This window comes from Lycium barbarum, chromosome 2 (assembly GCF_019175385.1).
Source record: "Lycium barbarum isolate Lr01 chromosome 2, ASM1917538v2, whole genome shotgun sequence".
Lineage (NCBI taxonomy): Eukaryota > Viridiplantae > Streptophyta > Magnoliopsida > Solanales > Solanaceae > Lycium > Lycium barbarum.
The window spans coordinates 10418628-10562806 of record NC_083338.1 but is presented as its reverse complement, the minus strand read 5'-3'; the positions used below and the strand labels follow the sequence as shown (position 1 = coordinate 10562806).

General features: G+C 33.9%; 6 protein-coding genes and 1 pseudogene across 11 annotated transcripts in view; 3 read left to right on the top strand and 4 right to left on the bottom strand.

Moving 5' to 3' along the window:
* Positions 1 to 1670: 1670 nt before the first annotated feature.
* On the bottom strand, positions 1671 to 6026 carry LOC132629314 (ureide permease 1-like; annotated as a pseudogene).
* Positions 6027 to 8153: 2127 nt separating this feature from the next.
* LOC132628337 (F-box/FBD/LRR-repeat protein At1g13570-like) lies at positions 8154 to 10467 on the bottom strand. Its single transcript, XM_060344123.1, has 7 exons — positions 10383 to 10467; positions 9900 to 9955; positions 9471 to 9561; positions 9174 to 9315; positions 8775 to 9129; positions 8523 to 8678; positions 8154 to 8432 (listed from the first exon to the last, which is right to left on the bottom strand). Exons 1-7 carry the CDS (start codon positions 10465 to 10467, stop codon positions 8154 to 8156), a joined length of 1164 nt encoding a protein of 387 aa, XP_060200106.1.
* A 31243-nt stretch (positions 10468 to 41710) lies between these two features.
* LOC132626142 (uncharacterized) lies at positions 41711 to 46210 on the top strand. 2 transcript variants are annotated; one of them, XM_060340900.1, is made up of 6 exons: positions 41711 to 42255; positions 43564 to 43673; positions 43784 to 43824; positions 44241 to 44309; positions 44492 to 44591; positions 45759 to 46210. In XM_060340900.1, the coding sequence occupies exons 1-6, from the start codon at positions 42053 to 42055 to the stop codon at positions 45899 to 45901; spliced, it is 666 nt and encodes a 221-aa protein (XP_060196883.1). In that variant the 5' UTR covers positions 41711 to 42052; the 3' UTR covers positions 45902 to 46210. The 2 variants fall into 2 exon arrangements, with proteins under 2 accessions (XP_060196883.1, XP_060196882.1); XM_060340899.1 differs by having other exon boundaries at positions 43564 to 43691.
* Positions 46211 to 46639: 429 nt separating this feature from the next.
* Positions 46640 to 47688, top strand: LOC132626143 (uncharacterized). The gene is made up of 2 exons (XM_060340901.1): positions 46640 to 47010; positions 47196 to 47688. The coding sequence occupies exons 1-2, from the start codon at positions 46827 to 46829 to the stop codon at positions 47501 to 47503; spliced, it is 492 nt and encodes a 163-aa protein (XP_060196884.1). The 5' UTR covers positions 46640 to 46826; the 3' UTR covers positions 47504 to 47688.
* Positions 47689 to 79481: 31793 nt separating this feature from the next.
* Positions 79482 to 80409, top strand: LOC132626141 (uncharacterized). The gene is made up of 2 exons (XM_060340898.1): positions 79482 to 79735; positions 79921 to 80409. Exons 1-2 carry the CDS (start codon positions 79552 to 79554, stop codon positions 80223 to 80225), a joined length of 489 nt encoding a protein of 162 aa, XP_060196881.1. The 5' UTR covers positions 79482 to 79551; the 3' UTR covers positions 80226 to 80409.
* A 37007-nt stretch (positions 80410 to 117416) lies between these two features.
* On the bottom strand, positions 117417 to 124993 carry LOC132626139 (ureide permease 1-like). Of its 5 annotated transcripts, none has more exons than XM_060340896.1 (8): positions 124790 to 124993; positions 121546 to 121854; positions 120445 to 120583; positions 120164 to 120338; positions 119432 to 119475; positions 119216 to 119316; positions 118389 to 118763; positions 117417 to 117833 (listed from the first exon to the last, which is right to left on the bottom strand). In XM_060340896.1, the coding sequence occupies exons 2-8, from the start codon at positions 121780 to 121782 to the stop codon at positions 117681 to 117683; spliced, it is 1224 nt and encodes a 407-aa protein (XP_060196879.1). In that variant the 5' UTR covers positions 121783 to 121854; positions 124790 to 124993; the 3' UTR covers positions 117417 to 117680. The 5 variants fall into 5 exon arrangements, with proteins under 5 accessions (XP_060196879.1, XP_060196876.1, XP_060196878.1 ...); XM_060340893.1 differs by lacking the exon at positions 124790 to 124993 and adding an exon at positions 124028 to 124728; XM_060340895.1 differs by lacking the exon at positions 124790 to 124993 and adding an exon at positions 123592 to 124017.
* An 18191-nt stretch (positions 124994 to 143184) lies between these two features.
* Positions 143185 to 144179, bottom strand: part of LOC132626138 (PLASMODESMATA CALLOSE-BINDING PROTEIN 4-like) — a 3315-nt gene continuing 2320 nt past the window's right edge. Inside the window, exon 4 of the mRNA XM_060340892.1 lies at positions 143185 to 143732. Within this exon, the coding sequence (XP_060196875.1) occupies positions 143474 to 143732 (259 nt within the window). The 3' untranslated portion in view covers positions 143185 to 143473. The remainder of the gene's footprint in view (positions 143733 to 144179) is intronic.

Sequence of the window (144179 nt, the reverse complement as noted above, 5' to 3'; positions counted from 1 at the left end):
GAGTGGCATAAATGAGTCATTTCTGATAGTTGGATGGCATATTTGAGCCTTTTCCGTTATTAATATAAGCATCTTTACCCTTCAAAAAAAGAACTACCAAATTGACAAACCAATTCTAATTGGCCACTTCTTTTTTACTTTCCTCATTATTTAGCTTCTTTACTGAACAATATGGTCGAACCTTCAGTGAAACTGAGATATGTAGCATTAGTTGGTCTTATCCCGGGAAGAAGTTAAAACGGTTTTATAAAGCTTAGTTTCAGTATGATAAAGTAATATGAAAGAAATATAATTATCTTATGTAATTTAAATAGGAAAATGCTTTATATACGGTTAAATCTTAATAAAAACTAATTAAAAAAATGGAGCAATGAAAAAAAGAGATATTAATTCTCAAGAAGAGAAACTAAAATGTTTCTAAAGGACTTGTAACGTTACAGTTTATAAATAAAGTTTTAGATAGGAGTATATACATAAAATATAAAGAGGAAAATATTGTGACTTAAGGCCTGATCTTATGGTATGGTAATTAGCATCATTTACGAGAAAACTTCTGACCCAATATAGTTAGACCTCTTTATAACGGCATCCACATATAGCACATCTCTCTATAACAGCTAAAATTTTTTGGAACCGATTTTTTATGTTATATTTTACTCAAACAACTTTATAACAGTATGCTCTTTGTAAAATCACCCCCCATATAACATCTTTGCGCTTTTTTGTAATGTAATTATTAACCATCTGTATAGAATATATTGACCAAATATTTAATTTGATACATTAATATACTATATTTAAGACAGAATATTACATATGAATACATATGTGGAGTTTGATGCAACATTTTCCTACCATTGAAACTTTCACTTATGAAAAGATTATTACTCGTGTCATTGGAGTGGAAGAACAAGAGAATATGGATGCCGAAGACGACAATGAAAGTGCTGACGAAAAATCTCAACCTATTGTTACTTGGACTGGTTAGAAGATTCAACAGTTCAACTCTTAAATTCACTTCAAGGGAAAACAATTGTATACCTGTTTGCTGAAAGTTTAGATGCAAATATTCGTAAATTCAAGCGTTATATTCAAATTGTATTAACTTTCCTTAATATTTAGTTAGTGAAGAATCCATATCTTTGAGATTTAAAATTCAAATAATTTTTTATTTTTTTATAACATTTAAAAAATATTTTATGCATCTTATTTGCCTATAACAACCAACTATTATTTAAATGGCAAGTGTCGTTATAGGTGTATAACAACAATTCTCTATAACAACCAAAAAATTTCGGACCCAACGATGCTGTTATAGAGAGGTTTGACTGTATAAGATACATTAATCTCATTAAATTAAAATATGTAAAATTTGTTAGATAAGAAAAATATTAATGGTTAAAGAAATTAGAAATAAAGAAAAATTGATTATAGTATAATGTTAAATGCCAAATTGCTAAAATGCAAAATTTGAAACAAGGATGAAACTATAGAAAATAAAATCTATTCTAAATGAATTGTCACTTTTTTTGGTACACTTATTCTAATAAATGAAAACTTCAATATTCATTTATATATCAATTTAATTCGCTACTAAACAAACATGAATTAGCGATGAAAAGTTAAACAGTAAAAATCATCGTTAATTCTATTTACCGATGATTAGTAGCATTGTTAGCTATGAGTAATTTAGGTTGGATTAATGATAAAGTTCATAACCAAGTCTAGATTTTTTCTGTAGTGTTTGTTGACAAATGAGGTACGCACTTTGGTCATGCGCAAAGCGCGTACACTGAATCTAGTTCTGACATATAAGCAGCATTATGTTTCTTCAATTCACTATTTGCGATGCCCTGACGATGCCATAAGAATTCCAACAGCTACTACAAACATAAACAGCATGCCAACGAGGAACGTATATGTTTTTCTGGATGATCTTCAGTACTCTCCAAATAAAACTATCCCCCCAAAATGTGCTCACGAGAGGTAACGCCTGAAAATAAAACCAAATCTCAAATAACTCAGCATGCTTGAGGCCAGAGGCTGATTCAGAATTTGAAGTTTATTGGTTCTTACACAGATCTAAAGTTAATAAAACAATAGTAACTGGGTTGACAGTCAAATATTTATAAAATATTTAATAAATTTCTTATTATAATATATATATATATATATATATATATATATATATATATATATATATATATATATATATATATAGAGAGAGAGAGAGAGAGAGAGAGAGAGAGAGAGAGAGAGAGGATATGGACAGAAGCCACTATTTTCCTGTGAACCCCTAAACAGGCCTCTTTGATCTGCCCCTGCTTGCAGCTAGGTAATAAATTCACATCACAAGAACTCATGGTATTCTTCCCGAACCTCAAAAAATAGACAAGAATAACACGTAGGAGGTCTCTCGTTGCATGTCCATTCGTGCTGTAGTATCTAAGCATTCTTGTTTTCTGATATTCTTTTTCAATTTGTTTTGGGAATAGACAAGGATTCATTATAGCCAACCTGTACTGTTTCAGACATGGTTGATTACTAACCTGAACAGCATCTGCAGCTGCATATCCAGCAGCTTGACCTCCCATGAATTGGAGACCATTTCCAAAACCACACAAAAGTCCTGCCAAAAGGGCCCAGCCTCTACCGTTCCAGTCATTTAAATAAGCCTTCAGAGACGACTTGGGCGCATTTAGAACAGGGTGGTATAAGAAGATGAGGTTCAAAATCATGGCAACGACGAAGCAAGAAACTGAGAAGTAGAAGAATTAATGTTGTGTACACGCTCAAGTGCGAAACTCCATCTTTTAGAGTACGCCACTGATCATTCGTGGCAAGGTTGAATGCTGGTGAGAAGAGAGAAAAACAACTTCCAGCAAAGAATGTCAACGCCAAACCAATGAATGTGCTCTTCCTGAATATCTGCAAGCAAACACAAGAATGTGAACAAATACAAGAAAACGGGAATTATCTACGACTAAAACATTGCTAAATTGCTCGTAGCTAACGGATTTTGTCTGTTGCTAATTCCTGTTTTTTCAGTAGTTTAAACAAGGAAAGCGCTTTCCGTTAAACATCTTCCACTACATTGGATTAACAAAACGACCAAAACATCAGATCAAGGCGGAAACTTTTCTCAAATTTGAACTGGAAGTACCTAATAGGAACACTGTATCATGTGGTGAGGTGCTCAATTGGAACATGTCGCAGTTAGAGTGTCTAAATAAAATTTATTGACAAGTTTAAGAGGCTATCGATGTATTCTGCTTGGATCTAATATGGAGTCCATGAGAACTTTTTCAAGGTAGAAGTTAACATTGAAGCGACAATAATAACCGATACGAGAAGTAATTCAAGAAGAATTGCAGACCTTGATCGCTCTTCTCTTCTCGAGATCTATAAGGAAAAGCGCAGTCCCAAATTTTGCCTTTTTTGTGGAAGCAACTCCCTTTTCCGCATCATTTACACCAACTGTGGATGTTTAGCATTCCCAAAATAAGTTTTTAGGGAAAAACATATGAGGCTATGGATCTAGTAAAATGGTAAAGACATGAAACGTCAATTTTTAGACTCGAGCTTATAATACCTCTCTTTGTACATGCTTATTTGGAGTCAGTAATACTATTAGCCCTGCAAAAGGTTCAATTAAAATCAGCATCAATTTCCAGAGATTGATGGTGATATATTTGTATAGCAATGTGAAATATGTAATCATCGTCGAGTTTCTTCATATCCTGCATTCTTAGCTTCTGAATACAAGGAGAAAGTAAGTAGATATATAAACAGGAAGACAAGCACAGCTGCGGAGTCAGGATTTGAAGCTTTTCGGTTCTGGGATGTTCTAACTTTTTAAGTTACCGAGTTCTAAGTTAATAGTTTGTACATAGTAAATGGATTTTTAAGACAAATTCAGGGTTTGAAGCAAAGCTACTGGGTTCGGCTGACACTCCAGCTCCGCCTCTGGATGGGCGTAAGAGAAGTAGAACAAAGATGTTGATGAGATTGTTGGCTAATATAAATATGCAGGATTTTGATAAGTTTCAACATCTTTTTCTATTAATGTGCACAATATGGCCAATCTATATGCTGGTTAAGTCATAAACAGACACTACTCTTCTTCTAGTCATATATGCATTATCAACACTGTCATGGCATGAGCCTCAAAGGAAAAAATAACACCGTCGTCCTTCGTATGCTGTTTTTATTTTTTAATAAAAAGTATCAACCCATAAATGTCATTCCCTAATTTCAAAGACGCGAAAATGATGCCCTTGGAAGAATTAAGTATTGCGTATATCCTCATATTGATGCATACCTAATGCTATGTTTAGAGTCATTTGAATAACTATCAAGCTTTGCTTTGTTATCAGCTACATTGGATGCATGAACAGCAGAGCCTAAACAAACGGCAATCAAGAAGCATCCAACCCCAGGAAAAAGAATCTCCGCTTTGTTAATTTTGTCATCAAGGTAGTAATTCATGGTCGTTCCTGTCATAACGAAATGAAATTATGATACTACCAATTTCCTTTTCATAGAGGACATAGTCACAAGGTCGTTTCGAAAAACTTATAAACCAATGAAGTAAAAATGATACCTATAACCACAGTAATGCTTGAGGAGACAACCTCGGTAACTGATAAACCAACAAAGGCCCAAGCATATTGAGTTGTAAGGTTTCCAATGCTAAGGACCACCCCTCCAGCCATTGCAAACAAGACACTCGTCCAATTATCCTGCACCATTTGTCCACGAACGAGAACTTAGAATCCCGAAAAATGTATGGAAGTTCCAAAATGCTTGTTAATGTGCAATTTCAACTGTTTACAGCAATACATGCAATCAATATGGGATTTCCTGGAAAGTTTCTATTATAGTAGACAATTTGAACAAAAGAATATCCGGCCTAAGAGGTGATCTTGATAAAAGTAAGCATTAAAACCTTAAAAATGTAGCTATTAATGATAACTGCTAAAGTCTTGAAGTACTCTTAACAGAAAAAAAAAAAAAAAAAAAAAAAAAATTGGTTCTAGTAGCACGAAGTCTTCATTGCTTCAGTAGCAAGGATCTCTTTGGCAGCGACAATTAAACTGAAACAGATGTCAATTAAACTCCAGGTTAAGTGGGGACAAGATCACCAGAGAAACCTATGAGCAAATTAATAAACAAAATTCCACCTTAAGCTGGTAACAATAGTCAACCCGATGAAACATCACATGAATAACAAGGGACAGTGATTCTTTCCAATCTTAAATCCACCTATCAAGTAGCTTATAGATCTGCTGGCAAATTGTGGATTGAACATAATGCGATTCTGGTGAATGGATTGCAGCATCTATTTTGTACTTAATTGTATAGAAGTTATGCAACATAGGAAAGGCCTCCCTAAGTTCTAAATGCCAAAATCAGAGAGTGCTAATTTTCCAATGCAAGACTTCCAGCAAAAGGATCACATATAAAATCACGTTCGACCAAATATACTACTTAGTATTCAAACACAATCTGCTTATCAAATACTTAAAAAGGCATTTCTCAAACAATTTGGCCAAATACAAACAGCTTTTCTCCGGAAGTACTTTTCTGAAAAGCTTGGTTTGACAAAAATGCTTCTCAAAATAAGCAGTTTTAGGCAGGTTGACCAAACAGGCTATAAATACTAGTGATGATCAATTTTTTTGTTCCACTTCTCTTGTTTGTAGAAGACTCCAACCTTAGAGAGTTGGGAGAGGAAATTTGGGTTTTCCACTGAGCTTGTCCCAATTTGACCAAAGGTACAAGCAATTATGACAGCAGCCAAAAGATTAGTGAAAGTATAATCAAGGTAAGTGTGTTGTGGAAATCTCCCTCTCCTTTCAAGTAAAGTTAGTAAGGCTGGCCAAGTCCCTAAGAAGAACAAAGACAATAACATGCAAACTATAGCCCCTCCTTTGCTCTCCACCACATACATCTTCAAACCAGTACTGGATAACACCTTTCCAATTTCAGGTGAAAGTGGAATGAAATGGGGAATGCTCCAAAAATCCTGCACAGATTAAGAAGATAAGATTACAGATTCAATTTTGATCATGGGCAAACTCAATTTAGTCCTGTAAAATGCGAGATCAGCATGAAGATCAATATTTTTTAGAAGAATTAACCTAAATAGCCATCCACCCAACCGCTTAAAATAAAAGTAGTAAGTGGATAGAATATCTATATAATCCCTGTATAATATGTGTATAACCATGTATAATCAGTGTATAATTTATGTATACCGGCTTGGGAAAGTCCTGCTATTTGTGTAAAGATCCCTTTATTTTTCTTTCAGAAAGAAAGTGAACAACAATCTCACTCCTCAGAGGATGATCACCAATAAACACACACGAAACAAAGATTCATTTTCATCAACCATTTCTATGGTTCTCAAATATGGAAACTCACCATGTCAGAAGGCAAAAGGGGTATCAAGAATCAGTAGAAATGAAAGAGAAAAGAAACAAATTTCTTAGGGAAGTACGTGTTGAGAAATTTTCTTCAGCTTTCTTCCAAACACAAGGGGAAAAGCAAGCAAAAAAACAAAAAGGATAGAAATGCTAACTATTTGAGACCCAACAAAAAATAGCCAAAAAAAAAAAAAAAGACAATCTCAGAGAATGATCACCAATTAACACACACACACACACACAAAGAAAAACAAGATTCATTTTCGCCATGTCTGAAGGCAAACAGGATATCAAGAATCAGTAGCAAAAATGCAGGAAAAAGCAGCAGAATTTTTAGAGAAATATGTGTTACAGAAATTTAAACCAACTCAATACGTAAAGTGAAGAACAATTTCAGAGAATGATCACCATTAAACATACAGACAAAAAAATGATTTCATTTTTACAACCATTTATTTTGTTCTTAAACATGGACAGTACTCACCATGTCAGAAGGCAGGTATCAAGAATCAGTAGCAAAAATGGAAAAAGAAAATGAAAAAGAAAAAAAAAAGCATCAGAATTTTTGGCGAAACATGTGTTCAGACATTTGCTTCAACTTTCTTCCAAACACAAGGGAAAAGCAAAGAAAACCAAAAAAAAAAAAAAATAGAGAAGGGGAATCAACATGCGTATCAATTTTTTTCTTGAAGAATTAATCTAAATAGCAGTTCACTTAATATTTAATATACGTATCATCAGTATATAATTTATGTATATCGGCCAGGAAAAGAAAACAGTGATTCAGCATGCTATTTTTGTAAAGGTCCCTTTTTTCTTTCAGAAAGAAAATCCCAGAGCATATCACTAATGGACACACACAAACAACAAAGATTTAAGACCATGTTAAGTATCGTATTGTCGTTATTATTTGCTTACTAATAACAAATCAACTCACGTATTCTTTAAACCACTAATAAATTTAACTGTACCTTTTTAAGGGTAAACAGATAGCCTTGGGAAATTGCTTCATGCCCATGGAGCCCTGTTGGGAATCATGATTGCTGAAGCGATTGAAATTAGAAAGGCGATTGACATGCTATTAATAATGGATAGAAGAATGTGAAGATTTTGTCTGATGCTAAAAATGTTGTTGATATGATCCAGAAACGAGTGGATACTTCGCGGGAGATAGAAGTGATGTGTATAAATTAGCTACTTTTTCTGTTTCTTTGCTGAAGGAGATCTCATGGTAGATGTTTTTTCCAAGCTGGATTGTATGATGCAAATGTTACATCTGAACTGTGTAATCCGTTGATGCAGTAATACAAAGTGATTACTTTCCATGAAGAACAATATATTCTCAATTATTATGCACAAAGTGATTAGTTTCGATGAAAAAATTAGGCATCGATTGAGAACTCTGAACCTTCACATTCGTTTTTTGTACAAATTATTCAAAACTTTCGATGAGTAGATCAATAGGCAATAGCATTATCAATTGAGCTGACTTAACGAATATCTATATCACAATTTCTTAATATTTGAACATCATGAGTAAGCCGAATTTTTTATTAAAAAAAAAAGTGCACATTTTACACAATTGAATGTTAATGTACTTGGCCAAGTATCACTATTCACAAGGAGCGAGACCAGAATTTATCAATATTTGAGTAACTAAAAGCTCAAATTCCCCTACCAAAAGAATATAGGAACCATAACAACAGTGAGTGATTATAACTTCTATCATTGGAATATTACTTTGTGGTTTAACACCTGTCGAGAGATTTGCTTTAACTCCTCATAAATTTTAATCGTCTGGCTTTCACTAACTTCTTTGTCTACTTCAACTATGACCTTCTGGAGGGAGGGAGCAGACGCCAACACTAACTTTACAAACATCAATTCCGCTCTTGAACCATGGAAGTTAAATATTTCCAGAGCTCGAAGGTTATTCAGTTCATCGATCCTACTGCAACGTTTTCCTTCAAAATGATTTACATCTACTTCCCTGGAAGCTTTCAACTAAAAGTAGAATAAAGAAAAAATTAGTTAGATTCGCAACTCTATACTCAATCGAAAAATGAGTAACAGCTCATGAACTCAACAACTCACAAGAAATCTAAGTGTCATCAAATTGGGAGAACTTCTAAGAATGCATAGAAGGGAACATATGTGATCTTCATCATTAAAATCGAGATCATGAAGACCGAGAACGCGAAGATTGAGCCTCATTGACAGCCTCCCTGCTACATTAGCAGAAGCCAGAAACTAGACAGCAATAAAACCAAAAAAGAAGAACTTTAATAGTAATAAATATGTGCGGCATCATTATGAGCTATGTAAAGATACCAATTTCCATCTTACCTTGATGAAGTGTGTTTCCGAAATAAGTCTTCTAACTTCAAGCCTGCTCAAAAGTTTTATCCATTTCATCACTTCATGTTGTCTATTTTGTGAAACTTCTTCGTGTAAAAAAACTACAAAAACTTTCAGCTTACGACAGTCCATGAAAGTATCCAGTTTAATTGTGTCAACGACAGTGTGTTCAAATTTTAAGATTGAAAGTTCTGGGGCATGTATATTCAAATGATGAATACCACTACACTCTAGAAACACCAGCAACTCAAGATTTGGAAACCGGATGAAAGAAGATGCAACGTCTAATTCAAAGATGACTCGATTTAGTTGACGACTTCTGAGCCTGATGAAACCTCCAAAACTGCAAGGTGGCCTGAAAATGCAGTTTGACAGTTTCAAATATACTAGTTCCATACTGAAACAGCGGAATGCAACTTATATGGAGCATTGACATTTTCTAGATTCAAAAGGGTGAAATCCATGAGACCATTTCTTGACAAATATAGAATCCATTCATCAAAAACTGATTGCTCAGACGAATCCATTACTGGAATATCAAGGAGAAATGTCTTAATGGGTCCATCATGATGCGACACAATTTTATTAATGATATGTCTATTGAGCCTAACAAGTTTCTCTTTCTGCAAAAGTCCGTAGAAAATTTGAGCTTCGGGTTTGAAGCCCAAACATGTCTCCACTGACTAGACAAGACACTCATTCTTGCAAAATCCTCAATATCCATGTGCTCCTGAATCTGGTATATGACATTAATAGGAAGATCTTTCAGAGCTACCTGTCATTGTAATTGTCAATCCTGACAATTTGAAAAAAAAAGAAGAGAGAAAATTATAAGTGAAGGTTGCATAGAATATGCTCTACACATGCTGCACATATCCAACTTTAAGTTCTAGTAAAGAAAGTAAGATCATAGTTTAAAGGGCTTGCATAGATAAATTAGCACTAACATCCATCTTAAAAATCAGGTGGAATGGATCAATTAATGTCAAAGCAAAGCTTATCATGCAGATGTCGTTAGCTGTTAAATCAATTCCCAGTTGACCTTAGGTATGGATTCAGGAACGTTTATCAATCTACACATCAAATTCCTATAAAACTTGTTATACCAAGTACCAAGTCTGGCATGAAGAGGTTACACATCTTAAGCTTCATGGTGCTAGGATCAAAACCTGTAATATTGCAAAATCTGACTGAACATTCTCTAAACTATGGTTATTTAAACAATAAAGGGAAATATATCAAAGTATATGTTGGAATGAAAAACACCATTGATGTTGTTGTTGTTGTTAGTAACAAACAGAATAAGAAGAAGATGAAACAAGAGAAGGATAAGAAAACATTATGCCACGTGGGTTCATCACAAAACATCACACCGAATATGTCTTGATTTTCTATCAACCGTTGGATTAAATTATTGTGGGCTGTTGGATGATTTTGTGCACAGCTGGAAGATTTGTTACACTTTTCATGTGTGGTGCACATGAGAGAATATTTGAAATGATGAGGTTTTGAGTTTGTTAGGAGATGCACAATCACAATAGAACAAGTGTACAGTCTAGATTAATAGCTATTTCATTTTTCTTTTATTCTTTGTACAAATCCAATTGTATAAATACATGAACAGTGCAATGAGAAATACACAGAGAAAATTTTCCATATCAGTTTTCTTCAAATCTTTCATGGTATCAGAGCATTAGGCCTGATCCAAATCTTTTCTCTTCTTGTTCATCTGCTGCAGCTTACTCAGGGATAGAAAATGCCTGAAACTGTTGTAACTGCAGCATCCAGTGATGGAAAAACAATCACCATTGATCACACTCATCCCTATTACTTGGGATCCTCTGATTCACCCGGAATGACTCTTGTTAACACAGTGTTTGATGGAAAAGGGTATCTGGGTTGGAGGAGGTCTATCTTACTATCACTTTCAGCCAAGAAGAAGCTTGGCTTCATAAATGGAAGTTGCAAATCTCCAGATCCAACTTCAGCAGATTTTGAACAATGGAATTGCTGCAATGATATGGTGATTAGCTGGATTCTGAATGCATTATCAAAAGAAATAGTTGATAGTGTGATGTCCTCCACAACAGCTAAGGGTTTATGGGACAGCTTGGAGCAAAGGTTTGGCAAATCTAATGGAGCCAAACTTTATCACCTACAAAAAGAATTATCTGTCTTAGTACAGGGAAATAGCGACATAGCTGGATACTTCACTAAGATAAAGAGAATCTGAGATGAACTGGACTCTCTAAGTATCATTGTGTGTTGCTCATGTGTGTGCACTTGTGAAGGCAAAGAGAAACTCACAAAATCTTTGGAAGATCAGAGCTTAATTCAATTTCTGATGGGGTTAAATAATGTGTACACACAGGCAAGGGGAAACATTCTTATGATGAATCCCTTGCCTAGCATCAATGTTGCTTATTCCTTATTATTACAAGATGAGAATCAGAGAGAAGTATATGCAAATGCACAGTTCTCTGCTGATTCTGCATCTTTCATGGCAATGGGTCAAGGTAAGTTTGCAAACAATCAGTTAATGGTTGAGTTTGCAGCTTTTATGGCAGCTGGGCAAGCTAGAAATGCTCAGAAGTTCAAATTTCAGCCACAAAGAGGAAGAGATATGAATCAGAAATTTAACAATTCAGCACAAAGGTTTGTAAAACCACAACAAAAGTTCAAAGGAAAGAAGAAGTATAATCCCAATGCCACATGTACTTATTGTGGAAAGACAGGACATGTTATGGATGACTGTTACAGACTAATAGGATTTCCTCAAGATTTTGAGTTCACAAAAGGGCAAGATCAGCCTAGGGCAAATGGGATAATATCAACAGAAGGAGAGGGAGATAAGGGCATACAATATGTTGAGAGTAAAGAGACTGACATCACTCAGCAGTATACCAAAGAGGAGGTGGCAGAGATGATGCACATGTATAAACATGCAAAGCAGGCACAGAAGGGAATTAATGCAAATGCAATTGCTTGTACTGTTTTAAAATATTCAGGATCATGTTTTTGCTAGTCTAACATCAAGCACCTAGATTATAGATTCAGGTGCTTCAGAACACATGTGCTACAATCCTAATTCTTTCATGTTTCTAATCCCTCTTCCTGTACCTTTAAACATTAGTTTACCTAATTCTTTCAAGGTTAGTTTTACCCATATAGGAAGCATATCCATTCTGCCAGGTCTTGTCTTAACTAATGTCCTTTATGTCCCAGATTTTAAATATAATCTTTTGTCTGTGCATAGGTTATGTGTACAGTTCACATGTGACATCTTATTTACATCTAGTAGTTGCATATTGCAGGGCCTTTCAAAGATGAGTCCACAAGATTTTCGTGAAGTAAGAGAAGGACTTTATTTATTGGAGCCTTCTAGTCCTAAGTCTAGATGTTTATTTACTTCTGATGTTGTTTCAATTCCAAAAGGAAGCAATTCCATTCAAGAGTCTGTTTCAGTTCCTAGTTCAGTAAATGTCAACTCTATCCCTAATGTAAGACTTTGGCATGTAAAATTGGGACATCTCCCATTTTCAGCAATGAAACATTTACATTTCCTTCATTGTGTTTCAAACTCTAATTTTATATGTGATGTGTGTCCTAAAGCAAAGCAAACTAGGCTTCCTTTTCTAGTTAGTACTATCAAGTCTAAGGGAATTTTTGATCTTATTCATGTGGACACTTGGGGCCCTTATAAATCAAATACATACAATGGTCATAAATATTTCTCACTATAGTAGATGACTATAGTAGAGGAACATGGACCTTTCTTTTAACCACTAAGAGCAATGCTTTTCCAATACTTAAGAGTTTCTTTTCTATGGTTGAGAGACAGTTTAAGGTTAAAGTGAAAATGATCAGATCTGATAATGCTTCGGAGCTAGGTAAAGGAACACAAGAAGCTGACTATTTAGCATCAGAAGGTATTCTACATCAGATATCTTGTGTTGCTACCCCTTAACAAAATGGGATTGTTGAGAGGAAGCACAGACACCTCTTAGAAATTGCTAGAGGTTTAATGTTTCAGTCACATCTGTCTATTTCTTATTGGGGAGAAGCCATTTTAACTACTACACATATCATAAATAGGTTGCCATCTCGTGTTCTCCAAGGGAAAACACCATATGAGATGTTGTTTCATCATCAACCTAGTTAATTATGACCATTTAAGGAATTTTGGATGCTTATGCTATGCATCCACTTTGGCACAGGGCAGATCTAAATTTGATGCAAGCGCTAAGACATTTGTCCTTCTGGGATATCCTATACAACAAAAGGGATACAAATTGCTAGAATTGGACACAAAGAAGGTTATTATTTCAAGGGATGTGGTCTTTCATGAGGATCACTATCCCTTTGCAGAGACAGAACCTACGCATGTGCCCATGTTTCCCAATTTCACTTCATCATCAGATAATGCCTTTTCATTCCTTGATGACATACCTTCAACATCAGACATCTCACATATTCAACCTTCATCACCTAGCCATTCTCCAGATCACTCTTTTTCTCAGTCTATAAATACACCCAATCCCTTTGACACTTCTAATTCACTTCCTACCAGCACTACAAATTTTCCTTCTTCCAACACTACAAATTTTCCCATTACTCCACCACCAGATAATCCAAATCAATCTGCACCATCTAGAGTTGTTTTCATTTTGCCTACCAGATAAACAACTAGAATTTCAAACCAACCAAGCTATCTCAAGGATTATATCTGCAACAGCATTAGGTTTGCAGATTTAGAAAATGCCTGCATAGGGGAAACAGACAAACCAAGTGCTTTCTCTTTCAATGCCCTAACTACTGACAACCAACATGTTTTGCATTCTATTTCCAGTCTTAGTGAACCTAGCAGTTTTTCTCAAGCCATTCAACATCCAGGTTGGGTTACAGCTATAGAAATGGAAATTCAAGCCCTACAAGACAATCAGACTTGGGAGGTGGTGGAGTTTCCACATGGAAGGAAAGCACTTCCTTGTAAATGGGTTTACAAGGTGAAGCATCTTTCAGATGGCAGTGTTGAAAGACTTAAACCAAGGATTGTGGTAAGGGGGGATATACAAAGGGAAGGCATTGACTATGGGGAAACCTTTTCACCAGTGGTCAAAATGACCACCATTAGATGTCTACTTACAATTGCTGCAAAGAAAGGGTGGTGTGTCTCGCAACTTGATGTCAACAATGCATTTTTGCATGGTGACCTTCAAGAGGAGGTATATATGAAGTTTCCCCCAGGTCTAGAGCCTCCTAGTCCTACACATGTTTGTCTTCTAAGGAAGTACCTATATGATTTGAAACAGGCTTCCCGCCAATGGTATGCTAAATTAGCCGGTGCTCTAAGTTTCAAAGGTTATTCATCATCTTTAAATGATTACTCTTTATTTTTCAAACAATCAGGGGACCTCATTTCTATATTAGCAATGTATGTCGATGACATACTCATCACTGGGAACAATTTATCAGAGATCGAAGACATTAAGTGTTTCTCAATTCTGAGTTCAAAGTCAAGAACTTGGGCAATATTCACTACTTTCTTTGCATGGAAATTTTGCGAGAAAGACAAGGATTCATAGTAAGTCAAAGGAATTTTACCTTGGATTTATTGAAGGAGTTTGACATTTCCCATCTACCTCTGGTTACTTCGCCTTTGGATCCATATTCCAATCTTTGTGCAAATGATGGTCCTTTAATGGAAAACCCGACTCTTTACCGACATTTGTTCGGAAACCTGAACTATTTGACACACACCAGACCAAATCTCAACTTTGTTGTGCTTGCATTAAGCCAATATATGCAGAATCCTTATGTGACACACTTTTTCGCTGCTTTAAGGGTTCTGCGGTACCTCAGTGTCGATCCAGCCCAAGGAATATTATTGAATTTTGATCCATCCTTCACCTCGTTGGCATTCTGCGACGCAGATTGGGCTGCGTGTAAGGATTCTCGCTGATCTATAAGCGAATTTTTCATTACTCTCGGTGGAGCTCCGATCTCTTGGAAATCAAAGAAGCAAATTTCGATCTCCCTTTCCTCTGTTGAAGCAGAGTACAGATCCATGCGATGGGTCACTTCCGAGCTTACATGGTTGATTCATCTCCTTGAGGATCTATCTGCACCAATTTCTCTCCCTATTTCTCTGCATTCCGATAGTCAAGCGGCTATACATATAGCACGCAACCCGGTCTTCCATGAGCGCACAAAACATGTTGAATTAGATTGTCATTTTGTGCGGCAATAATTTCTAGCCGGGTTGATTACATTGTCATTTCTTCTGTCTTCTCACCAACTTGCAGCTCTATTTACGAAACCCTTATCTGGGGCTTCTCACAAAGAAATTCTCAACAAGATGGGGGTCATGACACTCCCCTCCATCTTGAGGGGGGATGTTAGAATGAAAAACACCATTGATGTTGTTGCTGTTAGTAACAAACAGAAGAAGAAGAAGAAGAAGATGAAACAAGAGAAGGATAAGAAAACATTATGCCACGTGGGTTCATCACAAAACATCACACCGAATATGTCTTGATTTTCTATCAACCGTTGGATTAAATTATTGTAGGCTGTTGGATGATTTTGTGCACAGCTGGAAGATTTGTTACACTTCTCACGTGTGGTGCACATGAGAGAATATTTGAAATGATGAGGTTTTGAATTCGTTAGGAGATGCACAATCACAATAGAACAAGTGTACAGTCTAGATTAATAGCTATTTCATTTTTCTTTTATTCTTTGTACAAATCCAATTGTATAAATACATGAACAGTGCAATGAGAAATACACAGAGAAAATTTTCCATATCAGTTTTCTTCAAATCTTTCAGTATACACAAAGATCTACATGGTTCAATCAATTAGAACTATGACAACAGGCTGAGATGAGCAAGCCACTAAATTAAGGAGAAAACGGAAGAGAGTACAAAATATGCAGAGAACACAAAATTCACAGATTCACTTTCTCTAACTTTAAAAGGCTACATTGTGGTTTCTACCGTGTGAGAAGGAAAGAATCTCAATTTATAGGAGCTTGCTTTCCTTCCTCGCAAGTAAAAGGAAATGTCAAATATGGTAGATTTATATTATCAAGAAAAAGATCTGATCAATACAAAACACATTATTGCACAACTCAAAGCTTAAGATTTCAGTAATCATCTTGAACGTGATAGAAGTTAATAGGAAAAGATGAAATGCAACACAATTGCAAAGCCTGGGACCGGATTAATTTACCTCAAAGTCTAAAATTAGTACTCATTCGATGGTAATTATGTGGAGGAATACTTCTCTCTTCCAGGAGAAGGTAAAATAAATCATGATAAATGTGTTATCCTTTAGTGAAAGGTAAAAATTCAAATAGGTAAGAAAATCAAGCCACACAATTAACACATAGTTCCAATAATTGCGACAAAAACCTTTGTGGGCTACACAAAATGGTAAGAAAAATGAGCATTCTCCAACCAAAAGGAGTTGATATGATTGAATTGATGTATTAATGACTTAGATAGCAAGAAGATAGTCCTGAAGAAAAAAGTTGATTTTTTGGAGGTACAAAAAATCCTAGGTATTTAGTAAGGGATCTAGAATAGTCTAGTGTAGGATCTTGGATAATTATTTTAAAGAAAAATCTAGATATTCTAGAGTAGTGGTAGAAGATAAAGTTTACTAGATTTTTCTTGTAGATGTATCTAGAATAATATCTAGAACCATCCCTAGACAAGTATAAATAGGAGTGACCTTGAACATTTGTAATCAAGCCAAGCCAATCCAATACAAATCCAATTCATAGCCAAAGTCTTCTTCAACCAAGTTCTCCTTTTCATAGCTTCCTCTTCTTTAGCTGAATCTTCCGATCTTAGTTAAGGATTTTAGGCTAGCAAAAGGTCTCTCTGATTTACCTTTTTCTTCTGCTATATTTATCTATATGGTATCAGAGCCATAGCCATATACGTTGGCTTCTGGATATATTTTCAAGATCGGGTTAGTGGTCGATTCAATTGTTTTTTTCTAAATGGATGTGTGTGGTCGTGCTAATGGACTGGGGATGGAATTATTGAACCAGTCCAACTACAAGGTATGGAAGACCTGTTTGGAGTCCAACCTTGTTGGCGAGGATTTGTGGGAAGTTGTCAATGGGAGTAACACAAATCCTCTTGCCGATGCACCGAAAAATAATGACGTACGTAAGAAGTGGAAACAGATTAATGCCAAGGCGGAGTTCATCCTGAAGAGGTCCATCTCTCCCAGTTTATTTGATCGTATTATAAGGTGTAAATCAGCTCATGAAATATGGAGGACCCTTGATCGTTTGTTCAACAAGAAGGATAAAGCTCAGCTACAGATTTTGGAGAACGAATTGGCCAACACCATTCGAGGTAATCTTTCTATTGCTGAGTACTTCTTGAAGATTAAAAACTTATGTTCTAAAATATCTCTATTAAATCCGGACGAGGCTATCTCTAAAGCACGAATGAGAAGAATTATAATTCGTGGTTTGAAGCCAGAATATATTCCTTTTGTTACATCAATTCAAGGATGGGCTCAACTACCATCCTTGGAGGAGTTTGAGAATTTGTTGTCATCACAGGAGCTACTAGCCAAATAGATGGCTAGTGTATGTTTTAAATAAGGGGAAGGAAATGCTCTTATAGCCGACAAGAGGAACTTCAAAGGAAAAACATTCACAGATATGCCACACTCCCGATTTCAAAGTGTTATCAGCTCGCTAGAAAAGGAGAGAGAGTCTACTAATAACTATAAGAAGACTCTCAAATGTTACATGTGTGGTAAAATAGGACACATAAAAAGATATTTCCGAACAAAAGAGAGCAACATGGCTCAAGTTGAGAAAGCTGCTAAAGAAAAAGAGGACTAGGGAAGGTGCTTCATAGCTGAGGCTCGAGTAGTAGATGCCCTAGCTTCCTTCAATTTCGAAAGAGACTAGATCATGGATTCAAGAGATAATACGGTCCATTACGTGGAGAAGAAAGGCATTAGTGTCATCAACAAAAAGCAAGCAGATTCTAAAGACGTTCAGACTAGTGATGTGGTAGCTGCTATCGAGGAAATCAACGAAACAGATCCTGAAGCTGGTAATAAAAGTCTAGACGTGAAGGATGTTGAAGTAGAACCTGAGCAGGCAGTGTTTGAAACTATATATGGCAATAGTGACCATTCCGAAGAAAGCATCGAGGGAATTGTAGTGGAAGTTGAAGTTTCTGGTCAATCATCTGTCGTATCAGAGTCAATCACTAGCTCAGATCAAATATTGGAAGCAGATGGAGAAGCTGACGGTCAAATAAATGAAGAGGTTGACCTTGAAGGCTCAATTCATATGGAGAGACAGATAATATGGTTCTCAGATGCTCTAAAGCTGCTGACAAACAGTTCATTGAGGAGCTGAAAAGGGAATCTGGTGGTGGATCCTATGGTAGTGCTGAGTCTTCGCAGGAAATTAATGGTCAGATCGTCACCGACTCAGGTGCTTCTCCAAATAACACAATTGTCAAGGAGCTAAGAGAAAGGGGAAGTCTGGAAACTCAAGAATGTGAAACTTAGCATGAAGATGATTCACGTGGTTCGCAAAGGCCAAAAAGAAATATTGTCAAGTCTAGCCGTAACAGAGATGCAAATTTTATCAAGATGTATTCATGTTTCTTTGGAGGCCCAATTATTAGAGGAAAATCATCATCATTTGAAGAAGGAAGAAGTGTCGAGAAAATATTGTTGAGATCTTCACCATGGCACACTCAAAAGCTTCGTCTGAGTTCTTCCACAACAAGTTCAGGATAGCTTCCAAAAAATTACTTTAAGGGGGAGTGAAGAAATAAAGTTGATTTTTTAGAGATACAAAAAATCCTAGGTATTTAGTAAGGGATCTAGAATAGTCTAGTGTAGGATCTTGGATAATTATTTTAAAGAAAAATCTAGATATTCTAGAGTAGTGGTAGAAGATAAAGTTTACTAGATTTTTCTTGTAGATGTATCTAGAATAATATCTAGAACCATCCCTAGACAAGTATAAATAGGGGTGACCTTGAACATTTGTAATCAAGCCAAGCCAACCCAATACAAATCCAATTCATAGCCAATTCAAGAAAGTCCTCTTCAACCAAATTCTCCTTTTCATAGCTTCCTCTTCTTTAGTTGAATCTTCTGATCTTAGTTAATGATTTTGGGCTAGCAGAAGGTCTCTCTGATTTACCTTTTCTTCTGCTATATTTCTCTACAAGTTCTTCTATCCTTATTTCTCAACTGCATATTATCTTTCATTCAGTCTTGATAAAAAGCTACTCTCTCTTTTTTTATTTTATAAACCGTACTGTTTGATTGAGAACGAAGTTTAAAAATGAAAGTTTTTGACACATAAATTTTAAGGGATATTTTTAAAACTATACAGCTTTTGAAAATATTTACATCATGTGATATGTATAACATACGAAAGTTACTCCTACAATCTTGTGGTCTTAAGGGAGAGTGTCATTAAAGCTAAAACTAGCATGCTAAAATTTAAAAAATCACATCTTCTTTTAACAGAATAAAAAGGAAAGAAAAATACAAATAAAATGGAACTAAGAGAGTAATCAAATAACTTTCTTACCCAACATGTTAGCTTTAATTATAAGAATCCACAACCCTGCTATCTATTTTTAATTTATTTAAAAAAAAAGATTAGGGAATTGAATATTTCCACACTCACGTTCTCAAACAGCTATTTTCGGACAACATTGGCAAAGTTTCAACGCGTTATGGACGAACCCGGTTGTTGTCCGCCAATTTCGGGCCAAAAATTAATGCCTTGTTATCTTCTTCTCCAAAAGGAATATAAACGGTAACATGCTCCATTTTTACTTTTCAATTTCGCATTTCTTTTTCAATTCAGCGAGTTTGAAAATAATTCTAAACGATTTTCAATTCTGAAGTTGTCCCACATCGAATTTGAACATCTAAAATCCTAGAATTGATCCTCTATAAATAGAACTCATTTCTCACTTTTCAAGACATTGGTTTTTTAACAACCAAAAAGGTTTTTACACCTCAGAATGGGGTTTTACACCTACAAAGGGCTTGAACACTCAAAAGTCGGTCAAGCTTGGAAAATTTCTCCAACGAGCTTGAGTTTTGAGGAAGTTCTTGTGTTACATCTTGGAAATTTCGAGTCGTTTGAATCATGAGTAGACTAACGCGAGCCTAAGGTGGACATGAAGTCCTTATGATATTAAGGAGAGTATTTGATAACTTTAAATTCTTACATCTCTTGCATGTGGTTAAGGCTGTTTGATTGTTGTACCATTTGGTTGAAGGAAGAAAAAGTGAAAATGGGGTTCAAGTATGAATTTAAGGATATTGTGAACTATAGGTTAACTTGAATTGTGATTCTTGGCATGCTATGAGTATAATTTTGTTGAGGAAGTATTGTATGTAAGTATATGTGGTGTTGTGTTGTAGCTATTGTCATGAATGATCATGAAAAGGAGTTTTGGGGATTGAGTGATGCTTAACTTGAATGAAGTCTCTTGATTATGGTATTGTTGATAATGTCGTTGTTGTTTGGGAGTTGTTTTAGAATTTGGTAGAAGTAGATAAAATAAGGGAAATGCTGCCCAATTTTCGCTAGCTTACGAATTATACTAGCTTGAACTTGAGAGTGTCTTTGAGACCTAACTTTGCTATGAACCCTCTTAAATGTGGATCCTTCGGGCTTCGGAGGAGAACGTTAAGTAGCTAAGAAGACATAAAGGTATGTAAGGCTAACCCTTCCTTCCAAGGAATGATCCCATTGTTGTATCCCCATATGTGAAATCTATAATGTCTGCCATGACGCCTCCATTTCTAGAAGTGTTAAAGCTCCTGAGTCTTGATACTCTCATGACATTGTTGATCCCATCCTATGATAGTTGACCCTCTAAGGAAAGATATAGTGATGATGATGTTGATAATACTTCTGTACTCCTATATATATATATATATATATATATATATATATATGGCCATTTGGTAATACTGAGCTTATGTGGCCGGGTATGATACCTATTGCGCGCACACCACTACAATAGTTGGGTACGTATAAGACTGAGTCTTGTTATGGTCGGGTATGTATAACACTGAGCCTTGTTATGGCCGGGTATGTATGACACCAAACCTACATGGTTGGGTATGGTACTACTATATGTATATGTGTATGTATGGACGATTTTCATTAGAAAAGGGTAAGTAAGTGTGATGAACGTCTCAAGAGGTATAAGTGGTTCTTCCACCCCATGTTATCCTTTATGTTTTCATATGTCATTACTTATGCCTTACATACTCAGTACATTATTCGTACTGACGTCCTTTTGTTTGTGGACGCTGCGTCATGCCCGCAAGTGGACAGGGAGACAGACTTGACTCTTAGGCTGCTTATTCAGAGACTACTTAGAGGAGCTCCATTTGATTCGGAGCTGCAGTTGTTGGTACTATTCTTTTGTGTACATATATGGGCATGGCGGGGTCCTGTTCCGTCTTTATGATGTTACATACTCTTTCTAGAGGCTTGTAGACAGTTGTGTATAGCTAGATGTCTCTTAGCCTTGTCGGCTCATATGTTTTTTTGTATATCATTTTGTTAGCTTTGTCGGCTTGTGTATATGTATATGGGCATAGTTGATGATGTTGACATAAAAGTGTCTTAGCCCAATGGAAATTGTATTATTGATACATAGGATTGCGAGTTTGCCATGTGGCTCACCTAGATATGATTGTGAAAGTATGATGAGAGGTGCCCGGTGGGTTAGCTCCGGGTGTCCGTCATGACCCTCCGGTTGGATCGTGACATCTTGCTCAAGTTAAATTTTTGGGTCTCTTCCGATTCGTCGGAATAGCTAAGTCAGGTGAAAAGTGATCGGCTCAGCTCTCTTCGCCCCCGTCGCTGCATCGGAAGAAGGTAATTTTCTTCCTCATTTTATTGTCATTCAGCCCTATTTATTTTCGAATTCCCGTGGATTAGTTCAATTTTTTAGTTGTGTTTCTGCTTTAGTATGTAATCCTCAGGCTCTTATAATTTCATTTCTTAAATCTCCATTTCTTAAATCTGTCTAGTTGTTAAGGTTTATGCGTTTGTATGCTTAGTTTATTTTCAAATTCTGTTTCGGCTTTGCGATTTTGTTTCTGTTTGTAGTTAGTTTACTTAGTAGACATTAGTTCTCTAATGGTCAGTTTGTGGATGCAATTAGCCTGCTGCTACTATTAATTTCTTATTGCTATTAATATGTTGGTTTGTTGATTAAAGCTAGTTAATTAACGGATGGAGTTGATTAAGGGTATAGGGTAAGGGAAGTGTTTACATGAACGAATAATGCTACAAGATGAACACCAGAATATTCAAACAGATCCCTATCACTAGCTTCCCTTATGTGTTTTCTTTTCAAAATAAAAGTACAAGCTCTGTTTGGTTTGAATTTTGAATGGAGGTTGAGTTCATATGAACTCCTAAAAACTGAATGGATATGGCATTGAAGCCTGAAGGTTGAAGATGTTATTTTTTTATTGTTTAAATGGATTCAGGTTTAAAATGAGTTGCTATAGTATAAACTTTCTGTAAGAATTCTAATCTGATCCAAACCTGCTAATAAGTTATTTCCATTGTATGCGAAGTTTGAGTTTTGCATCTATTTAGTCTCAACAATATCTTTGGTGCTAAGGTATCAGAAATTTTGGAACATTACTTTCCCTATGTTTAGTTGATTTTATTGAATGGTCTTAATATTTGTGATATGGATTTAGTTCGGTAGAATGATTTGAATTTGAGTTCATTAACCTCAAAAAATCAGATCATTTTCCTGCTTATAAATGATGGTTGTATAGTCCTTATTCGAGGTTCTTGGTCTTTGTTTATTAATGATGTGCTAAAGATTAGCTAAAAGAAGAAGCTTATCTTGACTTGTTGTGTCCCTTGTTGGTTGTCCTCATCCATTTAAACATATTAAAGCTGTATATTGTCCAAACCAGACTCAGATCCAAGTTGTATGGGGCAGAGTGTTGGCCAGTCAAGAACTCTCATGCTCAGAAGATGAAAGTCGCGGATGCTGCGATGGATGTGTGGGCATACTAGGAGAGATAGGATAAGAAATGAAAATATCCGGGACAAGGTGGGAATGGCCTCTGTGGAGGATAAGATGCGGGAAGCAAGATTGAGATGGTTCGGACATGTCAGAGGAGATGCACGGATGCCCCAGTACGGAGGTGTGAGAGGCTAGGTAGGGATGGTTTTAGGAGAGGTAGAGGTAGGCCTAATGTATTGGGGAGAGGTGATTAGACAGGACATGACTAAGGTCCGACTTACCGAGGACATGACCTTAGATAGGAGGATATGGAGGGCACGGATTAGGGTAAAGGGTTAGTAAGTATTTGAGTGTTGTCTTACTTATCCGTGCATACTAGTAGTCATAGTATTACTCTTGTATGTCCTTATATTTCGATAGCATTTTGCCATGTCTTTCTATTGCTTTGGATTGCTTGTTATTACTTCTAGCACTATCTGATTGTTTCTTTTACTATGTCGTCCTATTATATTTCTGCTATTTCGGCTTATTACCACTGTCTATTATTACTAATACTTTTTATATCTCGCTTTCAGCCGGGGTCTATCGGAAACAACCTCCCTGCCCGTTAAACGGTAGGGTAAGTTGTGCGTACACTCTACCCTCCCCAGACCCCACATGGTGGGATTATATTGGGTATGTTGTTGTTGTTATAGACTCAGATCCATGAGGCTGTGACTTTAAGGCTGTCTAAGTGTTGAACATAACACATTGGGTTTCTTTGAAACTAGCTACCAGGCCTATGTGATTGGTTGAGCCATGAAACTGAAATGGTGACTTTATTAGCTGGAAATCTTTTGTTCAATAGTAAGCCGGTCAACCGGTCCGGTTCCAATTTTTTTGAAACTGGAACCGGTAAAATCGGAACCGGTAAACCGGTGGAATTTTTTTTTTATTTTTTTTACATTTTAGCCGTTGCGGCTTTGGGCCCAAATTGGACCGTTGGGCAACGATCCATTTGCAAAAATGGTCGTTGCCAAACGGTCCCCAACTCTCTCCCCCCCCCCCCCCAAAACCCCCCAAACTTTTTTTTTAACACTTTAACCCATCCCCCACCCCTATATAAACCCCTCTCCATTTCCATTTTAATCCACACCAATTCACTCTTCTCTTTCTCTCAAATCTCAATCTCTCAATTATAGTTACTTTGCAACAATTAGCCACTTTAAATTTCTCTCAAATAAATATTATAAAGTCTTATTATAGTTTCAATTATTAATTTTGCAATTATAATATTGTTGGTGATTTTGCAACAATCCGAAGTAGCTTTGGTGGATTTGCAATTATAGCCGCCTTCACTTTGTTGGAAATTAGTCCGGCAATTTGGTACCTTCGTTCCAACTCTATCTTTATTTTTCGCAATTTAATTTGTTGCAATTCATTTTCTTGTGATTTATTTGAGTGTGATTTAAATTAATTCTATTTAATAATGGCGAAGAGATTTAGACGTGGTGCCGGTAGTAGTGGTATTGTTAGGCGTGGGCTTAATGAGGAAACATTTGTGGAAGAAACACCTAATTTAGGTATTGATATTGGTGGAAATAATCCACTTTTAGGTCATGAGGCAATGCAACAACATTATACCGATACTTTTAATGAAATTGATGATGATGATGATGATGATGAAACCAGTGTTTTAAAAGGCGTTTTCGGGGTGAGCCCCGGGGCGGGGCGTACCAAAAATGCCCCTGGGCGATGGGTCGGGGCGAAAGTCTCCAAAGGCGTACGCCCAGCAATTCGGGGCGTACGCCCGGGCGTTTGGGGCGAGTTTTTTTTGTTGGAGCGTGTTGGGGCGTAAGCCCAGAAAACTTCTTCAAACTAAAACGAAATTTGTTAAATAAGTCCTTAATATAATGCCCAAATTCTCAAAAGTCAACATGTAATTACTCAAATGTTTTAAAAAGGAACTGGAACATTAAATTTAAAAGTCAAGACATTTTTTAATTGCTAGAATGCCTAATATATATTCTTTTCCAATTATTTATCTTGTCTTCTACTATCTCAAAAAAGTAACGAGCAGTCACTTGTACTTGTAAGTAGCATATAATAGATTGTTCTAATTAGTTTTTTTGTGGGGGTGGAGCATATATATATATATATATATATAGTTTATTTATAGTTTTCTTCAATTTTTTACGCAATTTCACCTATTTAAAAGTATTTATTATAATTATATCATTTTATAAAATACTAAAAATTAAAATCCCATGGGGCTTACGCCCCGTGCCTCGGGGCTTACGTCTCACTGAGGCAGACGTAAAACGCCCCGCCTTACGCCCTCACCTTTTAAAACACTGGATGAAACACAAACCCCCCCCCCCCCCCCCCCCCCCCGAAAATCCCATAGGAGATACATGTCCTGTACAATCACATACACAAGACAAACCGCCTAGAACTCGTAAGTCAACCGCTAAAATTTGAAAATTTATGACTAAGGATAGGGAAAGCCAAACAGCTAAATGTACCCTATGTGGACAAATGTTTACTTTTAAGCAAGAAACTAGTAAGGATGGTGGAACGGGTACACTAAATGGTCATATGAGAAAGAAAAATATGGATGTTTGGGGAGAGCAAACGGGTTCAAATGTGGGGGGTATTCAAATGACGATAGACCCACGAACCGGTAAAATTTTAAGTATGACAAGAAAAAAGAGCGTGTAGAAATAGCTAAAATGGTAGCTTATGATTGTTTACCATTTTCCTTTCCTTCGGGTTTGGGGTTTGTTACTTACATTCAACGTTGTTATAATCCGTTATTTGAGGGTATTCCTAGAAGTACTTGTAGAGCGGATGTTATAGATTTGTATAAAAAATATAGATTTTATTTGCGCCATGTAATTAATTCTTTAAATTGTAATGTTTCTCTTACTGCTGATTTGGGTCTTAGTCTTAACAAGTTAGATTTTTTTGCTATTACATGTCATTGGGTTGATGACAACTGGGTTATGCAAAAAAGAATTATAGCTTTTTTATATGATGAAGGAAAAGGTCGTCACAATGGAAAATTTTTAGCGGATTCAATGTCTACTATTATGAGATTTTTTAACATTTATAGAAAAACACTTTGTATTGCTTTAGATAATGTTTCTAATAATACAAAGGCGATTGGTCTTTTAAAAAGAGAACTAAACCCTCCACTAAGAAATATTTTTCATGTAAGATGTAGTTGTCACATTTTAAACTTAATTGTTAAAGATGGTCTTACGCGTTTTGACGATTCTATTCAAAAAGTTAGAGATGCGGTTGCGTTTCTTTTTTGTAATGCTAATAGGGGAAGAATTAGAGATTTTAAGAATGCTTGTGTGGAAAATAACCTTAGACCTAGGAAAATTCAAGTAGAAATTGAGACTAGGTGGAACTACACTTACATTATGCTACAACAAGCATATGAGTATAGGATTCCCATACAATAAGTTCATAACAAATATAATATTAATAGTGATGATTGGTTAAATTTTACAGATTGAGAAGATGTTAAGGAATGTGTTGAACTCTTAGAAATTTTTTATAATGCAACTCTTGCTTTTTCTAGACAATTTTATCCCACGGTAACCGGAATTTTAGCCTATTTAGCAGAAATAGCTAGAGTTTTACAAGAATATAAATATAAACCCGGTTATCAAGCGGCTATTTTTGATATGACAACAAAATTTAAGAAGTATTTTTTTCCCATCCCAACTTTATTTATATTGGGTTCTCTTTTAAATCCTTGTTTAAAAGTGTCTTATACTTAAAGCATTGGTTGGTCAAATTTATACATTTTTAGAAATTGAAGAGGGAGTTCAACCATCTTTAGCTGAAGCCGAAACCGCTATTGATGATGAGTTTAGAAAAGTTTTTACTCATTATTCTAGTTTGGAAGAACATGCTACACCCGTTGCTCCACGCCCTACTACTTCTCAAAGTAGCAAAAAGGGCTTGTCGGGTTTAAAAGTTTTACATTCACATCCAACTCCTTCTTGTAATGCAAACTTTGATGAATATCACTTTTATTTGATGCAGCAAAATGTGGATATCAAGGAACTGGATGAGCTGGACGTCTTAGCATGGTGGAAGAAATACAAGGCAAGTCATCCGATACTCTCAAGAATGGCTCGAGACATCCTTACGGTTCAAGTATCAACCGTGGCTTCGAAGAGTGCATTTAGCCAGGGAAGACAACAAATTGGAGACCATAGACACTCATTATCCGGCTTTAGCTTGCAAGTACTAGTGTGCATTCGCGATTGGATTAGATCGGAGCGACGCAACCAGAACTTAGAAGCGGAGGAAGGCGAAGAGGAAGAGATTGAAGATTTGATAGCAAGTGGACTGGACCAAATGGAAGACTTTGAAGATATCTCCATGACCGAATATGATATAGGGAAAATTAACCAAATGATTGAGAATTGGTGATTTTATTATTCTATTATTTTTTTGCAACTCATGTACTATTTGCAAGTTAAAAAAAACTACAACTTGCAAATAAATGTTATCCAAAATTGAATAAAATATATGGCTCATTGAGCTTTCTTCTATTTACTTGTGTTCATATTTTTACTTATATTAAGTTAGGAATATACCTAAAATATACTAAGAATATACTTATAATATACATGATACATCTACTTAAATTAAAAACTAGAAAGTTATATACTTGAAAAATAACTAAAATATACTAAGAGTCTAAGAATATACTTATAATATATAAATACATATCTTATATATATATATATATATATATATATATATATATATATATATATATATATATATACACTTATAATATACATGATACATCTACTTAAATTAAAAACTAGAAAGTTATATACTTGAAAAATAACTAAAATATACTAAGAATATACTTATAATATATATTATACATATAACTTAAACATATATAATATGTATCTCATAATAAACTTAAACATATATATATATATATATATATATATATATATATATATATATGTTTAAGTTTATATAAGTTATATATAACTTAAACATACATATATATATATATATATATATATGTAAGTTATATAACCTAAGTATATTGATATATATAAGTATATTCTTACTATATTTTATGTATATGTAGTATAACTTAAGCATATAACTTAATATATATATATATATATATATATATATGCTGTATTGCTGACTTGCTGTTAGCCTGTTAGTCAGTAAATATATAAACTTTACTTATAAACTTATATAACATATGTAAATATACCTACAATATACTAATAAATACTATAATATACATATACTAAAAAAAAAAAAAAAAGAGGTTTTGGACATTTTGAACCGGACCGGTTCCGGTTTGGGGTTTCAAACCGGTAAACCGGAACCGGTGTCAGGTTCCGGTTTTTAGAATGGAAACCGGCCGGTTTCATAACCGATTGCCGGTCCGGTTCCGGTTCGGACCGGTTGACGGGCTTATTCAGTAGTATCAAAACTGCTTTAAGTGCCTGATCTTCGTGCCATTCATAAAATGTGTTTTAAATGAACTTTCTTGCCTAAATAAATTGAGGTTCCTTTTTCCTGGTGCCTGATATTAAGTGCTTATGTTTTCCCAATTTGTAATTTCTGAATATCTCTCAGCTGTGTTCGTTTGTTCCAAAGTCTGAAACTTGACTCTTTTATCATCTTAATCTCTTCTTAAAAATTGAACCAAGTTATGGTAATTAATAAGTAGAATATCTCATTTGGTTTATCCTGTCCCTTTGTGTTTTGGATATTCATTCTTCACCCCTCTTTCTTTGCATGAACTGGGGAGTGTCAAATCCCAAATGTCCTTGAGTTGTTTCAATGGACGAGTTGCTACCAAGTTTTGTCGAGACACCATGATGCTGCCATATTTTTGCTATGTGTTGTTGCTGTTTATTAGTTGATGTTCTACTGCACTCTTTGCAAATGGTTGGTACATTCTTTGAGGGTTGAAAGATGCAACACTTTGGAAAACTGCTTCTATGTTCTCTGTGAAGCAGAAGTTGCACTACACAGCCTTAAAGATTTCACCTTGAGTTAATGTACTCTTGAACAGTTGCATCTCCTTTTTGGAGTGATTTACTGGTTGCGTTCTGAGGGAACTAACTGATGCGTTAAGTTCTTGTTTATGAACCAACTGGCTGCTACAAACCTTGAGTAGATGTGTCAATACTTAGTTTGTTATTGCTGCATTTTTGAGGGGTGAAATGAATTGCATTTTGAAACATTTTGGGGGCAAATGCTGCTGCATTTGCTGCAGATGTGTTGCTGTAGTTTTGAGCTAATTTGCTACTGTATTTTGAGAAACAATCTGCTACTTTTTCGGCAGATTTGAGGCAAAAATTGCTGTTGTGTTTTTGGCCAGCTTGAGCCCACTATTGCTGCATTTAAAAGGGGCTCGTGGTCGTATTGATGCTTTGTTTTGGGTTGTTACTGTGTTTGGCTGCTGTACTTGTTGTGATGTTGAGCCTAATAGCTGTTGCCCTTGTCCGAGAAAAAATGAACAAACACTACACTTGACAAGGCATACAAGTGATTTCTAAGCTCATCTGCTGCTACACTTGAGTTACTGCCTTGAAAGGCTGTTGTAGTTGTTTTTGTTGTTACTTGCTGCTACAACATGCCGATGTTACATTTCTCTTAGAGACAGATGCTACATTTGAAAGAAAATAAGCTATTGCTATGTTTTGACAAGCTGCTGCTTTTCGTTTAAAAAAGGGGACAGATCGCTATACTTGTGATACTCATTGATTTGAACATAATACAACACTTGGGCCGATGAGAATTATTTTGAGGCCATACCCTTTCCGGAAAGGTTGCCCTCGGTTAAGGCATTTCAGTTAAAGACGATGATGATACTTATAATAAAATCGCAAGGTAGGAATTGACAAGCTTATGGATGTGAACTAGTATGGCTGACAAGCAAACTAGTATTCGTGATCACGAACTAGTATGGCTAACAAGCAAACTAGTATTCGCAACCGCGAATTGACTTGGTTTCTAGCCAAAATTCGGAAACATAAGTTTGAGCTCTCGTAATCAAAACTCTCAAAGTTTGATACGAGTCCGAAGAATATTATTGTTATGTTTATATAAGCCACACCATAGGGTGGCGTATCCTTTGACTAATTACTTTCTTTTCATCTTGCGAGGTATAAATAAAAGTGGGTTCATGGATAGGACAAAGATCAAGTAAAGACTTGGATACTCGAAGCTTTGGACGAGGAATTAGCAAAGAGCGGAACTGCAACTAAAAGGTCCAAGAAGGCGAGGAGATAGGATTAGCTAATCTAACCTTTCTCCACCTTCCTCTTCTCTCCCTCTCTTTATTTATCTTTTGCAATTTGTATACATTACTACTATATTTAAGTGTCAATAGGGGTTTTTTTGTAGTCCTCACATCTTCAAAACATCCTATAGGAATTTTACATGTGGGTGTTGTGAATTATCCTTGCATATTTTCATTTTTTCATTTTTGTCTCATTCATTACTAAGGCCACCTCCCATATGGGCTTTTATAATTGGTGTGTTGGGTAACTTTTTTAAAAATCTCTTCTTGGTGCTTATTAGATTATTCTTCTAATCCATTTTATATGGTGGTTTTAATTTGTATATTTAGTTTAAAATAAATAATTATTTATATAACTAAGCAAGTATTATTTAAAAAAAAAATTACCCTTATTTCCGATAAGTGAATTGTTACATAAGTAATAAATATTAAATTGATAGCATTTACTTAAAAATATTTTAGTCTAGGGATGAGTGATTTTTTAAAGGGTGTGATCAAACTAAAAACATCATATAATATGAACTAGGGAAGTACCTTGTAAATTATCTGTTCTTAAACCGGTATAATTTAGGTAACTTTGCCGCCAAATTTTCTTTTTCAACTGAAGCATTTATTAGGTCTTACTTTACATATAAACATATTTTACATAATATATTCCTCACCAACATTTCCTGTCTATTATTTTAAACTTTCAAAATTTTACTTCTTTAGTGCAATCACATATGCTTACAAATACAATAAGTAAAATTCATTGAATGGTGTTGTATAGTATTGAAGAGGAAGGTAGCATTATCAGTCAAAATTGAATTAGCTTTATGACCATGTTTGATTAACTAGGAGCTAATCCTTTTAAGCATAAATTATATATGAAGAATTAAATTAATTCTTAAGAAGTAATCCTTTTAAGCATAAAATAAATTACGTACGACCCTTTGATATTTGCTAATTTTCATACCAAACTTGCTTTCTCATAAATAATTTGATTGTTAAAAATTATCCAATTATATTGACGAAGAAACTTTAATATTATGAAAATTTATGGAGAAGATATGTTTAACCTACAATTACATTAAATTAATTATGTAGTAAATGTATGTGACACAAATTATGCTTATTTGATAAAAGTTACGCACTATTTTTATATTTTGAATTTGGGCCCGAGCTTAGCACGGGCCTACTGCAACTAGTGTATATATATACTTGTAAATGCTTGTATTATTGAAAACTCTTTGGTTAGAATGTGGTTGAAATCTTGCATAAGAAAAAATGACTCGAGTTGTTTCAAGAAGAGTTTTTGGGCCTTGACCCACATAAAGCTAACTAAACAAAGGAACTTTACTTTAAATACGAGCTTGAGGAAAGGATTTAAAGGAATATGGGTGACCTTCAATGAAAGTGAAAAAAAAGGATGAATCTCATGACTATAAGTGAAAAGGGACATTTTTATAAACATAGTATAATTTTCATGGCACATTTGCAAAGGACCTAAATGTGAACATTGCAAAACTTATAAGGATTAAATTGGACATAACATTTGAGATTGAATTAAGCTGAACTCTACTCAAGGGAAACCTTGAGTGTGTTTTTGGTCCGGAAAGTGAAATGACAATTTGAACCTCATATGCATTTTTCAAAAAGGATTTAACTTCTTCAAATAAAGGGATTTTGCCAAAAGTATTTTATGATATGCCATGACAAGTTATACAAGAAATTAAACTCTTTGAGCAAATAATTACAATAATCACACATTGAAACTCGAAGGTCAACCGTATTCTAGGGATCCTTAATCCTAGGGTGCTTAGAACCTTTCCTAGGGGATCACCAGAATCCTGACCTCGACCTATGGTTTTAAAATGATTTTCTCTTGTTTGAATAAATTCTTTTAACTTGGTTTTTCTAATTTCCCTTATAAATTAGGTGGCGACTCTAAAAATATAAAAAAATCCAATAGAGTCCACAACCTCTTAGTAGCTTTTATGCCTCGTGTAAAAGTGAACCGTAACAGTCATCTTTTAGCTCTCAAGATTTCTCTCTCAGTCACTGTAGCCCGGACAACCCCGAAGTCATTTCAATAAGTATTACTTACTTTGCTTTAATCAATTACTTTGATTATAATTGCTTGCGTATTATTCAATATTGCTTATCATACAGTGAGTTAGAATTGTTTATTTCATTATTTGGCCGACCATAACCTGCTTGTCCTTAAGCCACTAAATAAATTCAATTGTTACTATGAATTACAGGTTTAGTGGTGAACAATTTGGTATCGTCTATGGGGATAAGACAATTGTAGTGTTATTTCGACCTATTATTATCAACTCTTCTCTAACTTACTATAATTTTGCAAGAAACCGAATATCATGACTGAAGTAGAGCGAAACGTGTTGAACGTTAGCTAGGAGGGTAACATAGCGAATCCGAACAATGGTCTATTGTCTGTGAATGGGGCTGAATAACACCCGCTTTCTCTAGGGTGCCCTGACTAGACAGCATGACAAAGACCGAGACGAAGATCCTAGGCAAAACCCATGTGTACAACAAGAGTCAAAGCGAGGACCCCATAAGGATCGCTGCATCCAGTGAAGGTTGGGATCGTCATGTGTCTAATGGATGGGGATTCTAATACGATGTATTAAAGTGTTATTATAATGTTTAAATAGTATCAAGTCTTTTTATTTATTTATTTTTGGCTTTTTTTAGATTTGGGATTTGGGGTTTATTTATTTTTTTTTGGTCTGTTGGACTTGTGCAAATTTAGCAAGCTTCTCGTTCCAATAGTCACCTCTATTCCCTTGGTTTATAATCAACCTTAAAGGTCCATCATAGATCGTGTCAATTAGTAATTATAGATCATAGTTGTTTATTATAGTTATGTTTATTAATAGACCCAACACAGTTAGCTTTATTTCGATTATCAAGCCACATATTTTTTACAACGATAATAAAATAAAATATTCTTAAATTTACAACGGTAACACTACACCCTTCCCTATATAAAACCGACTCAAAATTCAAACACCTCCATTGTCTTTTTTGTTGATCAAACACCTCCATAGTCTTTTTTCTTGATCAAACTCTATCATTATCTTTTTTCTTGATCAAAACACCCAAAATGTCTAAGTTATCCGAAACATCTCAACCACACATAATTTAATCTCAGGAATCTCTTGGTTTCAGGTCCGAACTCCCGAGCCCACGTATTGCATCTCATCCGAAATGTCTCAGGAATGCCCTTATTTTGGGGTGGTCTTTAATTTTTTCCCTTCGCTAGAATCCCTTGGTTTCGAGTTCGAACCCCCGCTCAATAAAAATTTTAAAAAAAAATCGCAAGGTAGAATTTAGATTCGCAAGGCAACTTTGCCTTCAGGCAGAATTTTGCTACCTTCAGGTAGAGGTTTGCCTTCATGCATGCCAAAACTCTGCCCTAAGGTCTAACTTTTACCCGAATAGGCCTAACTTTGCTACAAAATTCTGCTTTGCGAAATTGTTTTTTTTTTAATTTATTTTTACTGAGCCGGAGTTCCCAAACCTCATGGTATTGAGCGAAATGGGCAAAAATTAAAGATTACCATTTTGAGGGGGAAAAATTAAAGACCAGTGCATTTGAAGGACACTCCGCACAAAAAATTGAATTGAGAGTTAATTGGGCTTTAATGCAATACGTGGGCTGATTATTCAAAGGGATATTTACTTTTTTTTTTGGGTAAAGTACATATATATATATATATACATATTAAGGAGAAATATTTACGAAACGTGACGATAGTTTTCTATTTACAAAACATAACATTACAAATCCTATACGAAACATACTTTAAAAAAAATTATTATTTTTTTAAAATTATTTTTTAAAATAATTTTTTTAATTTATTTATTTATTTATTAAATAAATTATTTTTTTTATTTTTTATTTTTTTTTAAAATTATTTTTCTATTTGTTTAAAAAAAATATTTTTTATTTTTTTCGCTCAAAAATTTATGTATGAAAGTTGTATGAAATGTGTATATCTCGCTCAAGGTATAAAAAGTTCGCTCAAAATTTAGTGTATGAAAACGGTATGAAAAATGTATGAAATGTGTATATCTCGTTCAAGGCTTAAAAAAGCCGCTCAAAATTGTGTGTATGAAAACGGTATGAAATTTATATCTCGTTCAAGGCTTAGAATTTCGCTCACATTTTTGTGTATAAAGTTCATGTTAGATTTCTATAAAATTAATATAACTACAACAACATTATATACAACTTTGATACATCATTCAAGACTTAAAATAATCGCTCAAATTTTTGTGTATGAAATGTGTATATCTTGCTCAAGTCTTAAAAAGTCCGCTCAAATTTTGTGTATGAAATGCGTATATCTCGATCAAGGCTTAAACATTACGCTCGAAATTTTATGTATGAGAATGGTATGAAATATATATATCTCACTCAAGACTTAGAATTTCATTCACATTTTTTGTATATAAAGTTCATATTAGGTTTCTGAAAAATTAATACAACTACAATAACATTGTAACAACTTTCATACAATATTCAAGGCTTAAAGTTTTCGCTCACAATTTTATGTATGAAAACTATATTAAAAATTCCACTCACAAATACACATTTTATACATTTTTCATACAGCTTTCATGCACAAAAATTTGAGGTAATTTTTTAAGCTTTTGACCAAAAAAAAAAAATTTTTTTTTTTTTTTAAAAAAGTTTAAAATATATATATTTTTTAAATTATTTTCTGAAAAAAAATAAAAAAACGAAAAATATATGAAAATCCGTCATGTTTCGTAAAATATTATTATGTTTTATAAATATAAAAAATTATATATATATATTTTGTAATAAAGAATGTTAAGTAGATATTCTATGTTTTTTTAAAAAAAAGAAAATTGGGGCCCGCCTGGGCATTTTATTAAGCAACAAAGCAAAAGTCCAACAATAAAGACTGAGCCCAAAACACGGCCCACCCCAAAAAAATCCTAATAAATTAGAAGCAAAAAACAGATTAGGAAAGTAAATCGTTGGAGGGCAAAAGCCCTATTTCCATTTGTTGTCCATTGAAGCTCCAAGCTTCAACTATGGCTACTCGTCCATCTTCTTCTTCGATCTGCTCTAATGATGAAACTCCGTTCTGAAGAGAAGAGTATTGATTCCTTCCGTGTATCTAATCCTTTGTTTGCTTCATTTCGCTCTGTGTAAGCTGCTTTCCCTTTACCTTTTTGCCCCATTTGTTATGTACTTGTTGTGCTTGAAGTCTCTTACTTCCTGAATCTTGCATATCTGTACATGTATGTCGTTGTTCCTGAGTTTCTGCTCCAGTTCTCTCTTCCATGATGAAGCTTTGTTGCTGCTGTTGGAGATATTTCCAAAGGTATGCAACTTCTGGTTCTTTTTGCTTCCTCTTAAATTGCATCTATTTACAAGTAGCTCTAAGGTATGGAATCTGAGATTTATCACTGTTGATAATCTTTCGTAGCTCAATGTCTAAACTCATGAATGTTTGACAATTAATAGAGCCTCTATCAAGTGCAGAATTAGCTAATGCATCCGCCATCTCATTTCCTTCTCGATAGAGATGATAGATATGTGTGTGTATGCATTGCTTGTCCGCTACTAGCTGCTTTATCCTTTGCTTACTATTTGCTTTATGAAGATTTTGTTAATCCATTTAATTAGTAGATTATGTACAAAAATGAATTAAAAAATGCAAAAAATAAGAAAAAAGAGAAATAAGAATGCTGGTTATAGAGAGGTGCAACATCACCTTATCTATGCCTAACTTTATTATATAAATAGATTTTAGATGGTTGTTCGCTGCAAATAAGTCTTAATTAGTTTTATCTTAAAGAGTTTGAACTCGATTAGAACTTTTCTATTATTAAGAATTCTTAACGTTGAAGTTTTTGGTTTTGTAGAAAGTTAAATTTGTAAATAAAATTAATGTAAAGGAATGTTGTTTTGATTGCATATCAATTTTGTCCATAAAATTTGAACGGAAAAGGGCTAAAATTACCCCTGAACTTTGAAAAATAGTTTATTCATACCCTTCGTTATATTATAGGGCCAATTATACCCTTATCATTATACTATGGGATCAATTATACCCTTATGTGTAACGTTTGCCACGTGGCATCATCCTAGCCCTTCAAAAACAATTTTCCCTCAAAAATTTTTTTACCCATTAAAATAACTCAACCCTACCCGACCCGAAATTATTTTTTCCACCCAAACTAATACAGACCAACCCATTCCCTAAAAACTATTCCCCACCCCAAAACGCACAATCTTTCTTCACACACTACAAAGATGTTTTCAAACTACATACACTGCAAAGCTTCAACTCCGGTTCTCAAGTCAATTGTCTAATTTCTCTTCTTCAAATTCCAAGTGTGACTTAAGATTTGTTTTTATTTTGTCTTTAAACATTCAATATTTACTTCTAAGGTTTGATGGTGATGAAATTTTGTGTAGTTTGCTGGTTATGGAGGGGTTGAGGAATTTAGTGTTAGCTGTGCTATTATTGTAGCAAATGAGTTCTGTAACTGGATTCAGTTGAAGTTATGTGAGGTTCTTTTAGTGGAATTTGTTGCAAGAATGAAGCTTGCTGTAATTCTCCACTTCAATATGTTGTTGCCGTGGTAATTAACTATTTTCTCTGGTTAGTTTATGTTTTTGTTGTTTGAACTGAAAGTCTGCGCCTTTCGGAAATTGTATCTATTTCTATTTCAGCTTGGTCTATCAAGAGGAATACAAGAAAGAATAATGAGTCATAATGCATGTGAATGTAATTCACAGACACAAGTGTGTTAATGGTACTCCTTCTAATAACCCCAAGGGGCTGGGAGAGAGCAAGTTAGCTTCAGATCTCTGTATGAGTTAGATGGCTCACGGGCAACACTTTTAGAGTCAGATCTCTGTAGTTTGAAAACATCTTTGCAGTGTATGAAGAGAGAGAGTGTGCGTTTGGGGGGGGGGGGGGGGGGGGGGAATAGTTTTTGGGGAATGGGTTGGTCCGTATTAGTTTGGGTGGAAAAAATAATTTCTGGTCGGGTCGGGTTGAGTTATTTTAATGGGTAAAAAATTTTTGAGGGGAATTTTTTTTTGAAGGGCTGGGATGATGCCACGTGGCAACCATTACACATAAGGGTATAATTGGCCCTATAGTATAACGAAGGGTATGAATGAATTATTTTTCAAAGTTTAGAGATAATTTTGGCCCTTTTCCGAAATTTGAATCTATTTTGTGACTACCTACTAGTATATCTGACTGATGACTCATAGACAGTAACACTAAAAAGAAAATACAACATTCTTTTAGTCCTTTCCATGACCTTTCCTTTTTAGTCCAACACTTTTTGTGAGGCTAACGTAATATATCTGATTGATGCAGCTTGTGGACCCTTTTTGACAACGTAAAAAGTCTAAAAAATCAGGCATCAAGTGAGCTGACTTAATGAACATTTATATCACAATTTCTTAATATCTGAACATCATGAGTAAATAGATTTTTTTTTTTATGAAATATGTTTGTTATTTTTGCTCCACATCTAAGACCAGCGGTCTATATTAAGTAATCAGGGGATCTCCTTGTATGACCTTACAATCCTTATATATATATTGCTAGTTTATGTTTTCTCGTAATCCAGGATAAAGGGTGTGATCGGTACGGAGGAAAATATTTTCTAGTTAATTCTTTTCATGTTCAATTGGTCAGGTTTTTTTTTTTTTTTTTTTAAAGAAAACAAGTGACTATTTTAGTGAAAGTAAAAAAACAAATTCACAAGTGAGGGCGTACGCAGGATTTTTTATAAGCGGTGTCGACATTTTAACATAGGCTTTGCATATATATACATATTTTCTATAATAGTTTCAGCGTATGTGCGTTGCACGTGTGTATCGCGTTAATTAATAAAATATATATAAAGAAGAATCAATTATTAAAAAATAGTAATTGGTGTTTGTCACACTAAGGCCAATTAACGAATTTTGTGCAAGAAGATTAAATTATGTAAAATAGAAACTGTCGTTAAAATAAATATAACATTCATTTAAATGATAGAAATAAATATTACTATATAGATGCAATATTTGGAAAAAATATTTAGATGCCTTCAAGATCTGCAAAGAACAGGCTCCTACATGACTGCAGGCCTGTCTTCGATTGATAATAGTTATTTTATGCTGACCACTATTATTTTTCTTTCAGCCATTATGAAAAAAAAAAAAAGTCGTCAATAAGATCTGGTAATCAGGGAAAGCGGTCGTAGTTGGTGAACTAATTTTACCAAACATTTTAGTTATATGTATCGTATTTTGTACCCTCGGTGAATTTTAACATGTAATTGCAGGTTGATTATACTATTTTCTCATTAATTAATAGAGTATTAATTATATTATAAGCGGCCTATTTGTTTAAATACATTTACACTGAATTAAAACTTGAAGTTTTTTAGTAATACTTGGATGGGAACATTTATTTCGTGTTTGACTAAAATAGTATACCAAAGAGAAATAATGAAGGAAGAAATCAGGAAACTCATAGGGAGGCGAGACTCTTTCTTTTTCCATCTCCAAAATTAAAGATGACTCCAACGAGAGATTGCAAACTCATACTCCCTTCGTCTCAAAATATTTATTTCATTTTTCAGTTATACATTCATTAAAAAAACATTTATAAGGGTAACATTTTAATTATTTTACCCTATTAACATGTTTCATCATGTTCTTTCTCCTCAATAAATATTTACTTCATTATGATGAAATCTCTTAAATGTAGGTATGTGAACTGACAAAATCAGCCCATTGATGCAATAAGTACAAGGGTAAAATGAAAAAACCCTATTTAATTTTATCTTGGGTAAATGAAACGTCAAATATTTTGAGACAAGTATTTATAATAAGGACGATAAATATTTTGAGACGGAGGGAGTATGAGTTACGTTTGACTAAGTGAAAAAACACGTTGTTCGATCGTCGATGGAGACAAAATTATTCTATTTATGGAAGTTCGGGCTATATATAGGAAATTGCCTAGAATCTTCTTACTGAAGTGCCGGAATTTGAGATATTGGCTTCAGTAATTAATGCCAAGAAAGGTCTGAACAACAAAAAGTCAAAGTCAAATTTAGCAAAACAAATGTGCAATGCCATGCATGCATAAGTTCATTTAGAGCCCGTTTGGATGGGCTTATGTCTATAAATTGCAAATAACTTATAAGTTAAAAAAAATAAGTTGGGGTAGTTTTAACTTTTTTTTTTTTTTGGTTTATAAGCTGATTTCAGCTTATAAGCTACTTTAGATAAACTAAGTCAAATGGGTCCAATTATTTTTTTAAGCTTATTTTAAGTACAAAATGACTTTAAGCTGGCCAGTCAAACACTCAAAAAAACTGAAAATAGCTTATAAGCAACTTATAAGTTAATCCAAACGGGCTCTTAAAGGTAAAATAAGGACAAAAACATATTATCCCCTGAACTTAAATAGAAAAGAAAAGAGAAAATGCTAGCTTTTTCACGCGTTCAAAGAAAAAACATTGGCCATAAATTAAAGTGGACGAATTACAATTTTTTTCTTTTTTTAAGATGCCTTCTCACATATTGCTCATATAAAAAGTGAGTACATCATAAATAAAAAATGGTGGGATAGACCCCATCTTTTTATTTCTGATGTACAAATTTCTAAATAAACGATAAAATTATAGCGAATCAATTGCAACATTTATTGGACGTTTGTGTTAATAAGATGTTCAAGATTAGGTCGTGATTAGGACATGTAACGCCCGAGTTTAATTCATACTTGAATTCTCTTCTATTGGACACGAGTGAGCATTTTTCATGTGTAAATTAAAGATAACTCCAACGAGAAACTGCAAACTCATACTCCCTCCGTTTTCAAAAATATTTGTCGCATTTTCGTTTACATGCTCGTTAAAAAAGCATTTATAAGGATATCATTTTGACTATTTTACCCATCATCATGTTCTTTGACCAAAGAAATATTCTACAGAAATGGGGAAAACCAACGGAAAAACTGACAAAAAAACCAACGGGAAGAACCAACAGAAAAAGACGGACAAAATTGACGTATTTCCATCGGTTATTTTAGGGCAAAATGCATGGAAGTTATAATTATCTCCGTCGGTTTTTATTTTTTAATATACAAAAATCCGTTGGTTTTTAGCGAAAAGTGCAGTTTAAGTGTATAAATTAAAACACCTAAAGTTTTTAATCGAAGAACAAAAATGGTCTAGTGGTAGAGTTGTTTAATTTCAGGGTAAATACTTGGGTTCGATTCCAAGTTGTTACATTTCATTTTTTTATTTAAAAAAAAATTGACGGAGTCCGTTGATTTTTAAAAAAATATATATTTTACATAACTGACAGAGTCCGTTGGCTTTGGAAAAGCGACGCGACCTAAACCGACGACCCACAGTCCGTCGGTTTTCCGTTGATTTTCACTGAAAACCCGAAGCAATCCGTCCGTTTTGACCGTCGATTTTCGACAATTTTTTAGTAGTGAGTATAGAAATATTAAGAGAGTCAGCTCCAACCTAGGTACCCAAAATTTGAATTTGCACACTATAATCTCAAAATATTCCAAGAGAAGAGTACTCGATTTTTTGAAGCTTCTATATCTCATGAATAGTCTCTGAATCAAAGAATATACCACAAAAAAACGAAAATTGAACAATAAAAACTAGTACTATAAATCTGGAGAAAATTTTACACTGCATAACAACTTTTGGCGAGGTAGTGTTCATCTGATGAAGATGCTCCAAATATAGAGGAACAAACTAATGTGACGTTTGAGTTAGAAAAATCGTCATTTAAATTTTCTTAAATGAAATAACATTTCTCAAAAGGAAAAAACAGCACGTTTGCAACTTCATTAGGTTATAACAATTTCATTATCGCACAAATGATCAGAATTGCTAAACTAATAGCAGTGACCTTTGGACCTTCTAAACTGAAAAAAAATAGAGATAGATAATTAAGAGAATGTAATTAAGAAATGAATTTTAGGCTTTCTAATAAATGATATAAATAGAAAAAATTAAGAAAAATGTCAAAAAAAAATTGAGAAAAAAAATGATATTCTAATTTTATAATGTACTATAGATATAGATTACAAATCTGAACTACACTAGCACCGCCATAAGAAGAAAAAGAAAAGATGGATACGCACTACTAAAAAACAGTATTTCCCGACCTCAAAAAATCGACCTTAGTTGAGGTCGGAAAATAACCGACCTCATGAGGTCGGTAAATCCGTAATATTTATTTTTTAATTTTTTTAAAAATAAACCGACCTCATGAGGTCGGTAATATTGTATCAAAATTTTAAAAACGTAATATACCGACCTCAGTAGGTCGGAAATTTATTTGATGCTAAATATAATAATTTTATTTTTAATTTAAAAGAATACCGACCTCACGAGGTCGGTTTATTAAGAATAAATTTTAAATAATTTTTAATTAACCGACTTCGTGAGGTCGGTATGCTTTTAATTAAAAATAAAATTATAAAATAATTATACATACCGACCTCGGTATAATTAGTCAAATAAATGAAAAATACAGGCCACTTCAATGTATACGTACCCTTCGTCTTTCCGCTTTCTCTCTCTTTCCTCTCACCTTTTCTCTCCCCCCAATCTCTAACCCTAATAACCCGCCCGCCGTTCTGGAATGAAAATTGGACGCATAGAGGATGTTACTCCTATTCCCACTGACAGTACTCGCAGAAAGGGTGGTAGAAGAGGAAGGAGGCTGTGAATTCTTCTCAGCAACAAACTTGCTGCCTGGCAGAATATTTTGGTTAAGGATGCAACTTTGATTTTGTTTTACATCTTAGATTTGAGCATTTTGTAGACCGAGTACAAGTTATTCTGACTTATGATCATTTGGAGCTTTTGCAACATTGTGAGATGGAAAATATTTCATGGAGTTGGATTAGTAATTTGTCTTTGCTGTTATGTTCGTCTCACCAGACGGTGACAACTCAAAAAAAAAAAAAAACCCGCCCGCCAGTCACCATTGCCGCCTTCCAGTCACCGTCGCCGCTTGCCAGTCACCGTCGCCGCCGTCTCTACCCAGTACCGCCGTTGCCGTCCACAGCCAACCATTTGAGGTATGCTTTATCTGTAATTTGATTGGATTTTCCTTTGGAAGGTTCATTATAATAATAAGTGTACTTCTATCTGTAATGAGGAAATTGAGAATTATGCAACAGTTGTTACTAGTGTTATGAGAAGCGAAGTCATTATTTGAAGGTTATGAGTTTGGGGTTTTAGCCCATTTAAGTAACTTATGGATATCTTAAGATAAATACAAAGTTGTCTGAACCGGTACCTTAAATACCAACTTATTTTGAGATTGGCTGATGGATTATGTCCTTTGATTGCTTGTTTTGGAATGGGTTGTTCTTATACTTGCATTTTTCTTGAAATATTATTCTTATGTTGAGGGCAATAATGGGAATGTTCCAATGGGGAACAGAGCTAAGGCTCAGGATGAAGAATATGTCAAGAATTAGCAGCCTTTTCAAGTCTAGTAAAAATTAGTGGTTACTTTTGGAAATTTGATTTCTTTTGCTGCTGTTTATTTGTTGAATTCATTTATTCATTTGATTTGTTGTTGTAATTTGATTGAACTTTACCCCTATTTGATTTTTATTAATGTGTTTACCCCTATTGAGAAGGGAAGATCAGTTGATGAACATTCTAATTCTAAAAACTAAAGATTATGGTAAACATCTAATCTGGTAAGAAAGTACAATGTTCTATGTCCTGCTACACTTTTCTGTCAATCGATAATATACTACTAACAAAGAAAATGAATAAGTGAAGGAACCTAAAGCGGTCTAGTGATGTTTTCAGATTTCATTCTCCAACAGAAGAAGTTCTATTGAGTTTCAGAGAACATATGGAAGTGGTGGTGTTATCAAATTTATGCTACCAAGACACAATAAGTGGTTTGTTGCACATTATATGCATAGCTTGTCCACCTTTACATGGTAGTGTAAGGCTGCGTGCACACCACCCTCCCCAGACCGCAATTGTGGGATTACATTGATTATATGTTGTTGTTGTTGTATATGCGTCATAACCACTTGCACTGCTTTTAGCGATACAGGTTGGTTGCTAAAAACAACATTAACACTAATAGAAGCATTGATTAGGTAGACACTCTTGATCCAACTTCAATGAAGCTCGAAACAACTTCATTGACGATGGAGTAATATTTCGTCCTCTCTCCCATATTTGCCAATTGATCCGCAACCATGTTAGCTTCTCTAAAGGAATGTACAAAGATAAACTTGCCTGTGGCAGTTAACTCCTTAATCTAATTAATAACATGACTTATCTGCCATGCATGATGATTTTGTCTTCTTCTTAATTGTAGTGATAATTAACAAATGAATCTGATCCCACCGTAGTGTTTACTCAGCCACAACTAATGCAGATGTGAGACTCAGCCACAGGAAATCTGATGTGACACTTGATGATGTCGCAGATTGTGAGATTCCGTGGGAGGAGATCACCTTGGGTGAGCGTATCGGACTTGGTATTGACCTGCGTTATGTATTTCCAGTAGAAGCTTCTGTGAAGTAAGTAAAATCAGTATCGTTTTACATTTTCACGATCTTCTTGTCGCAGGATCTTATGCAGAAGTCTATCGTGGAGACTGGCATGGAACTGTAAGTTTATGTATTCTCTGCTAATTAGATTTCTTCATTTCGTATTAAGTTTTGCTGTAATGATTTTTTCCATCTTTTTGCTTTTCAGAATTGAAAGCTAGAACTTCTTTTAATCTGATTATCAGATGCAAGTTATTTGTTCAATTTAGTGAGTAATGATATACGGGCATCTGAAACTTTTTAAATGTTGTTGGTGTGTGAAGCAAGTTAAAGACTGGGCATCTTTATTTTGGGTTGTTCAGTCGTCGTCCCCCCCCCCCCCCCCCCCCCCCCCCCTTTTTTTTTTTTTTGGAAATAAGTAACAGTCATTCTTCACTTGCATCAAACATAAATGGAACAATCCATTGCTCTTACAAGCCTTTGTCTTTGTCATCAACTTAAACTGATACAGATAGATGGAACCTTCTTAATTTCAGGAAGTCGCTGTGAAGAAATTCCTAGACCAAGATATAACTGGTGAATCCCTTGAAGAATATAAAAGTGAGGTATACCCTTTCTAGTTCAACGTAAGCTCTTTTCCTTGGTTTTTCAGCAAATTTTATAAATTACAATCATGGCATTAATATCACGCCTCAAATTTCTTTAGGAAGTAATGAAGAAATTTGATGTGTTATTTAGAATAAAATGAAGATTGTAATCTTACTCAAACTTAATATTTCCTTGGAAGGTTATGATCATGAAGAGAGTCCGGCATCCTAATGTAGTCCCTTCATGGGAGCTGTTACACGTCCTCCAAACCTTTCAAGTATTACCGAGTTTCTGCATAGGTACATCAAAATACTGTAATATTTAGTTTTGGGGTAGTTCTGGTCCGCCAGGAAATTTGAAGATGCCAAGTAGCTATAAACGTCTATATGCTGGAAATTTGAAAAGGTTTTACCTTGTTATCTGCGCACATGATGAACTGTTGTAAAAGTTGGACTGATGCTCTTTGATATTAGTTTTGAAGGAAGTGACTAAACATATATGGTGGAGATAGTTTTAAAATGACAATAATTTGCGTATTTCCACTATCATTCATATGTTCTTATAAACCTAGATGTATAAATATAGTTCTGTACTTTTCGTCGTTTGCTGATCTTCGCATCTCATATAGTGGTTGTAGTATTCATTAAGGTAGAAAAATTTGTTATGTTGTATTTCATCAAAAATACCATGTGTGAATTTCCTCTTCTGCTGATATTTTGAGGAAGTTAGCAGTTAGAATGGAATATGCTTGGTTGACTCTAATGCTTGGTGAATCTGTCCATTCTTTGAACACTAATTCTGCTATATTAGAATCAATCAACTCTTGGATGACTTGTACTTTTAGAAGCTATTGTAAAGAATATTATTAGAATTTCACCATTGTGTATCTTAGACTCTAATTTCGAATCTTGAAGCTTTTATACCCTATGCACTGCTGGTTTTCAACTTTCTATATGGAATGTTCTTTTTCTTCTGATAACCAAGAATTCTCCAAGGGGCCGTGGGCCTTTTAGTATAAAATGTTTGTTTTCCTATCTTCTTTTTTCCCTTTTATTATGTAGCTGGTTGTATGGCCTGAGCAACTTTGTAAAGTTGAATTAATTCTCATCTCACGTTTCTCTCAAAATATTTGAATCTGCATGTTTGCCTGTAAGTTGTGTTATTTCTTTTTGTTATTGTACTTAATGTTGTGGTCCGAAAAAGAAATTACCCTTAACAGATGACACATGAACATGGTGACTGTAACTGAAGTAGGATAGGATAAGTCTCTAGCCCTTGTGATATGTTCGATACTGCGGCTGAGAGGGCAAGGTTTGTGAACTGATTTGACACTGTGAAGCATCTTATTCTATGTTGTCTGAACCTTTTAGTAGTATTGATTTCAACCATGTTTACTAAATGTTTGATAGTTTTTTCTGTTGAATTCGAGATTTAAGTTGGTTGCTAATTTTACCTTCTAATTTCAGAATCAATATCAACTTTCAAAGGCGGATTACTTGCTTCGAGGGGGATTCCCTCGTGTCCTGATGATGCTCGTAACCCCCATACTCAATCTAGTGGTGCGAATGATGATGGGACTCACGTGTCAAACACACAAAGGAATGTTTGAATGTTAATGTTGTGTTGGATTTGTGGATTGTGTAAGTGTTTTGTGGATGTTTGCGAGGAGTGAAGTAGTCTAATGTTGTACACTAACTTAGTCTAATGTTGTAGACTAACTTAGTGTAGATCTACTAGTTTAATGTTTTGTGGATGTTTGCAAAGGTTGAAGTAGTTTAATGTTGTGTAGATGTTTGCGAATGTTGAAGTAGCTTAATGTCTCTTCGGAATGTTTGAATGACGTTTTGATTCAACTTTGAAGTAGTTTCGAATTGAATTTGACGTATTGTTGGTTGTGATATATGTGTTTGTTGAAGTAGCTTCATGTTTTATGTTTTTTAGTAGTTTGGTGAATTGTTGGCAGCTATTTGAGCTGGTTTTAGTCGAATATAAAATTGTTTTCATCTTGACAATTTGAGCTGGTTTTAGTCGAATATAAAATTGTTTTCATCTTGACAGGGGACAGCTGGAATAGCAGCTAGATCTTACCATTTTTTTCGTAGAATACCGACCTCATGAGGTCGGTTTTCTGAAAATAAATTATATTATTAATATAATTTACCGACCTAATGAGGTCGGTATTTAATTTAATTAATACCCGACTAAAAAACATCATTGACCTCATGAGGTCGGTTTTTTGCGACCTCATGAGGTCGGTAATAATTCCGACCCACTATTTTTCGACCTGATTTTGAGGTCGGTTTTGAAGTCGTTTTTTGCCCAAAACCGACCTCATGAGGTCGGAAATTGCCATTTTTTTGAGGTCGGGAAATATTGTTTTTTTAGTAGTGACGTTTGCGGAAGCTTCCAAATTGTCAGTACTCTAACCGCCTAACGCACTGTCATCGAGGAACCACAACAATACACCTTCAGGAGCCCTTGTATTCTATAAATAGCTTTTAAACTCAATTAAAATTATATCTCAACAAAAAAAGATGGCTCCTTCTTTCCTTGCTTTATTCATTTCAATATTGTTCCTTGGTGCTGTTACTTGTTATGTCCCAGAAGTAGCAAGCAGAATGCTGGTTGAAAACAGCTTCACTAGCACTATTTCATCAGCTCTAACCAGTAAAGATGGAACTCGTGATATCATCAGTGTTATTCCATCAACTCCAACCAGTAAGGGTTCAATTTTTTTAAAAAGTTGAAATTTTTTATTAGTTTTCACACAATTAACATATATACATATACTAGATTCAGCTGAACCGTTAGCAATACATGAACAAGAAAATAAATCACCCAAATGTTTTTTTTTTTTTTAAGCATGTTTGGCTTAAAAAGTTATTTTATTTTATTTTTTGCAGGGAGAAATGATGAGGGACAGGAAAGGGTAAGAAGGGAAATAGATATGAATGAACCAGCAAGGATGATAGATTGTGATGATGTTGAAGAAGAAGAAGAAGATAATCAAGTGATAATGGTTTCATCACCTAGCATCACTGTTTCAAGGAGGGGAACTCGCAATTTTATGAGTACTATTCCATCAATTCCAACCAGTACTGTTCCATCAATTCCAACCGGAATTATTCATCATGGAAGTCGGAAGATTCTTACTAACCGTCGTCTAATTGAGGCCAAAGGTAGCACGTCTCCAACTGCGCCCGGCAATTAATCTCTCTATTTTTTTATTTTTATTTTAATTACATAGTAGGTAGGGGGAAAATGAGGAAGCCGATTACAAGTTGGGACAAGGCTCCCCTCCAATGATAGATTCCTCCAGTTCCTCCATTGATATGCTGGATTTGTGACATGTGTCCTACTAAAGAATTAATGGATCAGATCTGTCTTGCTAAAGTACACTACAACACAGAGTACATATGGCTATGAAATATATTGTAGCTAAATATAAAAATTTCCGTGAACAATAAAAACAATCACATAAGATATTAGGATTAATTATTAAAAACCGCAAACTCGATACATTCTGATTTTACAGTGATAGCTTGGAGCTTGAGAAAGTATTCTCCCGTTTCAATTTATGTGACACATTTTTTTATTTAGTTAGTCTCAAAAATTTTGTTAGCTTTACAACAAAAATGTATTCAGTGTAATCCATAAAGTAAGATCTCGGGGGTGGGGCGGGGGAGGGTGGGGGTGGGGTTAAGATTTTAACTTTAAATTATCTTTTATCTTTAATGATATAGTTTATAGCCACACAAATGTTTACAGTTTATAGATCACAAATGTTAAAAATATGTATTTTTTTAAATTTTTTTTATGTCTAATCAAACGATGTCACATAAATTAGAATGGAACGAATTATAAATAGAAGGAAAAAAACCTTTTAAATTTTTAAGAGAAGGATATATATACCCCCTCTGTTTCAATTTATGTGAACCTATTTAATTTTTAATCCATGTTAAAATGAATAAACTCTTTCTTAATTTGAAAATAAATTCACTTTATAAAATGATTTACAGTTCACATAAATTAAAACGGAATGGGTAATGAACTAGAAACAGTAATGTCAGAGTGTGGGTAATTGGGGGGAAGACCGTACATGACAACTATAGTGCAGCAGCCGTCTTTGAAAATGGAAATAGTGTAGCAGCCGTCCTTATTCTGCCCTTTGGTCCCTACTTGCCAAAAATAGAGATGTCGGATCGACAAAAGAAAATATTTGGCCAGTTTATTTCTGGAGTTACTTTTTTTTCTCTTTTGTAATTTTTTCTATTTGATTTTTTATTGTATTTGTTTTATCAGTCAAATTCTTCATTTTGATTTTTATCAGTGAAGAATTTGACCAATTTCCAGAGTTAATTTAACTAAATAATTCGTTAATTATCTGATTACTAATTAGAGAATCTTTTTTTTTTTTCGTTCATTCGATTCAGATATTTCTTTGAATCTAAATAATACAACAGGATGTTGTTAGTTATTACCCTCCCTAGGACAAAAGTTGACTGGCTGCTATCAACTAAGTAGTCCATATCACATTGCATTCTCTTAGTGATAACCTTAGAGATCAATTTGTATAGCATAGTGCAGCCAAGTTTGTCCATAGAAATCCAAAAAAAAAAAAATTACTTTTTTTGAAATTTTGGAGTTGGAGTTGTGTTTGACCATAGTTTTTAAAATTATAGTTTTTGGTAAAAAAGTGAAAAAAGTGAAATTTTTTGAAAAACAATTTTTTGAAGTTTTTGATATTCCGGAATACAACTTCAAGTTGTATTCGGAATTCTTATGGCCAAACGCTGAAAAGTGAAAAAAAAATTCCGAAATAAAGTGAATAATTCTTATGGCCAAACGCCTACTAAAAATAAGCTTGACGTAGCAAGGAATTCATGAAATATAGGAGAAACACTAGAAAAACATAACGGAATACCGGATAGTGTGTAGAGTATATATCTTGGGTGGATTTTACATTTTTAATATCCATATTTGACTTTTATTTTCTAGGTAAACTTACAGAAATAACTAACTTATTATAGGTTCTTATCATTAGTAGCTATCTTTTTCAATATTACGATATGTAGCTACCATTCCATTAGTTTATGTATTTGGACGCGTGTATTTGAATGTCTTCAAATACATAACTAATCCGTAAACAATAACCAAATCTCTTAAATCTATACATTAACGGTGGTGTTTATTAATAGATAGAATAATATCTTTTTTTAATATCTTTCTCTCTTCCCTTATTTTGGTAAGGTAAATTTTGTTCCATAATTTTAGCTTCCATTTCTTTCTCCAACCATGATTTTCCTTCTCCCTTCCCTTCTTTTTGTAACTAAATTAAAAATTCAAAAACATTAATAATAGAAGGAAACACAAAAACAGAGACTACGATCATTCAACCGATAATTCGAAAAATACATGATTTATAACTTCAAAAACACTTAAAAAATAATTGTATTTAAGTTTTTATTAAAAAATTCAAATACATTCAAACATTCATAAACGAATTTAAATGATTGTGTATTTGATTCGCAGTTCATCACTATTTCAAATACACAAATACATACAAACAAAATACGTCACTCATTGATTCAACGGAAGGTCCAAAAATAGCCTTAAACTATTGAAAAAGGCTCATAAATACCCTCCTTCCATCTTTTGGTCTAAAAATACCCTTCCATCCACCTTTTAGGTCTAAATATACCCTTAAGGTTTGTTTTTGGCTCAAATATACCCTTTAAACTAACAGAATATGTTTTTTTGTTTTTTTTATCGGAAAAGGTCCAAAAATACCCTTAATCTATTGAAAAAGGCTCATAAATACCCTCCTTCCACCTTTTAGTCTAAAAAAATATGAACGAAATAAGTTTTTTTTTTTGGTTTTTTTTTGCATTTCATGAATAAAAAAACGAAATAGGAAATTATAATTTTTTTTTTTGCATTTCGTGTATTAAAAAACAAAATAGGAAATTATATTTATTTTTTTTGCATTTCGTGTATTAAAAAAAAATAGGATAAAAAAAAATTCGTTCATATAAAAGCGAAATTGGAAAATATATATATATATATATATATATATATATATTTTATTTCATTGGTATATATATTTTCCAAGTTCGTTTTTATATGAACGAAATTAATTTTTTTTATCCTATTCGTTTTTTAATACACGAAATGAAAAAAAAAAATTATAATTTCCTATTTTGTTTTTTAATACACGAAATGTAAAAAAAAAAATATAATTTCCTATTTCATTTTTTTATTCATGAAATGCAAAAAAAACCCAAAAAAAAAAAAACATATTTCGTTCATATTTTTTTAGACCAAAAGGTGGAAGGAGGGTATTTATGAGCCTTTTTCAATAGATTAAGGGTATTTTTGGACCTTTTCCGAAAAAAAAAAAAAAAAAAAACATATTATGTTAGTTTAAAGGGTATATTTGAGCCAAAAACAAACCTTAAGGGTATTTTTAGACCTAAAAGGTGGATGGAAGGGTATTTTTAGACCAAAAGATGGAAGAAGGGTATTTATGAGCCTTTTTCAATAGTTTAAGGGTATTTTTGGACCTTTTCCGTTGATTCAAATACACAAAAACATGCAAACATATGCATCACTGGTTCAAATATACAAATACATAGAAACATTCATAAACAAATTTAAATGACTATGTATTTTATTCGCAGTTGATCATTATTTCAAATACACAAATACATACAACAAAATACGTCACTGTTTCAAAAACACCAGTACATAAAACATTCATATACAAAATTGAATGTATATGTATTCGATAAACAATTAATCACTGGTTCAAATACACAAAAACATGCAAACATATGCATCACTGGTTCAAATACACAAATTACATACATATTAATTAATGAAAACAAAAATAATTAAGGGTTTAGGTTTAGTGGAAAAGAAGAAGTTAACAATGATAGCCTTTGTTGAGAAGAAGTTAGGGATTAGGATTTAGCGGAAGAAGGAAATGGAACATGGTTGAAGAAGGAAATGGAAGAGAGAAGGAGAATCATGGTTGAAGAAGGAAAGGGAAGCTAAAATTATGGAATCAATTGTAATAATAGTTAACGCCTATTATTAAGAGATTTGTTTAACCATGTATGTGTATAGTTACTGATATAGTTATGGATGGTAATTAGAAAAATAAATTAGTTACAAAATATAAATAACTAAAAGGGTAGTTATTACCAATAAATAGATCTTATAAGAAGCTACATCAAATCATTATTCCTATTTTGTTACATCAAATAATTATTCCTATTTCCTATCTACACAATTTATTTAAACATTTTGTATCACTTGAATTTTTTAAAGTCACCAATATCTCAAAAGTATAATTAATATTATTTGAAATAACTTCTTTTTTATGAAATAAAAACAATCACTTGCAGAACGTTTAACGTATACAAATGTCCTCCATTTATCAAGGTAGAGGGTTCACATCAATGTTTTGTTTTCCTCACCCAAAATGTCAACATTTGTTCACTTGGAAAAATCTCGTAATAAGGTTAGTCAAAAGTTCAACTGTTGCTTCAGTCAATTGCTCTAGCTATACAAGTTGAACTACGTAGATGTGTCGATATTTATAAGTACTAGTTTAGTGTACGTGCTTTGTCCGTGTATATCGCGTCAATCGATATAAAATGTGTAAAAGAAGAACAAATTGTTGAAAAAAAGTACTTGATGTTAAACGAAATACAATAATTTTTCTTTGATTTCTACAAAGAAAAATGAAATTCAAAACTCTTTTTGTAAATTAAATATAACAGTTGTAACTACTACAATATATTCGATTGTCTCATTTAAAATGAACTATGACAATGAAAGAACAATTCACGCTATTTATTTATCCATTCTATACAGTAAATTTTTCAACTCCGCCTGTGTGAGCTCGCTCACATTGCCGGTCCCAAGCCCGGATAAAGGAGGAGGGTTGCCGAGGGTCAATCGGAAACAGCCTTCTTACCCAGGTAGGGGTAAGGCTGCGTACATCTTACCCTCTCCAGACCCCACTATTGTGGGATTACACTGGGTAGTGACCAAGACCATACAGTAAATATTTCCTAAACTCCTATAAAGAAAATGTTTTCCTATACTTCCTATTTCCTATTCATGAAAATCAAACAAAAACAAGTAACTCAAAAGCTAGAAAGAGCTAAATGGTCTTTCACACTTGCCTCATTCCATCCTAGTAGTCACCTTCATTCTGAATAATGAATGAGAAATTTCAAATACAGTAGAATCAATAACATTTAACCAGTTTTCAAAGGACTTGTAAAATACTGCATAGTTTAAGTCAATGGCTCTGGTTTTGACAAGGTGATTATAATATACATGTTTTTCGTTAGAAAATAGAAAGACATAACTGAAGAGCATCACACGATACAAAGAAGAAAAGCTTTAAACATGCTTACCGAAAATAAACTATAAAATATGCAACAAGTATACAATCAACTATGAAATTTATTATGTAAACTACCTGTCAGTTTGAAACTTACCCGACAAGAGGTTTATGCTAATTTACACACCTAAAAACAACAAAATAGTTACCGAAAACCTAAGCAAACAACAAATAAGTAATTAAATAGTTCAAACGCTAAGCCATTAAATAATTCAAATCGAAACCCCAGTTATCATCAAAATATTACTAAATAATGATCATAAATTCTGTAAATATTTATATATATAAAAAAAAAAAACACAATCAGTACAATATAGAGAATTTCAGTTAGAAGATTAAATTGAAAACCTTGATGAGAATTGTATCTCCACGGAAAAGCTGAAGTTTCTCCATAATAGCAGAGTGTAAGACCGTTGATCGCCTCGTCTACGATGAGCCTATTCGCAACTCTCTTCCGCTTCAGAAGAGCCGCAAAAATCTTTCTTAGCATTTTTTCTGCCCAAAAAAAGTAAAAGATTGTGAATCGAATTGCAAATCGATACAAAATTCAAAGCTAAAACAGCATATGAGTAGCATAATCGAGCGGCAAATAGCTAGGCACATTTAACGTTTTTATAATGGTAAGAGGTGGTTATAAGAATTCTTATTCATGAGAGATTGTTATGGCTTTAGAACATTAGCAATTTTATAACCAAGAAATAATACTCATGAACATAGAAGGAGTTCAAGGTTTCAGCCGTTTAGGCGTATTGATGGTTAACTAATTTAATGACAAATAAAAGGACTCCTAAACCTATAAGGATTTTAAAGTACTAAATAATTTCGAATATAAAAAATTAAATATTAGGGAAATAATAATTTGAGGAAAATATTTTCCATAGCATCCTTTTGAAATATTGACATTAGAGATGCCGTGTTTACCTCAGATTCTTTTTTCCATTTTAAGTACACTTCTTACCAAAATAGGCTACATATTTTTGTTTAAATTACTGGAAAAAGTTTTAGAAAAATTCGGTCAATACATAGCTAATAGATTAGAACTTGCTTAGTATTAGAAGTCCACCCAAAAGTCATATTACGCGTAATAGTAACTGAAATAATGAGATCATAAAAAAAAATAGTAATTACATTTTCATCTAATATAAAATCATTGAAAATTTAAAATCTTAAATATTAGGCAAATGTCCTTAAATTTACTTTATAACTTTCTTTGAAGAAAAGTGTTAATTTTCCTTCACAATAAAAATAATGGTAACTAATAAAAACATTTGAAATATTTAGGGAAAGAAGCATACGAGCCTATATACCTATATTTGGACACAATTGTGTTGTTGTCCGTATGCCACAATTTTGAAAATATTAATCGATTTATTTAAAAAAAAAACTAACATAGAAGGTATTACAATTACGTTATATGACAAAGTATTATAGTTCAAATAGAAACGGAGTTATACATATACATTTGGATCGTCGTTTTAGGGGTTGTAAAGTGATCCGAAGTACGTTTGAAAACTTGTTATATTTAGATTTAAGTGCCATATTTTATAGGATTTTGATTAATCTCTTTTGTTTTACTCCCAAAGCTATGAAAGTACTTTTTTGGTTCAAGAAAGATAGAAAAGAAAAAATTACTCTGCTTTGTATTAGGTTGTTTTTTTCTTTTATGTCTTTTTTAGTTTGTTATTGTATTGTGTAATCCGCACATCATGCATGCCAATTTCAGTTTTTTTATGACACCCATGCTTGATTTGACAACACATCATGCATGCCAATTTTAATTTTTTTTATGACACATAAAGGATCGATTTGACAATACAATGCTACATTTTTTGACCGTTTTATTTGAATTTAATTCATATTGCGCAATATTTCAATGCGCAATATAACATGATTTGACAACACATCATGCATGTCAATTTCAGTTTTTTTATGACACATAAAAGACCGATTTGACAATACAATGCTGCATTTTTTGACCGTTTTATTTGAATTTAATTCATATTACGCAACATTTCAATGCACAATATAATATGATTTGACAACACATCATGCATGCTAATTTCAGTTTTTTTATGACACATAAAGGACCGATTTGACAATACAATGCATGAAATGACGAAAATAGTGACTATTGCGCAACATTTCAATGCACAATAGGGGTCAATACGAATCTATTTAAGAAGAATGTTGAACGAGGTAAAAACTCATCTATTTCATAAGTTTAAGTCTCTTAAGTCATTAAAAAAACCTCTCTTAAGTCATTCAAAAAAAAAAAAAAATCAAACTTCCTACAAAAAATGACTCAAGATATTCCACCAGTTAAGGTTTCACTACACTGGGATGGTATTATCCTTGATGACAATAGTACAGTTCGATACAGTAAAAGACCAAACGTTCATGTTAAATGTCCACTTGAAATGTCTTATGAATCACTAGTCACTTACATATATGAAAAAATGAATGTTAGTCCAGATGAGTATGGAATCTTTATAATAGGCAGATATCCACAATCAGTTTTCCACGGTATAGTGCTTTATGGTAGACATTATATCAATGATGATGATTCTTTGAAGGATTATTTGAATGCGCCAGAAGAATATAAACATTTAGTCGCCATTAATGTTCTTGAGATGTATGTTGAAAAGATACCCCGAGAGGTCCCGCAAGAACAACCCAGTCAAGTTAACACTTATAGAGATATTAGTTCTTACGGGGACATTTTGAGTGGCCAGGTGCCGCTGGAAAATCTTACCCAACAATTTAATTAAACTTGGTAAATATGCATTCTTATATTATTAGTTTGTGTAGTAGCACGTGTTTATTGTATGTATTGGTAAATAATCATTTTTAAATCTTTGTAGGGGTATAGACCTGATACGAGTAATATTGGGTAATCATCTCAATTTAGTGGAGCAGCTCATTATTATCAAAACTCTCAGTTCAGTGGAGCTGATTATTATAATAATTCTCAGTTCGGTGCAACTGATTATTATCAAAACTCAACAGTGGTACCAACTGTGGATGTTTGGCAGTCCTCTCAGTTTGGTGGAGTTGATCATTCTCCACACCATGCTCATTCTCAATATGTGTAGGTTCTTATATATATATATATATATATATATATAAGAGTGATGGCGATAAACCATCTAATAATGCAGAGGTAATCGATGAAGATAGTGAAGGGGATGAAGAAGATACGCATTTTAGTCCCCAGAACCAACTCACCACCACGTACCACCTCCGACGGCGGAAAACCCAATTCCTGACAGCCCAATGCAGTGGCATTCTGACTATATTCCATATCTTGACAGTCTACAAGGTCGTTGTCATACCCCATTTTAACCGAGTTAAAGTAGAAGTACGACATATTGGTGATTCCTATTTTTGTTTGTTTTAAGGAGTCGCCACCTAATTATTTATGGTGAATTAGGACACCTAAATTTATTAAAGTTATTTTCTAAAGTTAACTCTGTTTAAGGTCTGTGATACTTAAGATTCTAGGTAAGGGTTCAATTAGTCTAAAGGGAAGGTATTAGGCATCCTTTAAGACCCATTAACAATGGTTGACCGACCAGACTTAAAATTTAATTAGGCTAAGTGTAAATGTAATGTTAAATGTTTGAGAAAATATCTTATAAGTATTCCCAAAGTTATTTAAAGTAAAACTTGTAGAAAATAATAGTTGCATAAAGAGTTTAGTTAAAATAAACTAAAAGAAACAGGACATGTGATGTTTATATGTATTTGGGAAAAAAGTGAGTTATGCCGACTCACGAATTAAAAAGAGTTAATGTAAGATTAACATTAAATAAACTTTAAAGATTTCATAGAAAGACTATTAGTTTAATGTATATTGTGCGAAGGTTGTTTTGAACAAATATATATTTCAAGTGTTGGAAAGGACCTAAAGTGAAAGAGTGATCCGTTAATTTAGTTTGCCCTTTTATTTTCCAGAAATTTATGACGTTTTAAATTTCTAAGATAGTAAAATTGAATCTTGACTTTCAAAATATGTAGTCATGCTATTTTTAAGATCCATTCTTCTAACCAAAAAAACAAGGAAAGGAAACCTATGAATCAATTGTTAACTCTCTTTTAAATTAACTACTCGTTGCACTAAACTAACCTACTGATTCATTACATCTAAGCTAAGCAAGACAACACAAAATCAATGTTAGGCAGGCAAACAGTTATACAAAGATAGAGTAACGGAAACATATGGGTTTGGCCCATTAACTATGCTGCCCTAAATCCCGCCATTTGGGCCTCGGCCCAATAGCATTTCCTCTACTGCAGGCTGCGGATTGGAATGACTCGAGAAGAATTTCGTTGGGGCTTTTAGCCCAACACCGAATGCGGGGATGACGAATCCGAGGGACTCGTATGCGAGAGTCATGCATAAAAAAAGGAAAAGAAAAGGATTAGTATGTGATTAATAAACAAGACTAAACATGTAAAATATACACTCAAACAAATCGGCATAGCGTGTATATTCTATGTATATTTGAAGTATACCTTATGTATACGCACTCATGAGGGTATATAGAAGGTCAATATTTTAGCTACTCAAAGTAGTTAATGTAAAAAAAAAAAGGATAGTTAGCCTACAGGAGACTTGATTACACACAGAATTATTTCACCAAAATCGAATCACACGTGCCTATTAGGACTGTTGGACATCCAATTACATTTTAAAGGATATTTAGATTAATAAAGTATAAAATAACACCTAATCATCTTAACTCAAACGAATCAGATTCTAATTTTTTAAGTTAACATGATGATGCTGAGAACACACAGATTGAACTTCTAATTATAATCATAAGCTTACATCAACATTGATCCATTCTATCTTGCTCAAACTATCATATAAACTGCCCCTATTATCCTTTATCAGCGTGTCAAGTAAATGAGGAGAAAAGACAAGACATCAAAGCAGGACTTACATGAATTTAAAAGCTGAGAGATATAGTCACACAAGGTTTAATATTCAAGTCATTTTTAGCATTCTTTAACAGGGCTGGATATGATATTCGTTTTCTTTACTCTTAACAAAGCAATTTCTGTATTAAAGAATAAGAAGAAACTTTATTCATTCAGTCATGTTCAATGGAAACTAGAGATTGTGAGGCATAGGATGCTGCCCACATACATAAGATGAGAAATTTAGAAATCACAACATAGCACCAACAAATAGGGTAAAGGCTGCATTTCTGATAATGGACACAAACAATGATCTACTCACTCTTAAACTAGTCATGGGCACACAGAATAAGACTAGCAATCACTCAACTACATGATCAGTTTAATAGGCCAATATTTGAAACAACTATCATGAACAGTGAAGTAAATGTCAACTACAGAATCAAAACATATGTATGTCAAGATGGCCAGACATCCTTTCAGAACTGTTGCAGTATCTAGTCACCTTAACTCAACTTAGCTTATAATTGTAAACCACATCAGAAAATATGTGAAGGAATGTAATTCAAAATAATTCCAAACAGGCCCATCTCATGCCATTTAGGTTACTAAAAAAAAGTAGAAATTACTTGTCTGCTAGGTAGCAAAGGTCCAAACTTGTCCAAAAACATATACTAAACTACCTGGAATTAGAACAGTTCTCAATTTTGAGTTTATTTTTTTTAAAGCCTAGTTATATTTGTGAATGAGTAGCTCAAACCAGCACATACACACAGAGACCATACTATGGGGGTCACATTCTTGGCTAACTACCTTAAGGAGTAGGAGAAGGGATATTAACTAAGTCTTTGGACTAAAGATGAAGCAAGAAAAAGGGCTGAACCTCATGAGATATCCATTCTCTATCGGTATATCCATAAGAACACCCCTTTGCCTCATTTTTTAAGACAGACCAACATGCATATGAAATATCCTCTAGCTAACTAAAATAGTTTCTTGTAAAAAAAAACAACATCACAGAGAATTAACATGACAGTTTGGCAATAACACCTGGTCAAACAGAGAGAACTACATGATTTGAAATGCATTTATCTTAGTATAAAAAGTAGGTTTATCAATTCTTTAATAGAGGATGGAACAAAACTTGATCAGTATTCTTGCAAACTCAAATTGAAGCATTTTATACTAGAAGCAATCACAAAAAGGGTAGGAGCATTTTAAAGAAAACTAAAGATAAACTGAATACAGGTCCTAAGGGGTAATCATATAGTATGCATATTATGTTTAGCAAATAAGGAATCTTGAGCACTTTGCCAGCTTTAGCAGGTCATTTCTACAGGTCTATAGATACTAGGATTGTGCTCATGATGTTTTTAATCTTTCTAAAAAAGAACATAACCTATGACTCGTATTGCTGCCAACAGTCAATCACATAATGCAGAGTGGCTGAATGCACTAATCTAGTCTAAACTATATATGGGTTTAACAACAACTAATTATGTTTGAACAAACATGAGTACATACCGATCAACCACTATACCAAGCATCACCCATATTTTGACTACACGGGCATCTTAAGGACATAAACTAAACAAACAAAACGATAGTATCCAATATGGTCTAAACTAAGCTAAGACACAATGAAGGCTAAACTAATGATCTGAACAGTAAGTTAACGTTATCTTGGACTACAAATTCATTAACAGAGGATCAACTAATCTAACGGAGACAAACAAACGCTATCAGTCATATCATATAACAACTAACCTAATCAACTCTAACAAAACAGCATGTGGATCGTAACTAATCAAAACAATAATTATTATACAGTGCGTTGTTAACATAAGAAGATTAAGCCAAATAACTCCCAAGGCATTTTCAGCTAGAACAAACTACATTAACACCTAAACCATACTCAACTGAGAGCAGACAGAGCTAAGCTGCCATACATTTAAAGTAAAATTCAGAACTAATCATGTGTTGCACCTAACCATCTTATACTACCTGGATCCATATGAAACTGACCAAATCATAAACAGAGCATACTCGGGACAAATCGACCAGTTTAATCCATGCAATCGTCAACAACCAACAACTCAACAACGATAATTAAACCTAAAACAGACCCATTAAGACTAATTGTAATCCAACAACTACCACCAAATATCAAACAAACAACACGACGACAGGAAACTACATAATTAATTAACTAGAGCAAAAACTAAAGACTGAACATAAGAAACGCATCAAGATTTACCTTTTTTGTGTGCAGTGACCGGGGCGTTGAGGTCTCGGATTTATACTCTGAACTCGAAGAACCCGATTAAAGTAACAAAAGTTTCCAACCAAAAAATAGAGTGATTGTTGGCTGTTCTTTTTCGAGTAAGGCTATCTTTGATGATTAAAACTTGTGTTTTGTAGGTAATTTTGGTTCCAGATCCTTGTCGATGTTCGGATTGATTTCGTCTTTCACTCCCTTTATAGAGTGAGGCGAGAGGAGCGTATGAGAGAGAGACGATTGGCGTGGGGAACAAAAGGAAGTGGGGAGCAGAGGCATGGGGGGACAGGGGAGTGTGGAGGTGCAGAGAGAGAACGTGAGGGAGAGGAAGAGGAAAGAGAGGAAGAGAAAGGGGAGCGTAGAAAGAGAGAGAAGAGAGAGACGAAGGAGGCGGACCAAGAAGAAAATGAAACCCTAGGGTTTCATTTTTGTTAAAAGGGGAGTTGGGCCGGGTCGATAATTCGTTTGGGCTGGACCGGGTCGGGTAGTTGATGTTAGAATTGGGTTGAATTATTTTTGGGTAGGGGAATAATGTGGGCTGATTACTTGGGCTGGTATTGTGGATAATGGACTGGTTGAATTAATTAGAATATGGGCTAATAATTTAGCTGAAAATGTTGATCCTCTATTTAATTATTTTTGGGCTTCTAATTTAATAACTAGTACAATATATACTATGTGAAGATAATTAATAATTAATATGTAAATAAGGATTTAACAAAATGTTGTCTTGTAATTAACTTAACGAGTCCACCCGAAAATGAAACGATGACGAACCATTTAAAATTTGTGATAAAGTAATGCTCGTAATGTTGAAAATAAAAGTAGCGAAAATAAAGTAGTGAAAATAAAGTATTTAGCTCGTCAGTAAATTTAGACGCCCGAGTGAATAATATTAAATAAAGGAGAGACAAAATTTGGGTGTCAACAGTCGTGAGGATGCATTTTTCTTCACAAGAGATGATGATATAAGTCGCCAAAAAATGTGGATTGAACCAAAAAATCTCATGACTGATGAATGCGTCCTTGCAAAGGGAATGATGTTCGCATAAAAAAAAAGGCGTTGCAACGGGCTGTCAAAATGTATTGTATAAAGGATATGAGAGAGTTTAAGGTTGATGACTCAGCCAAATCGGTATGGAGGCTGGTTTGTAAGCGACAGCTCAAGGCTGTTGGTGATTTCTTCGTGGAATTGTTAAGCCTGATAATCACAAAATTCCATCCAAATCACACTTGTGATATGGGACAAAGTCGAGCGGATCATTTTAATTTAGATATAAACCTGATTGCTCATGTGTTACTTAAAGACATTGAGGAAACTCCAAGGTAACTTAACTGACCTAGTACATTATATATCTTATAGCAATTAAAATATCATTGCTAACTGTTGTTTGTTTAAACTTATGCAGGATGCCTATCAAAACTTGTATTAGCATGGGGGGGGGGGGGGGGGGGGGGGAGAAGAGAGTTAAAGGACCAAAGTGTACATTTACACTTTGGCCCTTTCACGCACAGATTCTGTGCGTGAAGCCTACTTTGGTTTTATTTTTTTATTTTTTTTAACAGGTTAGTTTGGTTCCAAATAACTACCTTTTAACAGCTTCTAACAAGTTATAGCTATAAGTTGAAGATTTACAATTCGTAGCTGCTTTTGGCTATATTTCAGTTGTATCTCGCGTTTTTTAAATACAGTGAAATACAGCGAAATACAGCGTGGTTGTTAAATAAAAAAAAGGCTATATTTATGGCAATAAAAATCTTTTTCAAATTATATGGTAATTTGTATTAATGGTTCCATGATTCACGCAAACCTCATGAGGTTCCATTACAGCTAATGTCTCTCTATCAAAATCACTCCATTCAAAAGTTTTTTGCTGATTTTTTTGTATTCGGTTGTATTTCGCGTTTTTGAAATACACGAAAATACAAAATTTGACAGAGTAAAATAGGTTGTATTTATGGAACATATTCTCTTCTTTCATTTTAAATGGTAAGTCAAATTAAATCAACCATGTATCACGCATAACGGCTGAAGTTCCATAACAACCTATGTTTCTCTCTCCAAATTACTCCATTCCAAACTTTTAGAAATACTTCCAAATACAGAAAAATATACACTGGAATACAATGAAATATAGTTGATTTTTTAAGAAATATAAAATTGTAGTATGCGTATATACAATGGAATACAATGAAATGTATTAGAAGTTGTTTCGTAAATTAGAAATACATTGAAATATAGCGAAATATACTGAAATAGTATACTGAAATATACAGAAATATACTGAAACAGTACATTGAAATATAGCGAAATATACATTAATATACTGAAACACCACAATCACAAACCCTACCGAACCACCACAACAACTGGAAAAACCCTCCTCCTTCCTCCGCCGCCTTTCTTCCGATCCACCATCCTGCTTCACTCCAAAAACCCTACGCCACAACAAACTGGAAAAAACCTCCTCCTTCCTCCGCCGCCTTTCTTCGATCCACCACTGTCCTCCTCCACTCCAAAAACCATACCGAACCACCACCAAAAACCATTGATACATGAAGCATATGGAGTTCAGATCTGAAGAACTAGAACCTTAAGGTTTTTTACGAGTTTGGAGATGGAGATGGTAGTAATAGTGCTGGTGGTAGTGGTGGCTCCGGTGAAACCCACTTCTCCCTTTTTTTCAGATCTAAGTGTATTCTCAGATTTGGGGTCGTTCCACCACCGTTGCTGCCACCTCATCATCATCAACAACAGGAGCAATGGCAGCGGCATCGACGACTTTAGCAGCCGCCGGAGTAAAGTCATGGTTGTTATTCGACTAGGAAGCAGCAATAACTTGTGCAACAATGACGTTGCTACAGTTTCTACGAGCTTTAACGCTCAGTTACCTCACGAAGTTTGGCTGAAGAAGAAGAGAGGTCGGAGATAAAGAAAGGGAGGGAGAGAGGCGGAAGTGAGGGGAAGGGGAGAGAGGAGAGAGATTTTTTTTTAGGGTTTGGAGAAGATGATGAATCTTAAATATGTAGTGAGGGAGAATAGAGAGGTACATGTATTTTAAAAGTTATTGGACCAATTATGAAATGTAATTTTGGAAAAATAAAGCTACAAAAATTAAATAAAAAATAAGGTAGTTATTATTCATAAATAAGTCTTAGAGATAGTTATGACAAGTAAATTTTCCTTTTTTTTTTGGGTTAAAAAAGTTCCAGATCCTTAAAATATGAAAAGTTCAGAAGAGTGTAAACTGTTCTTCAAGTTCGTCACTTTTGGTGGACCTACATAACTAGTTGTATATCGACAGTAGCCTCTTTCCAGAAGCAACGGGTGTCTAGGCATAGATTCATTCTTTCTACTCACAAAATAAATTGACTATTCTTGTTGATGGACTTATTGGAAATAAGATTAATTGACCCATAATTTTTTTAAAAGCCTGCTAAGATAAATTAAATAAAGTAATCCAATAATTACTGTTAAACTTAATTTCTCTTATACAAGTACACATATAATATGTGATAAAAAAAAATATGAGATTCCACGCTATCTTTCTACCGCATATCCAGATTAAGATTTAGGCCATGCTAAAAGAGGTTACTTTGACATAATATGGCAAGTCATCGCTCAATATTTTAAGGCGCGATTCCTTCCACTATTCTTCCGCAAACTGGTACTAACTACTAATTAAATTTTATGTTTATGATTTATTCGCCATTTATTTAGTTTAGACGCATTTATTCCTTCAAGGCTGTTTATGTTGAGGAAACGACTCGTGTTCATGCAGGAGGGTTCTAGAAGTTAAAGAGGCAAATTATGCTCATCTCCAAGCCTCAATTTGCTAATACTATACACGATTTACAATTAGAGGAGGATTTAAGATATAAATTTAATGAAAATTTAACATTAAATTCACTGTAATGTTAAAATTATAGGCTCCGAGCTAATATTTATCAGTATTATTTTTATAATATATATATAATTTTATGTTGTTGTGAGACTTTGGTTAGGCCGACTACTATAGGCTAGCTACTTGTAGCTTCTATACCAGCCCTTCCACTTTAGTCAAAACTTCAGATAAACCCGTAGCCGAAAGGCTATATCCACCCCGTTTACAACGTCACTTTCTTTGAATTGTTCTTCACATCGAAATATCAAACCAAGTCTCACATGCTCATTTGTTTATAACTAGTTTAGGTTACGCACTTTACACGTGACCAAAGAGTGTACTCATTTGACAAAAAATATGAAGAAAAAAAATTATGCTTAGCTACAAACTTTATCGTTAATCCGTCGTAAATTGCTCACAAATAATAATTTTTTTAATAATTCATTTCTAATTTGTCAGTAAATAGGATTATAGTTTCTTCAATTTCGTAAAATAATTATTTTAATTTAAATTTGTAATTTATAAATTTCTGACCAACTACAATTAAAATTTCCCAATGATTTTTCTTTTTTCTTCCATGTTGCTCGAGGAAAACTCGGTATTACAAGTAATTAAGAAAATATTTAATTGAGTATAAAACTTTCACTTTTAATAGCAGTAACAATATATATAAACTGCCCCTATTAATCTATCTATCTATCTATACTATATTAAAAGAGCGAAGGGTCTTAAAAATATTGATTGAACTTTTTTCATTCATTAAAATATTCTGCAATAGACAAAATCGTCATTTACTATTTTTCTCAAATTAATATAATAAACACTAATAATATATATTTCCTTTCAAAATAAAAACTGCAATAAGTGTGTATTAAATCTTTCCTTATTTAACTAGGTAAGAACTCCTAAATTTACCTTATAAATAATACCTCCCCTGTAGAAATAGTTCCCTACATAAAAACCATTCCAGCAACCGATTCACGTCCAGATTAATCCGAGTTCGGAAGACATTGACCATATTGAGGTTCTTATTTCTTTTCTATTTTTGTTGTTGAATATTTGCTTTGTTTTTTTTTAGTTCTTGCATCTTATTCTCTTCTTTAGAATTTTGAAGTGAATATAATATTAGGAACTCTTCAAGAAGCAATTTTTTCGATTCAAAAAGCGGTTTTTTTTTTTTTTTTTTTGTTGCTAATTGGACAAACTCTTGAAGATCATCAAGTGCAAGATCTAACAAACGATTTTGTGTTGATGAGTTAGAAAAGCTATGCTATTGATCGTATTGCTGAAGCCGTCGGTTAGTATTCTCTTTCCTATTTGTTTTAGTTTCTCGCTCCATAAAGAAAATTATTATTTCACGTTTTTTATTTCTCAGTCTTCATCATCAAAACTTTCTGTAGCTTTCACGTGCTATTGTAGTTTTCCGGTTTTGTGGGGTTTTATGTTCACTTTTTTTGAGCAAAACGAATTCATCCTTAGCAGATTATTTTCCTATTTAGATCAGAAACAAATAAAATAGAATAGTTTAACCTTTTGATAACCAACCTCTATAGAACGAAACTACTAATTAATATTTCCTAATATATAGGACTTTTTAAAATATTAAACTAAATTTATATTCATAAATCTCTCCTTATTTGCAAAATAACACCAAAAAGATAGGGAAAAAGACAAAGTAGAAACCTTCACGAGCCTAAAGTTCCTTTTAGGTTAAGGAATTTTTATTATAACTTCTATATAATTAAAGTAGGAAACTTTGGTGCACCTAGAACTCCATTAGATTCTACAGTCTTCATTTTGTGTTATAGAGGTATAATCGATTTGATTTTGTATAATTTGATTATTGTAGTAAGAATTTTTTTTAATTAAAAGAGAGTACGTAAGAAATTAGAAATAAAGTTGGTACTACTTTTTTTTAATCAGTAGAATTTGCAGTTTTTGTAAGATTTCATTTTTTTTATAATTTAAATAAATATTTTTATGTTCGCCTTTTTTATTGTTTAAAAGTAGATTTCAAACAAGACAACATGGTAATTTAAATATCTCCTATATCTGTTAGGAATAGACTTTTAATTATTCCCCTAAAATTTAGTACTTTAAAATCAAATAGAAGTTATGTATTAAATCTGTATTACATGAGTCATTTTTCCCCTAAGAAATCAGAACACTTTCCATTGCTTTTAGATGTAGGACTCTTCCCTTTTTTTTTCCTGATAAATAAATCAAATACGAAAAGATATTCATTGAATGACTATAAGAAAAAAGATCCGAAAATTGGTTCTTAATAAAGAAGGATACTTTTTTCAATGGTCTATTGGAGACGTAAACTGTGAACGGTACTTAGCTTTTTCAATTAGCTACTAGTAATTGTAGTCGCGCGATGCGCGGTCAGTATCAAAGAAAATTAATACTATATTGACATATTTAAAATCAATAAATTTGTAAAATAATAAATATAACTGTTAATATACTATATTCAATGTCATCAATGATGCATACTTAAATAAAAAGTTTATATTGACACTTAATATCATAACACGATTGCAATTACTTTCGACGTTTTGGTAAGGAAAAATCATTCTGATCATATCTCATTGACAAATTTTAAAAAGGTTATGATTAAAAAGTAATTGTTAATTAGTTGACTTCTATATTTATTTGTTTAATATGTTAAGACTTGGAAACGTAAATTTATCTTTTTATTCAAATTTAATGGTATAATTTTTCATTTCAAGTTTTCAAGCAAATTAGACTTAGTTTTAAAACTTTATCTTTTAATTACAATTCAAAAACTAATCTCACCTAATTTTATTATATTGTCTATTAAGATTGTCAAAAATTATTACGTCGCCTTTTATTATTAGCTCGTGACTTGACTTAATATTTTTACTCACTGTTCTTCTTTTAATATTGGGATAAAAGGAGAATCTAACAACATGCTCTTAGTACCTTTTATTATTAGTTTATCACTTGATTTAATATCTCTACTTACTATTCTCTTTTTAATATTGTGAAATTTAAGAGATTTTCCTATACAACACTAATTTCTCTTGGGTTTTGCCATATTATATTTATTTCCCTCGATTTATTTATGACACTAACCTCTCTATTTATGACACTAACCTCCCTTTTAATGTTCAAAGTTATCAGATAATATTTAAATAATTAAAAAAAAAAAACTGGATTATGAAACTTTTCACAGTCCAGTATCATTTATTATGAAAACTTTTTCACTCAATTTAAATTTATCACATGTTTTTGTGATTTTGATGTACTTTATCATTGTTTTCTTGTGTGACTCTTTTATCATAAGTTTTATAGAACTATTAGTCCAAATAGTTAAAATACACCAATTTTATTAAATGATATAATATATAATGAATAATCACATTTTGATCCTCTATATTTTCTGTCGATGTGCCAATGAAGCTTTCAAACTTGAAAAGTAATTGCCATGCTTGACTTCAAGAAGATTTCTACTTTCTTTATCTATTTTTGTTTAATTTTAAATCTTTCATTTATCTTCGGTTCTAGACATTTTTTTTTTTGTTGTTAAATACTTATAAAGATGTTGAACATTAGGGCAACAACAACAACAACAACAACAACAAAAAAAAGGTAGGTAAAATTAAGAAAGAGTCGGCATAAGCACAAATTTCTTTGCCCTTTTGAATCCCAACCTTCATACTGAACTGCTTAGTTGTAGCTTGAACTCAAAAGATCAAAGAAGTGATGAATCTCTCGGTTTCATATTCCGTGTAATGCCAAGAGCGATAAATTATCATAAATTATTCAAGATAAATATAGATTATGCACCGATTAATAACGTAAGATCAGAGACAAAATGATATTAATGAAATTAACTTCATAATTAAGCCAAAAACATACAAACATATATTGGAAAGCTTTATTTCTTTTGATAGTGAAATTTGTAGGAGACCAACAACTTATTTTAATTGATTGAACAAACGATACACAAAAACGAAAAATAAAAGAACAGAGTTGTGACTCATATCACCCCTTTAGCAGCATTATCTTGAGCACTTCTTCTAAATTAAATTTTCAGACCTTTTTTTTTTTAAAATAAAATAAAATATTTTCAAACTCCAAATCTTTTGGAGCTTTATCCTAAAATTGTACACATGTCTCATTCTGCTTATGCCACTTGGCTTAATGTGGTGCTTCCTCCTCTCCTTTTAATAATATATTAGTATTAGTACTCGCGATGCGCGGCGGGTATCAAATGAAACTAATCTTAAAAAAAAATTATTATCTTATTTATTTGATATAACTAAAAAATCATTATTTATCATTGACATATTTAAATAAATTTGTAAAATATTAAATTATTAATTTTACTTATTTTAACACATCAGATTACATTAATTTAACAAAAATTCAAATCTTATTAGGTTTAACTTTGTTCATCATACAATCCTGATTAATTTTTAAGTCTATGACATATAAAAGTCATATCATTACAAAAGAAAAGATTTATTTGACACAACTATAATTAGTAACTCACTCTAAATGTGATTTTGAAAGCAAAAGAACTTATGAATGCTATGTTTTAGAGTTATCCATATGAGAAATTAGTTTATATATTCAATTTTTTAATGTGGTACCGGGTTTATTTATATCCGATATTTTTAATTCTGGTTATATTTATTAAGTCTTTTGTTATAAGATCTTATTTATAATATAATTTTCTTATTATAATAATAATACTCCGTAGTTTAAAATATTTTTTAATTTTAAATGCTAATAAACTTTATACTCTGAGAAGTTACTTGTTAAAAGTACTAAGGCAAACATTTTGAGTGAAGTATAAAAAACAACTCATCCCCCCCCCCCCCCCCTCCCCTCTCCCACCATCCAATATGCATGATCTCTCAACGTTCCAATACTATTTCACTTATTCTCTTACAACAATGAACCAAGTAGTGGATTCTAACTTGTATCACTTCCCCGAATAAAGGACCGTACGTTCTTCACATGTCTAATTTGGCATCCTTCTTTTTTTTTTTTATTTGTTTTTGCAATTTTAATAGAGTAATGAGATATGGAAACAAAATTACACATTGACTTTGAATGTGAATCCACACAACATATATGTGCAATGCATCAAATTTCGTCTTTGTTTAATTTCTTTATTAAATCATGTCATATTAATCAAAACAAATACGACCCTTTTAAAAAGAAAAGCTTATATAAAATAGTAATAAAGAAAAAAGATATACATGCACTTATAATAGCCATACAATTAATTAGTATAGAAAACAAATACACCAAAACAAAAAATAAAATTTTATTTGAGCAGTGCTTCTAGAGTAATGAGTAGAGTCAAATAAAATAACCCTTCTTCTACCACAAATAGAAATAACTCATCCAATATGGAAAATTTTAAAGTATGAATCAAGCTAATGGTCCTACTATTTTCTTAAATAATTACCACCATACTTGTTAATCTAAATATTATAGAAGTTAATGGTAATCTTTATATATGAGCAAACATATAGCATCTATAGCAATTTCACATGTCGAAAGATATAATGATTTTTTTTAGCGTTCTTTAAATGTTTAACTTACATCTATATATTGAATAATTTTTGTAAATAATAACAGTTATTTTCTACTATTGGTGTTAATTCGGTAAATTTGAGAAAAAATCATGGAGAATTGATAATATCAACAAAATATCACAATATCGTATATATAAAAGATATGCAACTTTGAATCAAACTTATACGCTAACAAACCTAAAATGAGGTCCAAGGATATATTAATCTTTTAACCATTTAATTTCCATACAAAAACTTATCAACACACTTATACGCTAACAAACCTAAAAATGCATTGATGCATTCAAAAACTTTATTTATTAACGTTATAAATATTCCTTTCAAATTACCAAAAGTTTACTTCACTGATAACAAATAAGTTTTAAATGTATTACTTTGTTGATGCACAATAAATTTTAATACTTATCTTTAGAAAATGGTAAAAAGTACCCAACAGGAACTTATAGAATTTATATGATTATTTTAAAATAAATTCTCTAATTAATACATAATATTGTATAAAATAATATTTCTACTAAATAATAAATATGCTAGGGAACCCAACTACTTTAAAAAGTTGATAATCCATTTAATATTTATTTATTTAATTATTTTACTAAGCCACATAAATAATAACTTATTTTAAAAGAAGCCTCATCTCCTTCGCATAGATGATAATCATTCAAACCAATTTAAATTTTTAAAAAAAAATTATCTAGTTAATTTTGAATTTAGATGATTATCTATTCAACTAATTATGTGTTGCAATTCAAATTCCAAAACAGAATATATTTTGATAAGAATGTCGGATTAACTTTGAAAGATTTAACTAAAAGTCAAATTTAGCAATTCAAAAATTCTAAATCATAATATCAAAAGTATAATGAATTCAGTGTTAAGAACCTTAAAAGTCACTAGGATCAACTTCTTCTCCTTTCTAGTTTAGCCCTGCAAAATCACGTTAATCAAGATATAAGATTATAAAATTAGAATGCACGCAGTAAAATGATGAATCATCAATTAAGAGTTCACCATAATAAAACTAATACATGTCATATAATAAATAAACTATCAATGCAAAGTAAAACAGAAGGATGGGAAGAACTGCACGTCTTCATTCCTTTCCATTGTAGTATTTATATAAGTGTATTGCTATGCATTTAAAATTTGAATGACCTGTTGTGCTAATCTAATGAGTTAGGATAAGATTTGATAAGTTCTATGGTTAAATAAGATATATCCTATCTAATCTCATTTGTGGATTAAAATTTAAATTTGAATTCTTTTATCTCAATTCAGATTTTCTTATCTTTCTTTAAAATTTCTTTTATCTCAATTCAAGTATTTTTATCTTATAATTTAATTAAACTTACTTTTTTCTAATCTGAATTCAAATATTTTAAATTTTAAATATAAATTCAAATTTTGAAAGAAAAAAACATTAGATATTAGTCCTACAAAATCGTTAAAAAGAGTCTATTTGTTTCTGCTAGTTAAGTATGCTCAGAGGAAAAAGAAGTATATCCTAGACGTGAAAAATTGACATACAAGAATTGATTTGAAGTGCTTCATGTTTTTTTCTTTTTGGAAATTTGACTGCTTCTTAATTTATGAAGGACAATTATTTGATTTGTTTTTAAAAGATAACTATCTTTGACTTCAAACTATGTAGATTTGGAAAGATATTTTCAGTTCAAATTCAAAAGAAATCTTATCCTCCGATTCAAATTTTGAAAACATACACCAAATTTAAAATATAGGATACAATTTTAATTCAAATTTAACCACTTTACTATATAAAAAATATAAATTCAAAAAACTTATCTTTTAATTCAAATTAATTTTTATTACATAGTAGTAGACATTGTCTTAAAATTGCCAAGTGGCTTGTTTCTAGCTTGCCACTTGGCTTAACCACATTGCTTGTACCTCTCCTTTTTTATATATATAGATTAATAAATCTTAATAAAAGTCAAAAAAGAAAAAAGAAAATATTTTTTACTTCTATTTGCCGACGGCAATTTCCATATACGGCACTTATAATTAATGTGTTATTCTGATTCGGACGCGTGATCCAGTTCAGTTTCTAGTTATGGCCTAAGGATCGATTGTGTGGAGTCGCGGTTAGACTCGCTTGTTGTGCGGAGTTGCGATTAGACTCATTTATTATAAAAAAAAATTCAATTTATAGAACCTTTTTGGGATGTCTTTTCAAATCAAATTAAAACCCCACTAGAAGAGATGGATAGCAAATGGTTTTATCCTTCTCCGACCAAACATAAGATAAGGACAAAAGTTTGAGCAATACTTCCAATAGTCATTAAATAGCATAGCATGATTGTATATGCTTTACTACTACTCCGTTAACAAGTGTTGAAATTTTCACTAGAAGAAAACTTGGGTACAAACTGTTTGATTCCACCATTGCGGAAAGGCATCCTCTCATTCACACTAAAAAAGCCTATAAAATAACACATCAGAAAAGTTATTTACATATATTTTTTTTTCTAAAAAAAGAAGTATAATTGACCCACATTGATATATACTACCATGTGGCAAATTCCAAGAATACCTACTCCCATCCCAATAGTCTATAATGTTCGAATGGAAGAATTATTGATCTAAAAGAAGTACTACTATTGCATAGCACGGCTTAAATGCTTTTGCCGTATACATCTTCAGAGCTAGCTGATATGTTAAAAAATGGAGATTCATGAATCTTATTGTTAAATTATAGACCTATAGGCAAAAATCAAAAGTTGCACAATTGACAAAGTAACTTTCCGTATTACAATCGACTTTGAAAACCCAAAAAATATAAAATATGTTTTTTTTTTTTTTTTGGCAGAGAGTACGATGGATGGGATGATGAAAGGACGGCAGTAATTGAGAGTTGGCATCACACTACTATTTTGGGGCTAATAAGAGATAATACTAACAAGAGATACGGCTTTTACCATAACACGAAAAGAAGACTAATAGCCTGTTTGGCCAAGCTTCTAAAAATAACTTATTTTAAAAATAGTTTGTGTTTGATCAATTAATTTAAAAAGTACTTTTGAGTAGCAATTAGTGTTTGACCAAACTTTTAAAAAGTGCTTCTATGTGTATTTTTCTCAAAAGTATTTTTCAAAAAAGTGCTTTTGGGCAAAAACTATTTTTTTTAGTTTCTGAAAAACTGCTTCTGCTACTCCCCAAAAGTACTTATTTTCTCCCAAAAGCTTGACCAAATACCTCACTTTTTTTAAAATAAGCACTTATTAAAAAAATAAGTACTTTTGGGGGAAAAATAAGCTTGGCCAAACTGACTACAAGGCAAAAACATGCATGCTGACCAAATAGAGTGTAAAAATGGCTATGACAAATTGACAAAGAAAGAAACAAGTAGGATTCTGATATTCAAATTTGGATCGATTGTTTTTTGGGGGTCATTCAAAGATGCCAATCGTGGGGCATTCAGCCTTTTACTGCAGTGCCGTATACCTTTTTCAAAAGATAAAGGTTTCAAGTGTTCTTTCTAGCATTTAACTCGTATACATCGATAATTTTTTTTTTTTTTTACATAAGCAATGCATTTTAATCTATTGTAGTATGTAACCAGTTTTATCTTTTAGATTACAAACTCCATTGTAGTTATCTTTCACTTTTTATAGACGGTTACCTAGCTAAATCTTTTAAGTAATCAATCTGATAGATATTATACATCCCGTGACTCTTCCTCAACCAGGCTAGGACACAATAATAGAACAAGTATTAGTAGCATGACAAAAGAACGTTCCTGGTCTTTAGTATCTTTGTTTGTGACCTCTCGGGGCAGAATCGATAAATGCACTAAAAATGCAATGCTAATACATGTATCTGACACTTCTTAATTGGCTAATTGTAAATGGACCTTAGGCTATGAAACAAATGATTTTATAATATTCTTTTTTACCATGTCAATGTATAGAAATCAAACTTTTCTTCCTAGCTATTATCAATCCATCATGTGGTGCAATTGTGGGTAGTGGACCATTCTAAACTAGCACATGCACAAGTAGACGACGATGACAACCACGACACCGTCTCTGATTTTTTTTTCTTTCAAGTGTCACCTAGTGAGGACTTTTGGGGCAACACCAAAGAAGGAGGAGCATTTGTTGTTATTTGTTGGGCTCTTAGCAATAAAGTTTGACAAACTAAGGGTAATACTTGTTAGTGCTATGATTTTAATGATGACAAAATTTTTTTAGGGTTTGGAGAAGATGATGAATCTTAAATATGTAGTGAGGGAGAATAGAGAGGTACATGTATTTCAAAAGTTATTGGACCATTATGAAATGTAATTTTGAAAAAATAAAGCTACAAAAATTAAATAAAAAATAAGATAGTTATTATTCATAAATAAGTCTTAGAGATAGCTATGATAAGTAAATTTTTTTTTTTTTTTGGGTTAAAAAAGTTCCAAATCCTTAAAATATGAAAAGTTCAGAAGAGTGTAAACTGTTCTTCAAGTTCGTCACTTTTGGTGGACCTACATAACTAGTTGTATATCGACAGTAGCCTCTTTCCAGAAGCAACGGGTGTCTAGGCATAGATTCATTCTTTCTACTCACAAAATAAATTGACTATTCTTGTTGATGGACTTATTGGAAATAAGATTAATTGACCCATAATTTTTTTAAAAGCCTGCTAAGATAAATTAAATAAAGTAATCCAATAATTACTGTTAAACTTAATTTCTCTTATACAAGTACACACATATAATATGTGATAAAAAAAATATGAGATTCCACGCTATCTTTCTACCGCATATCCAGATTAAGATTTAGGCCATGCTAAAAGAGGTTACTTTGACATAATATGGCAAGTCATCGCTCAATATTTTAAGGCGCGATTCCTTCCACTATTCTTCCGCAAACTGGTACTAACTACTAATTAAATTTTCTGTTTATGATTTATTCGCCATTTATTTAGTTTAGACGCATTTATTCCTTCAAGGCTGTTTATGTTGAAGAAACGACTCGTGTTCATGCAGGAGGGTTCTAGAAGTTAAAGAGGCAAATTATGCTCATCTCCAAGCCTCAATTTGCTAATACTATACACGATTTACAATTAGAGGAGGATTTAAGATATAAATTTAATGAAAATTTAACATTAAATTCACTGTAATGTTAAAATTATAGGCTCCGAGCTAATATTTATCAGTATTATTTTTATAATATATATATAATTTTATGTTGTTGTGAGACTTTGGTTAGGCCGACTACTATAGGCTAGCTACTTGTAGCTTCTATACCAGCCCTTCCACTTTAGTCAAAACTTTAGATAAACCCGTAGCCGAAAGGCTATATCCACCCCGTTTACAACGTCACTTTCTTTGAATTGTTCTTTACACGTGACCAAAGAGTGTACCTCATTTGACAAAAAATATGAAGAAAAAAAATTATGCTTAGCTACAAACTTTATCGTTAATCCGTCGTAAATTGCTCACAAATAATAATTTTTTTAATAATTCATTTCTAATTTGTCAGTAAATAGGATTATAATTTCTTCAATTTCATAAAATAATTATTTAAATTTAAATTTGTAATTTATAAATTTCTGACCAACTACAATTAAAATTTCCCAATGATTTTTCTTTTTTCTTCCATGTTGCTCGAGGAAAACTCGGTATTACAAATAATTAAGAAAATATTTAATTGAGTATAAAACTTTCACTTTTAATAGCAGTAACAATATATATAAACTGCCCCTATTAATCTATCTATCTATCTATACTGTATTAAAAGAGCGAAGGGCCTTAGAAATATTGATTGAACTTTTTGTCATTCATTAAAATATTCTGCAATAGACAAAATCGTCATTTACTATTTTTCTCAAATTAATATAATAAACACTAATAATATATATTTCCTTTCAAAATAAAAACTGCAATAAATGTGTATTAAATCTTTCCTTATTTAACTAGGTAAGAACTCCTAAATTTACCTTATAAATAATACCTCTCCTGTAGAAATAGTTCCCTACATAAAAACCATTCCAGCAACCGATTCACGTCCAGATTGATCCAAGTTCGGAAGACATTGACCGTATTGGGGTTCTTATTTCTTTTCTATTTTTGTTGTTGAATATTTGCTTTGTTTTTTTTTAGTTCTTGCATCTTATTCTCTTCTTTAGAATTTTGAAGTGAATATAATATTAGGAACTCTTCAAGAAGCAATTTTTTTCGATTCAAAAAGCGGTGTTTTTTTTTTGTTGCTAATTGGACAAACTCTTGAAGATCATCAAGTGCAAGATCTAACAAACGATTTTGTGTTGATGAGTTAGAAAAGCTATGCTATTGATCGTATTGCTGAAGCCGTCGGTTAGTATTCTCTTTCCTATTTGTTTTAGTTTCTCGCTCCATAAAGAAAATTATTATTTCACGTTTTTTATTTCTCAGTCTTCATCATCAAAACTTTGTGTAGCTTTCACGTGCTATTGTAGTTTTCCGGTTTTGTGGGTTTTTATGTTCACTTTTTTTGAGCAAAACGAATTCATCCTTAGCAGATTATTTTCCTATTTAGATCAGAAACAAATAAAATAGAATAGTTTAACCTTTTGATAACCAACCTCTATAGAACGAAACTACTAATTAATATTTCCTAATATATAGGACTTTTTAAAATATTAAACTAAATTTTATATATTCATAAATCTCTCCTTATTTGAAAAATAACACCAAAAAGAGAGGGAAAAAGACAAAGTAGAAACCTTCACGAGCCTAAAGTTCCTTTTAGGTTAAGGAATTTTTGTTCTTTATAACTCTATATAATTAAAGTAGGAAACTTTGTTGCACCTAGAACTCCATTAGATTCTACAGTCTTCATTTTGTGTTATAGAAGTATAATCGATTTGATTTTGTATAATTTGATTATTGTAGTAAGAAATTTTTTTAATTAAAAGAGAGTACGTAAGAAATTAGAAATGAAGTTGGTACTACTTTTTTTTAATCAGTAGAATTTGCAGTTTTTGTAAGATTTCATTTTTTTTATAATTTAAATAAATATTTTTATGTTCGCCTTTTTTATTGTTTAAAAGTAGATTTCAAACAAGACAACATGGTAATTTAAATATCTCCTATATCTGTTAGGAATAGACTTTTAATTATTCCCCTAAAATTTAGTACTTTAAAATCAAATAGAAGTTATGTATTAAATCTGTATTACATGAGTCATTTTCCCCCTAAGAAATCAGAACACTTTCCATTGCTTTTAGATGTAGGACTCTTCCCTTTTTTTTTTCCTGATAAATAAATCAAATACGAAAAGATATTCATTGAATGACTACAAGAAAAAAGATCCGAAAATTGGTTCTTAATAAAGAAGGATACTTTTTTCAATGGTCTATTGGAGACGTAAACTGTGAACGGTACTTGCTTTTTCAATTAGCTATTAATAAATCTTAATAAAAGTCGAAAAATAAAAAATGAAATATCTTTTACTTCTATTTGCCGACGGCAATTTCCATATACGGCACTTATAATTAATGTATTATTCTGATTCGGATGCGTGATTCAGTTCAGTTTCTCCTTATGACCTAAGGATCGATTGCGTGGAGTTGCAGTTAGACTCGATTATTGTGCGGAATTGCGATTAGACTCATTTATTATAAAAAACTGATATTTGTAGAAACTTTTTGGGATTAACGGAATTTTAAGTAATGTCTTTTCAAATCAAATTAAAACCCCACTAGAAGAGATGAATAGCAGATGGTTTTATCAAAAGTAGCACAATTGACAAAGTAACTTTCCGTATTACAATCGACTTTAGAAACCCAAAAAATATAAAATGTGTTTTATTTTGTTTTTTGGCAGAGAGTACGATGGATGGGATGATGATGAAAGGACGGCCGTAATTGAGAGTTGGCATGTCACACTACTATTTTGGGGTTAATAAGAGATAATACTAACAAGAGATATGGATGGGATGATGAAAGAACGGCAGTTATTGACAGTTGGCATGACACACTACTATTTTGGGGCTAATAAGTTGACAGTTGGCATGTCACACTACGATTTTGGGGCTAATAAGAGATAATACTAACAAGAGATATGGATGGGATGATGAAAGGACGGCAATAATTGAGAGTTGGCATGTCACACTACTATTTTTTGGGGCTAATAAGAGATAATACTAGCAAGAGATATGGATGGGATGATGAAAGGACGGCAATAATTGAGAGTTGGCATGTCACACTACTATTTTTTGGGGCTAATAAGAGATAATACTAGCAAGAGATACATACGGCTTTTACCATACCACGAAAAGAAGACTAAGGCAAAAACATTCATGCTGACGAAATAGAGTGTAAAAATGGCTATGACAAATGGGCAAAGAAAGAAACAAGTAGGATTCTGATATTCAAATTTGGATCGATTGTTTTTTGGGGGCCATTCAAAGATGCCAAATTTTTTCTTTTTTTCTTTTTTTAAGATGCCTTCTCACATATTGCTCATATGAAAAGTGAGTACATCATAAATAAAAAATGGTGGGATAGACTCCATCTTTTTATTTCTGATGTACAAATTTCTAAATAAACGATAAAATTATAGCGAATCAATTGCAAAATTTATTGGACGTTTGTGTTAATAAGATGTTCAAGATTAGGTCGTGATTAGGTCGTGTAACGCCCCAGTTTAATTCATACTTGAATTCTCTTCTATTGAACACGAGTGAGCATTTTTCATGTGTAAATTAAAGATAACTCCAACGAGAAACTGCAAACTCCTACTCCCTCCGTTTCCAAAAATATTTGTCGCATTTTCATTTACATGCTCGTTAAAAAAATATTTATAAGGGTATCATTTTGACTATTTTACCCATCATCATGTTCTTTGACCAAAGAAATATTCTACAGAAATGGGGAAAACCAACGGAAAAATCGATAAAAAAACCAGCGGCAAAAACCAACAGAAAAACCGACGGAAAAATCGACGTATTTCCATCAGTTATTTTTAGGGCAAAATGCGCGAAAGTTATAAATATCTCTGTCGGTTTTTTTTTTTTTTTTATATACAAAAATCCGTCGGTTTTTAGCAAAAAGTGCAGTTTAAGTGTATAAGCTAAAACACCTGAAGTATTTAATCGAAGAACAAAAATGGTCTAGTGGTAGAGTTGTTTAATTTCAAGGTAAATACTTGGGTTTGATTTCAAGTTGTTACATTTCATTTTTTTATATTAAAAAAAAAACCGACGGAGTCCGTTGGTTTTAAAAAAAAAAATTACATAACTGACAGACTCCGGCTTTGGAAAAGCGATGCGACCTAAACCGACGACCCACAGTCCGTCGGTTTTCTGTTGATTTTCACTTAAAACCCTACGCAGTCCGTCCATTTTGACCGTCGATTTTCGGCAATTTTTTAGCAGTGAGTATAGAAATATTAAGAGAGTCAGCTCCAACCTAGGTACGCTCCAACCTAGGTACCCAAAATTTGAATTTGCACACTATATAATCTCAAAATATTCCAAGAGAAGAGTACTCGATTTTTTGAAGCTTCTATATCTCATGAATAGTCTCTGAATCAAAGAATATACAACAAAAGAACGAAAATTGAACAATAAAAACTAGTACTATAAATCTGGAGAAAATTTTACACTGCATAACAACTTTTGGCGAGGTAGCTTTCATCTGATGAAGATGCTCCAAATATAGAGGAACAAACTAATGTGACGTTTGAGTTAGAAAAATCGTCATTTAAATTTTCTTAAATGAAATAACATTTCTCAAAAGGAAAAAACAGCACGTTTGCAACTTCATTAGGTTATAACAATTTCATTATCGCACAAATGATCAGAATTGCTAAACTAATAGCAGTGACCTTTGGACCTTCTAAACTGAAAAAAAAAATAGAGATAGGTAATTAAGAGAATGTAATTAAGAAATGAATTTTAGGCTTTCTAATAAATGATATAAATAGAAAAAATTAAGAAAAATGTCAAAAAAATTGAGAAAAAAAATGATATTCTAATTTTATTTTGTACTATAGATATAGATTACAAATCTGAACTACACTAGCACCGCCCATGTCGACAGCCATACGAAGAAAAAGAAAAGATGGATACGTTTGCGGAACCACTGTCATCGAGGAACCACAACAATACACCTTCAGGAGCCCTTGTATTCTATAAATAGCTTTTAAACTCAATTAAAATTATATCTCAACAAAAAAAGATGGCTCCTTCTTTCCTTGCTTTATTCATTTCAATATTGTTCCTTGGTGCTGTTACTTGTTATGTCCCAGAAGTAGCAAGCAGAATGCTGGTTGAAAACAGCTTCACTAGCACTATTTCATCAGCTCCAACCAGTAAAGATGGAACTCGTGATATCATCAGTGTTATTCCATCAACTCCAACCAGTAAGGGTTCAATTTTTTTAAAAAGTTGAAATTTTTTATTAGTTTTCACACAATTAACATATATACATATACTAGATTCAGCTGAACCGTTAGCAATACATGAACAAGAAAATAAATCACCCAAATGTTTTTTTTTTTTTAAAGCATGTTTGGCTTAAAAAGTTATTTTATTTTATTTTTTGCAGGGAGAAATGATGAGGGACAAGAAAGGGCAAGAAGGGAAATAGATATGAATGAACCAGCAAGGATGATAGATTGTGATGATGTTGAAGAAGAAGAAGATAATCAAGTGATAATGGTTTCATCACCTAGCATCACTGTTTCAAGGAGGGGAACTCGCAATTTTATGAGTACTATTCCATCAATTCCAACCAGTACTGTTCCATCAATTCCAACCGGAATTATTCATTATGGAAGTCGGAAGATTCTTACTAACCGTCGTCTAATTGAGGCCAAAGGTAGCACGTCTCCAACTGCGCCCGGCAATTAATCTCTCTCTTTTTTTATTTTTATTTTAATTACATAGTGGGTAGGGGAAAATGAGAAAGCGGATTACAATGTGGGACGAGGCTCCCCTCCAATGATAGATTCCTCCGGTTCCTCCGGTGATATGCTGGATTTGTGACATGTGTCCTACTAAAGAATTAATGGATCAGATCTGTCTTGCTAAAGTACATTACAACACAGAGTACATATGGCTACGAAATATATTATAGTTAAATATGAAAATTTCTGTGAACAATAAAAACAATCACATAAGATATTAGGATTAATTATTAAAAACCACAAACTCGATACATTCTGATTTTTCAGTGATTGCTTGGAGCTTGAGAAAGTATTCCCTCGTTTCAATTCATGTGACACGTTTTTCTATTTAGTTAGTCTCAAAAAATTTGTTAGCTTTACAACAACAAAAATGTATTCAGTGTAATTCCATAAAGTAGGATGGGTGGGACGGGGAGAAGTTTGGGTGGGGGGGTTAAGATTTTAACTTTAAATTATCTTGTATCTTTAATGATATAGTTTATAGTCACACAAATGTTTACAGTTTATAGATCACAAATGTTAAAAATATGTATTTTTTTTTAAAAAAATTATGGCTAATCAAACGGTGTCACATAAATTAGAATGAAACGAATTATAAATAGAAGGAAAAAAACCTTTTAAATTTTAAGAGAAGGATATATATACTCTCTTTGTTTCAATTTATGTGAACCTATTTAATTTTTAATCCGTGTCAAAATAAATAATATCTTTCTTAATTTAAAAATAAATTTACGTTATGAAATGATTTACAGTTCACTAAATTAAAATGAAGGAAGTAATAGACTAAAAACAGTGATGTCATATTGTGGGTAATTGGGGGGAAGACCGTACATGACAACTATAGTGCAGCAGCCATCTTTGAAAATGGAAATAGTGTAGCAGCCGTCCTTATCTTTGGTCCCTACTTGCCAAAAATAGAGATGTCGGATCGACAAAAGAAAAGATTTGGCCAGACTATTTCTGGAGTTACTTTCTTTCTTTTTTTTTGTAATTTTTTCTATTTGATTTTTTATTGTACTTGTTCTATAAGTCAAATTCTTCATTTTAGTTTCTATCAGTGAAGAATTTGACTAATTTTTAGAGTCAATTTGACTAAGTAATCAGAGAATCTTTTTCTTTTTTCATTTCAATTAAATCAGATTTTTCTTTGAATCTAAATAATACAACAGGATGTTGTCAGTTATTATCCTCCTTGGGACAAAAGCTGACTAGTTGCTATCAACTAAGTAGTCCATTACACATTGCATTCTCTTAGTGATAACCTTAGAGATCAATTTGTATAGCATAGTGCAGCCAAGACTGGGACATTGAGGGCCCGTTTGTCCATAGAAATCAATTTTATTTTTTTACTTTTTTTGAAATTTTAAAGTTGAAGTTGTGTTTGATCATAATTTTTAGTAAAATGTAGTTGAAAAAAAGTGAAAAAAGTGAAATTTTTTGAAAAAATAAGTTTTTGAAGTTTTTGATATTCTGGAATACAACTTCAAGTTGTATTCGAAATTCTTATGACCAAACGCTAAAAAGTGAAAAAAAATTTCGAAATAAAGTGAATAATTCTTGTGGCCAAACGCCTACTAAATATAAGCTTGACGTAGCAACGAATTCATGAAAGATAGGAGAAACACTAGAAAAACATAACGGAATACCGGATAGTGTGTAGAGTATATATCTTGGGTGGATTTTACAATTTTAATATCCATATTTGACTTTTATTTTCTAGGTAAACTTACAGAAATAACTAGCTTATTATAGATTCTTACCATTAGTAGCTACCTTTTTCAATATTACGATATGTAGCTACCATTCCATTAGTTTATGTTTTTGGACGCGCGTATTTGAAGGTCTTCAAATACATAACTAATTGGCAAACAATAACCAAATCTCTTAAATATAGACATTAACGGTGGTGTTTATTAATAGAAAGAATAATATATTTTTTTAATATCTTTCTCTCTTTCCTTATTTTGATAAGGTAAATTTGGTTCCATAATTTTAGCTTCCATTTCTTTCTCCAATCATGATTTTCCTTCCCCCTTCCCTTCTTTTTGTAACTAAATTCAAATTTCAAAAACATTAATAATAGAAGGAAACACAAAAACATAGACTGATCATTCAACCGATAATTCAAAAAATGCATGATTTATAACTTCAAAAACACTTAAAAAATAATTGTATTTAAGTTTTTATTGAAAAATTCAAATACATTCAAACATTCATAAACGAATTTAAATGATTGTGTATTTGATTCGCAGCTCATCACTATTTCAAATACACAAATACATACAAACAAAATACGTCACTCATTGATTCAAATACACAAAAACATGCAAACATATGCATCACTGGCTCAAATACACAAATACATAGAAACATTTATAAATGAATTTAAATGACTATGTATTTTATTTCCAGTTGATCATTATTTCAAATACAAAAATACATACAACAAAATACGTCACTATTTCAAATACATCAGTACATAAAACATTCATATACAGAATCGAAAGTATGTGTATTCGATAAATAATTAATCACTGGTTCAAATACACAAAAACATGCAAACATATGCATCACTGGTTCAAATACATAAATTACATACATATCAATTAATGAAAACACAAATAATTAAGGGTTTAGTGGAAAACAAAAAGTTAACAATGATAGCCGTTGTTGAGAAGAAGTTGGGGATTAGGATTTAGCGGAAGAAGGAAATGAAACATAGTTGAAAAAGGAAATGGAAGAGAGAAGGAGAATCATGATTGAAGAAGGAGAAGCTACATCAAATAATTATTCCTATTTTGTTACATCAAATAATTATTCCTATTCCCTATCTACACAATTTATTTAAACATTTTGTATCACTAGAACTTTTTAAAGTCACCAATATCTCAAAAGCATAATTACTATTATTTTAAATAACCTTTTTTTTATGAAATAAAAACAATCCCTTGCAGAACGTTTAACGTATACAAATGTCCTCCATTTATCAAGGTAGAGGGTTCAATCAATATTTTGTTTTCCTCACTCAAAATGTCAACATTTGTTCACTTGGAAAAATCTCGTAATAAGGTTAGTCAAAGTTCAACTGTTGCTTCAGTCAATTGCTAGCTATACAAGTTGAACTATGTAGATGTGTCGATATTTATAAGTACTAGTTTAATGTACATGTTTTGCCCGTGTATATCGCGTCAATCAATATAAAATGTGTAAAAGAAGAATAAATTGTTGAAAAAAAGTACTTGATGTTAAACGAAATACAATAATTTTTCTTTGATTTCTACAAAGAAAAATGAAATTCAAAACTCTTTTTGTAAATTAAATATAACAGTTGTAACAACTACAATATATTTGATTGTCTCATTTAAAATGAACTATAACAATGAAAGAACAATTCACGCTATTTATTTATCCATTCTATACAGTAAATTTTTCCTAAACTCCTAAAAGAAAACTTTTTCCTATACTTCCTATTTCCTGTTCATGAAAATCAAACAAAAACAAGTAACTCAAAAGCCAGAAAGAGCTAAATGGTCTTTCACACTTGCCTCATTCCATCCTAGTAGTCACCTTCATTCTGAATAATGAATGTGAAATTTCAAATACAGTAGAATCAATAACATTTAACCAGTTTTCAAAGGACTTGTAAAGTACTGCATAGTTTAAGTCAATGGCTCTGGTTTTGACAAGGTGATTATAATATACATGTTTTTCGTTAGAAAATAGAAAGACATAACTGAAGAGCATCACACGATACAAAGAAGAAAAACTTTAAGCATGCTTACCGAAAATAAACCGTAAAATATGCAACAAGTATACAATTAACTATGAAATTTATTATGTAAACTACCTGTCAGTTTGAAACTTACCCGACAAGAGGTTTATGCTAATTTACACACCTAAAAACAACAAAATAGGTACTGAAAACCTAAGCAAACAACAAATAAGCAATTAAATAGTTCAAACGCTAAGCCATTAAATAATTCAAACGCTACGCAATTAAATAGTTCAAATCGTAACCCTAGTTATCATCAAAATATTACTAAATAATGATCATAAATTCTGTAAATATTTATATATAAAAAAAAAACACAATCAGTACAATATAGAGAATTTCAGTTAGAAGATTAAATTGAAAACCTTGATGAGAATTGTATCTCCACGGAAAAGCTGAAGTTTATCCATAATAGCAGAGTGTAAGACCGTTGATCGCCTCGTCTACGATGAGGCTATTCGCAGCTCTCTTCCGCTTCAGAATCGCCGCAAAAATCTTTCTTAGCATTTTTTCTACCCAAAAAAAGTAAAAGATTGTGAATCGAATTGCAAATCGATACAAAATTCAAAGCTAAAACAGCATATGAGTAGCATAATCGAGCGGCAAATAGCTAGGCACATTTAACGTTTTTATAATGGTAAGAGGTGGTTATAAGAATTCTTATTCATGAGAGATTGTTATGGCTTTAGAACATTAGCAATTTTATAACCAAGAAATAATACTCATGAACTTAGAAGGAGTTCAAGGTTTCAGCCGTTTAGGCGTATTGATGGTTAACTAATTTAATGACAAATAAAAGGACTCCTAAACCTATATGGATTTTAAAGTACTAAATAATTTTGAATATAAAAAAATAAATATTAGGGAAATAATAATTTGAGGAAAATATTTTCCATAGCATCCTTTTGAAATATTGACATTAGAGATGCCGTGTTTACCTCAGATTCTTTTTTCCATTTTAAGTACAATTCTTACCAAAATAGGCTACATATTTTTGTTTAAATTACTGGAAAAAGTTTTAGAAAAATTCGGTCAATACATAGCTAATAGATTAGAACTTGCTTAGTATTAGAAGTCCACCCAAAAGTCATATTACGCATAATAGTAACTGAAATAATGAGATCATAAAAAAAATAGTAATTACATTTTCATCTAATATAAAATCATTGAAAATTTAAAATCTTAAATATTAGGCAAATGTCCTTAAATTTACTTTTATAACTTTCTTTGAAGAAAAGTGTTAATTTTCTCTTCACAATGAAAATAATGGTAACTAATAAAAACATTTGAAATATTTAGGGAAAGAAGCATACGAGCCTATATACCTATATTTGGACACAATTGTGTTGTTGTCCGTATGCCACAATTTTGAAAATATTAATCGATTTATTTAAAAAAAAAAACTAACATGGAAGGTATTACAATTACGTTATATGACAAAGTATTATAGTTCAAATAGAAACGGAGTTATATATGGTATAATCTTAATTGATTTCAAACTCTCAAATATTTATATAATTGATTTTAAATTTTTAAATATTAGAAAAATAGTAAATGACAATTTTATCTATTGCAGAATCTTTTGGTGAAGGGAAAAAATTTTAATCAATATTTCGAAGGCCATTCGCGCTTTTAATATAGTATAGATCATTGTTTTAAAAGGCAGTGTCAGGACTCGCCCCGGGGCTCGCCTCGGGGCAGGGCAGTGGCAAAACGCCCTGGGGCTAACGTGCGGGGCTTAGTTCCTATGAGGCTTACGCCCTAAGCGCCCAACCGTACGCCCTAAACACGCCTAACGCCCAACGCCCAGGGCTCGCCTAACAGTTCTTACACAAATTATATTTTAAATTTCTTAATTAAAATCATTCACCCTCATAATTGTTTAACAAAATAATGATACTTAATAGTTTTTCATATATAGAAATAGAAGATTGGGTGTAACTCATATAACAAGTCGTAGTATTGGATATTTACTATTTGAGAACGTCGTGAGGGTGAATATCACTTATTTAAAAAAAAAAAAAACGCATAGCGGAATTGTACATTTTCACTTGTCATTGGTCATAAGTCCTATGTATCAGAATTATCATATAATTTTATTTTTTGTTCATGAAGAAGTTATGTTTTAATTGTAATATTGATAAATTTTATTGATTATTTGCTTATAGGGAGATAAAATGAATAGTATGATAGTAATAGTGTTTTAAGAAACTGTGTTTTTTTCCGTGTTTGAAAGTCAAATGTTAGAATTGTTTTGCATTTCATAATAGCTTTTATTTCATTGTATTGTTTATACTTGTAAAATTATGTTATATATAATTACAAGTTATAAGCGGTGTATAATGAGCTTTGATCATTTTTTTGTGAGGATCAAGCATGCGCGCGCTCACACACACACACACACACACACACACACACACACACACACACACACACACACACACACACACACACATATATATATATATATATATATATATATATATATTTCATTTATTTACAGTTTTCTTTTATTTTTTTATGTAATTTTTACCTATTTAAAAATATTTATTGTAATTCTATTATTTTAAGAAATACTAAAAATTAAATACCCATGGGACTTACGCCCCGTGCCTCGAGGCGTATGTAAAACATCCCGCCTTACGCCCCCGCCTTTTAAAACACTGGTATAGATAACAGAAAGGATGGCTGTAGGCCAATTACAAATGCCAATATATACATCTTTGTCATTATAATCTTAACTCATCACTCTATCCCATGTTGTATCTCATTATTATCATTTGAAGAATCAAACAATTTTCTATTAACTTTTTCCAGGTATTTTTAATACTTTTATTATTTATAGTTTCAATTAAGATATGAGCCCGAAACTTTTTTGACCCAAAAAATTTTTTTTGGAACCAAACTAACTCATTAAAAAAAAAGAACTAAAGTAGGCTTCACGCACAGAATTTGTGCGTGAAAGGGCCAAAGTGTACATTTACACTTTGGTCCTTTCACGCACAGATTCTATGCGTGAAACCCTCTTTCCCCCCTACCCCAACCTTTATTCTTTAGAAATCAAACTCAAAATTAAGCTTTTTTCTGTACTTTGACCGGATTAGTCACGTTTGAAAACACCGGAATATAAATATTTTATATAGAACTTAATATTTTTTTTTAGTGTACAATAATATCGGCTCATTACATCAAGTATACATATACATTTGGATCGTCGTTTTAGGGGTTGTAAAGTGCTACAAAATACGTTTGAAAACTTGTTATATTTAGGTTTAAGTATCATATTTTATACAATTTTGATTAATCTCTTTTGTTTTACACCCAAAGCTATGAAAGTATTTTTTTGGTTCAAGAAAGATAGAAAAGAAAAAATTACTCTGCTTTGTATTAGGTTATTTTTTTCTTTTATGTCTTTTTTATTTTGTTATTGTATTGTGTAATCTGCACATCATGCATGCCAATTTCAGCTTTTTTATGACACATAAAGGACCGATTTGACAATACAATGCTGCATGTTTTGACCGTTTTATTTGAATTTAATTCATATTACGCAATATTTCAATGCGCAATATAACATGATTTCACAACACATCATGCATGCCAATTTCAGCTTTTTTATGACACATAAAGGACCGATAAAAGACCGATTTGACAATACAATGCTGCATTTTTTGACCGTTTTATTTGAATTTAATTCATATTACGCAACATTTCAATGCGCAATATAACATGATTTAACAACACATCATGCAGGCCAATTTCAGTTTTTTTTATAACACATAAAGGACCGATTTGACAATACAATGCATGAAATGACGAAAATAGTGACTATTGCGCAACATTTCAATGCGCAATAGGGGTCAATATGAATCTATTTAAGAAGAATGTTGGACGGGGTAAAAAGTCATCTATTTCATAAGTTTAAGTCTCTTAAGTCATTAAAAAAAACCTCTCTTAAGTCATTCAAAAAAAAAATCAAACTTCCTACAAAAAATGGCTCAAGATATTCCACCAGTTAAGGTTTCACTACATTGGGATGGTATTATTCTTGATGACAATAGTGCAGTTCGTTACAATAAAAGACCAAACGTTCATGTTAAATGTCCACTTGAAATGTCTTATGAATCACTAGTCACTTACATATATGAAAAAATGAATGCTAGTCTAGATGAGTATGAAATCTCTATAACAGGCAGAGATATCCACAATCAGTTTCCCACGGTATAGTGCTTTATGGTAGGCATTATATCAATGATGATGATTCTTTGAGGGATTATTTGAATGCGTCAGAAGAATATAAACATTTAGTCGCCATTAATGTTCTTGAGATGTATGTTGAAAAGATACCTCGAGAGGTCCCGCAAGAACAGCCTAGTCAAGTTAACACTTATGGAGATATTAGTTCTTACAGGGACATTTTGAGTGGCCAGGTGCCGCTGGAAAATCTTACCCAACAATTTAATCAAACTTGGTAAATATGCATTTTTATATTATTAGTTTGTGCAGTAGCACGTGTTTATTGTATGTATTGGTAAATAATCATTTTTAAATCTTTGTAGGGGTTATAGACCTGATACGAGTAATATTGGGTAATCATCTCAATTTAGTGGAGCAGCTCATTATTATCAAAACTCTCAGTTTAATGGAGCTGATTATTAGAACAATTCTCAGTTCGGTGCAGCTGATTATTATCAAAACTCGTCAGTGGTACCAACTGTGGATGTTGGGCAGTCCTCTCAGTTTGGTGGAGTTGATCATTCTCCACACCATGCTCATTCTCAATATGTGTAGGTTCTTTTATATATATATATATATATATATATATATATATATATATATATATATATATATATTTGAATTTGGAATTTAACATATGCTTTTTATTGTGTAGGAGAAGGCCTTTCTTATATAGTGCTAATCGTCCAAGTTATGTGGATACATCAGAGAGTGATGACGATGAACCATCTAATAATGCAGAGGCAACCGATGATGAAGATAGTGAAGGGGATGAAGAAGATACGCATTTTAGTCCCCAGAACCAACTCACCACCACGTACCACCTCCGACGGTGGAAAACCCAATTCCTAACAACCCAATGCAGTGGCTGTCACACCCCATTTTTTAACCCCGGAGGGTTAAATTAGAAGTATGACGTATTGGAGATTCCTGTTTTGTTTGTTGTTAAGGAGTCGCCACCTAATTATTTATGGTGAATTAGGACACCTAAAGTTTATTAAAGTTATGTTTAAAGTTAACTTTGTTTAAGGTCTGCGAAACTTAAGATTCCAGGTAAGGGTTCAATTAGTCTAAAGAGAAGGTATTAGGCATCCTTTAAGACCCATTAACAATGGTTAACCGACCGGACTAAAATTTAATTAGGCTAGGTGTAAATATAGTATTATAGAAAAAGAAAGTAATTTTGTAAGTATGGCTAAAGTTATAGATAAATATGTAAGAATGCTATTTAAAATAGAACTTGTAAAATAATAACACTTTGTATAAAAGAGTACTTTTAATGCTATTTTGAAATACGACTTTATAAATGTTATTAAGATTTTAAACGAAAGTATAATAATGTTGTTTTAAAATAATACTTGTAGAAAACATAATAATTTGTATAATAGAAGATTCTAAATGTTAAATGAACCTTAAAGATATTGCTAAAGCCTAAAATGAAAATATAGTAATATTATCCCAAAAATAAGATTCATAAAAAATAGAGTGGTTTGCTTATGATTAATAGCCCTTTTTTTAAAAAAAATGATTTGTCAAATGTGATCTTTAGATAAAAATGATGTTATATGAATATTATGATGTAAAAATGCCTAGACTTATATTCTTAAATAAGATGAAAAAGTCCATAAGTTTCTTTCTATTTTTTATAACTCTTTGTTTAACCAATTTCGGCTAAAATATGTGTAATTGGATGAATCTTGAAAGCAATGTTTATAAAATATACTTGAGTTTATATTTGCGTATTAGTGACGTTTGGAAACGTTTATGATGAAAGTATGATTCCTTTCACTTAAAATATATAGTCATGCCATTTTGCGAATCAATCATTCCGAATAAATATAAATATTAAACGTTATAAATAGTTTTAACATAAAAGAAGATAATAAAATTTATGGAGTTGATTATTAATCTTTCTTAAACTAATTACCCGTTACTAAAACTAATCTATTAATTCATTAGGAATCATCTAAAGTTAATAAAAATGAGATAAGGTTAGTCATACAAAGCAAATAAAAATACGATAATAAAAATAAGGAAGAGAGAGAAAGAAAAGATGCAATGGATTTGGTCCATCTTAAGGCCCAATAAATTTTATATGTTGCTGCTGTGGGCTGCTGCTGCTTATTGGGCTTTGGCCCAGAAAATTTATGTCTTTCTATTTTGATGCAGACAAGGGGCTGGACAGAGGGAGAAGATTGCTTCGTTGGGCCTTGGCCCAACATCAAATGCGGAAGGCGAATCTCTCGGACTCGTATGCGAAGGTCATGCATAAAATGAAAGGAAAAGGATTAATATACGATCAATTAGATTAAACGTATAAAGATACAAAATTTCAAAGCAACTCCATAGATTGTATATATATGTTATGTACACCAAAGTGTATTTGTGGAATGAGACAAATCCCTATTAAGGCTCATCTAAAACAACAAACTTTATAAGGATAGAAACATATCCAAACCCAAGCATGTTACAGCGGTAAAAAGAGAATAAAATATGCCCAGGCGAAGTACCAGATGGCCAACCACAAACCAAATAAAGTCAATTGAAACATAGATGCAAAGGGAGCCCAATACGGCAAAAAAAAAAGAGGAGATAATGCCCAGATCAAAGGATTTTACAGTATAGAGGTTTAAAATTCTGAGTCCTTACGAGTGGTATTCATGTATATACTGAATATACAAGTTTATATATGTCAGGTGTACAGAAAGATACAACGGGGTCACAAAGGTACAACAATGAGCAATTTTGACAATGCCAACTGACTGTGGATAGACAGCAGTTCAGAACAAGGTTTCAAAAGTCATTTGACACGTAAAGAATCCTATATAGGTATTGCCAAAGGATAAAGAAAAAATGAAAAATAGATCAAACTACCAGATCAGTATACAGCAAATAAACCATATCAGCATTCTTTGATATTCTTTTTTAGTCACACTAGTGAGACCTAATGATCTTAACCTTCACAAGACCAAGGCATAATATCATGCGAGATTACATAACCTTCTAACTCATACAAAGTCCTTGAATGCGCAAGCAAAATTAAGTTCAACAAGAAAATGATCGTGGGGCATAAAACTTGCATTTTTATCAAACAAAGCACATTAAGTAGCCTTCCCAGTTTAGCAGAACACTGACAAGAGTTTTCAGACACTGAAACTGGACTTAGAATTCTTTTAGAGTTCTTCTAAGCATTTTCTGGGGGGTTCAGATTCATCTGAACTAACAGTAAACCAATAGCACAAGTTTCATACTTAGGAAAACAAATGCATACAGGGAACATATAAGGTCTCTATCACTTTTAAACCAACTGATAGGTCTTTTAGTATCAAAAGGTGCAGTTTTAAGCTTAGTAAATAAAGAGGTCTCATTAATAATACACCTTTTCCAGAACTGGGCATACAAAGGGCAGTAATAGCTTAAGCAAACATGGGACTGTAAACACAAAACTAGTGGGTTCATTAAGATGTATCACAGTTTTACAGAGTTTGCACAGACAACCCATGATTTCTTTAAGCTACAATTACATAACAATATAGCCAAAATGCAGATTCAAGTAAGGAACATAGGGACATGTTTTAAATGAAGGCAGTGAAAGAATTTCAGTTAGGATAGCTAATCACACATTTCTGAGCTTGTACACATACAAATCCACACACTTAACAGCTGTGTATGTTTTAGTTCATTAACATTACTAGGATTAATCAAACATGCGGATAAATCCAGATAACTTAAAAAAAAAGCAGGGCTGTAACTCGTGCATAAGTTTTATTATAGGCTGCATCTCAATCTCATTTAGACCATATAACAGGTATTCAAATACTAAGCCTAGTGTTCAAGCGACAGACAGACATATACTTGACTGAGGATGAACTAATGGACATACTAATCTCACACTCCATAAACTAAAGACATATTCAGATCCAACTAGCGGACTAATCGACTTAAAACAGAACTGGATTTGGTCATATTAAGCACTCCCTTAACAGTAACAATGTCACTGCTGCTATTTTGTACTAGCATTTACAAACAGAAAACTCGAACTTGCAGATGGAAGACAATTGCATGGATGATTCAGTGTCGGCCTGTTCTAATCATATACGTAATATACCTAAGCTATACACACCATCAGATGTATATCAAATGTATATCTTTTCCTTATCGTGATAATCCACTGTATATCATATGTATATTCGACTTCATCTAGATTCTAAGTCTTGGAAATTTAGTCTGAACCTCCAAGTTACAATATACATCCTTCAAATTCGTTTTAGCAATTAGTATTCTATCCTAAACAGCTCTCAAACATCAAATAAATAACATGACGATAAGCAAACTACATAACTGCCACCAAAAAATAGAGCAGAATAGGCGAAGATTTCAACTAAAACAAAAAAAAAAAAAAACTAAAGACTAAAACAATAAGTGTGTCGAAGTTCACCTGTTTTGTGCGCAATGAACTGAGGCGTCGATGTCGTCGAATCTACTCGAACGCGACAAACTCGAAATCGATTAAGGAAAACTAAAGTTTCAACAGAGAATGAAAGTAAAATAGAGTAGTTGTTCGTTGTTCGTTGTCTTTGTTGACTAAAATTGGTGTTTGATAGGGAAATTTTGGTTCCAGATCTCTGTTCGATCTCTAGGGAATTTTTTCCCGTCCCCTTGATCTTGTTCATTTCCGATTTTTATAGGAAAATATGAGGAGAAAGAGGAGCGTATGAGAGAGACGAAGGAGCGGGGAACAGGGAAGTGGAGAGGAACGTGAGGAGACAGAGGCGTGTGGGGGACAAGGGTGAGTGGGAGGAGGCGGCTGAAGAGGGAAAGAAAGCGAGAGGAAAGGGAAGGGGGAGCGGCGAAGTGGAGAGAGGAGGCGGCTGAAGAGGGAAAGGGATTAGGGTTGGAGTGAAGGGAATAAGAGAAGGGGAAATGGGTTGGGCCGGTTCAGGTAAGGTATGGGCTGGACCAGGTATTGTGTTTGGACTAATATAATGTGGGTTGGGTATTAAAATGTGGGTTGTTTATTTGGATAGGGAAGTAATATTGTATTTGTATTTTAAGCCATTAATTTGCTGAAAATATTGGTCCTTCCTCCGCTATTTTAATTATTTCCGGGCTTCTAATTTAGTAACTAGTACAATATTTATTATGTGAAGATAAATAGTAATTAGTATATAGAAAGTAAGGATTTACAAAATGTTGTCTTGTAATTAATTTAACGATTCCAAACCCGAAAGTGAAATGACGATGAACATTTAAAATTTGTGATAAATTAATACTTGTAATGTTAAAATAAAAGTAGCGAATATAAATAGCAGTGAAAATAAAGTATCTAGCTCGTCAATAAATTTAGACGTCCGGGTGAATAAAAATAAAGGAGGGACAAAATTGGGTGTCAACAGATGCCCCTCTTCGATCGGAGATGATGTAAGAATATTCGGACGAAGAAGTTGACGTAGTAGCCAATTTTGTTTGGACCGACGAATATGAGTTTGTAAGAAATTACTGTTTAGGAAATTTGATGGAAAATATTATGAGGACCGAGGGAATTATGGAAAATTATGGCCGAATCTCAATTTCGAGTTATCTACATATCTCGATGATGTATGAGAATCAGACCATGTGTAGTTCGAAAGTTTTTGGTGGATTCCAATCCTGCGGGGGTTGTAGACAAGTGACGAGACGTTCAAGAATGGAACACGTTTTTATAGCCTCCTAATTATAAGTGTGATGCACAACACACCTTTAAGTAGGACTCTACTAGGCGCGATATAAATTCTTCAAAGATGCCCCAGTGTTGAGTTATGGAGACACTGGGGGTGTGGAAAGGAATATGAGGTTGTGAAAAAGAGTAGATTTAGTAGAATTTTAGCGGAGGATGTGAAAAATAAATTAACCTACGTTTCACGTGTTTGCGGACATAGGCGGAATCGAGTTCGAGAGTAGATTCGCGACCTTTGCTTGTGAGTTTGGTATTCCTCTTCAGTAAATTTGCCCCAGTTCACTGCGTAAGATAAAGTTCCACGTTGTGTTGCGTCCCTGCAGGTTGTACTTTCTGCCAAAACTGAAATTCACGTCAAAATTAGTAATAAAGATGAAAGTGTAAAATTATAAAGAGTGTAAAATGATAGTAAATATGAGTGTGGGAATGAAAGTGAAGCCGTGTGGCTAATGTTGTCTCTGATTGTCTTCAGGGACTTGAATGAATGTGTGATGCGTATGCTGAGGATGTGATAATATTTCCAGTTGCATTTGCAGATGATAGTGATAAGGTCTCCGGCTGTCTTCCGGGACTCGATGATAGATGATATCTGCGAATTTGAAGGTAAATTCATTAAAGTGGTAAGGCAGATGATGAAATAAAGGAATGAAGTAAGGAGTAAAATAAGTGTATAGCCGTTTGGCTTATGCAGGTGAGGCTGTGCCGCCGTGTGATGTCTCCGATGGTTGTCGGGACTCAATGATATGCTGATGAGGCTGTACAGCCAAACGATGTCTCTGGTTGTCTTCGGAGGCTCAATGATAATTCCTGTAAAGTTCAGGGTAAAGTTGTTAAAGTTGGTAAAGTAAATGATAAAGTAGAGAGTAAAGTCAAAGTGTAGCCGTCTGGCTTATGCGTATGAGGCCGTGTGGCCATGCGATGTCTCCGGTTGTCTTCGGGACTTGATGATGTCTCTCCGGTTGTCTTCAGAGATTTGATGATGATTCCCGTAAAGTCCAGGATAAAGTTGTAAAGTGGATGATGTCTCCGGTTGTCTTCGGAGGCTCAATGATAATGCCTGTAAAGTTCAGGGTAAAGTTGTTAAAGTTGGTAAAGTAAATGATAAAGTAATTGGTAGAGTAGAGCGATGATGTAGCCGTCTGGCTTATGCATATGGGGCAGTATAGCCAAGTGATGCCCGGTTGTGTTCGGGACTTGATGATCTGTCTCCGGTTGTCTTCAGAGACTCGAATGAACATCTCCGGTTGTCTTCGGAGATTTGATGATGTGTCTCCGGTTGTCTTCGGGGACTTAACAATGATTCCTGCAAAGTTTAGAGTAAAATGGTTAAAGCTGGTAAAGTATATGATTAAGTAATTGATAAAGTATGGAGTAAAGTGGTGGAATAGCTGTCTGGCTTATGATGTTGATGGTATCGTGACAGGCCAAATTCAAGACACGTAATCCTGATTTGATTCGCCTTCAATCTCGTCAACCTACAAAACAGGTATATAAAGTCATAAAATTATTGTGATAAAAATAAATTAAAAGATAAGGTTGGAAGTAAAGTTGTATGGCTTTTGAGGCGAGGCCACAATGAGCCAAAGGATGCTTTTCTGCATGATTGATAGACTTGACTGTTGATCTCGCGATTTTAGGTTCCTGCACTCAAAGAAAAATTCTTAGTTTGGGAGGGGGAAGTTGATTCGTGTTGACTCGAAGCTTGACTTTATTGGCGCTCCATTCATCCTGTTTGTTTGGATCTTGTGATCTCCGTTCAAGTCTCGGTAGATGAACAGTAGTAAAACAATTGCAAGAAAGTATTTGGTTTGGAAGGTAGGTATGTAAGTATATGTATAAGGAAGTGTAACTATACGTATATAAGTTGTGAAATATGTATATGTAAATGTACGTATGTAAGGAAAGATATATATGTAAACGTATATATATGTAAGTTGTAAAATATTCTGCCAACTTCAGATTGTGACACTTCTAAAGCAATTGGTCTATAATACTTCCTGTCTAATAGCCTTAATCTTGTCGATGTCCAACCGTTCTTTCGTCTATATCTTTTCAAAACATGCCCAGTTTTTGGGTTCAGAAGGGTATGCTAAACTTATGTTGTGGTGTGACCGAACCTTGTATAGGTTGCCTACGTATCCGCCAAGGAATCAGGTCAGAATGTAGTTCATGAGGTATATAAGAATGGTTTAAATTTTTCTAATAAAGGGACCGAACCCAATTTGGATTGCCTACGTATCCCACCAAGGGAATCAGGTCAGCGTAGTTCTGTTGTATAAATGGTAAAGATTTGTTGGATTTTATATCTAGGTGTGACGGATCTGTATGTTAATAGTCTACGAATCCCGCCGAGGGAATCAGGCTAAGCATAGTTCTCCTTGTATAAGGATTTTTTTTTTATTTTTCTGTTATAGCACAACCGAACCCCATGTGGGCTGCCTACGTATCTCACCATGAGAATCAGGTCAGAACGTAGTTCGTACGCATGTCAATGGGAAAATTCTAACCTAGTATGACCGAGTCCCTATGTGGGCTGCCTACGTATCCACCGAGGAATCAGGTCAAGCGTAGTTCGCAACTAAAGGAAAGGTTGCAAACTAGGTTGTCTAACCTAATGTCGTACTTTGATTTCTTCTTGAATTGCTAGCTTTTAGGCTTATGTTATCACCTATCGGCTATTTCAATTCTTGTGAGTGGAATCTTGTCTTGTCCCCCTAGTTTCTTTGTTACTCTCTCGGAATGTGTGTTGTCTATTCGTACATTTCATGTCACAATCGTAGAGTTGACAGTTTTTGATAAATAAAGTAGAAAATAGATGATTAAGAAAAATCAGAAATGCATTCATAGTTTTGCAATTCAAGCTTCCACAAGGTGAAGCAAAACAAACAAAATTTTGAGTAAGGTTCAAGCATCAATAAAAGAAAACAAGTTCACTACATGTTCATGCTACCAAGGCTCCCGACGGATCGAGGACGGAGTACAAGTCCAATTCTTCAGAGTCTCCCCTGGTTCGGCACCTCGTGTGGTAGGTGTCTCGATGTTGTGAGTAGTTGTAGCAGTAATCTTCATGTGTGTTTGTCTTCGGATTGTTCACGGGAACGAAAAAAGTTGATGATATGACCCTTTCCGCACCGGACTCCTTCAAATCTTGGCATCTCCGTGAGCAGGTAAAGGATTGTTGACCACATTGGGCTTAGCTTCAGCGAGCTGGATTACTCCTTCCTTAATCAGGACTTCGATTTTGTTTTTAAGCCCATAGCAATCTTCAGTGGCGTGCCCAACAACTCCAGAGTGGTATGCACAGTGTTTGGAACCATCAAACCATTTTGGGATAGGTTCGGGAATTTTCCCTTCAATCGGTTGTATTATGCCTGCTGCTTTCATTCTTTCGAATAGTTGAGCCAAGGGTTCAGCGATCTGAGTGTAATTACGGGTGTTTTTGGTGTCAGGGCTTGGACGGGCTCTAGGTATAGTATGTGGTCGATTTTGGTAAGCTGGAGCTTGGTTGGGTTTATACGGACGTGGGTTTTGATGTGGAGGTGCTCGGGGTTGGTAGTAGTTAGCTTGGGTGTTGTAGACAGGGTAAGGAGATCGTGGAGCTTGGTAGGGTTCAGGGTAGTGGTAAGGATAGAAAGGTTGTTGTGGGTGGCTAAAGTATGGAATGGCTTGGCTCGGCTCATGCCTTTGGATGTTCATGACTGCAGTGACATCCTCTTTCTTCCTTTTAACCCCGTTGATAGAACCAGATTGAATAGCTTTGTTTATTGCTTGTAAAGCAATAAGATCCTGAATTTTTCCCGATTTGATTCCTTCTTCTAAGGCTTCTCCCATTCGGACAACTTCTGTGAATTTTTGTCCCATCATACCTATCATTTTCTCGTAAAATATGCCAGCCTGGCATTCAATGAAGGTAGCAGTCATTTCCCTATCATTCATCGGAGGTTGAACTCTGGCCGCTTCTGACCTCCAGCGTAATGCATACTCGCGGAATGTCTCAGCTGATTTCTTGGTTAACTTAGTCATGTAGACTCTATCTGGTGTGATGTCGGTGTTAAAACTGAATCTGTCCATAAAGTCTTGCGCCATATCGCTCCAACCACGCCATTTACGGACATCCTGTTATGTATACCAAGTAAGTGCTTCGCCAGATAAGCTTCTTATGAAGAGCTTCATCCTTATGTTCTGGTCTCTACCTACTCCAACCAGTTTGTCACAATAAGCCCTTAAGTGTGTATGAGGGTCGCCTGTTCCATTGAATGTATCAAATTTCGGCGGTTTGTAGCCCACGGGTAAATCAACGTCAGGTTGAACACAGAGATCTTCGTATTCTACACTCTTGGTTCCCCTAGCAACTTGAAGGTTTCTCATTGCTTCTTTGAGACTGTGGATCTCTTTTAGCAATATGTTATCTGCCCCTGCCTTTGCATCCTTTTCCATTTCTTCGTATTAATCTACTTCGGGTTGGAACCTGACCGTTATGGGATTGGTAAAGGCTTGTGTTTCTGCGGCATATACCGGAGGAACGCATTGTGCATTAGGGGTGACAAAGTGTGCCCCGTGTATATGCTGGGTTGGATAAGTTTGGGCGATGGGAGTGTTTTGGACCGGAGGTGGTGTGTTATAAGTGGTGTTTGTAGGTGTTTGATTTGGTGGGTTTAGAGGAGTGGTTGTGGGTAGTGGATTAGTGTTGGTGGGCAAAGGAACATAGGGAGTGTGCACTAGCGATTGACTTGGTGGGTTGATGGGTGGTGGATTATGAGTAGCATAGGTAGTGTAAGTGGGTGGTTGATTTTGTGGAGGAGTATAGCTAGTGTAAGTGGGTGGTTGACTTTGTGGGGGAGTATAGGCGGATGATAGATTTGGTGGATTTGCGGGGGTGATCGGAGGTAAGTTGTTGTTGGTAGGTGCATTGTTTTGGGGAGGAAAATGCTCAGGAACTGGAGATTCGAGTGATGGGAAACGAGGTGGGTCTGGTGCAGTATTTCTAGGTTCAGGAGGTGAATTTTGGAGTGTGATGGATAAATTGGTCAAGTCCCTAACCCGATTTAGTTCTCCACGTAGATTCTCAATTTCTTGAGTCAGGCGGGCGATATGTTCATCCCATTGAATAGCAATTCCGTGTTCGGAAGTCTCGGGCGGATCGCTAGAGATCACTATGTTTTCTACACCAGTTGGAATAGATGCGGCCGGATTAGACATAGTAATTTCATTTCCTTGAACAACCCAACTACGTTCAGGTAACGATGACGTCTTTGACCTTGTGATGTAAGGATGGTCGGCCATCGAGTGTCAACACGAATCAACTCTCTTTTAGGAATAAGATAAAAGAAACATAAAGTATAAACGATGTTAGTCTCATGAACATATCTAGGTAAAGTCATTATCACGTAAAGTCAAGTAAGTCATGTAGCAAATAATTCATCAAATAGAGTCAAACAAGCATATCAAGCAACAACGTGTCCTAACATGCATGTGACCTCTTTGTGCCAGAGGTGGCCTAACGTTTGTTTGAAGGGTAAAGTGTGCCATAATACGTCATCCCGTTGCTTTGATTAATTAAACGAATTCTATTTCTCAAAAAATAAAGTACAAAATAATGTAATATTTATTACATGTCAAATGAATACAACATAAAGTGTTTCCTAATCTAAATAAAGTAAATAAAAATTCCTATGCCTAACTTCCAGCTCCATTTACGGTGCCCTTGATCTTCGTCATTTGTTGTACTCCGATGCAAATGCATACCTGTCATAGAAACGTTAGTCATTCCCTCCCTCCTAAAGTTTAATTAATTGGAGCAAATAGTCAATATTTAGGCACAATTATCCTTCAAACATGCACATAAAGTATGATTGGTGTCACTCGGGGTCGTGAACCCGCTTGGACGTTTAGGTAAAGTCATCTAATGGATTTAATACACCAAGGGTATTAAACCTCCTAGGTCATGAAATGTATGCTCTTAATGAAGTGTGTTGGTTTAGCTCTATCTTAGGTTGACTAAGAGTTGGCTTCTTATGACACAAGGTTCCCCCAAGCGGACAACTTGGGAGTGGAAAGTCTGTGGCCGTCGACTGCACCGCTGATCGACTAAATCCACAAGATCAATCCAACTAAAGGGGTAATTTAGTAGTGAACGGGCGCGAACCGCGAAACCGTTTTAAGTGTGTGAATATGTGTGAGTTTTCCAGAAGTGGAGGAAATATGAACGGAATGACAATTTATCAAAGCAGTAACAGATAAACAGTTTATATCAAACAAACAGTTCATATCAAACAAACAATTAATAACATGTAAAAAATAGTTAACAAATAAATAAAGTGATTTCAAATAAGCACACAAAGCCTCTTTAAAACAAAGTCCGTTATGGTTAGAACCTAGGTAAAGTTCCCCAGCGGAGTCGCCAAGCTGTCACACCCCATTTTTTAACCCCGGAGGGTTAAATTAGAAGTATGACGTATTGGAGATTCCTGTTTTGTTTGTTGTTAAGGAGTCGCCACCTAATTATTTATGGTGAATTAGGACACCTAAAGTTTATTAAAGTTATGTTTAAAGTTAACTTTGTTTAAGGTCTGCGAAACTTAAGATTCCAGGTAAGGGTTCAATTAGTCTAAAGGGAAGGTATTAGGCATCCTTTAAGACCCATTAACAATGGTTAACCGACCGGACTAAAATTTAATTAGGCTAGGTGTAAATATAGTATTATAGAAAAAGAAAGTAATTTTGTAAGTATGGCTAAAGTTATAGATAAATATGTAAGAATGCTATTTAAAATAGAACTTGTAAAATAATAACACTTTGTATAAAAGAGTACTTTTAATGCTATTTTGAAATACGACTTTATAAATGTTATTAAGATTTTAAACGAAAGTATAATAATGTTGTTTTAAAATAATACTTGTAGAAAACATAATAATTTGTATAATAGAAGATTCTAAATGTTAAATGAACCTTAAATATATTGCTAAAGCCTAAAATGAAAATATAGTAATATTATCCCAAAAATAAGATTCATAAAAAATAGAGTGGTTTGCTTATGATTAATAGCCCTTTTTTTAAAAAAAATGATTTGTCAAATGTGATCTTTAGATAAAAATGATGTTATATGAATATTATGATGTAAAAATGCCTAGACTTATATTCTTAAATAAGATGAAAAAGTCCATAAGTTTCTTTCTATTTTTTATAACTCTTTGTTTAACCAATTTCGGCTAAAATATGTGTAATTGGATGAATCTTGAAAGCAATGTTTATAAAATATACTTGAGTTTATATTTGCGTATTAGTGACGTTTGGAAACGTTTATGATGAAAGTATGATTCCTTTCACTTAAAATATATAGTCATGCCATTTTGCGAATCAATCATTCCGAATAAATATAAATATTAAACGTTATAAATAGTTTTAACATAAAAGAAGATAATAAAATTTATGGAGTTGATTATTAATCTTTCTTAAACTAATTACCCGTTACTAAAACTAATCTATTAATTCATTAGGAATCATCTAAAGTTAATAAAAATGAGATAAGGTTAGTCATACAAAGCAAATAAAAATACGATAATAAAAATAAGGAAGAGAGAGAAAGAAAAGATGCAATGGATTTGGTCCATCTTAAGGCCCAATAAATTTTATATGTTGCTGCTGTGGGCTGCTGCTGCTTATTGGGCTTTGGCCCAGAAAATTTATGTCTTTCTATTTTGATGCAGACAAGGGGCTGGACAGAGGGAGAAGATTGCTTCGTTGGGCCTTGGCCCAACATCAAATGCGGAAGGCGAATCTCTCGGACTCGTATGCGAAGGTCATGCATAAAATGAAAGGAAAAGGATTAATATACGATCAATTAGATTAAACGTATAAAGATACAAAATTTCAAAGCAACTCCATAGATTGTATATATATGTTATGTACACCAAAGTGTATTTGTGGAATGAGACAAATCCCTATTAAGGCTCATCTAAAACAACAAACTTTATAAGGATAGAAACATATCCAAACCCAAGCATGTTACAGCGGTAAAAAGAGAATAAAATATGCCCAGGCGAAGTACCAGATGGCCAACCACAAACCAAATAAAGTCAATTGAAACATAGATGCAAAGGGAGCCCAATACGGCAAAAAAAAAAGAGGAGATAATGCCCAGATCAAAGGATTTTACAGTATAGAGGTTTAAAATTCTGAGTCCTTACGAGTGGTATTCATGTATATACTGAATATACAAGTTTATATATGTCAGGTGTACAGAAAGATACAACGGGGTCACAAAGGTACAACAATGAGCAATTTTGACAATGCCAACTGACTGTGGATAGACAGCAGTTCAGAACAAGGTTTCAAAAGTCATTTGACACGTAAAGAATCCTATATAGGTATTGCCAAAGGATAAAGAAAAAATGAAAAATAGATCAAACTACCAGATCAGTATACAGCAAATAAACCATATCAGCATTCTTTGATATTCTTTTTTAGTCACACTAGTGAGACCTAATGATCTTAACCTTCACAAGACCAAGGCATAATATCATGAGAGATTACATAACCTTCTAACTCATACAAAGTCCTTGAATGCGCAAGCAAAATTAAGTTCAACAAGAAAATGATCGTGGGGCATAAAACTTGCATTTTTATCAAACAAAGCACATTAAGTAGCCTTCCCAGTTTAGCAGAACACTGACAAGAGTTTTCAGACACTGAAACTGGACTTAGAATTCTTTTAGAGTTCTTCTAAGCATTTTCTGGGGGGTTCAGATTCATCTGAACTAACAGTAAACCAATAGCACAAGTTTCATACTTAGGAAAACAAATGCATACAGGGAACATATAAGGTCTCTATCACTTTTAAACCAACTGATAGGTCTTTTAGTATCAAAAGGTGCAGTTTTAAGCTTAGTAAATAAAGAGGTCTCATTAATAATACACCTTTTCCAGAACTGGGCATACAAAGGGCAGTAATAGCTTAAGCAAACATGGGACTGTAAACACAAAACTAGTGGGTTCATTAAGATGTATCACAGTTTTACAGAGTTTGCACAGACAACCCATGATTTCTTTAAGCTACAATTACATAACAATATAGCCAAAATGCAGATTCAAGTAAGGAACATAGGGACATGTTTTAAATGAAGGCAGTGAAAGAATTTCAGTTAGGATAGCTAATCACACATTTCTGAGCTTGTACACATACAAATCCACACACTTAACAGCTGTGTATGTTTTAGTTCATTAACATTACTAGGATTAATCAAACATGCGGATAAATCCAGATAACTTAAAAAAAAAGCAGGGCTGTAACTCGTGCATAAGTTTTATTATAGGCTGCATCTCAATCTCATTTAGACCATATAACAGGTATTCAAATACTAAGCCTAGTGTTCAAGCGACAGACAGACATATACTTGACTGAGGATGAACTAATGGACATACTAATCTCACACTCCATAAACTAAAGACATATTCAGATCCAACTAGCGGACTAATCGACTTAAAACAGAACTGGATTTGGTCATATTAAGCACTCCCTTAACAGTAACAATGTCACTGCTGCTATTTTGTACTAGCATTTACAAACAGAAAACTCGAACTTGCAGATGGAAGACAATTGCATGGATGATTCAGTGTCGGCCTGTTCTAATCATATACGTAATATACCTAAGCTATACACACCATCAGATGTATATCAAATGTATATCTTTTCCTTATCGTGATAATCCACTGTATATCATATGTATATTCGACTTCATCTAGATTCTAAGTCTTGGAAATTTAGTCTGAACCTCCAAGTTACAATATACATCCTTCAAATTCGTTTTAGCAATTAGTATTCTATCCTAAACAGCTCTCAAACATCAAATAAATAACATGACGATAAGCAAACTACATAACTGCCACCAAAAAATAGAGCAGAATAGGCGAAGATTTCAACTAAAAAAAAAAAAAAAAAAAAACTAAAGACTAAAACAATAAGTGTGTCGAAGTTCACCTGTTTTGTGCGCAATGAACTGAGGCGTCGATGTCGTCGAATCTACTCGAACGCGACAAACTCGAAATCGATTAAGGAAAACTAAAGTTTCAACAGAGAATGAAAGTAAAATAGAGTAGTTTTTCGTTGTTCGTTGTCTTTGTTGACTAAAATTGGTGTTTGATAGGGAATTTTTGGTTCCAGATCTCTGTTCGATCTCTAGGGAATTTTTTCCCGCCCCCTTGATCTTGTTCATTTCCGATTTTTATAGGAAAATATGAGGAGAAAGAGGAGCGTATGAGAGAGACGAAGGAGCGGGGAACAGGGAAGTGGAGAGGAACGTGAGGAGACAGAGGCGTGTGGGGGACAAGGGTGAGTGGGAGGAGGCGGCTGAAGAGGGAAAGAAAGAGAGAGGAAAGGGAAGGGGGAGCGGCGAAGTGGAGAGAGGAGGCGGCTGAAGAGGGAAAGGGATTAGGGTTGGAGTGAAGGGAATAAGAGAAGGGGAAATGGGTTGGGCCGGTTCAGGTAAGGTATGGGCTGGACCGGGTATTGTGTTTGGACTAATATAATGTGGGTTGGGTATTAAAATGTGGGTTGTTTATTTGGATAGGGAAGTAATATTGTATTTGTATTTTAAGCCATTAATTTGCTGAAAATATTGGTCCTTCCTCCGCTATTTTAATTATTTCCGGGCTTCTAATTTAGTAACTAGTACAATATTTATTATGTGAAGATAAATAGTAATTAGTATATAGAAAGTAAGGATTTACAAAATGTTGTCTTGTAATTAATTTAACGATTCCAAACCCGAAAGTGAAATGACGATGAACATTTAAAATTTGTGATAAATTAATACTTGTAATGTTAAAATAAAAGTAGCGAATATAAATAGCAGTGAAAATAAAGTATCTAGCTCGTCAATAAATTTAGACGTCCGGGTGAATAAAAATAAAGGAGGGAAAAAATTGGGTGTCAACAGTGGCATTATGACTATATTCCATATCTTGACAGTCTACAAGGTCGTGAGGATGCATTTGTCTTCACAAGAGATGATGATATAAGTCGCCAAAAAACGTGGATTGAACCAAAAAAACTCATGGCTGATGAATGCGTCCTTGCAACGGGAATGATGTTTGCATCAAAAAAAGGCGTTGCAACAGGCTGTCAAAAATGTATTGTATAAAGGATATGAGGGAATTTAAGGTTTATGACTCAGCCAAATTGGTGTGGAGGCTGGTTTGTAAACGACAGACTCAAGGCTGTCGGTGGTTGCTTCGTGGAATTGTTAAGCCTAATGGTCTGTTGGAAATCACAAAATTCCATCCAAAGCACACTTGTGATATGGGACAAATTCGAGCGTATCATTTTAATTTAGATATAAACCTGATTGCTCATGTGTTACTTAAAGACATTGAGGAAACTCCAAGGTAACTTAACTGCCTAGTACATTATATATCTTATAGCAATTAAAATACCATTGCTAAATGTTGTTTGTTTAAACTTTTGCAGGATGCCCATCAAAACTTGTATTAGCATAGTCCACTCCAAATATGGTAAAATCATAAGCACGAGAAAGGGATTTCTCGGGCGTAGACGTGCTTTTGAGATGATCTTTGGAACTTGGGAATCCTCTTTTCGGGCGTTGTCGGGATATATGGCGGCTCTACAATATGCTAATCCTGGCACTGTTGTACAGTGGCGGCTTTTAGAGGGCAGAATTTTCGACTTCATCTTTTGGGCATTCAAACCAACTATTGATGGTTTTGCTCACTGCCAGAATGTGATATCGATAGATGGGACGCATGTATATAACCGATATGACATTAAGCTCCTAATTGCAGTAGGTATTGATGCCAATGGGTCAATATTCCCTCTTGTTTTCGCAATTGCCGCCAACGAGAGCAATGAGACATGGGGGATGTTCTTGACTCATCTGAAAACTCATGTTATTAAGGGTCGTCAGGGCATACGTGTCCTATCGGATCGTCATAAAGGCATATTGCACAATATGGGTACTCTGGAAGGGTGGCAGCCTCCACATGCTTACCATCGATATTGTTTAAGGCACTTAAAGGCTAATTTGCAAACAAAGTTGGAAATGGCACTGTAAACAAATTGATGTGGGGGGGGGGGGGGGGTTGCGATGCAGCATCAACGAAGAAAATGGGCTGCAAAAATGGACCTGCTAAGGGAAGTGAGTGAAGAGGCATATGTTTGGTTGATAAAATTAGAAGTTGAAAAATGGACGCTTTATGCTGATGGAGGAACGAGATGGCGCATGCTCACAACGAACAGATCGGAGTCTTTCAATGGACTCCTCAAATCTACTCGAGGATTACCTGTCACCGCAATGGTAAGACTAACTTTCAAGCAAGTCGTGGAGCGATTTGCGGATAAGACAAGGCAGTCCAGAAACATATTAGCCGAGGACGGAACATGGATGCCAAAGCCCTACAAAAAGATGGAGCACCATAGAAGAAAGGCAGAGGGCCACCAAATGACCGAGTATGATGTCGTTGAACGAGTGTATGAAGTTAGAACAAGTTATTACGACGGTAAAGGAGGAAACAAACATATCGTTACTGAGTGTACAAAATCATGCACTTGTGGTAAGTGGCAAACGTACCACATGCCATGTTCTTATGCAATCAAGTGCTTTGAGAGAATGGCCAGAAATGTAACTGATTATGTGGCGGAGAAATATAAGGTCATAAAATACCTTAGAGCATATTCCGACCACCTCCATCCCCTTGGTAATCAAGCTTATTGGTCAGCCGCGCCGTTTTCTATGGTTGCGAACAAGAAGCATATTCGTAAATTGGGAAAAAACAAGCTAACCCGTTATCACAATCAAATGGAGGTTAGCGAAAAGACTTACTCTCATAAGTGCTCGACATGTAAGCAATTTGGGCATGATAAGCGTTCATGTGGGCAAAACTCTCGTGGTGGCGGCACATCTGGAAGTAGAAGAGTGTCTAGAACATGATTTTTTTTTTTTAAAATCTCTTGTAATTTAATGATGTATTTCGTTGCTAATGGAATGAAATATTTTTCAATTATTATGAACCTCTCGTATTGGCTGAATTATTTTTAAATATTATATCTATTTTTGCACATTCAAAAGGTGCGGATTATACAATACAATAACAAAATAAAAGACATAAAAGGAAAAAAAACAACCTAAGACAAAGCAGAGTAATTTTTTCTTTTCTATCTTTCTTGAACCAAAAAAGTACTTTCATAGCTTTGGGAGTAAAACAAAAGAGATTAATCAAAATCCTATAAAATATGACACTTAAACCTAAATATAACAAGTTTTCAAACGTACTTCGGAGCACTTTACAACCCCTAAAACGACGATCCAAATGTATATGTATACTTGATGTAATGAGCCGATATTATTGTACACTAAAAAAAATATTAAGTTCTATATAAAATATTTATATTCTGGTGTTTTGAAACATGACTAATCTTCAGTCAAAGTACGGAAAAAAACTTAATTTTGAGTTTAATTTCCAAAGAATAAAGGTTGGAGTCGGGGGGAAAGAGAGTTTCACGCACAGAATCTGTGCGTGAAGCCTACTTTGTTTTTTTTTTTTAACGGCTTTGTTTGGTTACAATTTTTTTTTATTTTTTTTTTTTTTTTTTTTTTTTTTGCGTTAAAAAAGTTCCGGTTCCTTAAAATATGGGAAGTTCAGAAGAGGGTCAATTGTTCTTCAAGTTCGTCACTTTTGGTGGACCTACATAACTAGTTGTATATCGACAGTAGCCTCTTTCCAGAAGCAACGGGTGTCTAGGCATAGATTCATTCTTTCTACTCCCAAAATAAATTGACTATTCTTGTTGATGGACTTATTGGAAATAAGATTAATTGACCCATAATTTTTTTTAAAAGCCTGCTAAGACAAATTAAATAAAGTAATCCAATAATTACTGTTAAACTTAATTTCTCTCATACAAGTACACATATAATATGTGATAAAAAAAATATGAGATTCCACGCTATCTTTCTACCGCATATCCAGATTAAGATTTAGGCCATGCTAAAAGAGGTTACTTTGACATAATATGGCAAGTCATCGATCAATATTTTAAGGCGCGATTCCTTCCACTATTCTTCCGCAAACTGGTACTAACTATTAATTAAATTTTCTGTTTATGATTTATTCGCCATTTATTTAGTTGAGACGCATTTATTCCTTCAAGGCTGTTTATGTTGAGGAAATGACTCGTGTTCATGCAGGAGGGTTCTAGAAGTTAAAGAGGCAAATTATGCTCATCTCCAAGCCTCAATTTGCTAATACTATACACGATTTAGAGGAGGATTTAAGATATAAATTTAATGAAAATTTAACATTAAATTCACTAATGTTAAAAATATAGGCTCCGAGCTAATATTTATCAGTATTATTTTTATAATATATATATATATATATATATAATTTTATGTTGTTGTGAGACTTTGATTAGGCCGACTACCATAGGCTAGCTACTTGTAGCTTCTATACCGGCCCTTCCACTTTAGTCAAAACTTCAGATAAACCCGTAGCCGAAAGGCTATATCCACCCGGTTTACAACGTCACTTTCTTTGAATTGTTCTTCACATTGAAATATCGAACCAAGTCTCACATGCTCATTTGTTTATAACTAGTTTAGGTTACACGCTTTATACGTGACCAAAAAGTGTACCTCATTTGACAAAAAATATGAAGAAAAAAAAATTATGCTTAGCTACAAACTTATCGTTAATCCGTCGTAGATTGCTCGCAAATAATAGTTTTTTTAATAATTCATTGCTAATTTGTCAGTAAATAGGATTATAATTTCTTCAATTTCGTAAAATAATTATTTTAATTTAAATTTGTAATTTATAAATTTCTGACCAACTACAATTAAAATTTCCCAATGATTTTTCTTTTTTCTTCCATGTTGCCTCGAGGAAAACTCGGTATGACAAATAATTAAGAAAATATTTAATTGAGTATAAAACTTTCACTTTTAATAGCAGCAACAATATTTATAGACTGCCCCTATTAATCTATCTATCTATCTATACTATATTAAAAGAGTGAAGGGCCTTAGAAATATTGATTGAACTTTTTGCCCTTCATTAAAATATTCTGCAATAAACAAAATCGTCATTTACTATTTTTCTCAAATTAATATAATAAACCCTAATAATATATATTTCCTTTCAAAATAAAAACTGCAATAAATGTGTATTAAATCTTTCCTTATTTAACTAGGTAAGAACTCCTAAATTTACCTTATAAATAATACCTCTCCCGTAGAAATAGTTCCCTACATAAAAGCCATTCCAGCAACCGATTCACGTCCAGATTGGCCATATTGAGGTTCTTATTTCTTTTCTATTTTTGTTGTTGAATATTTGCTTTGTTTTTTTTTTTAGTTCTTGCATCTTATTATCTTCTTTAGAATTTTGAAGTGAATATAATATTAGGAACTCTTCAAGAAGCAATTTTTTCGATTCAAAAAGCGGTGTTTTTTTTTTTTTTTTTTTTGTTGCTAATTGGACAAACTCTTGAAGATCATCAAGTGCAAGATCTAACAAACGATTTTGTGTTGATGAGTTAGAAAAGCTATGCTATTGATCATATTGCTAAAGCCGTCGGTTAGTATTCTCTTTCCTATTTGTTTTAGTTTCTCGCTCCATAAAGAAAATTATTATTTCACGTTTTTTATTTCTCAATCTTCATCATCAAAACGTTTTGTAGCTTTCACGTGCTATTGTAGTTTTCCGGTTTTGTGGGTTTTTATGTTCACTTTTTTTTGAGCAAAACGAATTCATCCTTAGCAGATTATTTCCCTATTTAGACTAGAAACAAATAAAATAGAATAGTTTAACCTTTTGATAACCAAACTCTATAGAACGAAACTACTAATTAATATTTCCTAAAATATAGGACTTTTTAAAATATTAAACTAAATTTTATATATTCATAAATCTCTCCTTATTTGAAAAATAACACCAAAAAGAGAGGGAAAAAGACAAAGTAGAAACTTTCACGAGCCTAAAGTTCCTTTTAGGTTAAGGAATTTTTATTCTTTGTAACTCTATATAATTAAAGTAGGAAACTTTTGTGCACCTAGAGCTCCATTCGGTTCTACAGTCTTCATTTTGTGTTATAGAAGTATAATCGATTTGATTTTGTATAATTTGATTATTGTAGTAAGAACTTTTTTTAATTAAAAGAGAGTACGTAGGAAATTAGAAATAAAGTTGGTACTACTTTTTTTTAATCAGTAGAATTTGCAGTTTTTGTAAGATTTCATTTTTTTTTTTTATAATTTAAACAAATATTTTTATGTTCGCCTTTTTTATTGTTTAAAAGTAGATTTCAAACAAGACAAGATGGTAATTTAAATATCTCCTATAACTGTTAGGAATAGACTTTTAATTATTCCCCTAAAATTTAGTACTTTAAAATCAAATAGAAGTTATGTATTAAATCTGTATTACATGAGTCATTTTTTCCCTAAGAATTTAGAACACTTTCCATTGCTTTTAGGTGTAGGACTCTTCCCTTTTTTTTTTTCCTGATAAATAAATCAAATACGAAAAGATATTCATTTGAATGACTATAAGAAAAAAGATCCGAAAATTGGTTCTTAATAAAGAAGGATACTTTTTTCAATGGTCTATTGGAGACGTAAACTGTGAACGGTACTTGCTTTTTCAATTAGCTATTAATAAATCTTAATAAAAGTAGAAAAAGAAAAAAGAAAATATCTTTTACTTCTATTTGCCGACGGCAATTTCCATATACGGCACTTATAATTAATGTGTTATTCTGATTCGAACGCGTGATCCAGTTCAGTTTCTAGTTATGACCTAAGGATCGATTGCGCGGAGTCGCGGTTAGACTCGGTTGTCGTGCGGAGTTGCGATTAGACTCATTTATTATAAAAAAACTTCTATTTGTAGAACTTTTTGGGATTAATGGGATTTTAAGTAATGTCTTTTCAAATCAAATTAAAACCCCACTAGAAGAGATGAATAGCAAATGGTTTTATCCTTCTCCGACCAAACATAAGATAAGGACAAAAGTTTGAGCAATACTTCCAATAGTCATTAAATAGCATAGCATGATTGTATATGCTTTACTACTACTCCGTTAACAAGTGTTGAAATTTTCACTAGAAGAAAACTTGTGTACAAACTGTTTGATTCCACCATTGCGGAAAGGCATCCTCTCATTCACACTAAAAAAGCCTATAAAATAACACATCAGAAAAGTTATTTACATATATATTTTTTTTTAAAAAAAAGAAGTATAATTGACCCACATTGATATATACTACCATGTGGCAAATTCCAAGAATACCTACTCCCATCCCAATAGTCTATAATGTTCGAATGGAAGAATTGTTGATCTAAAAGAAGTACTACTATTGCATTGCACGGCTTAAATGCTTTTGCCGTATACATCTTCAGAGCTAGCTGATATGTTAAAAAAATGGAGATTCATGAATCTTATTGTTAAATTATAGACCTATAGGCAAAAATCAAAAGTTGCACAATTGACAAAGTAACTTTCCGTATTACAATCGACTTTGAAAACCCAAAAAATATAAAATATGTTTTATTTTGTTTTTTGGCAGAGAGTACGATGGATGGATGGGATGATGAAAGGACGGCAGTAATTGAGAGTTGGCATGTCACACTAATATTTTGGGGCTAATAAGAGATAATACTAACAAGAGATACGGCTTTTACCATACCACGGAAAGAAGACTAAGGCAAAAACATGCATGCTGACCAAATAGAGTGTAAAAATGGCTATGACAAATTGACAAAAAAAGAAACAAGTAGGATTCTGATATTCAAATTTGGATCGATTGTTTTTTGGGGGCCATTCAAAGATGCCAATCGTGGGGCATTCAGCTTTTTTTGTGTATACCCAGCGAGGACTGCAGTGTCGTATACCTTTTTCAAAAGATAAAGGTTTCAAGTGTTCTTTCTATCATTTAACTCATATACACCGATAATATAATTTTTTTTAACATAAGCAATGTATTTTAATCTATTGTAGTATGTAACCAGTTTTATCTTTTAGATTACAAACTCCATTGTAGTTATCTTCCACTTATTATAGACAGTTACCTAGCTATATTTTTTATGTAATCGATCTGATAGATATTATACATCCCGTGACTCTTCCTCAGCCAGGCTAGGACACAATAATAGAACAAGTATTAGTAGCATGACAAAAGAACGTTCCTCGTCTTTAGTATCTTTGTTTGTGACAATTGTGACCTCTCGGGGCAGAATCGATAAATGCACTAAAAATGCAATGCTAATACATGTATTTGACACTTCTTAATTGGCTAATTGTAAATGGCCCTGAGGCTATGAAACAAAGGATTTTATAATATTCTTTTTTACCATGTCAATGTATAGAAATCAAACTTTTCTTCCTAGCTATTATCAATCCATCATGTGGTGCAATTGTGGGTAGTGGGCCATTCTAAACTAGCACATGCACGAGTAGACGACGACGACAACCACGACACCGTCTCTGATTTTTTTTTTCTTTCAAGTGTAACCTAGTGAGGACTTTTGGGGCAACACCAAAGAAGGAGGAGCATTTGTTGTTATTTGTTGGGCACAATAATCGTTTTAGGGCTCTTAGCAATAAAGTTTGACAAACTAAGGGTAATACTTGTTAGTGCTATGATTTTAATGATGACAATTTTTTTTGTGTAGGCACTATACTCAAAGGAACTCAAAGGTCCACCAAGCCCATTGGACATACAAAGCCCAATTGACAAGTGAGTTTAGTCGGCTGCAAAGAAAAGAAGCCCAAATGAAGCTCAGTCGGCTGCAAAGGGAAATAGCCATGAAGTGCAAAGAAAATAAGCCCATGCTTATTTTTGGAAGAAGGATCAGATCATGCCAAGATTTCAATCAAGTAAGATTATAAAATCTTACGCTATGTCAAAGGAAAGGAAATCTGTCAAGAGATCAATCAGTGCAAATCATGAAGATTCCAAGTTTGAATCAGATCAGCGTATACAAGGAAACAAGTAACATTCAAACAAGGCCAATATCGTACAAGGAAAGAAGTTGTACAACATCAAATAGCTCTTGCTTTATTCAAACAAGTACCATTCAAACAAGGTCAATACCGTACAAGGAAAGAAGTTGTACAACATCAAATAGCTCTTGCTTTATTCTTGGAAATTTGGGTCCTTAATATTCCTAATTTACAAGGATCAATTCTATTGGGTTGACATCTCTGCTGAAAAGAGTCTAATGGCTACACAAATTGAAGAATATAAATACAAGACTCTGGAGACGAAGAAAAGCATACCTTTGTCTCATTCTCTCAAGTTCTTTGCTTTACTTTTCATAAACATTGTATTCCTGAGTGATATAGTGTAAACAAAAAAGAAAGGCGAGATATAGTATAGTTTGTGAGGCATTGTATCAAAAGATTACAAGTGTTTTGAGTGTAGACGTAGGAGCTCCATTCAAACAACCATTGTACCAAACCATTTACAAAAAGAGCTGCAGAGAACACCCTTGCAACCCAAGGGGACTGGACTAGGATTCACATTGAATCTGAACCAGTATAAAACATCTGATGTCATTTAGTTTCTGCACTTTAATTCCTACATTACTTTATAGTTGACTAGTTTGTTCATATAGTCGATTGTTTGAGCAAAAAAGTTACAATTCACCCCTCCCCCCCCCCCCCCCCCCCCTCTCCTGCACTTTCAATTGGTATCAGAGCAAGGTCTCACATTTTGTTGCTTAATCGCAAGTGAGAAAAGATCAAATGGCTGGATATCAAATTCCTGGAGCAATCTTGCAAGATGGGCACTCCACAACATGACCACCATACTTCAATGGTGAACACTACTGTCACTGGAAGGAAAGGTTTAAGATCTTTGTGCAATCAACAGACTATCAGGCATGGATCGTGATCAAGAAAGGACCTAAGCCTATTCCAAATGTGGATACAAAGAATGCAGATACAACAAAGATCGATTTGGAGTCACATGATATGACTAAAGAACAACAGGAAACACTGACAACAAATGCTAGAGCAATAGCTTTGCTTTACTGTGCAGTTAGTAAAGAAGAGTATGCTAAAATATCCAACTGTGAGACTGCAAAAGAAATGTGGGATAAGCTTGAAGTCACCTATGAAGGAACGTCAAAAGTTAGGGAAACCAAAATTGATGCGCTGAGGCATGATTATGAAGCCTTTAATATGAAGGATGAGAGCATTGAATCAATGTTCACTAGATTCAGCAAAATCATTGGAGAACTCAAATCCCTTGGAGTAACTTATACCAACTCTCAATAGGTAAGAAAACTTGTTAGAAGTTTACCAAAGACTTGGGAAACCAAGGCAATTGTCTTGGAAGATAGAAATCTGGACAACTTTACTTATGATGAACTGAGAGGAAATATGATGGCCTTTGAAAAGAATCATATTCAAATATATCAGAAGGATGAAAAGAAAAAAGTGGTTGCTTTCAAATCTCAAGTTTAAGAATCTGATGATGATTTTAAAGAGGAATGACTGTCCATGATCTCTAAACATGTGATTGAAGCCATGAGAAGATCAAGAAACAATAGAAAAGGAAGTTCAAATTTCAGGAAAGGTAAAACTTCCACTGTTCAACAAAGGAATGACGGAAAATGTTATGAATATGGAAAATATGGTCATATCACATCTGAATGTCCTGAGGCAAAAAGAAAACCATCCAATAACTATCAAAAGCAAAGAGTCTTCAGCAGTTGGAGTGAAGATGAGGCCTCTGAAGATGCTGAAGAAAGAATAGAGAAAATTTGCTTCATGGCAATTGGTGACACAAGCGAGGTAAGACCTTATCACTGTTCTAACTGTAGTGAAACTCAAGAATTGCTTGATCAAACTCTAGAAGATTTAAATAAATTTTTTGATGAGTATAGGAAACTTAAAAGAGAAAAAAGTGATTGGAACTTAAACTAGAAGTTGTTGAAATAGAAAGGGATCTTCTTAAAGAAGAAGTTGAGGATTTGAAATTGCAACTAAATGGGTTGCGCAAATCCACCAGTCATAGTTCAGTCAGGTCTAACCAGTCGACTCGTAGCAACAAGTCAACTGGGAAAAGGCCTATCAGTGATGGAAATACTTCTAAAAAATCTAAGGATGTGTCGACTTATTATGAAGAGACAGACCAGTCAACTAAATCTTTTAAATCAACTGAAACGATGTCTTAAAGAAAAATTCATTCTGTTAATAAGTCGACTAACCAGTCAGTCACTGAAGAACACTCTTTCCAAAAATGCTTTTGTTGTGGAAAATGGGTCATAAATTTTTTCAATGTCGTTTTCGTTACACATCATCTCCAGGATGGATATGGAAACCTAAAACTGACCATCAAAAGACTAACCCTCAAGGACCCAAGGAAGCTTGGGTACCTAAAAGAAAGTAACTACTCTATTTTGCAGGAACGCCACAAGAAGAAATCAAAAGGCAAATGGTATCTAGATAGTGCGTGTTCCAGTCACATGACAAGAGACAAAAGCTTGTTCAAATCAGTCGCAGATTTTGACGGAGGACTAGTAACTTTTGGTGATATCTTAACAGGAACAGTAATTGGTACATGAACTATTTCTTTCAATAATTCTTGTGCTATCTCTAACATTTATCTTGTTAAAGGACTCAAATACAACCTCCTAAGCATCGGTCAACTATGTGATTCTGATCTAGAGGTGAGGTTTAGAAAGACAGGTTGCGTCATAGAAGATAAAACTGGAAAAGAAGTCCTTCCTGGAAGCAGAACAAAGAATATGTATGTGTTAGATTCAGTGAAAAGTCCAGCTGGACACATCTGTTTGACTTCAATGGGAGAAGATCCTTGGATTTGGCACAAGAGACTTGGGCATGCTAGCATGCGACTAATTGAGAAATTAGCTACACATTATCTGGTCTTAGGATTGCCTAAATTAAATTACTCAGAAGATCATATATGCGATGCTTGTCAAAAAGGTAAGCAAACAAGAAGTTCTTTTAATTCCAAAGATATTGTATCTACTTCAGAGCCCCTGCAGCTTTTACATATGGACCTTGTTAGTCTTACTAGAACTGCTAGCATTGGAGGAAAAAGGTATGCTTCTGTTATCGTTGATGATTTCTCCCATTTTACTTGGGTTATATTTCTTGCTCATAAAGATGATACTCTAAAGAGTTTTAAGTTTTTTTATGAGAAAGTTTAGTGTGACAAAGGATACTACATTACTTCAATAAGAAGTGATCATGGAGGAGAATTTGAAAATAAAGCATTTGAGGACTTCTGTGATGAATAGGGTTATACGCATAACTTCTTCCCACTAAGATCTCCTCAGCAAAATGGTGTTGTTGAAAGAAAGAACAGAACCTTACAAGACATGGAAAGAACTATGATTTTAGAACACAACCTGCCACATCACTTTTGGTAGAAGTTGTAGGCATAGCATGTCATGTATTAAACAGGTGTTTAATTCAACCAATTCTTAAGAAAACCAGTTATGAGCTATGGAATGGTAAGATATCCAATATTAGTTATTTTCATCCATTTGGATGCAAATGTTTTGTGCACAATAATGGAAAAGACAACATCAGTAAGTTTGATCCTAGAAGTGATGAAGGTATTTTTTGTTGGCTATTCAAATACTAGCAGATCTTATAGAGTATTTAATAAACGCACTATGTCTATTGAAGAGTCAATTAATGTTATTTTTTATGATACTAATCGCTTGGTCGAGAAAGAAAAATTTGCAGATGAAGAAAATTGTCAACCTTCAGTCACTATGATTACTCCTTCAACTGATCAAAATAGTTCTCCAAAGGAAACTACTTCTACTGATAAGTCGACTAATCTTACAATTGGGTCTGTTCCAAACGAATGGAGAAGTGAGCCTGACTATCCCAAGAAGTTTGTTATTGGAGAAATAAATGAAGGAATGAAGACTCGATCATCTTGCAGGAATAATGCAAATTGGGCTCTTATATCTCAACTTGAGCCAAAGAAAGTAGATGATGCTTTAAAGGATGATCATTGGATTCAACTTATAAGCTGTTTTAGATAAGCTAAGCCAAACGAGCCCAATTATACTTTTGAGCTTATTTTAAGGACAAATGGCTTATAAGCTGGCCAAGCAAACACTCAAAAAAACTAAAAATAGCTTATAAGTTGTTTTCAACAACTTATAAGTCAATCCAAACAGGCTCATTATTTCCTCTTTTTTTTTTTCAAATTAACTATCCATGAAATATTTTCATAATTGCTATTGTGTACGAGCAACACTCTTAAAAGAAGGTTCGAGGTATAATCAAGATATTATAACTCTGATAAAACAAATTTAAAGCAAACTGATGCGTTGGATATGCATGACGTGTGTGCGCATGTGTGTCAACCAAAAATCAAGTGTTTATGAATTTGGACAAGCAGATAATAAGATATAAGTAACTTATATTGCAGATAAAATCAAGAATTGCATATAAAATGCAAATTGAAAGATCTGATTCATTATCCATACCAAAGGTCTCTAAAATGCTTGCAACTGGTTCCATAAACCACATCTATTTACAGTTCCAGCAGATTTTAAGTAAACTGTGCTTCTATTCAACAAGAAACAGCAATGTGCTATATACAACAACATTTTCCTAATTCTGATATATAAGCAGGCTACAACAGCATTATGATTTCTTCGATTCACTATTTGCGATGCCCTGATGATGCCATAAGAATTCCAACAGCTACTACAAACATAAACAGCATGCCAACTAGGAACGTATATGTTTTTCTGGATGATCTTCGGTACTCTCCAAATAAAATTATCCCCCAAAATGTGCTCACGAGGGGTAGCGCCTGAAAATAAAACCAACTTTCAATTAACTCAGCATGCTTGCAGTAGAGGCAGATTCGGAATTTGAAGTTTATTGGTTCCTACATCGATCTCAAGCTAATACACCAATAGTAACTGGGTTAACAGTCAAATATAAAATATTTAGTGAATTTCTTAATATATATATATATATATATATATATATATATATATATATATATATATATATATATATATATAGGATATAGACAGAAGCCACTAGGTTCCTGTGAACCCCTAAACGGGCCTCTATGATCTGCCCCTGCTTGCAGCTAGTGAATAAATTCACATCACAAGAACTCATAGTATTCTTCCCGAACCTCAAAAAATAGACAAGAATAACACGCGTAGGAGGTCTCTCGTTGCATGTCTATTCGTGCTGTAGTATCTAAGCATTCTTGTTTTCTGATATTCTTTTTCAATTTCTTTTGGGAATAGACACAGAGGATTCATAATAGCTGACCCGTACTAATTCAGACATGGTTGATTGTTGAGTAATTGTTACAAGAACTTCAATCCAAATACAAAGTTCTACTAACCTGAACAGCGTCTGCAGCTGCATATCCAGCAGCCTGACCTCCCATGAATTGGAGACCATTTCCAAAACCACACAAAAGTCCTGCCAAAAGGGCCCAACCTCTACCGTTCCAGTCATTTAAATAAGCCTTCAGAGATGACTTGGGCGCATTTAGAACAGGGCGGTATAAGAAGATGAGGTTCAAAATCATGGCAACGACAAAGCAAGAAACTGAAAAGTAGAAGAATGCTGTGTAGACGCTCAAGTGTGAAACTCCATCTTTTAGAGTACGCCACTGATCATTCGTGGCAAGGTTGAATGCTGGTGAGAAGAGAGAAAAACAACTTCCAGCAAAGAATGTCAACGCCAAACCAATGAATGTGCTCTTCCCGAATATCTGCAAGCAAACACAAGAACGTGAACAAATACAACAAAAACTGGAATTACCTACAACTAAAACATCGCTAAATTGCTCATAGCTAACGGATTTTGTCTATTGCTAATTCCTGTTTTTTTCAGTAGTTTAAACAAGGAAAGATCTTTCCGTTAAACATCTTCCACTACATTAGATTAACAAAATGACAAAAACATCAGATCAAGGCGGAAACTTTTCTCATATTTGAACTGGAAGTACCTAATAGGAACACTGTATCATGTGGTGAGCTGCTCAATTGGAAGATGTCGCAGTTAAAGTGTCTAAAAAAAATTATTTGGCAAGTTTAAGAGGCTATCGATGTATTCTACCTAGATCTAATATGGAGTCCGTGAGAACTTTTCTACCTTGAAAAAGTTAACATTGGAGCGACAATAATAATTGATACGAGAAGTAATTCAAGAAGAATTGCGGACCTTGATCGCTCTTCTCTTCTCGAGATCTATCAGGAAAAGCGCAGTCCCAAATTTTGCCTTTTCTGTGGAAGCAACTCCCTTTTCCGCATCATTTAAACCAACTGTGGATGTTTAGCATTCCCAAAATAAGTGTTAAGGGAAAAACATATGAGGCTATGGATCTAATAAAATGGTAAAGATATGAAACTTCAATTTTCAGACTCGAGCTTATAATACCTCTCTTTGTGCATGCTTGTTTGGAGTCAGTAATACTATTAGCCCTGCAAAAGGTTCAATTAAAATCAGCATCAATTTCCAGAGATTTTGATGGTGATGTATTTGTATAGCAATGTGAAATATGTAATCCTCGTCGACTTTCTGCATATCCTGCATTCTTAGCTTCTGAATACAAGGAGAAAGAAAGTAGATATATAAACAGGAAGACAGGCACAATGGCTGAGTCAGGATTTGAAGCTTTTCGGTTCTTGGATATTCTAACTTTTAAGTTACTGGGTTCTAAGGTAATAGTTTGTACATAGTAAATGGATCTTTTAAGACGAATACAGGGTTTGAAGCAAAGCTACTAGGTTCAGCCGACACTCTTGCTCCGCCCCTGGACAGGCGTAAGAGAAGTAGAATAAAGATGTTGATGAGATTGTTGGCTAATAGAAATATGAAGGATTTTGATAAGTTTCAACATCTTTTTCCATTAATGTGCACAATATGGCCAATCTATATGCTGGTTAAGTCATAAAATGACACTACTCTTCTTCTAGTCATACATGCATTATCAACACTATCATGGCACGAGCCTCAGAGGAAAAAATAACAACCTCGTCCTTCGTATACTGTTTTTATTTTTTTAATAAAAAGTATCAACCCATAAATGTCATTCCCTATTTGCAAAGACGCAAAAATGATGCCCTTGGAAGAATTAAGCATTGCGTATATCCTCGTATTGATGCATACCTAATGCTATGTTTAGAGTCATTTGAATAACTATCAAGCTTTGCTTTATTATCAGCTGCATTGGATGCATGAACAGCAGAGCCTAAACAAACGGCAATCAAGAAGCATCCAACCCCGGGAAAAAGAATCTCCGCTTTGTTAATTTTGTCATCAAGGTAGTAATTCATGGTCGTTCCTGTCATACAAAATCAAATTATGATACTACCAATTTCCTTTTCATAGAGGACATAGTCACAAGGTCGTTTCAAAAAACTTATAAACCAATGAAGTAAAAATGATACCTATAACCACAGTAATGCTTGAGGAGACAACCTCGGTAACTGATAAACCAACAAAGGCCCAAGCATATTGAGTTGTAAGGTTTCCAATGCTAAGGACCACCCCTCCAGTCATTGCAAACAAGACACTCGTCCAATTATCCTACACCATTTGTCCGTGAACAAGAACTTAGAAAATATATAGAAGTCCCAGAATGCTTGTTAATGTGCAATTTCAACTGTTAACAACAATACAGGCAATCAATATGGGATTTCCTGGAAAGTTTCTATTACAGTAGACAATTTGAACAAAACAATATCCGGCCTATGAAGCGATCTTGATAAAAGTATGCATTAAAACCTAAAAAATGTAGCTATTAATGATAACTGCTAAAGTCTTGAAGTACAAACAGAAAAAGAAAAAAAGAAAAAAAATTGGTTCCAGAGCATGAAGTCTTCATTGCTTCAGTAGCAAGGATCTCTTGGCAGCGACAATTAAACTAAAACAGATGCCAATTAAACTCCAGGATAAGTGGGGACAAGATCACCAGACAAAACCTATGAGAAATTAATAAACAAAACTCCACCTTAAGCTGGTAACAATAGTTCATCCCGATGAAACATCACATGAATAACAAAGGACAGTGATTCTTTCCAATCTTAAATCCACCTATCAAGTAGCTTATAGATGCTAATGATATCTGCTGGTGAACTGTGGATCGAACATAATGTGACTCTGGTGAATGGATTGCAGCATCTATTTTGTACTTAATTGTATAGAAGTTATGCAACAAAGGAAAGGCCTCCTTAAGTTCCAAATGCCAAAATTAGAGTGCTAATTTTCCAATCCAAGAGTCCAGCAAAAGTATCACATATAAATATCACATTCACCCAAATAGATTACTTAGTATTCAAACACAATCTGCTTATCAAATGCTTAAAGAGGCACTTCTTAGACGAATTGGCCAAGTACAAACTGCTTTTCTCAAGAAATACTTTTCTGAAAAGCTGGTTTGACAAAAATGCTTCTCATAATAAGCAGTTTTAGGGAGGTTGACCAAACAGACTATAAATACTAGTAATGATTTTTTGTTCCACTTCCCTTGTTTTGTAGAGGACACCAACCTGAGAGATTTGGGAGAGGAAATTTGAGTTTTCCACTGAGCTTGTCCCAATTTGACCAAAGGTAAAAGCAATTATGACAGCAGCTAAAAGATTAGTGAAAGTATAATCAAGGTAAGTGTGTTGTGGAAATCTCCCTCTCCTTTCAAGTAAAGTTAGTAAGGCTGGCCAAGTCCCTAAGAAGAACAAAGACAATAACATGCAAACTATAGCCCCTCCTTTGCTCTCCACCACATACATCTTCAAACCACGGGATAACACCTTTTCTATTTCAGGTGACACTTGAATCAAATTGGGAATGCTCCAAAAATCCTACATAATTCAAGAAGAAGTGAATATTAAAGATTCAATTTGATCATGGTCCAAACTCAATTCCTTCCTGTAAAATGGGAAATCAGCATGCAGATAGATTTTTTCTTGAAGAATCAACCTACTTAAATAGCCATTCATCCAACTGCTTAAACTAAAAATAGCGTGTAGATATATAATATGTGTATAATCCATGTACACTAAATGTATAACCATGTATAATCTATGTATACCAGCGTGGAAAAACAGTGAATCCGGCTAGCTATTTGTGTATAGATCCATTTTTTTCTTGAAGAAAGAAAGTGAACAACAATCTTAGTGAATGATCACCAATAAACAAACACATACACACACACGAAAAAAAAAAGATTTCATTTTCATGAACTATTTCTTTGGTTCTCAGACATGGACAGTACTCACCATGTTCAGAAGGCAAAAGGGTATCCAGAATCAGTAGCAAAAATGGAAAGAAAAAGCAACAGAATTTTCAGAGAAATATGTGTTGAGGATTTTGCTTCAACTTTCTTCCAATTACAAGGAAAAAAGCAAACAAGAAACCAAAAAATATAGAAAATGTACCTATTTGAGACCCCACTAAAAGTGATCAGGCAGAGCCCCACTGAAAAGAACCAAAAGATGACACTCCAAAAAGGTACTAAAATGTCGGCGGATATATGTATAATTTATGGATATAGGCTAGGAAAAGTAAACAGTTTATCCAAGTGACTATTTGTGTAAAGATCCTGTTGTTCTTCACAAAGAAAATGAATAATAATCTTAGAGAATTGTCACCAATAAACACACACACAAAAGAAAACCAAGTTCTTTTCACCAACCATTTCTTCCGTTCTCAAACATGGACAGTACTCACCATGTTAGAAAAGGCAAATAGGGTACCAAGAATCAGTAGAAATGAAAGAGAAAAGAAACAAATTTCTTAGGGAAGTACGTGTTGAGAAATTTTCTTCAGCTTTCTTCCAAGCACAAGGGGAAAAGCAAGCAAAAAAACAAAAAGGATAGGAATGCTAACTATTTGAGACCCAACAAAAAATAGACAAAAAAAAAAAAAAAAGATAGAAAAGAACCCTTTTTTCTTTCAGAAGAAAGTGAAGTACAATCTCAGAAAATGATCACCAATAAACACAAACACACACAAAAAACAAAGATTTCATTTGACCAACCATTGCTTTGGTTCTCAAACCTGGACATACTGACCATGTCAGAAGGTAAACAGGGTAACAAGAATCAGTAGAAATGAAAGAAAAGGCATCAGAAATTGATCATGGTCCATACTCAACTCATTCCTGTAAAATGGGAAATCAGCAGGTGGATCGATTTCCCTTCTAGAATAATTAACCTAAATAGTTGTCCACCCAACCTCTTAAACTAAAAATAGACCAGGCGAATATATAATATATGTATTTATTTTTACGTATAATATGTATAAAACCATGTATAATCGGTATATAATCTATGTCTAACGACTAGAAAAAGTAAACAGTAAATTTGGTTGACTATTTGTGTAGAGATCCCTTTCCTTTGTTTTTTTTTTTTTTTTTTTGACTTCCAGAAAGAATCTCAGAGAATGATCACCAGTAAACACACACACACACCCCCAAAAAACCAACAATAACAACAACATACTTAGTGTAATCTCACAATTAGGGTTACACAAAAACCAATAATTTTATTTTTACCAACATTTCTTTAATTTAGTTCTCAAAGATGGACAGTACTCACCATGTCGGGAGGCAAACAAGGTATCAAGAATCAGCAGCAAAAAACTGAAGAAAAAGAATATTCAGAGAAATGTGTGTTGAGAAATTTTCTTTAAACTCTCTTCCAAACACAGGGAAATTAAAAAGCAAGCAAAAAACAAAAACCAAAAAAGATTGAAAAGGTACCTATTTGAGACCCACAAAGAACAATCACTCAGAGCCCCACTTAAATGAACCAAAAAGTAACACTCCAAAAAATACAGTAGCAAAAAAGGATATCAGTATATACTATGTATACCGGCTAGGAAATGTAAACAGTGATCCAGCCTGTTATATGTGTAAAGATCCCTTTTTTTCTTTCAGAAAGAAAGTGAACAACAATGTCAGAGAATGATCACCAATAAACACACAGAAAAAGCAAAGATTTCATTTTGTTTTCAAAGATGAACAGTACACACCATGTTCAGAAGGCAACAAGGTATCATGAATCAGTAGAAATGAAAGAAAAAGCAACAGAAATCTTTAGAGAAATATGTGTTAAGAGAATTTTGCTTCAACTCTCTTCCAAACACAAAGGAAAAACAAGCAAAAAACCAAAAATGATATGAAATGTACCTATTTGGGACCCCACAAAGAACAAACACGCAGAGCCCCACTGAAATGAACCAAAAATGACACTCCTAAAAAGTATCAAGTTTATGGAAACTCTGTATTTTTCATAAGGAGTATAAATTTATGTATAAAATTATACTATTAAAATTACAACAAAGAATAGATATGAATTCATAACTTTAGATCTAATGGGTTCAATGATAAAACCTTCAAAGTTGAATATATAAAGCTTAAATCATGGATCCATGTATAACCATGTACAATAAGTATATAATCCATGTATAACGGCTCGGAAAAGTAAATCCGGACTGCTGCTTTCAGAAAGAAAAGTGAACAACAGTATCAGAGAATGATCACCAACACACTAACACACACTCACAGAGTCACACACACACACACAAGAAACAAAAATTTCATTTCATGTCAGAAGGCAAACAAGAATACAAGATATCAAGCATCAGTAGCAAAAATGAAAGAAAAAGCAAAAAAATACAGAAATGTGTGTTGTGAAATTTGCTTCAACTTTCTTCCAAACACAAGGGAATTTAAAATTTTAAAGCAAGTAAAAAACTAAAAACTAAAAACATGAAAAAAGATAGAAAAGGTACCTATTTGAGACCCCACAAAGAACAATCACTCTGAACCCACACTGAAATGAACAAAAGGAATATGACACTCCAAAAAAAGTATAGTACTATAGTAGCAAAAAGGGGTATCTGCTGCTAAGGAAAAGTGTTTGAATAAGGTAGTTATCGTTCATTACAAGGAGTAACTGTTTATAAGATTCAGATGTAAATATCCAAGTCTTTTAAGTTGACCAAAAAAAAAAAAAAGAGTTTTTTTAGCAGAGAATCTCGTAGTCAGATACTTATAAATATATTTTTTCTAACTTTAATTTTATAATTTATGCAACACACTTCCGGGTTTAGTTTATTGCTAAAAGAATCATATTTTTTTCTATATTTGAAAATTATTTAACTCTAAAAATTGATTTCACTCTTAATTAGATGTTTTTTAAATAACACAAATATTTAGAACTTATTTTATACCACATATTTCAACGGATGTTTTTTTTTTCTTCTTAAACCTCATATTAAGTCAACACTACCACGTGAATTGGAATGGAAGGAATCATAGTTTTTCTAATTAACTTACTCCCTTAATCTGTCTCAATTTATGTATCATACTTTTTTTTAGTATATTTAAAAAATAATGTCATACTTCCTTATTTAAAAATAATAATTTAATTTTAAAATTATTATCAATTTTCTTTAATGAGATAATTTATAGTTACACAAAAATCTATAACCTATTTTAAATATCGAATTTCAAAAGTTTCCGTTCTTTATTAAATTTATATCTAGTCAAATTCAAATACATAAATTAGTGGAGGAAATAATATTATCCAACCTACTTGTTATTTGTAACGGTTCAGAATTTCTGTTTTTTAGTGCTTCCTGATTGCCTCCAAGGACCGTCACATACGCATATTTATTGGCGTTAAAGTCTTGCGTGTGGTCCCTCAGTGACATCAATAAAAGAAAATGATGACAAAATCCATACAACTTTCCACCCGATATTATTTTATATGATGCTTGTCTTATTACGAAAAAAAAATGTTTCAGTAAGATTAATAGGAGTATTTTATATATATAAGAAACTCTTTAGAAATATTTGTAGTTTGTCCTTAATGACAACCTGTATAAGAATAGTATGCACGTCTGATATGTTTAACCACAAGATTCTGAGTAGGCTATTGCATGTTGTGTTTTTTTTTTCTCTCAATTTAAATGCTAATGCACCCATGGTGGGTGCACAAATATCTCCATTAAAATTCATGGCAAACACGCCCATGTTGGGTGTTATTTCATGATACCACATTGGTATTGCATGTTATATAAAATGTTTACGTGTTAATTATTTTATTAAATTACGTGTCTAATCAAATTTTGTTATATAAAATAATTAAAATTGATGAAGTATGTCACAAGTACTCAGGATGAAAAACTCATGCGAATAGATATTTTTGTTCCTCCCACTTATACGTAAAAAGTTATACATATAAATATTTCTTGAGTGATTAATTATGATATACATTCTTCTTTTCGCCGTTGGTGTAACGGTGTGAATGAAATAATCTCATTGATAAAATAATGTATATGACTCTTTCGATGAGTTGACCATTTCATAATGGTAATATGTACTCTTCTCGAGGGAAAAAGAAAAGAAGATGGATCTAGAAATTATTTTTCTATCAACTTATTTGTTATTTCCAATTCTCTCTACCGATCATTAAAGTAATGGCCGTATATATTAAACATTGTTTGATGGGTGCATACATATGATGATGGTGTTGAAATTTAAAATGGAAATTGCAGGTAGTGCTGGACTTCCTTTCTCCATATCAATGAATCTAATGTAAGAACACATTGTCCCCAAAAAAGAAAAAATATAAAATCATTTCTAGTTATGATTTTATGTAACTTAAAGTTAATTCAAAGTATACTATAATTAGTGTAGCATAACATGTTATCGCAATTTGCTAATTGCGTATCTTTTCACATCAAGGCTGTGGACGCTCATGTTTTTCTAGTTATGTAATCCTTGCTGAGAAAGTAGTATTCACCTTTGATATATATTTTGTTAGAAAACAAGAAAAGTATCTGAAAGGAAGTGTCGCATTGTATTAGGAAGAGCTATCTTTGTGGGCTCGCGCAAGCGAGATTTAGCCCGAAGCCAAATTGATGAATTTGTCCAAATTCATTGCCCTCCCGATTCACTAATCCTTTGGAACTAATTCTGTCTTTAATTCATTTGTAATATATGATACATTATGAGAATTAATCTGCCATTATTTTTTCATGGCCATAATGTTCACGATTATTCTTCATATATGTTCACACATTGTTTCCTTGAGAAACATACAGAAAAGAAATATTCTTCTTCCTAATTTCTGAGTTACTGAGTTTTCTATCAATCTAAAATTTTGTCACGACTCAAATCGGAGGGCCGCAACCGAAGCCCGGGCCTTACTTGTCAAGCACCAACGTGCATATCATTTAGCCATCTTTAATACTTACAAGGGCCGGTTAGGCCAACATGAACTATATATCATGAATAATAGAACTTTAACGTAAACAACCCAAAAGTGATACTACAACAACATGTATGTACATATGCGGGCCGAGGGCCACCATGATAGACTGTACATAAAGGTACAGGCCAGCAAGGCCGCCATGATAGACTATATACAACAAAATCAGCTGGCAAGGCTATACGAAAACTATACACAGGACGAGTACTGTCTATGAGCCTCTACAGAATCATAATGTTATCATAAGGTCGGGACGGGACCCTGACATACGCCAATAACTACGGCCTTCACAGCGGCTTCAAACTCTTTCTAGGTCCAAAGTTATGTAAAAACCCTGTAAAAAATGTATTTATAAGGTATCATAAAAATCAATTCCAACTCGGACCGCGAAAAATAGCGAGCTCGCGTCGCGCAAGTGGCGTGCACAGCCAAATAAACTTCAGAGAGTACTTTTCTTCGCGATGGCGATGCGTGGAAATCGCACGTCATGCTGTCCGTCCGTTCTTCATATCCAATTTCAATTGTATGTTCATTTAAAAGGTGCAAACTCCATCTAATCATTATGGCAATGATGGTTAGACCACAACTTTTTGTCTCCTTCTATTTTTCTCTTTTTCTCTTTTGTTTTCTTTTTGCTTTTTTCAATGTTATTCCAAATCTCATGATCTTCCCATCGCTTTATTTCTACATAATAAAAATATCATATTATCACAAACTACTATAATTAATACTCAAATTTCGATTAAAAGTACTAAGATGTGATGCAAATAATAGATAAATATATACATTTTTGGCCCATATGCATTCTAATGGTGGAATGAATGGTAGTTATGGTGGCTTTTGGTGGTGGTCTAGTGGAAGTTTAATGACTGTATTTTGTGTATATGTCGTGTGTATAGTATCAGATACATGACATATTTCAACAAAAAAAAAAAAAAAATACATGACACACATGTGAGTTGTGACATATCTTTTTGGCTCCCCTCCAATAGGGGATCTGTCCAGTTTCTCAATTACCCCCTTAATATTATGACATGTGTCTTCTCAATAATTCAATGACTTAAATTTGTATAATTTTTTAATTGAGCGAGATTTGAATCCGAAATCAAAATTTTTTTAATGAAGGGCAAAAGTTAAAGACCGCCAATTTGAGGGACAAAAATAAAAGACCACCCCCAGAGAAGGATAATCCTGCAAATTGGCCCCTATTTTAGCATATCTAGGAAAATTATCCCGTACAAATACACAGGCCTAAACATAGTGGCCCAACAACAACAATACAAACTAGCCCATATCTCTAAATTGAACTTGGACCTTATAGCAAGAGCAAGCTGCAAGCTGCAAACTTCTTCATCTTCTTCTTCTTTTTTTTTTTTTTTTTTTTTTTTGCGCGGATTGCCCATCTTTTACGGTGGTTTTAATTTTTGCCCTTCAAATTGATGGTCTTTAATTTTTACCCTTCGCCTAATACTCAGGAATTCTGGGTTCGAACCCCAACTCAGTAAAAATAAAAATAAAAAGAAATTTCACAAGGCAGAATTTTGCCTTCAAAACTCTGCGTTAAGGCAGAATTTTGCATGGCCTGAAGGTATGAATTTTGTTATTCCAAAATAAGGCAGCATCTCTGCTGTCAAATTAACAATGCCATGATATCTAGAGTTGAAATTAAAGAAGTGACCTAACTTGAAGTGTTGAATTCAATCTGGTAGACTGTAACAAATGCGTCATTAAAGATAAACGGATGGAACTGGCAAGAGGAACAAGAGAAACAAATTAAAAGCTTGAGCAAGTGGAGAATTTTGGCTTGAAGTAGAGTTTTGCCTTCAAAATTTTGTCTTGCGAATCCAAATTCTATCATGCGATTTTTTTTAAATTTTTAACTTGAGCGGAGGTTCGAATCCAAAACCAATGGATTTTTAGCGAAGAGCAAAAGTTAATGATTTCAAACTTGAAGGGAAAAAATTAAAGACCACCCCAAAATATGGTCATTCGTGCGAATTGCCCAATATTTTTTGTCTGGATTAGGTTTTTTTCAAGCTTTCATTATAATAGATTAATTTCATTTTTTTTCGCGGATGCCCTTCGCCTAACATCAGAGGCGGATCCAGGATTTTGAGGTTCCGGGTGCCACACTATTCTGGGCTTCAAGTTGACTCTTTTTTTTTTTTGGCTTTGGTTCGAGTTAATCATCAACCGATTAATATAGACAACCCAATTGCCACACTATTTTGGCTTCAACTTGATTTATTTTGAGTTTTGATTCGGGTTACTTGTCTTTCAGTTTGCATAGACAAACTGATTGTCACACATTGGGCTTTGACTTGATTTATTTTGAATCTCCATTCGAACTTGTCTTTCGGTTTATATAGACAAACTGATTGTTACACTATTTTGGGTTTCAACTTGATTTATTTTGAGCTTCGATTCAGGTTACTCGTCTTTTGATTTATATAGACAAACTGATTGTCACACTATTATATTATGGACTTCGGCTTAATTTATTTTGAACTTTTAGGTCGGATTATTCCTCTTTTCGGTTTATTTAGACAAATTGATTGAACAAAGTAATTTAATAATTATGACAATATTAAATAAAGCATAAAGCTTTAATAGTATTATTAATATCAACAAACTATTTTATTCATTATAATTGTCCCCGATGAATTTTCATATTCCGGAGCTATAGTCCAACTCAAAAATACTCAAATAGAACTCAATGTAGATGCATTTTAGATACTCAAAATAAACTTACTACAAATAAATACTGTGAACAATAAAATTAAACAGAAACAATGATTAATAAATTTTAAAAAGTCAATATGTAACTCATAAGCAAAAAAGAGTCAACAGGAAATAAAGAAAAGGAAAAAAGGGTAAATAAGAAGCAAAACACACAACAACAACAAAAAAAAAAAAAAAAAAAAAAAAAAGGAGAGTGAATCTGCTGTGTAAGCTTCTTAAACGTAGAAAACAAAATAGTTCTAAAAAGGTGGAGTAAGCGTGATTCGATCCCATGCGCTGTGGGCAGAAGATTAAGCCCTATGCCCATGGCACCAGCCAACCATACATGAGTCCGAGTGCCATTTTATCTATTTATATGATTTCCTATATACACTCACATATATATATATATATAGAGCATTTGGATCGCGATGTGGGACTCCCTCCCTCCTTAGTAGATCCGCCCCTGCCTAATATCCCGAGGTTCTAGGTTCGAATTCCAGCTCAGTAAAAAAACAAGAAGGAATTTCGCAAGGCAAAACTCTGCCTTCAAAATCCGCAAGGCAAAGTTTTCGAAAGAGTTTGAAACTCTGCCTAAAGCATGCAAAACTCTACCTTCGAATTCAAACTTTACCTTGTGATTTTTTTTTTTTAAATTTTTGATTGAGCGGGAGTTCGAACCCAAAATCAAGAGATTTTTAGCGAAGGGCAAAAATTAAAGACCACCCCCAGCGAAGGGCAATCCGGCAAATTGCCAGATTAGTTTTGTTGGTTCTTAGCGGCTGAACTTGTTTGATTACTACTAACAGTTACTAAGATCTTCCAAACCTCGTAGCACTTGGGACTTTACATCCCCTGATCCTACTTAACAAGTGTACTTTGGTGTGATAGATTCATTAGTGGCTATGGTTCTTGTTAGATTATGTAAATATTTAGTCAAAAATATTTTGTAATCTTCTATTTTAGGATAGCATATGTTAGAATCAATTGGTCAAATTAGTTCCTAATTTGTAGCATACAATTATGTTGTAAATGATGTATATTAACCCATTGAATGAATGAAAAGAGGCACGGCAAATATTATCTTACATGGTATCAGACTAGGTCTCTACAAACCCTAGCAGCCGCCCACCTCCTTCGTCTCCTCTTCTTCGTCCCTTCCTCCTTCTCATCTCCATGGCTGACGCGTCCAAGTTGCATCCTGCAACTACAGTCATCAATATCAAATCGTGTATTCCTATTGTTCCTGACTATGAAGGAAGCCAATACAATAAATGGGCTACCCTCTTCAAGATCCATTGCCGAGCAAACTTGGTAATTGATCACATATTACCTCCTGCCTCCCCCGCCGTGTCATCCCCAACAACCGCAGCCGAGAAAATTGCTGCAAAGTCTCTATGGGAACGGCTGGATAACATCGTCCGGCAATGGATATATGGTACGATATCGAATGATCTTCTCAACACGATCATTCATCAAGAGGACACCGCAGCCGAGGCTTGGAATCGCCTTGTTCATCTCTTCCAGGACAATAAGTCGGCTAGGGCTCTTGCTCTTGATGCCAAATTCACGAACACCAAATTGGTGGATTTCTCTAACGTGAAAGCATACTGCACCAGGCTCAAGGTTCTTGCAGACAACCTCCCCAACGCCGGCCACAAAGTTTCCGACGAACAACTTGTGCTCCGTCTTCTGCGTGGGTTATCGGAAGAATATAAGACTTTTCGAACAACGGTGCAGCACCGTACTCCTCTCCCATCCTTTAACGTTGTACGGTCGATGCTCGAACTTGAGGAAGACAGCAATGGCGAGGATGCCATTCACGAATCTGGTTCGAATGCTGCTCTCGTTTCCCACAATATTAATTCTCATAATTTCTCTGTTAATGGGCAGCCCAACAATTCTGAATATACCTCTAATAATCGAGGAAATTCTCACAATCGTGGAAAGAAGAACAATTGCGGTCGTGGCGGCAGGAACCGCAACAACAACCGTGGTGGTGCTGGGAATGGCCAGAACAGCGACGGGGGCAGCCGGAACAACCACCAGACCAGCCTGCCCGCCACGTCACAGCACCAAGGCGCTACTGCCCAGCCTTGGTTTTCCCCCCTTGGGCTGCTTGGGGGCCACAGCCATGGGCCACCTCACCGTGTCCCTACCCCACCACAGGGTGGCAGCAGCCACGCCCAGCCCAGTCACATCAGGGCATTCTCGGTGCTCGCCCTCCCAGTCGTTCTATTCGGCAGCCCCGTCATCACATGGTGGGTATGTGCCCACGGATATTGATCAGGCTATGCATACAATGTCCTTGAATTCGCCCGATGACAACAATTGGTACATGGACACCAGAGCCACATCTCACAATGCCAACTCCCAAAGTACTCTCTCATCTTACTATCAATTGAGAAAAAACAATGGCATTGTTGTTGGTAATGGTAACATGATTCCGATTCGTGGTTATGGTTATACTTCCCTTCAAGTCAATCCCTCCCTAAACCTGAAAAATGTTTTACGTGCACCTAAACTCATCAAAAACCTTATTTCCGTTCGTAAATTTACTATCGATAATATGGTTTCTGTTGAATTTGGTCCTTTTGGGTTTTCTGTGAAGGATTTACGGACGGGGAGCAAACTCATGAGATGTGAGAGTTCGGGTGCTCTTTATCCATTCTCCAACAATTATCGAGCCATTTTGTCTTCCGCACCATCTGCTTTTACCGTCATCTCTCCTCATATTTGGCACTCTCATTTGGTCATCGGGGGGATGTAATTCTTAGTTCTTTACGTAGTAGTAATTTGATTGAATGTAATAAGGCTCGGAACAATGTTTGTCATTCTTGTCCTTTGGGGAAATTAATTAAAATGCCTTTTTATGACTCTCTTTCAACTACTACTATGCCCTTTGACATTGTTCACAGTGATTTATGGACTTCACCTGTTCTTAGCTCTTCCGGTCACAGATATTATGTTTTATTTCTTAACAATTATACTAATTTTCTTTGGACTTTTCCCATCAAAACAAAGTCCCAAGTTTATGATTGTTTCTTGTCTTTCCGGATTTTCATTCGCACTCAATTTGAAAAAGAAATCAAAACTTTTCAATGTGACAACGGGCGTGAATTTGATAATGGTCCTTTTCATAAATTTGTTAACAAAATGGGATGCTTTTTCGATTTTCTTGTCCGCACACTTCACCACAAAATGGTAAGGCAGAACGGAAAATTAAATCCATAAACAACATAGTTCGTACACTCATTCCCATGCATCTATGCCACCCTCCTATTGGCATCACGCTTTGTCCATGGCAACATACCTACTCAATATTCTCCCTTCTAAAATCTTAGCATATAAGACACCCACTCAGATTTTTTATCAAAAGAATCCATCCTACTCTCATCTCCGAGTTTTTGGTTGTCTATGCTTTCCTCTCTTCCCTTCCACACAAATTCATAAGCTACAATCTAAGTCCACTCCGTGTGTTTTACTAGGGTATCCTTCCAATCATCGGGGGTACAAATGCTATGATCTATCGAGCCGAAAAATAATCATAGCCCGGCATGTGTGGTTTGATGAAAACTCTTTTCCATTTTCACAAATAAATAATCCAACTCCTACCTCATATGAGTTTTTGGGTGATGATAATTCCCCATTGAGAATACATTTGTTGTATGACCAGGCCAATGCTCCGCAAATGCAGCCCCCTCCCCCTCCTGCAACCCAACACCCGAGCTCACCCATCTCCGCTCCTTCCTTATCGCCTGTCCAGCAGGACACTCCCACCACCCCAGCTGCCCGCCAGCTTCTTCCCTCTCCTGGCGCGGCCCAACCCTGTCCTTCGCCCTCACTGCGTCACCAACGCAGCAGCCCCGTCCCTGCCAGCCCCCCACCAGTTCCTCGCATGACTACACGTAGTCAACAATGGGATATTTAAGCCGAACTTGAAATACCATAATCAAGCCTTAAGTGCCACCAACAAATCCATCTCCCCTATTCCCCGGAATCCAGTTGGTGCACTTAATGACCCAAATTGGAAAAATACTATGCAAGATGAATATAATGCTCTTATTGATAGTAAGACTTGGGAGTTGGTCCCTCGTCCTTCAAATGCTAATATTATTCGGTCTTTATGAATTTTTCGGCATAAAAAGAAATCTGATGGTTCTTTTAAGAGGCATAAATCCCGTCTTGTAGGTGATGGCAGGTCTCAACGGGAAGGTGTTGATTGTGACGAGACTTTCAGTCCGGTTGTCAAACCAGCAACTATCCGTGTGGTTCTTACTATTGCTTTATCTCACTCTTGGCCCATTCACCAACTTGATGTAAAGAATTCTTTCTTACATGGCAACTTGAATGAGACCGTCTATATGTATCAGCCTTTGGGATTCCGGGATCCGGCTCGTCCTGATCATGTTTGTCTCTTGCGTAAGTCTCTTTATGGCTTGAAACAGGCACCACGGGCATGGTATCAGCGTTTTGCTGAATATTTGGCAACCATTGGTTTCTCGCATAGCACATCTGACAACTCTCTCTTCACTGACTGTCATGGAAAAGATATTGCTTACATTTTGTTATATGTGGATGATATTATTCTAACTGCATCTTCAGATTCTCTCAGACTCGGTATTATGTCCAAATTAGCTACGAAATTTGCAATGAAAGACTTGGGTCCGTTGAGCTATTTTTTGGGGATTGTCGTCTCCCGAGACAAAAATAGCCTATTCATGTGTCAAAGTTCTTATGCAGAGGATATTCTTGACAGGGCAGACATGTCACAATGTAAGCCTTGCCCCACACCAGTTGATACAAAGGGAAAACTCAGCGCTACTTCGAGCGCCCCGTATGAAGTAGGGGTGGGCGTTCGGTTTTTCGGTTCGGTTTCTCATACTTCGGTTTAGCTATTTCGGTTTCGGTGTTTTGAAAGTGAACACCAAACACCGAACCAAACTAATTCGGTTCGGTTCTTTCGGTTTCGGTTTTTTGAAGTTTGGTTCGGTTCGGTTTCGGTTTTTTTAATTCGGTGTTTTCAATTCAGGCTTTCAGCGGCAGCAGCAGTTGCGCAATTTCAGCAGCAGTAGCAGTTCAGCAGCAGACAGTTTTCAATTAAGCAGCAGTTTTCAATTTTCAGTTCAGCAATTTTCAGTTTTCAGTTCAGCAGTTTCAGCAGTTCAGCATTTTTCAGCAGCAGCTCAGCATTTTTCAGCAGTTTTCAGCAGCAATTCAGCATGTTTTCAGCAGTTTTCAGCAACAGTTCAGCATTTTTCAGCAGCAATTCAACATTTTTCAGCAGTTTCAGCAGCAGTATTTTTCAGCAGTTTCAGCAGCAGAATTTTTCAGCAGTTCAGCAGTAACATAATGTGAACCTGAAGCCTTTACGGTGACCAGCAACAAACAACGTACAAGACAAAAACAAGCAACACAAACAACATAACGATAAAATGAGCAGCAACCACACGGCCAACGCCAAACAACATAAATGTCCTAAATTTTAGCTCCAAATACAAAACATAAGTTGTAACACCAAGTGTTAAATCCGTCGTCTCACATAACAATCATAATTAAGTCCGAAATTTACCAAATTCAAAACATAAGCTTAAAGTTGAAGGTGAATCCGCCTATCTTCAAGACATCTCTTAATATGCTTCATTAAGCTAGATGTGTCATTTGCTCTATTACAATTAAGTATCGCACCGCATGTTAAGCACCTAGCTTTACGCCCTTCTTCATTGTCTTGAACCATCACAAAATGTTCCCAAACTTGTGAGCGAGCTCTAGAAGGCATGGTTGAACTTGAAAATAACAAAAAATAGATAAAACCAAAAGTTAGAAAATAACTTTCAAGATAAAAGAACAAAACTACAAAATAAAGTATTGAACTTACCACTAGTAACAAAGAAGCAAATTGCAATCATACATCAACAATGCAAGGATCTCTTCCACTATTTGCCATGTCTAAAGATAATTTAATCAAATATGTCATACAACATAAAAAAGTATATTATTTTTTCACTAAAACACATAAAAAAAATACAAAATCTTACCAAGTTCAAGTTCCTCAAGATGATCCAAACTTTCTTCCACACTAATAGATTTAGTCTCTTTCCTAAGCCAATCTTGAACACAAATAAGAGATTGCACACATTTAGGAGTCAACGAACTTCTAAACGAATCAAGTACACGACCACCGGGACTAAATGCACATTCCGATGCCACACTAGAAATCGGAATAGCTAACACATCACGAGCCAACTCTGAAAGAACAGGAAATCTAGGAGCATTAACTTTCCACCAACCTAAGATACTAAATTCAACGGCGGTTTCACTTTCATCTATTGGCTCTTGTTCTTCACCAATGTATTTATCTAACTCGGATTTAGCACACCCACTTCCAGAATCTTCCTTTTGTTTCTTCAAGTGAAGTTTAGTTCTCAAAGCATTTGATTTCACACTTGAAGAGGACCCGGAACTACAAGTTACATCAGATGTATCATGAGATGAAGTAGATAGAGAAGGAGACGATTGATGATGAGATGCTCTTGAATAATTCTTAAGATACTCTCCAAACAAAGATTTCATATAATCGTACACTCCTTCGCTTACTTTATTTCCAACTTCCTCCCCAAATAGCTCTTCAAGTGCAAAGCTAACATACACAAACTTATTGCGAGGATCCAATACGGAAGAAATAAAAATCATTTTGTTCATCTTTTCAGGATCACCCCAATACTTCCTAAACTTTTCTCTCATCCGCTCAGCCATTCTACTCAAACTAAGATCTTCACTTGCTACACATGCTTTCAAATATGCATCAAGCTCACATATATCCTCAAAATGAACATTAGAAGTAACATAATGTGAACCTGAAGCCTTTACGGTGAGCTCGTAAAATCTTTCAAGAAACAGTATCACATTCCTTACATTCACCCAATCATCACATTCAAGCGTACCTGCGACACTTCCATCTTCACAAACATGAGTAGCAAGATAAGTTTTAAAATTCTCATAAAAAAAATCAAACCTATCAAATGCCTTCTCAAAATTTTGTGCCGTGTTCAACATCGCATAGGTGGAATTCCACCTAGTAGGCACATCTAGAATTAATGTTTTAGCACATCCCACCTTTTGAACTTCACAACATTTCTTAAAGCTTCTTGTTCTTGCCGAAGATCCTCTAACATACCTTACCATTTGCCTAACACGTTTAACAGAAGCATCAATTTCCTTCAAACCTTCTTGCACAATTAGATTAAGTATGTGAGCCATACACCTCACGTGAAGATGCTTACCATCCATTATATTAGTTCTCCACATATTTAACTGTTTAGACAATTCTCTAACTGTAACATCGTTTGAAGAAGCATTATCAACAGTAATAGTAAATACCTTGTCCAAGTTCCAATGAAGCAGGCAATTACTAATAGTCTCTGCCATGTGCTCACCCTTATGACTAGTGACAGGGCAAAAATTCAGTATTCTTTTATGCAACTTCCAATCTTTATCAATAAAGTGAGCAGTCAAACACATATAATTAATTTTTTGCAATGATGTCCATGTGTCTGTGGTAAGGCAAACTTTTGAACATGCTTCTCTAAAAGACTTCTTCAAATTTTGTCTCAGTTCATTGTAACGTTCATAACAATCCCTTGTTATTGTTCTACGGGAAGGAATTTGAAACAGAGGTTGTGCTACACTCATAAACTTATTGAAGCCTTCCTTTTCTACAAAGCTAAATGGTAGTTCATCAATAATTATCATCTCAACTAAAGCCCTCCTAATTAATTGTTGATCAAATTCCCAATGGTCCTCTATCTCATTCTTATCCTTAGATGGAAAATGTATCTTTTTCTGAGTGAGAGGTTTAATAAGGGATTTATATGTGTTGCACCTCAATAAATGTTGTCTCAAACCCATTGTCCCATTTACAGTTGCAGCAGCAAGATCTTTTTTACAATACTTACACTTCGCTCTATCAATTCCCCGTACAACAATCTTCTCAAAATGACCCCAAACAATAGATCTAGATTGCATTTCTTTTCTTTTCTTTGTTACCTGGGTGTCAAGTGAGTTATCATTGCTATCAGTATCATCTGTATTAGGTATGCTACCAGTTGAATCGACAACACTTAATTTAGTTTCATCCTCCATCTACGAAAATTAAAGAGAAAATATAAGGCATTGTATTTGTAGGCAGCACGTTAAAAACCAAAACCTCAACGAAAAATAAGTAAATAACATCACAACCACCAGCCACCAGGTATGATAAAAGTCTTTTTCTTTTTTTCCATATACATAGAGATCTCAAAAAACTACTCATTTAATTACAACAAATTCACAACCACCACATATCATGTTACAACAATCAAAACAGTAGCAAGAAACTCACATCAACTAGTGAAAGAACAAATGAAGTCGATTAGGAGAAGTGTGAGAGAGACAATTCGCCACCAGAAATGATTAGTCAGGACTGAAATTAGGAGAACTGAGAGAGAGAAATACTTACTCCGTCGCCGCCGGGACTTGGAAGAAAAGTCGCCGCCGAGATTGGAAGAGCAGCCGCCGCCGGAGCTGTGAACAGTGAAGCTCTGAAGTTTGAAGCTCTGAGACAGTGAAGTGAGAAGTGAAAATTAAATGAGACAGTCAACTGAGAAGTGAAAATTAAATTAGGAATAGGGATACGTTAGGTTAGAACTTAGATTAGATGTGTGAAGAAGAAGAACTGAAGATGAAAGAATGGAAGATGGAATGATGGATACGTTAGGTTTGATACAAAAGTAACAAAACAATGAAATGAAAGTGGGCTTTTTTTTATTTTTGTACTTATCTAACCTCTGATAATGAAAGTGGGCTTGGGTTTTATTTATTTTGGACTTAAATTTAGTGGGCATGGGCCTAATTATTTAATATTTTTGGGCTAACACATAATATTTCGGTTTAAACCGAAAACCCGAAAACCCGAATACTAAACCCCGAACACCGAACCGAATCTCAAAATTTTTGAAAATTGAAACCGAACCCGAACCGAAAACCCGAAAAACCGAACACCGAAAAACCGAATTAATTCGGTTCGGTCCGGTTTTTCGGTTTTCGGTAATTATGCCCACCCCTAGTATGAAGATCCTGCGAAGTATCGTCGTCTGGCAGGTGCTTTGCAATACTTGACATTTACTCGGCCAGACATATCGTACGCAGTACAACAGGTTTTCTTGTTTATGCATGATCCCAAAGTCGAGCATACGGAAGCATTAAAACGCATTTTGCGTTACATTCGAGGTACGATTGAATTTGGTACACATCTGTACAAAACCTCTCTACAGTCACTACTATCATATACAGATGCTGATTGGGGAGGATTTCTAGACACTCGACGCTCCACATCGGGTTATTGTGTATATTTTGGGGATAACTTGATTTCTTGGTCTTCAAAGCGCCAACCTACTCTATCTAAGTCTAGTGCCGAAGCTGAGTATAGAGGGGTTGCTAATGTTGTCTCTGAATCTTGTTGGATTCGTAATCTGTTGCTTGAACTCAATTGCCCTATTCGAAAAGCAACTTTGGTCTATTGTGACAATGTGAGTACTATTTATTTATCTGGAAATCCGGTACAACATTAACGTACCAAGCATATTGAAATGAACATTCATTTTGTTCGTGAAAAGGTTAGACGTGGAGAGGTTCGTGTTCTACATGTTCCTTCCCGTTATCAGATTGCCGACATTTTCACCAAGGTCTTCCGCGCGTACTATTTGATGATTTTCGGGACAGTCTAACCGTTCGTAAACCTACCGCTTCGACTGCGGGGGTGTGTTAGATTATGTAAATATTTAGTCAAAAATATTTTATAATCTTCTATTTTAGGATAGCATATGTTAGAATCAATTAGTCAAATTAGTTCCTAATTTGTAGCCTAAAATTATGTTGTAAATGATGTATATTAATCCATTGAATGAATGAGAAGAGGCACGACAAATATTATCTTACAGTTCCCTTGTTAGAATAAGAATCTTATATACATCTTTATGATTCTTTCTTTCAATATCCTGGACACTTATTCAAAGCAGGAATTTGGGGTAAGTGATGTTGAAAATTTCAACAAATGTAGACTAACATTAACTTAATTATTTCGGTTTATAAAATGGGCTAAGTAAATATAGTTGGTGGACATGATTGGGCCATCTATACATTGGATTCTTTGTTGCACCTGAATCACTTCACGTATTGGAGTGGAAGACCCTATTGAAGACCTAATAAAGCATGATATAGAGAGAGTGTAGCAGGAGCAATGCGAGGAAGACATAGTCAAACGTTTCATACTTCTGGATTGCGCATTTGCACTGATGAACGAAACGGATTTACAAGTATGCGTTTTATCTCTAAATTATGGTGTTCTTGATCCATGTAATGATCTCAGCTTTACAGATCAACTTACAAGTGAATCATTTGGCCTGGGGCCAATTGATTGTATGCATGAGAGTAGGTTCAAAATAGTCCCTTAACTATGCACTTAACGGTTTTGGTCCTTTACGTTTGCCACAATTTAACAAAAATGGTCCCTCAATTATGAGGGTTGGTTAAAAATAGTCCCTTAAGTATGCATTTAACAGTTTTGGTCCTTTAAGTTCGCCAAATGTTAACACATTTAGTCTTCAACAAAATATTCATCGAACTCTGTTTGTTAGATTTGACGAGAACTATGAAAAAATTAGCGAGAACTCACATTTGGGTGTACACATTACTAAAGAAAAGGCCAAATACCTAAGAATAAAACCGACGGACATCAGTCGGTTATAGGAAAAAACAGAGGAAAAACCTACAGACTTGATAATGTCAGAAAATAGTGTCTCGGAACACAAAGACCGACGGACTCTATCGATTAAAACCGAGGTAGTCTATTAGCTAAGTAAAATACACTAAACTCATTTTTACTGAAAACCTGATGGAGTCCGTCGGTTTTAATCGACAGAGTCCGTCGGTCTTTGTGTTCCGAGACACTATTTTCTGACATTATCAAGTCTGTAGGTTTTTCCTCTGTTTTTTCCTATAACCGACTGATGTCCGTCGGTTTTATCCTGAGGTATTTAGCCTTTTCTTTAGTAATGCGTACACCCAAATGTGAGTTCTCGCTAATTTTTTCATAGTTCTCGTCAAATCTAACAAACAGAGTTCGATGAATATTTTGTCGGAAACTAAAAGTGTTAACATTTGGCGAACTTAAAAGACTAAAACTGTTAAGTGCATACTTAAGGGATTATTTTTAACCAACCCTCATAGTTGAGGGACCATTTTTGTTAACTTATGATAAACTTAAAGGACCAAAACCGTTAAATACATAGTTAAAAGACTATTTTGAATCTACTCTCTTAATTAAGAGACCGTTTATGTCCTTTTCTCGCCATAATTTTCTCATGCTTTTGAGAGACTGATCTAGTTGGTGTTTTGTTTCCTTTCTCCATGGGAGCACATGGGATGGCTCAGGTTAGTTATCTGTCTTGTCGAATATTTATTCAGTGGAAGACATTATTACTTTCTCTTTTTTTTTTTAATTTTTTTTTTTTTGGGTACAGGAAGACGATAGTACTACCATATTCCTTAGGGATCGTTTGGTGCATGATATAAGCTGGAATATTTCAACACTAATTTTTTATATCGTATTTGGTATAAAATATAAATTTATTCTGAAATAATTTTATACATCCTATCAAACACGGTACAAAATAAAGTATAATCCTAAGGGTAGAATATCCCACCTTATCCCAAGAGGTGGATAAATTAGTCTCGGAATAATTTTAGCTACCTACCAAACGACCACTGAATATTATATTTTAATCTCACAATTAATTCTGCGATAATTTTGACTACCTAGCAAACGATCACTTAATATTATATTTTAACCTCACAATCAGAACAGTCAAAGATGTTTGAAGTTCCTTCTGCTTCAAACTCATCAACTTCTCAAATCTTTCACTTAGTTTGAAATTTTTGGCGCTAGGTTTTATTTTAGGGGTAAAGAGCAAACGAAATAAGTCATGACAGAGATCAGACGCATGTTATAAATTCGAACTCTATTGCGGACAAAAGCTCAAAAGGTAAAGTTGCATTTTGACAAAAAATTAGAAGCATGTCACGAATTTAAACTCTGCTGCAGACAAAAGTTGAAACAAAGTTAAAGATAATGACTTATATTACGAACCGCGTACCACTGATCAGCCAAAGCCAATAAGCAGTAGCTTTGGGCCCCCAAACTTTTAGTGCCTTATTTTTATTAAATTTTATGACTAATTTGTTTAAAAAGTTACTGTGTGACTTATAGTACTATGTAATTTTTAAATACGTAAATTATTTTTAAAATTATACATCCAAATTTATGATAAATATAAAAAAATGTGACTCTCAAAATTCGAATTCTGTCATATAAATTGAGCCTGAGGGAGTATAAAATTTATATATAACAAAGAAAAATATAATAAATTATTTAAATTATGTGATTAAACAATATTGATACTCAGTGTAGTCTTACATAGTGGAGATGGGGAGGATAAAATATACGAAGGCCTTATCTCTACCTTTATAGGGATATTGTCAATTAATTTTTTTGTGAAAAAGTTGTTCACGAATTTACATTATTCTTGATGATTATAAAATAATAATAACTAATGACTTTACATTTAAAAAAATTAAAAAAATAAATTTTAAATAAAAATATATTCGACAGACCTTTTGAAAAGAATTAGGACCAATTTCTGACCTTATCGAGTTACTATAATAAAACACCTTTATGACCTGTCATTGTTAATAATTAATCAAGTTCCACAGTGGCTTGAAACTTGAGCTTTTTGGTGCGCATCTCTTTTACACACAGAAACAAACAAGATCAAGTGACAAGAAATATGGTTACTTTTTAACCGAAAGATGACAATATTACTCCCCCGTTCCAGAAAAAGTTATATTCCTTTCCTTATTAATTTGCCCAAAAAAAATTAATATATTTTTATATTTAAAAATAATTTAACTTTATAAAATAATCTCTAGCCATATAAATATTTAAATCTTATTTTAAAATACACATTTTAAAATTCTTCCTTTAATTTTTAAAATTCGTGCCAAATCAAATCAAGATAATTTTTTTGAAATGTGGAAGTACTCATTGACAACAATATTTGAATAAAAAATTACAGCCTCTCTACTTTTCAGATATACAAAAGGGAAAAATCTAAAAAGAAAGAGATTAGGCCCTTCTACACCACTACATTTTCAACTTAAAAACTGTTCCACCTCCTCTTAAAGGGGAATCCAGTTCCAACTTTTTCATGACAACTTAAAAGTAGATGATAAACAAAAAAACTACCCAAGAAAAAAAAAACAAGTGGAAAGTTGTGTCCACATGCTGACCCAAAAACTCTATTCAATTGGAATATCATGCAAATTATACTGCTTAGGCATCTAGGCGCAATTGTCCCTTATATTTTCCCCATTCTTGATTCTTTTAGACCCTTAAGCATACCAAGCTTATAAACAAAAAGGTCATGGTGAAAAACACACTGCTCTGATGTATAGTCCCCGTCCCTATCCCCGTGTTATCAGTCATGCCACTTCCTGTCGGTCCAAGTCCGAATACTGCATTAGTCCCTGGTACTGTTGTGGTTGTGCCGGTTCCAGTTCCCGTGCCGGTTCCAGTGCCCGTGCTGGTGCTGGTTCCAGTGCCCGTGCCTGTGCCTCCTGTTGTTGGAGTTGTGCTTCCACCACTGTTACAGGTAGCCGAAAAGGAAAGGATATCAAGAAACAAGAAAAATCAGCATCCGTCCAATTAACCGCTACAGTACAATACTCGGTCCATATTATCTGTCTTCTAGGATTTTTGCACACCCTTTAAGGATACGCTCAAAACCTTTGTCTCTCATTAAATACGCCATTAAATTAACCGTTCACTAATTGGAACGGTAAGGGTGGATTCGGGAAAAAGAAATGGTAAATGAGGAAATGGTCACGAGGAAAGCAAGTAGCATGACACAAATAAATGGACCTAACATGATTAAAAGTGTTAGGTGAGGAATCAAGCAGTTGCATGAGGACACAAATAAATGGAGGAACTAACACGGTTAAAAAATGCTAATCCATGATGGTAGATGCACCTGAGATTTTCATCAGAGCAAAAGGAGAAAGGGACATATATCGAACAAATAACAAACAGA

Bases quoted from the DNA above. Each gene is read 5' to 3' on its own strand.
- LOC132628337 (XM_060344123.1), bottom strand. From the start codon at position 10,467: ATGAAAGATTTGAAGAAAACTGATATGGAAAATTTTCTCTGTGTATTT. The intron at 9,562-9,899 runs GTACTTGGTATA...TTACAATGACAG, and splicing joins ACCTCTTCATGCCAGACTTG to GTAGCTCTGAAAGATCTTCC. The intron at 9,130-9,173 runs GTATATTTGAAA...GCCACCTTGCAG, and splicing joins GCTGTTTCAGTATGGAACTA to TTTTGGAGGTTTCATCAGGC.
- LOC132626142 (XM_060340899.1), top strand. From the start codon at position 42,053: ATGGAAAATATTTCATGGAGTTGGATTAGTAATTTGTCTTTGCTGTTA. The intron at 42,256-43,563 runs GTATGCTTTATC...ATCCCACCGTAG, and splicing joins TCCACAGCCAACCATTTGAG to TGTTTACTCAGCCACAACTA. The intron at 44,592-45,758 runs GTACATCAAAAT...TTCTAATTTCAG, and splicing joins ATTACCGAGTTTCTGCATAG to AATCAATATCAACTTTCAAA.
- LOC132626143 (XM_060340901.1), top strand. From the start codon at position 46,827: ATGGCTCCTTCTTTCCTTGCTTTATTCATTTCAATATTGTTCCTTGGT. The intron at 47,011-47,195 runs GTAAGGGTTCAA...TATTTTTTGCAG, and splicing joins TATTCCATCAACTCCAACCA to GGAGAAATGATGAGGGACAG.
- LOC132626141 (XM_060340898.1), top strand. From the start codon at position 79,552: ATGGCTCCTTCTTTCCTTGCTTTATTCATTTCAATATTGTTCCTTGGT. The intron at 79,736-79,920 runs GTAAGGGTTCAA...TATTTTTTGCAG, and splicing joins TATTCCATCAACTCCAACCA to GGAGAAATGATGAGGGACAA.
- LOC132626139 (XM_060340893.1), bottom strand. From the start codon at position 124,054: ATGATACCTTGTTGCCTTCTGAACATG. The intron at 119,317-119,431 runs GTATTATAAGCT...AAACATCCACAG, and splicing joins ACAAGCATGCACAAAGAGAG to TTGGTTTAAATGATGCGGAA. The intron at 117,834-118,388 runs GTTAGTAGAACT...TTTTATTTTCAG, and splicing joins CAGCTGCAGACGCTGTTCAG to GCGCTACCCCTCGTGAGCAC.